General features: G+C 41.5%; 3 protein-coding genes and 1 long non-coding RNA gene across 5 annotated transcripts; 2 read left to right on the forward strand and 2 right to left on the reverse strand.

Moving 5' to 3' along the window:
• Positions 1–12103: 12103 nt before the first annotated feature.
• On the reverse strand, positions 12104–20208 carry LOC117521921 (cytochrome b-c1 complex subunit 6, mitochondrial). 2 transcript variants are annotated; one of them, XM_034183286.1, is made up of 4 exons: positions 20071–20208; positions 14946–14987; positions 12497–12658; positions 12104–12386 (listed from the first exon to the last, which is right to left on the reverse strand). In XM_034183286.1, the coding sequence occupies exons 1-4, from the start codon at positions 20116–20118 to the stop codon at positions 12354–12356; spliced, it is 285 nt and encodes a 94-aa protein (XP_034039177.1). In that variant the 5' UTR covers positions 20119–20208; the 3' UTR covers positions 12104–12353. The 2 variants fall into 2 exon arrangements, with proteins under 2 accessions (XP_034039177.1, XP_034039178.1); XM_034183287.1 differs by having other exon boundaries at positions 14946–14989; positions 20079–20201.
• A 125-nt stretch (positions 20209–20333) lies between these two features.
• Positions 20334–39791, forward strand: nsun4 (NOP2/Sun RNA methyltransferase 4). Its single transcript, XM_034183285.1, has 8 exons — positions 20334–20478; positions 25959–26178; positions 26919–27090; positions 30158–30312; positions 30430–30590; positions 30692–30816; positions 38634–38766; positions 39531–39791. The coding sequence occupies exons 1-8, from the start codon at positions 20386–20388 to the stop codon at positions 39672–39674; spliced, it is 1203 nt and encodes a 400-aa protein (XP_034039176.1). The 5' UTR covers positions 20334–20385; the 3' UTR covers positions 39675–39791.
• A 25003-nt stretch (positions 39792–64794) lies between these two features.
• LOC117521859 lies at positions 64795–66362 on the forward strand. The gene is made up of 2 exons (XR_004564083.1): positions 64795–65188; positions 65953–66362. It is a non-coding gene; the product is annotated as an uncharacterized LOC117521859 (long non-coding RNA).
• Positions 66363–93904: 27542 nt separating this feature from the next.
• dmbx1a (diencephalon/mesencephalon homeobox 1a) lies at positions 93905–112348 on the reverse strand. The gene is made up of 5 exons (XM_034183201.1): positions 112161–112348; positions 109215–109384; positions 108202–108380; positions 96288–96684; positions 93905–95208 (listed from the first exon to the last, which is right to left on the reverse strand). The coding sequence occupies exons 2-5, from the start codon at positions 109366–109368 to the stop codon at positions 94772–94774; spliced, it is 1167 nt and encodes a 388-aa protein (XP_034039092.1). The 5' UTR covers positions 109369–109384; positions 112161–112348; the 3' UTR covers positions 93905–94771.
• Positions 112349–144179: the final 31831 nt, after the last annotated feature.

Below are 144179 nucleotides of genomic sequence, written 5' to 3' on the forward strand. Positions count from 1 at the left end.
TTTTAACTCAAATTTTAACCAAACTAATTTTCTACAAGTTATTTAAAATTCCTGTCAAGTCTGAAGTTTTATAAAGTGAAAATATCAGATATATATTTTAGTTTTAAAGTAATGTGTTAATTTTTAAGGTTTTAGTGAGCACATGCTGTGCCCAGTGCACAATTTCACTGATACTTACTGGACTGGTAAGCATTGAAAGCCGAGATAGACATGTCCAAACTTGTCCTCTGGCACGCCGAAACGGAGGTATTCCTTTGTCTCGCTTCCAAAGCGAATCGGTCGTGACGCGCGAAGCCTCCGCGCGGCTTTCCATGACAAAATCTCTTGTTAAAAGTGAAATCTGCCGGAAAATGGCTGATGTCCAGCTCTTGTGATAACCAGAGAAAGAGCACACGACAGTCTTGTATCCACAGAGCCATCAGCTCAGAAATGGTCCGGTGGCTTGTGCCGTGTCGTCGCAGCTCGGAGCGCAGCGCACTCAGCGTCCTTAAAGGGGTCCTTAAAGCTGTACTACCAGACCTTATTCTCTGTGAAGCCCGTAAAATTTTCACAGAAAGCCAGATACATTTTTTGAATAGTTTCCAGGTGCCAGTCTCTAACAGCTTCTGAAAAAATTCTGATGGGGAAAAAAAACCCCAAATCATTCCGCCATTTCCAGACAATGAAAATCCTACGACGGGGCGGGATCACAGGCGAATGATGTCACCGACAGGCGTGAAAAAACTCATGCATGCGCACAAGGGTTCAAGCTTGTCTGACGTGAAAACATATGAATCAAATCCATATAGTTTAAAAAAAAATAAAAAGGTACGATACGTTATGGACAGACCTCGTGTATATATATATATGTGTGTGTGTGTTCAAGTTCAACACATTGCTTATTAAGTATGCAAATTGGTCTGAAAATTTGTTTGACATTTTCAACTCAGTATGTTACACTTAGGTTTTCACAGAAGTATATATTTAGATTCTAAACATGCAAAATGTGGTGAAAATAATTTAATTTCAGATCCTAATACCTTAAAGAATTAACATTCATGTACCTTCTATTTCAGATGATCTTCCAAGCTTGCGCCACACTGCAAATAAGTATGCAAAGAACACAAATGTATGTTTGCAGTCACCAAATCAGAAAAGGGTGAGAGTGAAAAACTCAAGGTTTGACTCGTCCTCAGAAGATGACCATCCACTATTGCAGGTACCGTTTTCTATATTTGCTTCTTGAATCATCAATGTGAAATGGTATAATAGTATATAGAGATAAAGTACATTTACTGCCGTGCTTTACATACACATCATATTAAACTGTTCTTTTTACCACACATGTACACACCCCAGCGGCTTCACAAGAAGAATGTATTTTGAGTCCTGAGGTAAGCTACATCTACAATTCTTATTGTTCTTTGCTTGCTTTATTTATCATTGCAACTCTTTTTAAAAAAAATATATTTCAGTAGGGTTAAATTAATCATTATTATTCTGTTAGAGTGAAGATGATGATGATGAAGTAATGGAAGAGCATGCATATTGCATTGGTGAGCACCCCATTGCCCTTTTTAACTCATAAAACACCCAGTGGCAATAGTGTCAATCATTTTGACTTTGTATAATTATTAAACAATCTGCATTTGTTTACAGCTGGACTTAACTCCCTTGTTGCATTTATGTGTGCCAATGATGTAAAAAAAGACAATAAATGTACATACATTGTGTCAAATTTAAAGTGGCACCTCCACATATATTGGAATTCTGTTTTTTCTTTAGCATAAGGATAAATGTGTGCACACATACAAGTATATTTGCTTTCTTATGGGGGGGGGGGGGGGGGTCAATTGTGAACAAAAATCATGTTATGTGCAAAAAGCCAAATTACACTCAACAAAAATATAAACAACACTTTTGGTTTTGCTCCCATTTTGTATGAGATGAACTCAAAGATCTAAAACTTTTTCCACATACACTATCACCATTTCCCTCAAATATTGTTCACAAACCAGTCTAAATCTGTGATAGTGAGCACTTTTCCTTTGCTGAGATAATCCATCCCACCTCACAGGTGTGCCATATCAAGATGCTGATTAGACACCATGATTAGTGCACAGGTGTGCCTTAGACTGTCCACAATAAAAGGCCACTCTGAAAGGTGCAGTTTTGTTTTATTGGGGGGATACCAGTCAGTATCTGGTGTGACCACCATTTGCCTCATGCGGTGCAACACATCTCCTTCGCATAGAGTTGATCAGGTTGTCAATTGTGGCCTGTGGAATGTTGGTCCACTCCTCTTCAATGGCTGTGCGAAGTTGCTGGATATTGGCAGGAACTGGTACACGCTGTCGTATACGCCGGTCCAGAGCATCCCAAACATGCTCAATGGGTGACATGTCCGGTGAGTATGCCGGCCATGCAAGAACTGGGACATTTCCAGCTTCCAAGAATTGTGTACAGATCCTTGCAACATGGGGCCGTGCATTATCCTGCTGCAACGTGAGGTGATCTTGGATGTATGGCACAACAATGGGCCTCAGGATCTCGTCACGGTATCTCTGTGCATTCAAAATCCCATCAATAAAATGCACCTGTGTTCTTCGTCCATAACAGACACCTGCCCATACCATAACACCACCGCCACCATGGGCCACTTGATCCATAACATTGACATCAGAAAACCGCTCACCAACACGACGCCACACACGCTGTCTGCCATCTGCCCTGGACAGTGTGAACAAGGATTCATCCGTGAAGAGAACACCTCTCCAACGTGCCAAACACCAGCGAATGTGAGCATTTGCCCACTCAAGTCGGTTATGACGACGAACTGGAGTCAGGTCGAGACCCCGATGAGGACGACGAGCATGCAGATGAGCTTCCCTGAGACGGTTTCTGACAGTTTGTGCAGAAATTCTTTGGTTATGAAAACCGATTGTTTCAGCAGCTGTCCGAGTGGCTGGTCTCAGATGATCTTGGAGGTGAACATGCTGGATGTGGAGGTCCTGGGCTGGTGTGGTTACACGTGGTCTGCGGTTGTGAGGCTGGTTGGATGTACTGCCAAATTCTCTGAAACGCCTTTGGAGACGGCTTATGGTAGAGAAATGAACATTCAATACACGAGCAACAGCTCTGGTTGACATTCCTGCTGTCAGCATGCCAATTGCACGCTCCCTGTGGCATTGTGCTGTGATAAAACTGCACCTTTCAGAGTGACCTTTTATTGTGGACAGTCTAAGGCACACCTGTGCACTAATCATGGTGTCTAATCAGCATCTTGATATGGCACCTGTGACGTGGGATGGATTATCTCAGCAAAGGAGAAGTGCTCACTATCACAGATTTAGACTGGTTTGTGAACAATATTTGAGGGAAATGGTGATATTGTGTATGTGGGAAAAGTTTTAGATCTTTGAGTTCATCTCATACAAAATGGGAGCAAAACCAAAAGTGTTGCATTTATATTTTTGTTGAGTATATTTACTTGGTGCAATTTACTGATAACACGTACCAGATTAAAAAAAAAAAAAGTCACTGCTATTGAGTTGTCTTTCATTTTGGTCAGTTAATAAGAGAGGAAAAAAAAGACAATAATAATGAAATATTCAAAATTAAACCAGGCAATAATATTTTTTCTTCCATTTGTGCACATCAAGCCTCCATGGTGAAAAAAGGATGTTTTTCTTATTCTGGACAATGCTTTGTATACTGTTTGTTGTAGGAAACTTTTTACTGTTATACGAGGTCTGTGATGAAAAAAGCTGTCCTTTTTATTTTTTTCAAAAAATAAATGGATTTGATTCATGTTTTTACGTCAGACAAGCATGAACCCTCGTGCGCATGCGTGAGTTTTTTCATGCGTGTCGGTGACGTCATTCGCCTGCGGGCAGGCCTTGAGTGAGGAGTGCTCCACCCCGCCCGTCGGAATCTTTGTCTGAATAGCCACTGCGGACGGCGTGCGTTGCTTTATCAAAATTTTTTCTGGACCTGTGAGGAATATCCGAGTGGACACTATTCGAGAAATTAAGCTGGTTTTCGGTGAAAAGTTTAACGGCTGATGAGAGATTATGGGGTGTTTCTGTCGGTGTAAGGACTTCCCACGGAGCGGGACGTCGCGCGTCGTCGGCGCTTGGAAGCGCCGTCGTCGGCCTGTTTCGACCTGAAAACATTCTAATTTAAGGCTTAATTCACCCAGGACGTCGTGAGAGAACAGAGAAGATTCAGAAGAGGCCGGCATGAGGACTTTATGCAGACATTCCACTGTTTAAGGACATTTTGTAATGAAAGACGTGCGCGCAAATTCGCCGAGTCGTTTCCGTGACGTCTCGGTGAATCGGTGTGCGCCGCGACAGGAAAAACACCTCCGTGTTGAAAACCATTTGTAAAATTCAGGCGGCTTTAGATGGCTTTCAACAAGTGAGTAACTGAGAAATTGTTTAACAGTTTGGGCATGTTCCAACTTGCCCGTTAAGGTTTCCAACGGAGGTGTTTTTCCTGTGGCGACCCCCCGCGGTCGGGTCCGGCCTGACATGCGACTCTGCCCGCACGTTCTTTCATTACAAAATGTCCGTTAACAATGGAATGTCCGAATAAACTCCTCATGCCGACTTCTTCTGAAAGTTCTGTTCTCTGACGACTTACTGGGTCAACAGAGCCTGAAATGTGGAAGTTTTCAACTTGAAATGGCGAGACGCTGCCGCCTCGAAGCGTAGATCGCCGTCAGGCACCGTGGGCCGTCCTTAAAGCGACACTACTAGACCAAAATCTCTCATCAGCCATTAAAATTTTTACCGAAAACCAGCTGAATTTATCGAATGGTGTCCACTCAGTTGTGCCTTACAGTTTTTGAAAAAAATTTTATCAAACAAAGCAGCAGTCTGAGCCATTCCTAAACAATGAAAAAACGACGAGAGGGGGGGCCACTCCTCACTCAAAGACTGCCCACAGGCGAATGACGTAACCGACAGGCGTGAAAAAACTCTCGCATGGCTACGAGAGTTCAAGCATGTCTGATGTAATCACACGTGATTCAAATCCATATGGTTTTTGAAAAAAATAATGTCTGTTACTGTTATCACAGACCTCGTACATCATCTCAAGCTTTATTTTGTGCCTAACCTAGTGTCTTTTAATTTCAGGTAAGTTTGTGGCCAGGGGTGGCCATAACAGTTTGGCAAAAGAGGTTACTAAATGCAAAAAAAAAAAAAAAGTTAAAGAATACACAAACACCCTGCTGTGGATGATTCTCACACCAGAAGTGCTACAATCATCTTCCCTCACTGGAAAGAAGAGCAACGCTTTTAAAGATGTGAGAGCCAAAAAGAAGCTGCCCGGTGTAGAGTTAATAATTGGTAAGTTAACTGGCATAACAATAACATTATTAATGCAATGCCTTACATATAATATATTTGCTCTATTAGAGGCGCACCTAGACCAAAAATTTAATTCTTCCGATACAGAAATATTAAAATATTACTAATTTTGACCATAAAACACCCGTTATTTACGTAAGCCCATGCGCTTCTAATAGAGGAAATATGGTAATGTTTTTCCCCAGCTTTGGGAACTGGTGGTATAATTTTTAACTAATATTTCTTGAAAAATTATTTTTGAATAACTGTTTTAATTGCTGTTAAACCCTATGCTGGTTAGTTTTGCTTTTATCTGTATGCTGCATCCACAAATTACAGATTTTATTTATTCATTTATTTTACATATGCAGATTATATCAAAGAACAGACCCGTTCTCCTGATGTTCAACCAGTCAAAACGGCCATTAAAGGCTTGCCCTAAAGTTAATGTTCAATATTTCATCCAAGAAAAAGTTACATTTTGTCACTTTTTGTGTATTTGTGAAATAAACTTTATATTTAAATGTTTAATTGTTCCCATTATCCTTTGTATATTTTATATGGCATTATGACTTGTAGGTTCCTATAGAGATCCTATAGGTTGGCCTATAGGTTCTGGTAGAAATGCTATAGACTGGCCTATAGATTGTTATAGAGATCCTATAGGTTGGCCTATAAGCTCCTACAAAGATCCTATAGGTTCTGATAGAAATTCTATAGGCCGGCCTATAGGTTCTTAGAGATCCTATGGGTTGGCCTGCGGGCCTTTATAGCTATCCTATAGGACTGCCTATAGAGGGCCTATAGGTGAAATGTCCCAATTGCCTATAGGCACTTATAGGTTTCTCTATGGCGGCCTATAGGTTTCTCTATAGGCTTGTCCACGGAAATTCTATAGCCTAGCCTATAGCAACCTATAGGTCATTCCTATAGAATTACATATAGATTTTTTCCATAAGGGGCAGTGCATTATGGGTAGGATACGGTAATCTCAATATGTTCACGACAGGACAAATGCTTTCAGACACTCTGTTCAGGCTCCACGGACAACAGCATTAAACTCTAGTGCCTAAAACTCTCGTGAATATATTCTCTGGGTTTATAGACGTTATTATATTTGCGTTTGTACGAGGTCTGTCAAAGTAACGGTCCTTTTTATTTTTTTCAAAAACTATATGGATTTGAATCACGTGCGATTACATCAGCCAGCCTTGAACCCTTGTGCGCATGCATGAGTTTTTCCACGCCTGTCGGTTGCGTCATTCGCCTGTGGGCAGGCTTTGAGTGAGGAGTGGTCCAGCCCTCTCGTCTTTTTTTTCATTGTTCAGGAATGGCTCAGAGACTGGCGCTTTGCTTTATCAAAATTTTTTCAGAAACTGTGAGGCACATCGAAGTGGACACCATTCGATAAATTCAGACGGTTTTCGGTGAAAATTTTAACGGCTGATGAGAGATTATGGAGTGTTACTGTCGCTTTAAGGACTCCCCCCGGAGCCGTAGGGCACGCCGCGCTCCGAGCCGCCGTCGTCAGCCTGTTTCCAACTGAAAACTTCGAAATTTAAGCATCTGTTGACCCAGGACGTCGTGAGAGAACAGAAGTTTCAGAAGAGCTCGGGATCAGCAGTTTTTCCGGACATTCCACTGTTAAAGGAGATTTTGTAATGAAAGACGTACGGACGGATTCGCGCGTCGGCACCCAGCCGCTCATGGCATGGCGCCACAGCAAAACACCTCTACTGCCATCTACTGGCCAGTAGTTCATGGCAGTTCATGGCAGTATTCGTCCTGAAGCTGAGCAGACACCGTATATTTTAATCACTGTACTCGGTTTCAGTTCAACCTGTACCACAGAGGAGCATGGTGTAAAAGTTCAGAGCGCCCGATTTATGTTCACACACATTGTACGTTCAAAAACCACACGTCAAACTCGTGTTTCCAGAAGCAAAATGTAAGCTTTTTTTTCAAACTTAATTTACAAAAACTCTCGATGGGAGACATCAAAGTTTAAAAACAAAACAACAAAAAACATTACAAGATAGCTCTGCGGTGTTTGCACATGAACAGTGCGAGCAGTTGGACGCTTGTAGCTCTTCAGCAGCAGGATACCCTCACGACGGCCGACCAGAATAATATCAAACAGGTTTGATTTTCATTCCACCATACGGCCGGCGATCAGTAGGTGGTCATGAAATGTTAAAAGTAGCTCATTACTCCATGTACACTACACGATGCAGGACGCGCGATTAACCTGAAACTCGGTCCAAAAATTCTCGCACAAATGAAAAATCATCTGAAAAAGGGCCAAAACTCGCACAGTGTAAAGCCAACATTTATGTGTCAAGACAATATTGAGTGCACGTTTTACAACATCATAAAACATGCGCACATTCTCTCCACATGCAAAAAATTTTGCGATGACACTCCCAGGGCTCTGTAAAAATGCCTGTTTTTACAAATAAAAATGGAATATTTTACAAAAGCACATTTATCTGTAAACACCAACACACAACACACGTCACATTAATGTGTTGGTTTAAATAATAGACTGAACCAATCAGTGTTTAGCAGAGGCACTTTTACCCAGAATCCTTTGCGATCTCTTGTTTGTTACAAAACCTCAGAATTAGTGCATTATTCAACATTAAAAGATATGTTATATTTTAACTTTGTACAAATGACAGAATTGACATTAATAGAGTTATTCTATCAGTATTCACACCAAACCCATAAGTCAGCATGACTTTATTTTCCAAGACCTCTGCCTGACTGGAGCATTGTTATTGGTAGAGAGCTGGCTTTGTGTCTGTTCTCAGGGTGCTTCTGTGCTGGAAGCTGTGTAGTAAATAAGAGTTGCCAGCAGGGGGCAGGATGTTCAAACATAGAAGTGTGGGTTCATTGTTTGGGTCTGTCACTTTTGATGCTTCCAAAAGCGATCGTGGTGTTGAAACTCAAATTCAGCTTTTTAGTAGTTGCAAATGTACCAGAGACGATACTGGAATTTATCGGTTATCTGTAACTTCTGATACATTTTTGAGTGGTTTATCTTTATCAAAGATAACTTTTCAGTTATCTGTTATCGAAGTTAATTTTTTGGCTATCTGTGCCCACCACTGTGATTAGAGAAATTGTGCACAATGCAAACTTAGCATCACCACCCTTATCTTCATAGTGGAGTAGAGCAGAGAAGGATTTTCTTTCACCAAAATAGATCAAATCCAGGCTTGCATCTCAGATGCTCCTTCTGGCATTTTGTCACTAAACTTTCAGGTCTTTTTAAGAAAATCCTCCTCTATACCACTTCATCATGAAGCTGTATAAGTGGTGATATAAAATGCAAAGCTAAAGGAGGAGACATAAATTCAGACTGGTATGAGGGGTGATTGAGAAGTTTTGAGCTTGATGTTCTCCATCTTTTGTGTTCTGAGATTCCAGCATATCTTAAGTGTGTATAATTCTGACGCACTGGGTGAAATGTTGGTTTCTCAGAATGCAAAAATTGTTGAACCATGCCCTGTTTTTCTGGGTCAGGCTCAAAACTTTCCAATTGCTCCTCATACAACTGGGAATCTAACCCAGGTCTACATATTGGTAGCCCAGCTCCAATCCCACCAATGATGCTGGTTTTACAGATCAGATTCTCCTGTAAAAAAAGAAAAAAAAAAAGAAAAACAAAACATACTTGGGGAAAGGTATGACAGCAGGATTTCCTTCTTGGTGTACAACAAACATATATAGTTGGTCATAGTGTGCAGCGCCCCCTAGTGTTTAGATATAAACATCCATCCATGACCCGAACTGACTTATTCCAGCTGATGGTCACGGGAGCCCATCTCAACTGTCACTGGGTGAGAGGAGATGTAAACCCTGGACACCCTGTCAGTCTGTCACAGGGCATAGGTATATGTACATAGGTATATATACAGAGTATAGGTATATGGAAATGTCAGAATCTTAATTTTCAACCATTTTAGACTTAAAACTGATCACAGCTTTACAGTCAGGTCAGTCCTGGGAACAAATGCTTGTGTTGAACGTTACTGCATCCACCGCTCTACGAACTGCCCTGTTTCCTGGTTTCCAACAACTCAGCCAATGAAGTGGTTCATCCTGCCTCTTGATAGGAGCTGGCTGTCTGCAGCAGCCAGGTGAGACATGGGTGCCGCGTGCGTTTGGCCTTTTCCAGTTGCTGGGTTCCTGCGGAGTGCCTCCATATTGAGTGACACCATTCATGTCCCAGGGGTTTGACTGACAGGTGCAGTGTTACCAACTCCAGAGAAATGTTGCATTGATCATTGTACATCATCTCAACGCAGATGGTTGTTAGATTCATGAGTTTACTCTCCTAAAAGTTTCAAAATGACAGGATATCGTGCTTATGGATGGAAAAAAGATCAATCTGATGTAAAACAGATGGATTTCCTGCAGATATAAAGAGAAAAACATGAAAGTAAGGGAACACCTGGGTCATGTCAGGCAAGTTAATGTTCAAGCTTGTGCATAGTGTGCAGGCTCCACCCTTTAGGCTTTTAGATTCTAATTACTGCTGTCAAAATAAGCTTAATTTAGATTAATTGACCGGCCTATAATGTAAATGGCAGAAAGGTGAGGAATAAAGAGCTATGTTTTTACCTGAGGCCATCAAAATATGGCCATTGGGTATTGCAAAGGCTTTGTGTCCATCCATCTGTTCGTCAGTCCATGCTCAGCATTAAGTCCAGTTGTATTACTGCCAGGGCCTTCAAAATCACAGGGAACATTCTTGGTACACAGATCTTGGACACGTTCAAAGATGGCTGACCTTGACCTATTTTAAGAGGTTAAAAAGTCACATAGTTTCCTATTTTTATCCTTGTAATCATGCAAATCCACTTTTTGGGGGGCTGGGGTGACAACCAATTAGAGTAGAGAGGCACCGTGACGTGACTGGTGGAATCCGCTCCGAAACCACTGCATTTTTTGTATAAATCTAACATGTTTCTCATGCATTATGTAATAGCTAGTGAGAGATAAACATTTCTAAAAGCAAAAACTTTGCTTTTGTAACCTGATGGCACATCTGGAGTGATTTGTAAGACATCTCGTGGAAGTCTGTGTGCATGCACATCAAACACAAAGGCAACTACTGGTCTTTTCAAAAGCTCATGTATGTGCACACGCGTTCCCTCCTGCAGACACCGTACATGCTCATATGGCTGAGGGTATTTTAGCATTGCCTTATATTTTTTTCTCTGTAGGTGCTGCAGGTGTCAGTCAAGCACTCTTCATTTATTCATTCAGTCATTCATTTTCAGCCACTGGTCCGGGTCCCAGTGGCAGCAGAGCCAGCAGCTCTTCCCTCACTTCCCTATCCCCAGCCAAGTCCTGTCTCTCATCCCCGGGGGATCCCAAGGCATTCCTAAGCCAGCTGGGAAATATTTCTCCAGCATGTCCTGGGTCTTCTCTACTGCCTCCTGCCGGTTGGATGTGCCTGGAAGGCCTCCCGAGGGAGACGACCAGGGGGCATCCTCATCCTCATGTAAAGAAGAAGCAGCGGCTCTACTCCAAGTCCATCCCAGATAGTGAAGCTAGAGAATGGACAGGGGTAGCCTTGAACCGGGGACCTTCCACACTGGAAATAAGCATAGTTAACTGCTTAACGTTTCATAGTATAACAGCATATTTGCAGACTGAGCCTGAATTCTAATCTAAATGGATAATTAAAGACATGTTTACTTTTTCAGACTGAATCTATCAGAATCTTTTTCAGAACATTCAACCCGCTATAAGTGAGGGACGTACTGGGATGACCTATTCCAAACACTCATCTTTCATTATCAATATTCAGAAGGAATACACAGTAAAACCGGTAATCACTCTACAATATCTCAAAAAATTTGAGACGCTTAAAGTACAGCTTTGAGCAAAGTTACAAACTGATAATCCACCCTGCTTTCCCACACTAGTCCCCTACATGTATTACACATCCATCTTTTGTGATGAAATATCGGAATTGACAAGTTAAAAAAATAAAAGCGCTTGATCATGTCACACCAACATTATCTTCCTCCATGCACATTTTCATATATGCTGCGGCTATGTGAGGTGGCAATGAAATCCATGAAACAGGTTACAAGTAGTTGTGCTTATTGACACAGTCAATACCCAATTCAATTTTTGTGGCTGATGCTATTTGTGCGCCCGCCTGCGCACACACACACTGCATCTAGAAACTATTCACAGCACTGCACTTTTTCCACATTTTTTTTAATGTTACAGCCTTATTCCAAAATGGATTAAATTCATTTTTTTCTTGAGGTGCTGCTAAGAGGAATGGCCAAAAACTGCCCAAAGATAGGTGCACCAAGCTTGTGGCATCATATTCAAGAAGAATTGAGGCTGTAATTGCTTCCACAGGTGCATCAACAAAGTACTGAGCAAAGGGTGTGAACACTTATGTACATGTGATTTTTAATGTTTATTTTTTAATAAATTAGCAATAAATAAATACTTTTCATGCTGTCAGTATGGGGTGTTGTGAGTAATGGGGGGGGGGGGGGGGGGGGTGTAATTTACTCCATTTTGGAATAAGGTAAAATGTGGAGAAAGTGAAGTGCTGTGAATACTTTCTGGATGCACTATTACATTACTCCCTGCAGCCACCTTGAACAACTTATCTGACTGCTATCATGGATTTGTACAGTAAATTAAGTTATAACAGTACTACAAAAAAGGTAACTATTGGTCCAATTTGCTTTACAGAATTCTTTTAATCAGAAACATCCCTTTAATACATTTTTATTTATTGTTCAGTGACCAAACTGTTGGCAAAAGTGCCATTTAAAACACCAAAATCACATGCGTTTATTAGGTCATTTCTGACAATGCATATACTATTGCTGTTTAATATCGTAAAGTGACACCTTTAGACCAGCTCCAACAAAGCTTGTTACATGAACACACAGGCCAGCAATAACTGACAGATTTGGACAGATTTAGCTGTTAAGTTGATTCCATAGCTCCCAGCGTTGGGCAGGCAGGTCATTTGAGTTTGGAGAACAGACTGTGTGCGACCTGTGAAAATAATGACATCAGTGGGACATGAATGAAGGCATGAAAATAAGCTTGTCCTGAAATTTCAAGAGCTGGTCTCCTGCTGGCAGTGCCCTAACCATCACACTTACACAATGGTCTCGTGCATGAAGGAAGTCAAAGAGTTCTTCTGAGCACTCTTCTCTTGTGTTGGACTTTGAGTTGACCCGAGCTTCACAGGTTTCAAAAAGCTCCTTGAGGTGGGTGCAGTGTTCTGATTGTTCACACTTTTCTCGTACAGTGTCCAGGGGGTCCTGAGACAGAAAAACAGTCATTCATTAAAAAAAAAAGTCGAACAATTTATTTACCCAATTAAAATCAGATCATCATCACACACCATCTTCAAGCTAAAGATGGATCCTAACTGGCTGAAGGAGGGGAAAGAATTGTGAAGGTGTATACATGTCTGACCATGTTACCAAATCTATCATTTTGTTCTAAAATCCTGGAACAAGTGGTTTGGCAACAGCTCGTGAACTACCTCACTGAGAATAATCTTTTTGAGCCACTGCAGTCTGCTTTTAGAAAATATCACTCCACAGAGACAGCACCTACTAAAGTAGTGAATGACCTTTTGCGAACAATTGACTCATACCACTACAGTCTTGGTGCTGCTGGATCTTAGTGCTGCGTTTGATACTGTGGATCATCATATTTTATTCAATAGGCTGGAGAATCACTTTGGGATTACTGGAACTGCTCTTGCATGGTTGTCATACCTGTCCAGTTGTTCTTGCTGTGTATTGTGTAATGGCGGCACCTCTGATCGTAGGGACATGAAGTTTGGGGTTCCGCAGGGATCCGTTTTAGGCCCCCTGCTTTTTTCCCCTTTATGTAGCACCCCTTGGGAATATACTGCGGCGCTTTGGGATTCCCTTTCATTGCTATGCTGATGACACTCAATTGTACATGCCAATAATTGCTGGTAATCTCATTCACATAAAATCTTTGGAAGATTGCCTTGCATCAGTAAGTTGGATGTCTAGTAACTTCCTACTTTTAAATTCTGATAAGACTGAAGTTATGGTTCTTGGTCCAGCGAGGTATCTGCATCAATTTGATCAGCTAGCACTTAGCTTAGGTTCGTGTGCTATACATCATACGGATAAAGTGAGGAACCATGGAGTAATTTTTGATCCTATGCTGTCCTTTGATCTCCACATTAGAGACATTACTAGGACTGCTTTCTTCCATTTGCGAAATATAGCGAAGATTTGTCCCATCCTGTCTATGGCTGATGCTGAGACTCTGATTCATGCATTTCTCTCTTCTAGATTGGACTATTGTAATGCTCTATTTTCTGGCTTACCGCAGTCCAGGATTAGGGGTCTTCAACTGGTTCAAAACGCTGCTGCCAGACTTTTGACACAAAGCAGAAAGTTTGACCACATTACGCCCATTTTGGCGTCCCTGAACTGGCTTCCAGTTGCTGCAAGATCAGATTGTAAAGTACTGTTATTAGTTTATAAAATTGTTCATGGACTTGCACCTCCTTATCTGGCTGACCTGGTAAGCCCCTATGTACCAGCTCGGGCCCTGCGTTCTCAGGGTGCAGGACTTCTGTGTGTTCCCAGGGTGAATGAAAAGTCTGCTGGGCACAGAGCTTTCTCCTACCGTGCCCCAGCTCTGTGGAACGATCTCCCGGCACACATTCGGCAGTCTGATACTGTGGAGACTTTTAAGTCACGTTTAAAGACTCATTTGTTTTCCCTGTTTTATCATTAGTGTTGTGTTTTTATTCTTGTATTCTTTTATGGTCGTCTTTTTATTGTGTTTTAAATTTTTAATTCAGGTTTTTTGTTGTTTTATGTTGTGTGACGCGCCTTGAGTTCACTGAATTGGCGCTATATAAATAATAAATTTGAATTTGTTGGATGAATGGCAATCTTTTTCTTAAGATAACTGTATTTGCATGTCTTTGTATCTCAATGTTAACTATGTCTTTACAAATGTACACTTTGTCTGTTAAAACCATGTAAGAGTAAGTACACCTCACCTTCAAACACAGCCCCATACCACCATCTCTCTCGATCTAGATCTCGATCTAGATCTCTCTCGATCTAGATCTCGATCTAGATCTCTCTCGATCTAGATCTCGATCTAGATCTCTATCTATCTAGATCTCGATCTAGATCTCTATCTATCTATATATCGATCTAGATCTCTATCTATCTATATATCTATCTATATATATCTAAATATCTATATATCTATATATCTATATGCGCATGCTCTCAATTTTCAGATGGAATACAAACTTCCTACGGGCACTGTACTAGTCATCCAAACACAGTGTACAGAACAAGTTAGAAACTTGTAGTCAGAAGCAGGGCCCTGCTCTTTATGTATTTAATATTTTGGTCATTTGTTCATTTCATCATGATTTTTGATTCATCTAGCTGTATTTGTTTTCGTGACTTACCATTTTTCTTTTCATGGTATTTTTGTTGTTGAAGTTTTTTGTTTGTATTTGGCTTTATTAAATTGTACTGGTTTGCACTGCAGTGCAGGAAAACACAACAACAACAAAAAAAAACTTACTACTAGATCTTCCTCCTCCTCTTCCTCAGGTGCATCCTCCTCCTGGACAATGACAGTTATTTTTAAATATGTTCTTTAACCACAGAGAAAAATCTCCACAACATAATCTGAATGAAAAAAGACAAAAATAAAGTTTTCAGTATTCACTTCCTCCAACTCAGCATTTTGCTTGTGTGTAGTCTGTTCTGCTTTGTGCATCTACAGTCAGCTCAGTAAGTAGTTGGCCAGTGACAATTTTTGTAGTTAAGCTTCTGTACACCATCACAACAGAGTAAAAAAGAAACAAGATGTGTTTGTAAACCTTTAGCTTTAATTCAAGGTGTTGTACAAAAATATCAGATTGGTCATTTGCTTTGTTGTGGTATATTTAAAAGGGGTTGTTTATTATAAGTATTATAAGCCATTGTTGTGTTTTACACTTTCTCTTCTAAACCAGATCATGTCAAGCTTTGTTGCCAATTTTTTGGGTGATCATGCAACAATTAATCAACTTCTCTTAACTGGATACTTAACTCTCACCTTGTTGCCCTGTATTAGGCACATGTGAGCTAAAAATAAGTTATATTTAAAAATACATTTACTGAAAGACAATCATCAGTGTCACACCCCACTGCCAGGACCCCATTATCTCAAAAACCAATGAAGACTGAATTATGTATGGTGTACGAATTATAATGGGGTGTGATGGCTCAGTGGGTAGAGTGTTGGTCTCCTGTGCACAAGGTCAACGGTTGCTGCCTACCAGCAGTAAATAGGTTACCTGAATTACAGTTGGGGAAGGTATAAGGTAGCGAGGAAAAGAACTGGCCAACCTACATCCTCATGCCACGGATTCACACGTGTACGGGGCTTCACCCTTTACCAGGAATGATCTAATTTTGTGAATGTATGAAGCAAATCAGAGATGATCCGTCAGTGATTTCACACGGGCTGACCAGGGTGAAAATGAGTGGTAACACGTAAAAACGGGAAGGTCGGATTCAACTTCACAATAAGACATCTTCAAAAAAAACAAAAAAACCCTGTCTACTTCTGGAAGAAGATTTTTTGAACCCAAGGTTAACTTGTGCCAGAACGATGGAAAGAGAAGACAACAGGGAAGGGAAAACATGGCTCATGATATGAAGTATACCACATCAAACATAATGGATACAATATTATGGCATAGAACTGGTTCACTGCTGTTTATCTATACCACATCTGATGGATGTAACATAATAAATTCTGATTTGCATAGAGCAATACCATCTGCCAAGATTCAGCAAAATGCTACCCAACTGATATAGTCCATGGGCCAAGCAGGTTTTTGGTACCACTGAAGGGGACTAAACAACATAGCCTCAGTTTACCATGGCCTACACAAAAATGTTTGCTGGTCCATCACAGGGTGGTCATTGTAGCCAGTTAGGGGTCAATGAAGTGTTACACAGGGGCCAAAATTGAAAAAACTCCAATCATATTGAAAAGTATACTACATTTGTCTGATCATAAAGATTAAAAAAGGTATAGTTTGGACAATCTACAACTGAATATAATAGATTTATGGGCTAAAAACAGCAAAAATGGCAAAAAATGTCACCTTAGGTTGTACAAGAGTCAATAGTATGGCCTCTGAGTTTTTACCCGAGGCCATCAAATATAGCCGTTGGGCATTGCAAAGGCTTTGTGTATGTCCATCAGTGCTCAGTAACAAGTCCAGTCTTATTACTGCCACAGTGTTGAAATTAACAGGGAATATTCTTGGGATCACAGACCTTGGACAAGTTCAAATATGGCTAACCTTGACCTATTTTAAGAGGTTAAAAAGTCACATTGTTTCAATCTGTTCGATTTTTCTTTTTGCTTTTTTTTGAGTGGCAGGGGTGACAGCCAATCAGAGTCAGGGGTCGAAATACATTTTTTAACCTACTTGCACTGGTGCTAGTAACAAAAAATTACTTGCACAAAAAAAAAAGAAAAAAAAAAGTTACCTGCACAACCAAAAGTCTGTCTTATATCAACCTTAAAACTCCTCCGATGTGTCAGACTCTTCCTCTCTGGAGGAATGAAGCGATTTTGAGCGATTGGCGTGCTTGTGGCGCGATATTGCGTCACGTCGCCCTCCTCCCCAAGTTGAAAAATATGAACTTTTTCGTCTTGTCGCGCCGCGATTACCAATCAGGGACTGAATATGTAGTGATGTGAAGATGTCTGGAGGTTATACTTGATGTGGACATGTCCTGTCTCTGGCAGCAAGCCTGTGAGCAGGACTTATGTCCATTTTGTCCTTTATTTCACAATTATGACACAGTTTGAGGGGAGAGCGAGCAGCAGCACCGCAGCAGCAGCCACTTTTTTTTTTCTTCACATGCGTGCGCGAACTAATCATCCATGAAGATAATTTTATTAACTACACAGTTGTATAATAAAACAAATGGTGACGGGTTTATAACACAATGATGACAGAGTTTGAGGGGAGAGAGCGCGAGGAACCGCAGTGGCAGCCAGTATTTTTTTTTCTTTTCTTTGTTTACATGTGTGCGTGCGAACGGGACAGGAGGTCCTCAAACTGGAGCTCCTCGAATTGGAAATGTCTCATGAGGGAGCTCAAACTTCCCTTTCCCGGTCCACATTAACCACCTCTGACTGGGGGATCCCGAGGTGTTCTGAGGCCAGTGTGGCCTCAGAACCTAGTCTCTCCACCTAGTCCTGGGTCTTCCCCAGGGTCTCCTCACAGATGAACTGTAGGTGTACGGGCAGGGTGTGAAGATGTTTGTCTTTATGTGACCCTGCGAGAGACTGGCGTCCTGTCCAGGATGTACCCTGCCTCACGCCTTATGACTGCTAGGATAGGCTCTAGTCCCCGTGACCCTTAGCTGGAGTAAGTGGTAGATGAGTGAGTGAGTGGTTACAGTAACTGCAGCCGTAATTCTAAATCTTGGGGCTAATTGCCCCAAGATTTAGAATTAGAACAACAATTACGGCAGTTGCTGTAATTGATGTTCTGTGACTCAGTGGGTGTTGCTAGCTCCTCCTTAGTACAGTTGTAAGTTTCCCTGCCTGTCATGCAGGAGGCGGGGGTTCAATTCTCTGACAAAACTCTGTTTTGTTTTTAACTCCCCTCATATCACCCAACATTTCTCGTTTAATTTATTCTTTGAGTTCATGTGTCTCTGTAAAATTGGTTTTTTTTGGGTTATTAAGGTTAAGATTAGGCTTAGGATGTCACATCAGCCCCAGTATAGCAACGTGCCAACACATAGTTACGGTGACCATAACGATATCCACAGCCAGTTTTTAAAGCAAGACATTTGGGTGAATTGGTGAAATAAAATAGGATGATGCTGTTTTCACTGTGCAGTCAGAAGAGTGTGGTGGCCTACTGTCATGGTACAGTTAAAACTACATTTTCTATTTTCACAGTAGATAATAAAAGCCTAACCCTAACTCCATGAACATTAGAAAGATCTGAAAATACAAATGATCACATGTCCTTTGACAAGCCTCGAGTCTCTCCTCAAATGTTGTGAAGCTGTCAAATTTGTTCTCTCCAATATATTGATTAAAACTGTCTGTAACATCCTTTTCCATGCTGCTGTTTCTAGATTGATTGCTGAAATTTCTGTTTACGCCCGCTCTCCATCAACTTACAGTGACAACAGAATAGTCTTTCAGGGTACCATCTTCCACTGCTCCCTTGGAGTGGTTCCATTTCAACTCACCATTTAACAATTAAAATAACATCACTGCTCATCACACACACAAGGAAAAGAAATGCAAACCAGCATGAAATGCTGTCACCAAACACATTCAAACATCAAGTATCAACTCCCAGTACGAATCACACCCATGTCATCCTGCCATATTTCCATTCTAGAAGATCCTTAATTTCTCAATATCTGTGAGGAAACAACAAATCTCCATGCCACGCCATGTTAGCGTGTGACCAGAATCACTCCACATGTGCAAAGGATCACGGGACCCTGAAATCAGGAATTCTCACTATACTGGACCGGAAATACATTACAGCCGGGCTGCTTGCATCTGATTGGCAGAATTCTCATCAAAATCCACTGCGAGAATAAAATAATAGAAGAAATTTTCGGTTACGGTGGAAAAATGTGATGTTGTGACATGTTAATATAACACTCTGCAGCTCTGAAATGTATGGCTACTTTGAAATAATCAACACATTACACTGAACAAAAATATAAATGCAAGACTTTTGTTTTTGCTCCCACTTTTCATGAGTTGAACTCAAAGATCTAAAACATTTTCCATATACACAAAACACCTATTTGTCTCAAATATTGTTCACAAATCTGTCTAAATCTGTGCGAGCACTTCAGCATAATTCCACAGATGTCTCAAGTTTCGAGGGCGCACACAATTGGCATATTGACTCCAGGAATGTCCACCAGAGTTGTTGCCCATGTTTATTTCTGTATCATAAGACATCTCCAAAGGCATTTTAGAGAATCTGGCAGTACATCCAACCGGCCTCACAACCACAAACCACATGTAACCACACCAGCCTTGGACCTCCACATGCAGCATGTTCACCTCCAACACCGTCTGGCACCAGCCACACGGACAGAGACTGTTTCAGGGAAGCTCAACTTCAGCTTGTCGTCGTAGCTGACTTTGAGTGGGTAAATGCTCACATTCAATGACGTCTGGCTGATGATCTACGAAGGAGATGTGTTGCACTGCATGAGACAAATGGTGGTCACACCAGATACTGACTGGTTTTCTGCCCTCCCCAATGTGGCAAGACTGCACATTTCAAAGTAGCCTGTTATTGTGGCCAGCCAAAGGCACACCTGTGCAATAATAATGCTGTCTAATCAGCATCTTTATATGCCACACCTGTGAGGTGGGATGGATTATCTTTCAAATAAATACTCACTAACAAAGATTTATGAACAATATTCGAGAGAAACAGGTCTTATGTGCCTACAGAAAATGTTTTAGATCTTTTCAGCTCATGAAAAATGCGTTTGCGTTTATATTTTTGTTCAGTGTATAACATAGTGTTTGAAAGAAACACCGGTGTTAGCAACGTTAGCAGCTCGGGTCAAACACTGACTAACTTTAGTTGCACACACAGATAATTACAAAGCCACGTGAGTCTGTTTGACATCACCTTGTCGTCTGGCTCCCCGAACACCAACATCTTGTTTTCTAAAACCATGACTTTATCCTTGAAAATAAAAAGTCCTGTCAGACGAAACAAAAACCGCAGCAGCGCTTTACCTGGAGGACGAGAGGTCACGCACAGACGGAAATCAGTAACGACTCATCGGATGAAGTTTACGATTGGTTAACGGCAGTTATCGATATGTCTCTGCTCCAATCACTGCATTAGATTGAACACCAGTCCCGCCCACCACCCAAGTGTGAGTCTCGGAACGGTTGTTTGGGTTCTGAGTAAAGTCGGACCTTTCTAAAGCGACGCGCCATGGCCGTGTTGATGCCGAGAGGCGTTTTGTTGAGAAAACTGAGAGATTTAGTGCGTGTGATGCCCAGAAGAACACGAGTGAAGAATAAATGGGTACGTTAGAAATGGTATTCTACTAGTTAAACATGGTCAGCAAAAAAAAAAATAAGACTCTCGAGTCTCTTGTTATCAGGAAACGTAGGTAGCACGTTACGTTTACCAACACCAACAAACTCATTTAACTCGGTAGCTCTGTTAAAAATAAATGCCGTCAGTGTCATGGAATTCTAGGCATGTGTACACACAGTTATATGGTTAACATTTCAATTTTAGGTTGTCATCAAATTTAGGAAAACCTTATGCTGCGTTTACTCATTGGCAGGACGCGTTACAAATGTCATTTGCGTCATTGTTGGCACATTCCTGACATTCTTAACGTGACTTAACGCATCTGAATATGTTTCTTAATAGTGCGTGTTGGTGCGTGATATTCGTGATTTTCGTGGAGCATGTTTTTGGCTGTGAAAACATCACCACACATCACACCACCCTCATTTCGCCTCATGTCGTGGAGGTCGCAACTGTGTTGATCCGTCTTGATTAGTGATGATTCTTAATAGAGTGTGACAGCATTCGTGTGCACAATTAAACCCTGCTTCACCGCATTCAGTTTTATTGCTGCAGTAAACTGAAAGAGTACAGTGATGCCAAGTCAGCTAAAAGTCTTGTTCCAGTGCTCCTCAGTGCACTCCTGCAGGTGTTTCACCTGCTGCATGTGCCCGATGCTTGGAAAAACGAGCGAGACGAGAGCCGCACGGAGCCACACATCTGGCTCTCTCCGTCTCCTTCTCCTCTCTGCGCCACTCCACAGAGCCCAACTAAGCATGCAGTCACAAAGTTCTTCTGCTGTGGAGCAAACTGGAGCGATCTGAATTGTTCAGCAGCTGATGGATGAATATGGGTTGTGTGTGGAGACAATTTGCCACATTCACAACGTGACAGAACTTAACAATGCACTGTTACGCACGATGGCGTGCAACAGCACGGAAACTTATTCTTGACTGCACGTAATGGGTCCTGGTAATTCTCCAGCAACACATGCGATTAATCATAATGCGTGGTAAAAAAAAACTCTTATCGATGTCAATGATGAGAACCTTTTTTTTGGTTTGGGGGTGGGGCTAATTATTCCTAAGGCTGCTTTGCAGTGAAACTACTGTCGCTTACTGTATGTGTGCAAGCTGTTTCTAACAAAATAATAACAATAAAATGCCTCCCTCATCACTTTTTTTCTAACGTCATGGATGGTAAACTATTTTGTTTTTATGGAGCCTAATTGTTCCTATGGCTGCTTTGCAGTGAAATGTTTTAAAATGTGCAGTGTGTGTATGTATCTACACATCTTTGTGTGTGTGTGTGTATGTATACACAATGCACATTTTAAAACGTTTCACTGCAAAGCAGCCTTAGAAACAATTAAGCCCCATTTAAAAAAAAAAAAAAAACAAACTTTATCATCCTTGACATCAGAAAAAATTGATGAGGGATTTTTTTTTTCTTAGATACAGAAGAAAATTGGGAAGTTGGGAAATTGGCCTTTATAATATGAATTAACATAAGTTCATGGCACTCACTTCATGTCATTTTCGAGGATTCACAGCTCTGGTTCTCTCGTTGAAGCTTGTGGCCATCAGCAAGACTCATTTGTTTCATTTGATTCATTTATTTATTTGTTTTTTAATTGAGCACAGTCCAACAGTATAGAAAACATACATCTTCTTGTAGGGACTATACATTTTCATACAATAAAAGTGTTGTCAAAATGCAGAGAATATAAAGTAAGAATTACAAAACAAAAAGAAGAAAGAAAATGCAAGGACTTGTTGGAGCAGCAAGACAAGCTGCACATTAATCGACTAGCGTCTGGACATCGTTCGTTTTCGGTCACAGCATACTCGCTACCGAGCGGACGCCCCATTTTCCAAATGGTTTGTGTCGACACTGCACACTCAACCACCCCCATTTTTTTGAATGGTTTGTGCTGACACTGCACACTCATTCAGTGCGTTAGTCTCACCCCTTCAGCATCTCACCATGTCATATCGGTCCTTCAGACTTTTTTGAGTAAATTGCTAAAACCTTTCAGACCCCCTGCCTTTTAAATATTTTTTGTTTTGCCTTTCAGCTTCTGGTTTGCTCTGCTCCCCCAGACCCCCACCTTTTTAAGCATTTTTATTATTTTGTTTTGCCTACAATATGGGCAAATCATCATATGGCAAATTGTCATATCAATATGATATACAATATGACTGTGATTTCACACAAAGGGCAGCAACAATGAAAATTAAACATTCTTAAAACAGTAATAATTCTCAAGGTTGGCTCCAGGCATTTAACCTCAAGGGGGCAGGTTTTCTCGGTGAAAACATCGCCGAACTCAATACAAATGCATGTAATCTGGTCACTTTTCAAAGGGGTCAGAATCATTCCAGGGAATGATAGATGTCAGCTGGCCGTTAGAGACAATAACTACAGACATTTGTCACAAAATGCCCCGCGTGCAGTACTATTTTCCATGTAAAGTGCAGTAATATGCACAGGTGTGGGGTAGGTATTTGATTGAACCCTTATATATTTGATGCAAACTGGGATACACAGTGGAAAAATTGGAGATTGACATATTTATTTAGAGGATGTGGCCAACAGTGACCATAAAAAGTCAGTAGCCTGCGAACAAATGCAACTGTTGGTAATTTTTTAAAAGTAGGTCAAGGTCACTGGACTTTGAACCCATGTGAAGTACTCCTCCAAGGCATGTACCCACCAAATATGAAGTTTCTCTGAGCAATAGGTGCCGAGGTACATTGCGGCAAACAAATTTCAGGTGAAGGATTTGACAGTTGTGACCACTGGTGACCTTGAAAAGTAGGTCAAGGTCACCGGCCTTCGAACCCATGCAAAGTACTCCTCCAAGGCATGTACCCACCAAATATGAAGTTTTGTGAGCAATAGGTGCCGAGGTACATTGCGGCAAACAAATTTCAGGTGAAGGATTTGACAGTTGTGACCACTGGTGACCTTGAAAAGTAGGTCAAGGTCACCGGCCTAAAAAACCCATGTGAAGTACTCCTCCAAGGCATGTACCCACCAAATATGACGTTTTTGTGAGCAATAGGTGCCAAGGTACATTGCGGCAAGCAAATTTCAGGTGAAGGATTTGACAGTTGTGACCACTGGTGACCTTGAAAAGTAGGTCAAGGTCATCGGCCTTTGAACCCATGCAAAGTAGTCCTCCAAGGCATGTACCCACCAAATATGAAGTTTCTGTGAACAATAGGTGCCGAGGTACATTGTGGCAAACAAATTTCAGGTGAAGGATTTGACAGTTGTGACCATTGGTGACCTTGAAAAGTAGGTCAAGGCCACCGACCTTTGAACCCATGCAAAGTACTCCTCCAAGGCATGTACCCATCAAATATGAAGTTTCTGTGAGCAATAGGTGCCAAGCTACGTTGCAGCGAAGGATTGGAAGGTGTGACCATTGGTGACTTTGAAAAGTAGGTCAAGGTCACCGGCCTTCGAACCCATCTGAAGTACTCCTCCAAGGCATGTACCCATCAAATATGAAGTTTTTGCAAGCAATAGGTGCCGAGCTATGTTGCGGCGAATGAATTGCGGCTGGACAGACGGACGGACAGACAGACGAACAGACAGAAGGGCAACCCGGATGCTATATGCCCCGCCTCGCGGTGCATAAAAAAACGGCTGATTTCAGTAGAACAACATACAGACCGAGCATGTTTTCACTGAGCGGCCACAAATTCTCCCCCTCGGATTGGCCACTTTTTGATGTGACGGAGCACTGACCTCGAGAATACCACACTCATTTTGCACTCATCATAAGCTTAGGATACAGTGCCTTCAAAAAGTATTGGAACATTTGGTATTTAAAACATATTATATTAGAAAGATTAAAAAAGAAAATAAGATTACAAAATCAAACCTTCACTGTGCCTTGTGATAGAATCACTACGATGACCAGTCCAAGATGGTGGCCGCATTTCCTGTGCCTCAGCAACCAATGCAGCGTCTGCTCTTCTTTGTAATGTCTATGTCTACCGTCGGCCATGTGATAGAATCACTATGATGACTGGCCCAAGATGGTGGCTGCATTTCTTGCACCTCAGCACTAATGCAGCGTCTACTCCTCTTTATAATGTCTATGTTCATCTACCATTGGTTTGTGGCTTTTTATGGCTTTTTACAACAATTTTGTCCAGTTTGTGGCTTTTTCTCCACTGGGGCTGAATTTTTGTGCCATTTCCAGTTGTGCTTTCGTCTACCATAGAGCGAGCTTCGCGCCACTGTGCTGCACTTCACTCGTATTAAACGTTTATGTTCCTAATTGTGGCTAAACAATCAAACTCACACAGATGTACAAGTCAAGTCTGGGAACATACGTGTGTTGGTGCTGTGCTTTGCTGCATCCATGGAATCGCCTTAGGACCTGGATGGCAACCACCCAGGCAGAGATCTGGTTTTTCCCTGCATCTTTAAAATAATCAGCTATTTGTCTGGTAAAACATGAGCGTCCTCATAGCCTTCTCCACTCACTGGGGTCCTCGGTGCTCCATAACCTATGTGTTGGATTATGCATAGAAGAAAGGCGCAACATGGCCAAAATGTTGAAGCTGACGCTCCCTCACGAAGCAAGTGATATTCCTCATCTCTTTCTCTCTAAGTAACCTCTGGTTTGAGACAATGTCATTTCAGTGGTGCTCAAGGATCATCCAGAGAGAGCTAGTACCACCTTAGGTTACTGGTTATGTCCAAGTCTCACAACCATACAGTAAGTATGACCAAAAGTTTGTCCATGTGGTACATTTCTCTGTGCATGGTCCAGCACATAGGTAGCTGAGTGTTGAGGCTGGAGAAGACCTTGATCAGGGGTCTTCAACTCCAGTCTTCGAGGGCTGGTGTCTTGCAACTTTTACATGTCACTGCTTCAACACGCCTGAGTCAATTAATGAGGTCATTAGCAGTACTATGGAGAACTTGACTGCATACCGAGGAGGTAATTCAGCCATTTGATTCAGGTGTGTTGGACCAGGGACAGATCTAAAAGGTGCAGGACACCAGCCTTCGAGGACTGGAGTTGAAGACCCCTGGGCCTAGGGTATGTCTATGTTTCACCTGGCTGCAGCAGATAGATGGTTAATTTAGAGATGTGGGTTAGGCTGTTGTCTGGCTTTTTGGTTGCCATCCAGGACCCAAAAAAGATGCATTGTGTTATGGAAGTGGCAGAGCACAGTACCAGTACATGGTCCCAGACTCGATTCTACTCTTTGCAACTGTACTATCCCACCATTATACAATACGATAGACTTTATTGTCCCCAAGCGGAAATTTGTCTTGGGCTTCAAGTGCTCTGCAGACATTTCTGTCTCAAATAAATCAATATGTACGCCATCCTGCTCCTGCTGTAGTGAATGAGGTCCAGTATTGGCTGTCATTTACATTAACAAACAGCTTTGTGTAATAAAGTGTTCACTGAGTATAAAACTGTGTTTTCTGAACTCATATCTTATTAATAGGCTGTCACACGTCCCAAGTTCCCTCCCACCCAACTGGCCCTTCAGCAGTTTGATGCCACCTACAGTGTACAGCTGGGGCCGCTGTGGCCATCGGTCCGTTCTGCTTTGCTCTCTGAGAAGAAGTATGGAGCGCTGCTGAACAACTTTTCTTATGAAGATGTTCTCTCACACCTTGAAGCTCAAGGATGCAGAGACTTTATCAGCGACACAGAGCCTGAGGGTAGGCGTGCAGTTCCTGTAGTAAGCCACTGAGAGTTCATGATGTAGGAAAACATTGTGTACATGTTAAAATTAAATGAGTATCCAATGAAACATGTGTTTTTAATCCCACAAATCCTGATTTATTTATTTTTTTGCCAGAATATATGTGGCGATGCCATTATCTTTGCAGGAGAATGAAAGCCCAAGTCTTTAGGGTCCTGGTGCTTTGTGTCTTCTTACTGTATGGTTGTAAGAGTTTAATGCTAACCAGTGACCGAAGGCGATGACTAGATGTCTTTGGTACCAGGTTTCTTGGAGGATCCTTGGACAGTGTGGAAAGGACTTTGTGTCAAATGAGCAGCTACTTAGGGAGACTCAGATGAAGTGCACTATTTGAATTGTGAGGTAACATCAGCTACAGTGGTCTGACCATGTGAGGCACTTTCCTGAGTATGATCCAGTGCATGGGTGCCTCATTGGGTACCCAAGCAACTATAGAAAGGGCCAAAAGAATGCCCATGTTTCACTAGGCTGCAGCAGACAGACTACTTTCCGGAGGTGGGAATGGTCCAACCTGAGTGGTTGCAGTGCAGGACCCAGGGTGGTTCTGCTGTGTGCGTGGTCCCAGACCTGACCTGACCTAACCTGATACAGGGTTTTCAGTGAAAATGTCTTTCGAAGGCACTAAAGTTGCATAACTTGTATGTTTGGAGGAAGAAGGTGGAGCCTCCTCTAAAAATGTCTTAATTGTACCTGCAGCTCAGCCATGTTTGGAAAGAGAGCCAGAAGGTGGTGAGGAAATGGAATCCACTGGTGCTTTGCTGAAGACCTCTGGCTTTGATGATTCCCAGCTGCCACCTCTTTGTCTTAGTCCTAACATCAGGTGCTGTGTGTTTCCCAGAGGAAACATCACAAGATTCAAAAGTGCAAGGTGAGGGACCTCTACCAAAGACTTATGATTTGTCTGTCTGTATTTGTTAGCAGGATTACTCAAAAATATGTGGATATATTTTTGTTCAGAATAGAGAATAATCCTTTAACCCTCTCTGGGGTCCGAGGGCATTTTTTGGACGGTTCACTCGCCTGGCATAAATGTTTTATTATTGCTGTTAACAGTTCTCCCTGCATCTCACAATCAAGTTTTATGTCTCTTTTTTTCAGGACAACCTGTGCTTTCAGAATATATATGTTTTTGTTGTGTTTTACGAGTGTAATAAAGGTTTACAATCGAAAATAGGCAAGGAAAAATTGCACACACATTTATTTAAAACACACAGCAAACTATAATAAACAATTGTTTTGACACTTTATAAAGGTAATTTGAAGTCTTGTATGAAAGGCTGTACAACAAAAAGGTTCAAACAATAAACACAAATACACATTTTGAACAATATATACAAAATGGTCTATGCGTTTTGTTGTCCATTGATATGGTAAACAGTAGTTTATGCAGAGAAAGAAACAGAGTTATCCAGTAACATTCACATGCAAACTAGTGGAGCAATCCTGATAGTTACACACTCTTTGTTTGAGCACGTGAGATTGTCATCAGAGGCTCTCCGTCTGCTCCTGCTTTCACTGATCGCTGTGCGTAATGGCGTAGGGCGCACTGAGTATGTAGTAATAGTATGTACTCATTGGAGCACCCAGGGGGCTATTCAAATGGGCCAACTAGTAACACATCACTCCTGAAAATGATCTTTGGCTTTTCACATTAGGTAAATCTGCCCTACGTTTGGATTTTGGAAAACCATGTGATGGTGAACCAATTCCGATTGGACACTCATATTGCGCACGTCATCGCACAGCTTCTATGAGGAGTACAAAGACGGCCGATGGCTGGCTAAAAAGTCTGCAGAGTTAACTTTTCAGCAAAAAAAAGGTTTCTATCTCATATCATTCAAAGGTTATTTATAATTTGGTAAAGCTTGGTCTTAGCCATCGTATACGACGGCATCAGCCCCAGAGGGTTAAATTTGTAATTTGGGGTCTGATTTGAATGGTCATTTTCGTGACTATTGTGAGATATGATGATGTTGTTAAAACTGGAAAAATAAGTCTTATCTTGATAAATGATCATGTGCAGTGAATCCAGATTTGGGGAATTATAATGTAGCTTTGGACAGATGTTGAGTATGTGGGATGACTGTATCCAAAAACAAACAACAAAGGTTGTAATAGAATTTAAATGGTTCATGGTCTGTTAGTCATAGCAGTTACACTGACTGTTGAGTTTTTGGATGAACATTTTCAGAAATGTTTTAAAATGTGACTTTCTGGGCCAGAGAGTTTACCCTTAGGCTGCCTAGAAAACACTCTCAGTAACAGTCACAGAACATAGGGCAGTGTTTCCAAACAAAGGATACATATAACCCTGGGAGTAAATTAGAATCATCATAAAAATATGAGCAGAAACTTTGTAGAATTCATATAAAATACAATTCTCTCAGCTGTGGTTAAATAGACACACAGAACTGAAATTGTATGCACTAGATTACACCACAGATGTGCTTGGGGGAATTACAGTATGACCCATTCATTTGAATGACTCAGAAAGCAACAGAGCCATAAAATTCACCTCCCTTCAAGGAGCTGTTTCTTCCGTCTTTAATTTTTGTACGACTCATCTGCTAGCATTAGCATTAGTTTTGCATAATCCCTATCCCTGTGGAAGGTTCCCGGGCCTCTCACGGGCAGAGTCTGTGAAGATAGAGTGCCTTAATTGAGAGAGTGGCGTCAACTCAGATCATGGCGCCATTTTGGTTCCAACTGCACTGAACTACTGAATGAACCTTTAATATTTTCAGCACTTTTCAAATCATTTAACCAACATCCAGCTATACGTACTATAAAAATAAATATAAAAATAGTTAAGATATCAAATTTTACAAAAATTCACAATTTCTGATGATTTATTTAATTAATTTGAAGCCTGACGTATGCTTCTGCTGCTGTTTAACTCCGTGTCATGTAAAAACGTGCGTGACAGCTTTAAAGATCTCTGTCTCTGGATTATGCTTTATTCTGGCCTAATTCGACCCTCAACAAGCTTTTCTTTCTACAATCATCACCTCCAAATCAAAGATAAGCTGAACATTTTCCTCTTTTTCCGACTTTGTGCTGTGAAGTTGCGGATGTTTCTGATCCATTTGTAATCGGCGTGCTCACTGCAGAAACTATTAAATATGATGGCAGATGATGTAGTGAAGGGAGAAAAGTGTCAAATCACAGCCTTTTGCTGTGTCTGATTTAACAGGTGCACGTCAGGCTGCGGCTCCAAGTCTGAGCACGTGTGAAAAAAATTAACGGTCAGGCTTTTAATCACAGAAATGACTCCAGTCCCACATGCTCGGGGTTTTAATGGAAATACCTTGTGATCGGATGGGACATTTTATCCAATGTGAGTGAAAATCCACTGTATAAAATCCATTATATATGGCGTTTATTACTGGACTTTTTTGTCCAGTGACTGCAAATATCTGGTTTATATGATGACGGTTTAGGTGCGTTTTGTTGTACATTACTGTACATGGGACAACAATAAATTTACCTCGCAAAGCTTGATGATGATGTCGGCTTCCATCCCACACAGCTGACTTTATTTTCCCACATTTTTCTTCTGTTTGGATCTGAAGGGAATCTGTACATCTTGAAGCCCTTGTTGTGTCTATTTGTGCATCCAAACGCACAACAACTCGTCATTTTCAGTGAATAAATAAATAAAAAATGGTAATACTGCATTCTATAAAAGAAGGATTGCCTGTAAAGCAAATGTCATTAAGTCGACCCCTAATGCTTTAAGTTTATCTACAGACATAAACTGAACCAAAAGTGTTCCTTGTAAGTGGTGCTAATCAAACCCATTTTGTGAGGTGACGAGTGTACTGGGAAACCAACATGCCAACAACATTTCAACTTTATTGTGTCTTTATTGCTGATATACTTTAATTTTGCAGTAAAACTCATCTGTTCCATGACTGTCTGCTCCCTGTCCTAAGACCAGATATGGGCGGGTTGTTGGGTTACTACCTAATGGATGCAGCCTCACTGTTACCTTGCCTTGCACTGGATGTTAAAGAGGATCACAGTGTGCTCGACCTCTGTGCTGCTCCTGGAGGCAAGAGCCTCGCTTTACTTCAGTCCCAGTCTCATGGTAAGAGAAATCATTTGTGTGACCACTTTCTCTCCTGTATTTGGTTTCCTCACAATGTGTTTGTGTTTATTATGTCTTGTTTCACTAACTAACCCTGTGTTTCTTTGTATGCCAAAGGGTTTCTGTGTATGAACGACTCTTCAGCTTCTCGGGTATCACGACTGAGGAATGTCCTCGAAAGCTACATCCCAAAGCACTTATTGACAGAAAACAGATTGAGCATCACCTGCTTTGATGGCATCACTTTGGGGGAAAATGAAAGGAACTCCTTTGATAGAGTTTGTGCACGTCATGAGTCTTCCATTTGAAGAAAAGTTAGTATTTTCCGTGTCTTGGTTACATTTCCAGATGGTGGGTCTTTTCTCTCTCTGGTTTTCAGGTCCTTGTCGATGTTCCCTGTACCACAGACAGACATTCACTGATGGAGGATGAAAACAACATATTCAGTAAGAGCAGAACCGGGGAGAGACGAACGCTGCCCCAGCTCCAGCTGGAGCTCCTGCTGTATGTATCAATGGGGTTATGGGCCCGATAATAAACCTGGCACAAAGCGAGGTGCATTGCAGAGCAAGTGTTACTGCTAGTTTCCACCCAGTGCAGTTGTTTATACATCCAGCAACCATGTCCTCTAAATTTCAGTTACCACTTGTGCTCATGTGGGGGCATTGGTCTAAAACTGATGTGTGATCAGACACAAAGCTGGCAGGTTCATAACATCAATGCTTGAACCTTTGACCACCAAAACCTGGTCTAAACTCCAGTGCAGTGTATTTCTTTATTTGAAGAGCACAGTACTCAGTCTCACATGGCAGGTCCACTGTGCCCGTGCGCTCTGTGGACTGAAATGCGCAGTAGTGCATAACAGGACTGAAATGGAATTAAGCCAAACCCCAACCTCTGGTGCTAAAACATGAGTCCAACATGGAAGCGCTTCATCTTGCAGTTGCTCAAATGACAGCTTGAGGCTGCTGCCAAAGTGAGTCACCTCCATAGAACAAAGTGTGTGAGTTCTTTTGGCTTCCTTTTCACTCTGTGCCACCACAGTGAGTCCAGTATGGATCTGCATGTTGATTTGGCAAAGGTTTTCAATGCCGTGAACTTTCTGTTTTAGAAACAAGTGATCACTTGGCCACCACACTGCTTACTCCACACCATTAAATTCCCCAACTTAGAATAAACCTATTTGCAGCCAACAGTTTTGGTCTGTATAGCTACTTTACTCATTCATGACAACTGTATCAAGCATTTATTTTTTTCATGACTCATCAATTTATGCTATTTTACGCCATTAATTTTGTTAGCAGTAGCTTATCTCTGCTGTGAACTTGACCGTGTTTGTTTTTTGTAAGAATTTTATTCAAAACGTCTGAGATAATGTGGCTTGTTATGAGGTCAGTTGTACTAACTGACCATCTAAGAAGCCTGCGCTCCAGTATTTCTGTTGAGTGAAATTTCAGTTATGTTAGCATTAATTATCATTTATTGAGAGCTTTGTGAGGTTATCTCTGCTGTTGTTCCACGGTTAAATGGCAGATGGACTGCATTTATATAGTACTTTTATTGTCCAATACCTTTACAGTGATGCCTCACATTCACTCACTCACTCACTCACTCACTCACTCACACACACACACCTCAATGTCAGGGTGCTGCCATGTAAGGAGCGTACTACAGATCGGGAGCAACTTGGGATTAAGGACCTTGCCCAAGGGCCCAGAGCCATTTTCCGGTCTGATGGGGATTTGATCATAGGCTGTTACCGAGGCGGTATGCCAGTCAAAAGCCACCCGTTATGAAAATCACTGCCCAAATGATAAAAAAAAAGTGTTAATAAAATAAGTGGCCTAAGGTTAGCCTGTTGGCTTTACCTTTGCTAACACTGAGATAGGGGGGCATGTTCAGGCTTTTTTTTTTGGTCTGGCATTTGTTTATTTGAATTTGTCCCTGCCCAAGTCACACCAGAATTGTCCATACTCCACCTCTTTACCCATTTGTGGGTTTGCTCAGAAATGCCAAGACGGTGGCATTTGAAAGCACCCCAGTTGAGCTTCAAACCATTTCTTCAGAAAACCTACTGGTGAAGTCACGGAGGATTTGTCCAATATATACAGCAGTGTTCAGAATAATAGTAGTGCTATGTGACTAAAAAGATTAATCCAGGTTTTGGGTATATTTCTTATTGTTACATGGGAAACAAGGTACCAGTAGATTCAGTAGATTCTCACAAATCCAACAAGACCAAGCATTCATGATATGCACACTCTTCAGGCTACGAAATTGGGCTATTAGTAAAAAAAAAAGAAGAAAAGGGGGTGTTCACAATAATAGTAGTGTGGCATTCAGTCAGTGAGTTCATCAATTTTGTGGAACAAACAGGTGTGAATCAGGTGTCCCCTATTTAAGGATGAAGCCAGCACCTGTTGAACATGCTTTTCTCTTTGAAAGCCTGAGGAAAATGGGACGTTCAAGACATTGTTCAGAAGAACAGCGTAGTTTTATTAAAAAGTTGATTGGAGGGGGGAAAACTTATACGCAGGTGCAAAAAATCATAGGCTATTCATCTACAGTGATCTCCAATGCTTTAAAATGGACAAAAAAAACCAGAGACGCGTGGAAGAAAACAGAAAACAACCATCAAAATGGATAGAAGAATAACCAGAATGGCAAAGGCTCACCCATTGATCAGCTCCAGGATGATCAAAGACACTCTGGAGTTACTTGTAAGTGCTGTGACAGAAGATGCCTGTGTGAAGCTAATTTATTTGCAAGAATCGCCCGCAAAGTCCCTCTGTTACATAAAAGACATGTGCAGAAGAGGTTACAATTTGCCAAAGAACACATCAACTGGCCTAAAGAGAAATGGAGGAATATTTTGTAGACTGATGAGAGTAAAATTGTTCTTTTTGGGTCCAAGGGCCGCAGACAGTTTGTGAGATGACCCCCAAACTCTGAATTCAAGCCACAGTTCACAGTGAAGACAGTGAATCATGGTGGTGCAAGCATCATGATATGGGCATGTTTCTCCTACTATGGTGTTGGGCCTATATATCGCATACCAGGTATCATGGATCAGTTTGAATATGTCAAAATACTTGAAGAGGTCATGTTGCCTTATGCTGAAGAGGACATGCCCTTGAAATGGGTGTTTCAACAAGACAATGACCCCAAGCACACTAGTAAACGAGCAAAATCTTGGTTCCAAACCAACAAAATTAATGCCTCGCAGATGTGAAGAAATCATGAAAAACTGTGGTTATACAACTAAATACTAGTTTAGTGATTCACAGGATTGCTAAAAAAGCAGTTTGAACATAATAGTTTTGAGTTTGTAGCGTTAACAGCAGATGCTACTATTATTGTGAACACCCCCTTTTCTACTTTTTTTTAACTAACAGCCCAATTTCATAGCCTTAAGAGTGTGCATATCATGAATGCTTGGTCTTGTTGGATTTGTGAGAATCTACTGAATCTACTGGTACCTTGTTTCCCATGTAACAATAAGAAATACGAGGTCTATTAGAAAAGAAACCGACAGTTTTATTTTTTTTAAAAACTATATGGATTTGAATCATGTGTGATTACATCAGCCAAGCTTGAACCCTCGTGCGCATGCGTGAGTTTTTTCACGCCTGTCGGTGACATCATTCTCCTGTGAGCACGCCTTGTGGAAGGAGTGGTCCAGCCCCCTCGTCGGATTTTCATTGTCTGAGAAGTTGCTGAGAGACTGGCGCTGTGCTTGATCAAAATTTTTTCAAGAACTGTGAGGCACATCCGAGTGGAGACCATTCGAGAAATTCAGCTGGTTTTCGGTGTAAATTTTAATGGCTGAGGAGAGATTTTGGATTGTTTCTATCGCTGTAAGGACTTCCCACGGAGCGGGACATCGCACAGCGCTCCGAGGCGACGTCGTCATCCTGTTTCAAGCTGAAAACCTCCAAATTTAAGCCTCTGTTGACCCAGGACATCGTGAGAGAACAGAGAACTTTCAGAAGAGGTCGGAATCAGCAGTTTTTCCGGACATTCCACTGTTAAAGGAGATTTTTTTTAATGAAAGACTTGCGGACGGATCGGCGCGCCCACCACAGGAAAAACACTTCCGTGTTGATAACCATTTGTAAAATCCAGGCGGCTTTTGGTGGCTTTCAGTTGAGTGAGTATCTGAGAAATTGTTTAACAGCAGGGCATGTTCCAACTTGTCCTTAAGGCTTCCAACGGAGGTGTTTTTCCTGTGGCGGGGGCGCCGCGCCGGCTGTGAGCCGACGCGCCAATCTGTCTGCACGTCTTTCATTAAAAAAAATCTCCTTTAACAGTAGAATGTCCAGATAAACTGCTGATTCCGACCTCTTCTGAAAGTTCTCTGTTCTCTCATGATGTCCTGGGTCAACAGAGGCTTAAATTTGGAGGTTTTCAGCTTGAAACAGGATGACGACATCGCCTCGGAGTGCTGCGCGACGTCCCGCTCCGTGGGAAGTCCTTACAGCGATAGAAACAATCCAAAATCTCTCATCAGCCGTTAAAATTTTCACCGAAAACCAGCTGAATTTCTCAAATGGTGTCCACTCGGATGTGCCTCACAGTTTTTGAAAAACGTTTGATCAAGCACAGCGCCAGTCTCTCAGCAACTTCTCAGACAAAGGAATTCCGACGAGGGGGCTGGACCACTCCTTCCACAAGGCGTGCTCACAGGCGAATGACGTCACCTCTCGCATGCCCAAGAGGGTTCAAGCTTGGCTGATGTAATCACACGTGATTCAAATCCATATGGTTTTTTAAAAAAATAATGACGGATACTTTTCTCACAGACCTCGTACAGTGGTCCCTCGTTTATTGTGGGAGTTATGCTCTAAAAATAACCCGCGATAAGTGAAATCCGTGAAGTAGTCAGTGTTATTTTTTGCAATTATTATAGACGTTTTAAGGCTGTAAAACCCCTCACTACACACTTTATACACTTTTCTCAAACAGGCATTAACATTTTCTCACTTTTCTCTCGTGTGTAAACACTCTCAAAGTTCAAACCTTAGTAGAAAAATACGACCAACCTGTTTTCAGGCCCAAACATTTGTTTGAGAAATAAAAATAGAACACTTTCCTACAAATAATTATGATGGCTTTTAGAACGAATGAATTTAATTTTAACGATCAACCTACGAGGTTGGACACATAAGAAATTATTAATAGTGACTGACCAGTATTTCACAGTTCCTCTGATCACGCCTCTTCGTCCTGGTGCCGCTCTACTGTCGCGTCTTTTTCCGCTGATTCACACCTTGGTGCAGGTGTCTTTTTCCAAGTGAAGAACACAGTTATGGGTAGTTGTTGGTGCTCTTTTTTCTTCTGGGCGAGAAGATTCTTATAAACAGACATGCAGAAAACAATGCGCGTGCTCTGCCTTCGCGGTGCCCGGCTTGCTTGATGAGAACGCAGAACACAATGCGCTGCACAAAGCATGCAAAATTGGACTAAAAAAATCCGCAAAACTGCGAGGCCGCGAAAGGTGAACCGCGTTATAGCGAGGGACCACTGTATACTCAAAACCTGGATTAATCTTTTTCATCACATAGCACTACTATTATTCTGAACACTACTGTATCATCTTCTTCACCGTACATCCGTCTCAATTTCACCCTGTTCGCTGTCACACTAGCCTCCCTCACCATACCTGTAAACCTCTTTGGCCACCCTTTTTTTTTTTCCCTGCCTGGTGACTCCATCCTCAATATCCTTCTCTCTATATAGCCTGGGTCTCTGCTCTGTATATGTCAAAATCTTCTCAGTCTCACCTCTATGACTATGTCTCCAAAATGTTTTACCTGCGCTGTCCCTGTGATATGTTCTTTTTTAATCCTGTTCCTCCTCATCACTCCCAAAGAAAATTACAGCTTCTTACATTCTGCCACCTCCAATTCTGCCTGCTGTCTTTTTGTTCGTGCCACCGGTTTTAAGCCATACAACACAGATGGCCTTATTACCGTCTTTCCCTTTTACGCTTCCTGATGTCCTTTCACAAATCACTCCTGCCAATTTTCTGTATCCACTCCACCCTGTCTGAACGATCTTCTTCACCTCTCCACTGCACTCTCCATTACTTTGCACAGTTCTTTGCAACCACATTATTGCATGGAGCTCCCCTCCCATTAACACTCTTTCTTGCTCCTGTCTTTATTTCCGCTTATCTCCAGATCATATCTCCACCTCTTCAGGCTCATCTCAACCTGTTCTGCACTCCCACTACAGATCACAATGTCATCTGCAAACATCATGTTCCTTGGAGACTCCTGTCTGATCTTGTCCGTAGTCTGTTCATCACCAAGAAAAGACTCGGAGCCGAGCCTTGATGTAATGCCACCTCCACCTTGAATGCATCTGTCATTCCTACAGTGCATCTCACCACTGCAACATTGAAGGGTGATGATGAATGTAAACACGTATTGCACCACACTCACATATTTCTCTGCCACTCCAGACTTTCTCTTACAATAAGGCAGTTCTCTTGGCACCATGTCATAAGCTTTCTCCAAATGCACAAACACCGAATCCAACTCCTTCTGGCCATCTCTATACTTCTCCATCAGCACTGCTGGAGCAAACGTATCTGCGGTACTATTTATTTTCTAAGCCTAGGTTCTACTACTTCATACTGTGGCTGAACAACTTTATGCCTCTGCAGTTATTGCAGCTCTGCACATACCCATGTTTGTAAAAACTGCAACCACCACACTTCTCCACTCCTCAGACATCCTGTCACTTTCTAAGATTTTAATAAGTAGTAAGACCCTTTGGCTGATACCTTGTTTTCACTTGGGGTCGCCACAGCAGATCCAAGGTGGATGTGCATGTTGATTTGGCACAAGTTTTACACTGGATGCCCCTTTTTCCACATCATCCAACCTTCTCTCAGTCACATTTACTTCACCTCCTCAAAATACGTCCTCCACTTTGTCAACACTCTCCTCGCTTGTCAGCTCATTTCCATCTGTATCCTTTGTCATCCTAACCTGCTGCACATCCCTTCCAGCTCTTTCCCTCAGTCTGGTCAATCGCTACTAGTCCTTTTCTCCATCTTTAGTGTTGATTTTCACGTACAGCTCTCGACATTCCTTTTTCTCTTACCTTAAGCCACATCTCCTTGTACTCCTATTTTTTTTTTATCTCTGACTGTGCCCATTCTTTTTTGACAACTTCTTTATCCTTGTACTTCCCTGAACATCTTCATTCCACCACCAAGTCTCTTTGTCTTCTTGCCTCCTGTCCAGATGTCACACCCTGTACCTTCCTCGTTGTGTCCCTCACCACATATGCAGTTACTGTTTAGTCGTCCATCATCATTTCTTCTCCATCCAGTGCCTGTGTCACATCCACTCTGAATTTCACACAGTAGTCTTCCTCCTTTATCTTCTACTGCCTGCCCTTTCACATTCCTCTACTTGGCACCATATCTACCCATCACCTCCTCATCATCTCTGTTCCCTTCACCAACATGCCCATTGAAGTCTCCTCCAGTCACCACTGTTTCCTCCTTGGGTACACTCTCTTCTCCCTCATCAGACTCACTCCATAAATCTTTTTTTTTTCTGCTCCATCTCACATCCTACTTGTGCAGCATATACTCTGTTGACGTTCATCATCATCCCTTCAATTTTCAACTTAATCCTTCTGAATTACTCCCACACTGCTTCTCCTCCCACTCACCCCGCTATAGAGCAGTTTGAATCCTCCTTTGATTCACCTCCTCTTACTTCTCTTCCACTTGGTCTCTTGTACACACAATATGTCTACCATTCTCCTCTCCATCATACCACCAACTCTCTTTTTTTTTTTACCACCCAAACTGCCAGTATTGAAAGTCCTGACTCTCTCTTCCACACCTCAAATTTTTCTCTTTTGTTGCTACCTCCAGACACGCTCTCCACCTTTTCTTCTTCACCCAACAGAAGCCTAATTTCCGCTGGCAGACTGCTGGACAACAGCACCATTGGTGGTCATTATTAAATTTTTCAATTTATTTTTTCTTTATTTTCTACTTGTCTGCTTAATACCACTGCACTTTGAGCCTGGCATACTCTGGTTTAGACATGATGATGATGATAGGTGACTCTTGATTGGTTGACATTATGTTTAGACTACAAAATGACCGTCACTATTGAACTGGATAAATCAACACATTTGTTTCCAGGTTTGCACATCTAAATAGCAAATAGAACTGGGACATGCCCCAAAAGCGTTTGTGCCTCTCGTGCAGCACTGCTTGTATGATTTAAAGCTACTACAGGGCATGCCTTTTTAACATGCTAAATAAAATGTAAACCCTGTTTGTACAGAGCAGGAATCAAAGCAGCATGTCCAGGGGGACAGATCCTTTACTCCACTTGCACGGTGTCCAAAATCCAGAACCAGACTGTGGTACAACGAGCTGTGCACTTGGCTCAAGAGCACGACAACATCCATGTTCAGGTCAGTGGGACAAACCTCTGTCAGGGTGCAGATTTAACAAAGTGATACAATCAGTGGATCATTCCTTTTTCAACATGAAACTAAAAATGGAAAAAAAATAAATAAATCAATATTCATTTCTTTAACAAAAATGAAAAAAACTGATAATGACTTGTTTTCCATTTTTTGATTTTATTTATTTATTGCTCAAATCAAAAATAATAATTAAAAAGGATAACAACTGCTCATATCCTGTTTTTTTGTTTGTTTGTTTTTTGACCCAACTGTGTGACCCGGAAATGGCAGTACCAGCAGGAGGCGCAATTTTTTTTTTCTCTCCAGGACTACCCATGTCAGTTAACATAAATGAGTGTGTCTGTGCACCTCCTGCTCCTCATTGACATCACAAATATTGACAAAAATGAGTGCGTGTTTTTTCTGGGTTTTCATTTTTGGTTTCATCTTGAAAAATGAATGGTACACAGATTTGATACATTTAAATGATTTATTTTTCTATTTTTTTTAATCTTGCTGCTGTTATTGACTTCTATTTATTTTTTAATTGTTGGTTTGCCTGATTTATGGATTACTGGACAGGGTAAACTGCAAAAGAATTGCCCTTTTTGGCATCAGTACAGTTGTCTGAATCTGAAACGTAGTTGTGTCCTTGGAAATAAGAAAAAGACTTTAAGTTCACATGAAATATTGGGAATCTGAGTTGAGCTTGACAAATAAGTAATTTGACCTTTCTGTTCTACATGTTTTCTAATTGAACTCACCTCCAGGTTGTGAGCCTGCGACGCCTCACGCACATGTTTAAGAAAACTTTTCACTTTGCTCCTGATGTCCACCTGGGTGAGCTGGTCTTCCCACACCTAGCTGCTAACTTTGGACCCATCTACATGTGCAAACTGCAGAGACTAACTTAGACTTTGGACCGTGAGTCAGTTCCAGCCCAAAGCTGTGGGAGATGTGTGAACACTTAATGTTGGTACTCTTCACTTTCTGTCTGCATGTCAGCAGATGTCATATTGGAACTGGTGAAGAACTTCATGATGCTCACTGGTGAAACATTGGACTGCAGTCTGAAGGGCCCGCACTGGTCATTTTGGCGTTAAATATATATGTACACGTTATATCGTGGAATAAGTTTTCAAAAAACAATAAATTGTAAATTTGTTACAAGCAAAGTGTCTTATATTTCCTGGGTGCATTTGGCTTCACTTCCATGTGCTCAACCATTAAAATCAAGTTTAAAATATTTTAAATATTTTGGGGAAAGGTATTATTATTGTCATATGATGCAGTAATGAGCATCCCTTTGTGTATAAAGTGTATGCACATTGTGAACCCGCCTATGTGAGGCGTATCTGAATACTGCACCATGTAAACAACAAATTACAGAACTTTGTGCTTAACTTTAGACCAGGTTGTTACTGAAAAATGGTCAAAGTACTTGTAATAATGTTTTTTGCTACAAAAGCGAAAAGGCGTAGGCAGCAGTGTCAACATGGTATATGCAACCATTAACATTTATTTATATTCTAGAGCTCTTGTTGAAACTCTGTTGTACCTGCATCAATGTAAACGTCCACCAGATGGAGATATTGCTCACTTTAAAGAACCTTGATTATAGGCTGCTGTGGGACACCCCCAACAATGACCAGCCTGTTGCTTATAGTAATAGAGCTATAGTAGGCTTGTTGTTTTGATGAACTTAGACATATTTATTTGCACTGCATGCGGCCTTTTGCGTTTTAGCTTTGGTGAAAACACGAGTTGGGTCTCAGGATTTTTAAAAATTATTAAACATATTGTGTGTATAATTTTTTAATGTTCTCTTTCAGTCTTCTCCGTCGGGAGTGCAGATAATGGACTTTTTCTGTAGCCTAGGATTGAATATTCATACCACGCAAAATTATTTTTGTCATGTCTACGTAAGTCCTATTTTGGTTTAGTCTAGATACTGTATATAATTTTTATGTTTGGCATTAGCCTTTTGGTTCTGCAATGCAATGGAAAATTGTGATCCATTTACAGTAAATATACAAAATAATGCCCTTCAGACTGATTTGAGTAGGAAAATATAAATAATCATGAATCTAGATTAAATATGACATAGGCCCTGCTTGGAGCCCCCCACAAAGGGGGGAAAAATTAATAATTACAGTCTCAGCCCTATTGGAAACAAAAGTCCTTAATCTGCATTTCCAAATCCAGAAGATTGAAAGAAAATACAAAAACTGATTAATGTTCTTTTTGGAGTATAAAGGGTAGAAAACATGAGTCCACACCTTTTTTACTGCATTACAGCTCTTTAACTTGATGTTTTTGTAATTGGCATTTCTTCTTATGTTATTGAGTTTATTTTGAGCTTTGATTCCTGGGAAAGCTCTATATAAATAGTCAGTCATCCTCAATACCCGTTATTCAATTAAGAGTCATGGGGGGAGTTGGAGCCTATATCCAGCCAGGCCACCAGTCTTTAGCAGGGTCACGTGGACGGAAAACTTATTCACTCACACCTACGGTCAACTTAAGATTTCATTTCACCTACCTGCAAGGCTTTGGAAGGTGGGAGGAAGTCAGAGCACCTGGAGAGAACCCACACAAACACAGGGAGAACATGCAAACGCCATGCAGAAAGGACCAGGCAGGACACAATCCCACCACCTGCTTCCTGTGAGGTAATAATGTTAACCTCTAACCCGCTGTGCCGTCCTATATACAGTAGTGTTCAGAATAATAGTAGTGCTATGTGACTAAAAAGATGAATCCAGGTTTTGAGTATATTTCATATTTTTACATGGAAAACAAGGTACCAGTAGATTCAGTAGATTCTCACAAATCCAACAAGACCAAGCATTCATGATATGCACACTCTTAAGGCTATGAAATTGGGCTGTTAGTAAAAAAAAGTAGAAAAGGGGGTGTTCACAATAATAGTAGCATCTGCTGTTGACGCTACAAACTCAAACTATTATGTTCAAACTGCTTTTTTAACAATCCTGTGAATCACTAAACTAGTATTTAGTTATATAACCACAGTTTTTCATGATTTCTTCACATCTGCGAGGCATTAATTTTGTTGGTTTGGAACCAAGATTTTGTTCGTTTACTAGTGTGCTTGGGGTCATTGTCTTGTTGAAACACCCATTTCAAGGGCATGTCCTCTTCAGCATAAGGCAACATGACCTCTTCAAGTATTTTGACATATCCAAACTGATCCATGATACCTGGTATGCGATATATAGGCCCAACACCATAGTAGGAGAAACATGCCCATATCATGATGCTTGCACCACCATGCTTCACTGTCTTCACTGTGAACTATGGCTTGAATTCAGAGTTCGGGGGTCGTCTCACAAACTGTCTGCTGCCCTTGGACCCAAAAAGAACAATTTTACTCTCATCAGTCCACAAAATATTCCTCCATTTCTCTTTAGGCCAGTTGATGTGTTCTTTGGCAAATTGTAACCTCTTCTGCACGTCTTTTATTTAACAGACGGACTTTGCGGGGGATTCTTGCAAATAAATTAACTTCACACAGGCATCTAACTGTCACAGCACTTACAGGTAACTCCAGACTGTCTTTGATCATCCTGGAGCTGATCAATGGGTGAGCCTTTGCCATTCTGGTTATTCTTCTATCCATTTTGATGGTTGTTTTCCGTTTACTTCCATGCGTCTCTGTTTTTTTTTTGTTTTTTTTTTGCCCATTTTAAAGCATTGGAGATCATTGCAGATGAACAGCCTAAAATGTTTTGCACCTGCGTATGTTTTCCCCTCTCCAATCAACTTTTTATTCAGACTACGCTGTTCTTCTAAACAATGTCTTGAACGTCCCATTTTCCTCAGGCTTTCAAAGAGAAAAGCATGTTCAACAGGTGCTGACTTCATCCTTAAATAGGGGACACCTGATTCACACCTGTTTGTTCCACAAAATTGACAAACTCACTGACTGAAGGCCACACTACTATTATTGTGAACACCCCTTTTCTACTTTTTTACTAATAGCCCAATTTCATAGCCTTAAGAGTGTGCATATCATGAATGCTTGGTCTTGTTGGATTTGTGAGAATCTACTGAATCTGCTGGTACCTTGTTTCCCATGTAACAATAAGAAATATACTCAAAACCTGGATTAATCATTTTAGTCACATAGCACTATTATTCTGAACACTACTGTAAGTAGCTATTATAATTATTATGAGTAATACTAAAAGTGTGATTTTCCAAGACAATCAGCACTGAGCTGTCAGTTCAGTTGCAGCCTGCGCCTGTGTTGATATGAAGGCCTCATTCTAAGTTAAGGAAAACATGTAGATTTGTGGTTGCAGGTGATTACACACTAATGAACAGGAGGTTATTTCTGCACATAAATCCTAAATCCTACACAGTGTAGCTATAATGTAGTTTTATTGTGCCTTGTAGTATGTAGCAATAAAGATTGGAGACCTCCAAGGCTGTCTCTGCCCACCAGAGGGCGCTACAGATGTGTGTAAAAGTATGAATTGAATCAGATCTCATCTGGTTGATCTTTTAGATACCTACCTATAAAAACCTGTGTGTAGAAAGCGCCACAAGCACAAGTTTTTATAGGTAGGTATCAACGGTCGCATAATTAGCTGCTGCTGTGAAAATAGCTTCTGCGGTTCTTCATTGGGTTTGATGGCTTTGCCTGGTAATGTGATATAAGGCAAGTGAGAGCAGCCAATAGGTCTGTAATGACTTATTTGACCGCTTGGCTTCTCGCATCCGAATCTCTCCAACTTTCATTAGAGCACGCGGATTGTCTCGGTTTTGCATTGACATCGCTCTAAGGTGAAGTGTTTCCTCACAGCCTAATGTGTAGCGTCACACCGCCCGTGACCCCCTCTGTTGCACTGGCCAGGCAATGTAGCGTGAAAAAAGGTGCGTGTGTGTCTAACGAGCGGAGCGTGCGACGGTGTCATCCACATCTCTCGCTGTCATTAAGCTGCTCCGGGAGCAGCGCTGACTCCCGTCCCCGTGCAGGGAGGGACGGCAGCCATGCGGCTCCCACATGAACATTAAAGCGGCAGCACACAACTACAGCAGGACGTCTGCTTTTCTGCCCGTCGCTTTGTTGTTCCACAGATGAGTGCAGATAATTTTCTGTGCGATTGTGAGTGATTACTGTATTACTGCTGTAAAAGGGGGATGTACCAGGGAATGCAGAGGGAATTAATGACACATAAAAAGTATTTTTGTTTTGACTGCTTTCATCTCCGGGGGCCTTGAATGCCTCTTCGCTTATCTTGTGATTACCTAAACGTATTGTAAATATGTGTTTGCTGTGGGTTCTTACATAAATTTGCATGTTTTAACACTCAGGAGACGGCAGACCGTTAGTGATGACTTACTCTTTATTCTTTCAGTCTGCAGATTCGATTTGCTGGTTGCTTTATTACTGAGTCAGCCAGTGAAGTGCTGTGCGATTGTGTGTCTGTCTGGAAGCCTGTGTCGCACAGAGGCGATGAATATTACAAACAAGTATTTGGAGGGATTGCAGGAATGTCACTGTCCGTCTGTCCGTGGGGGTTCCAGGGAAATGCCCTCCTCAAGTGTTAGTGGATTTCAGTAAAACGTCACACAGTGGTAGCACACCATGTGAAGGTATGCATGTGAGGTCAGACATCTTCAAGGGAAGATAATTCATGAGGCATTTGTGGTTAAGTGGTGAATCATACTGTATGATATTAAGTACAACTCCTCCTAAGCTGCTTTGTAGATTTCAGTGAACCGTCACACGGTGCCGCGAAAGATGTGGGGAAATGTACATGAAGGAAAGGAAGGATCCAATGAGCCTGATCAATTGAATCAACCCTGACGTGGAGACCATAAATTGTGCTCTGAAAGCCTTTGCTTAATATTTTATTTTTCTGTCCCATACTCTTAAAACCATGCAGAGCAGGTAGCTCAGAGGGCTTGGGTCACACCACCTGCCTGTATTCTCAGATCGGACACTTCTCCACTGTTTTAGTTCGCCCAGCTGTCAATGGGCACCAGCCTTGGCTGAGAAAGTAACCTGGTTTGGACTGGAGTCTCCATCCAGTGGAAGTCGTAGACTCATTTAATTCATGCTGTGGTATCCGGGGTTGCGCACTAACCAACCCAGTCTGACAGCAGTTCATGGGATGGGGTTACAAAACGTACATTAATCTATGGGTTCGTGACGGGAGTATGAAGGGGTTGTTCATACCGTTGTTCATACCATTGTTTAAAAAAGGTGACCCAGCATCTTTTTCAAATTATCGGCCTATTTCAGTTTTGCCATGTTTTTCAAAGATTCTGGAGAAACTTGTTTATAACAGATTAAATGATCATTTGCTTAAGAATTCAATTTTATATAACTATCAATATGGATTTCGGAAAAAATCATTCAATATATATGGCCCTGATTGAACTGATGGATAGAATTCATGCAGTTTTAGACAACAGTGAATTTGGAATTGGTGTGTTTTTAGACCTTTCGAAAGCGTTTGATACAGTAAATCATGAAATTTTGCTTTCTAAGTTACATAAATATGGATTTAAAGCAACTGTCCATAAATGGCTTAGTAATTATTTATTAGAGAGAAAACAGTATGTTCTTCTGAATTTGGAATCTGAAATTAATTCTATAGACTGTGGAGTTCCTCAAGGTTTGATTTTGGGACCACTTTTATGTCAACAGTTTTGCATCTGTTTCTACTGCAACATTTCCATTGCTGTTTGCTGATGATACTAACCTTTTTATTTCCAGCAAAGATATAGATGGTTTGGTTAAAAGTTTAAATAATGATCTCTTGAATTATTCAATGTGGTTCAAAGTTAATAAATTATCATTAAATATAAAAAAGTCTAATTTTATGATATTTGCTTGCAATAAATAAATCATGATCAAATTAAAATTTACATAGACAACAAAGAAATATCAAGGGTCTCCTCTACATGTTTTTTGGGTGTATGGATGGATGACGAATTGTGTTGGAAAGAACATATTGAACATGTTTGTAGAAAAATAACTAAGTCAATAGGAATCATAAGCAAAATAAGATATTTTGTACATCACAAATGTCTTATTTGTGATGTACAAATACATCACAAATAAGTGTGTGTGTGTGTATATATATTATGTATGTATGTATGTGCATTTTTTATTTCTATTGTGATTCTCATTTGTAATAAATAAATGAAATGAAAAGTGAAAACGAGAAATGAAAATGGGGTGTTTTTTATAACGGGGACATGAATTCATTTCATGATGGGGCACAAAATGTGTGGTGAAGAGGGGGGCTAGAGGAGTCAAGGTTAACGTTTTGGCAGGGCACACACTTATGCTATGTTTATGGTTGAGTTAGGAGAAGGGGAAGATTATAAATAGCAAAATAAAAAACTCCCGAAAAGCGAGCTGATGGGGGCACGGGGAAAAAAAAACCTGTGAGACCGGGCTGCACTAACATCGGTGGGCCTCAGGTCCGATATGTGGCTTCTGTCCTTAAAAGCAAGAAGGTACTGGTTCACAGTTAGGTCCTTAAATATAGCCAAAGGTTCCCTAATTTACCCTGAATTATGCCACTTAGTAATTCCATCAATTTCTGGAATTGTCTGGAATCTTCTTTGCTATTTAAAGAGGGATTCAATTTAGTCAACTTTTGATCGACAAAAAAATAACAGTCAGACAGTGAAATAAAACTGGAATAACTCTTTTAAACTAATCGTATATGGAACTAAAACAGACATTCTAACTGACTTAGTACACACATTGTTTGATCAAATGGAAAAGGTGTAGTTGGATGAAATTGAGTTTGATAGTAAAATGGTAAAGACTGCATTTATATAGCACTTTTCCATCTGCATCAGACGCTCAAAGTGCTTTACAACAATACTGCCTCACATTCACCTCGATGTGAGCTGCTGCCATGCAAGGGGCCCACTACACACCAGGAGCAACTAGGGGATTAAGGCCCTTGCCCAAGGGCACTACTGATTTTCCGGTCAGGCTGGGATTTGAACCGAGGATCCTCTGGTCTCAAGCCCAACACTTAATCACTAGACTATCACCTCCTCTAGTGTAGTTTTTAGCCAAAGTGTAGGTAAATTTATGTCAACACCTGTATGTACACAGTGATTTTGTTTAAAATGTATGACTTGGTTGCCTTCAGAATGAAATTGGGCTGGGTGTGTTTTGGCTGTGTTCTTGCAGTATTCGCTGACACTGCACGGCGTATCAGACTCCACAGATGGGATAGGAACACTCCCGTTTTGTTTAGTGAGGCCCACGTTGGAAATGCAACCACAGGTTTAGGCTGCAGCCAGATTAAGAAGCGGGAGAATGGGGGTTTTCTTCTCACTAAGAAGATTATCCAGGGAGGGGTGAGATAGCACTCAGTGTGTTTAAGAAGAAAAGGGACACAAAGAAAATGCAAGATGAAGTGGAACTAAAGGAGGGTGGCCCAGGATACACAGTTTAGCCACCTGTTGTTCGCCTTTTGATTTCACACTTTTCTTTTCTTTGCACAAACCTCCATCTCTGTTCTGCATCTTTATTAATAAAAACAAATTCAATGTAAAGAATGACAAAGGTAGTTAAGATGTTTGTTGGACACTTTGTGTTTTTTTTTAGCTTTACATACTTTCAACAAATGTATTAATTTCTTTATTTTGTTTCTTGTATCTATTGTGGATTGTACTTGTGGATCTCTTTATTTGTGGCGTATCGTTGGGTTTTCCTCCCCATTAGATTGCTTGCAGTGGTTTCCAGGAGGGCTTTGATGTGTATCTGGGCAATGCACTATTAGAGGGATTTTCCTGGGCTTGACAGCTCAGAGGATATGCAGTGGAATGGCGATGCCAGTGGGCTAAAAGAATGCTGGAAACAGGATTAGGATCATATTCTGGCAGACCCTGTCACCTCTTGAATAGGCTGAGGTTTCTAACGCTGGCACTTTTCATTCTTGCCATGGTTAAAACCTTTAAAAGAACCATGGAGAGGAGGGAGGAAAAAGCCACTGATTGAATGGTACACTGTGATTTTTGTATGGGAGTTTGCTCCAAGGGAGATGTAGCGTCAAAGCTGCAGATACTGCAAAGACCAAGGCTGTAAATTCCTTCACACTTTTCCCATCAAATTCATGGTATAACATTTACATTTGTAACACACTCTGGGAAAAGCAGAAATCTGAATAGCCTGACTTGAATTATAAAGGATAAACTACATTGTTTCATTGGTGATAGAAGGCTTTGTCCACCTGATTGTCTTTATTTTAGCATATTTACTATACTTTCCCAAATAGTCATGATAATTGAACTAAAGTAATAGAATTTTGAGGATTTGATCTCTGTACCATACTATGCTTGAGCTTCAGATCTTTGAGTGACAACGTTCTCCTATAGAATTTTCACATAGAGAGCAGAGTTTGTGGTTCTGTTAGTTATGGAGAGTCACAGTGTCACATCATCACACTATTACATGACTCATGTCTGTCTAAATGCTCTACAATCCCAATTCCAGTGAAGTTGGGACGTTGTGTGAAATGTAAATAAAAACAGAATACAATGATTTGCAAATCCTCTTCAAACTATATTCAATTGAATACACCACAAAGACAAGATATTTAATGTTTAAACTGATAAACTTTATTGTTTTTGTGCAAATATTTGCTCATTTTGAAATAGATGCTTGCAACATGTTTCAAAAAAGCTGGGACATTGGTATGTTTACCACTGTGTTACATCACCTTTCCTTCTAACAGCACTCAATAAGCATTTGGGAACATTACACTAGGAACATTAACGTTTGGTAACATTAACGCTAGTTAGACTAGGGTCACCACAGCCGATCCGAGGTGAATCTGCATGTTGATTTTGGCACAGGTTTTACACAACTTTACATTCTGTGAAAAATGGGCACGGATGGCCTTGAACCAGGAATTTTCTGCACTAAGGCTGCAGTAGTATCTCACTGGGCTGCGACATCGTGTGACCGCCATACCAGAGGAAATCTTTTTTTTTTGTTGGAGTGCTTCCAGAGAATCATGGTCACTCGCGGGAGGAGAAGACAGTCAGGTGCAGATATCCTCCAGATATATAGTAAATCTAAATTATTTTTGCTCAGATACATGGTAAATAGGAATCAGGTTTCCTTGTGAAATTGACGAGGTTTTACTAAATATTTTTTGGCAATATAACTCATCATTTAGCGAGCTATTACAAAATTTCACATATTTCAACTGTTACTTTTATTAACATGTACTTAATTTGTTGTTTAGGTTTAGTTAATATATTCAGTATTTTTTAATCAAAATTGTAGAATTTGAAATCTTCAATTATATTATGTGTCACTTTGTTGCCACAATTTTTAAGTAAACTCTCTCCTGCCACCACCTTACACTCTCTGATTTCTTTTAGCTTGCATCTCCTATAAAGAATGTAGTCCACCTGTGTGCACCTTCCTCCACTCTTATGTTACCCTCTGCTCCTCCCTTTTCTTAAAGTAGGTATTCACCACAGCCATTTCCATCCTTTTTGCAAAATCAACTACCATCTGTCCTTCCCCATTCCTATCCTTGATACCATATCTACCCATTACTTCCTCATCACCTCTGTTCCCTTCACCAACATGCCCATTGAAGTCTGCTCCTATCACCACTCTTTCATGCTTGGGAACACTCTCCACCACCTCATCTAACACACTCCATAAATCTTGTTCCTCCTTCATCTCACACATACCTGTGGGGCATATGCACTGATGATATTCATCATCACCCCTTCAATTTCCAACTTCACACTCATCACCCTGTCAGACACTTGCTTGACCTCCAACACACTTTTAACATACTCTTCCTTTAAAATGACCCAACACCATTTCTCTTCCTGTCCTCACCATGGTACAACAACTTGTACCCACCACCGATGCTCCTGCTCTTACTTCCCTTCCACTTGGTCTCTTGCACACACAATATGTCGACCTTTCTCCTCTCCATCATATCAGCCAGCTCTCTCTCTTTACCAGTCATACTACCAACATTCAAAGTCCCTACTCTCATTTCCACCCTTCTAGTTTCTTCTTCTCCCGCTGTTTGTGGAAATGTTCTCCTCCTCTTCTTCATCGTCTTCACCCAACAGTAGCCCAATTTCCACCGGCACCCTGTTGGGCAACAGCACTGGTGGCGGACGTTGTTAACCCGGGCCTCGACCGATCCGGTATGGAAATTCGATTCTTAGTCTGCATAGTTGGGTTGGCTTGGTTTACGCCAGATGCCCTTCCTGACGCAACCTTCCTCATTTATCTGGGCTTGGGACCAGCACTCAGAATGTATTGGCTGCACACCCCATGTGGCTGAGTTCCCTTCACTCTTGCTGTTATTCTTCACAATCACTCCTGCCACCTTTCTCCCTCTGCCTGACTCTCTTCTTCATCTCTCCACCACACACTCCATTACTTTGGATGGTTAACCCCAAGTATTTAAACTCATCTACTTTCACCACCTCTACTCCTTGTAACTACACTTTTCCACTGGGCTCCTTCTTATTCACACACATGTACTCAGTCCTTGCCTCCTACTGACTTCATTCTACGTTCTCCAGAGCATATCTCCACATTCCAGGCTAGACTCAACCCTGCTCTCTACTCTCACTACAGATCATAATGTCATCTGCAAACATCATAGTCCATGGAGACTCCTGTCTGATGTCAACCTGTCCATCTGTCATTGCAAACAAGCAAGGACTAAGAGCTGATGCTTGGTGTAAACCCACCTCCACCCTGAATGAATCTGTCACACTATCCTTGTACATTGTCCTGCAGTACCCTCACATACTTCTCTGCTACTCTAGACTTCCTCATACAGTACCACAACTCTTCTCTTGGTACCCTGTCATAAGCTTTCTCTAAATCCACAACACACAATATAACGCTTTCTGGCCATCTCTCTACTTCTCCATCAGTACTTGCAGAGCAAACATTACATCTTTGGTGCTGGTTTCTTGGTACAAAACCATATTGCTGCTCACAGATCTTCACCTGGACCCATATTCACAAAGCAGCCTAAGGCTAGAAATAGCTCCAAGTGACGTTATTCTAAGAAAAATCTTTGAATTCTTCGAATTCTTAGACATTCTTAGAATTTTCCCTTGGTAAGATGAAAGTTGTCCGCAAAGTCCCTTAGGCCTTAAGAGAGCTCCTAAGGTGCACAAACTGGTAAGAGTAAGGAGGAGGACCTTGAACAAGCCGAAGAGTATCTTAAGCAGAGGAGATGGAGGAAAAGACAAAGAGGAAGCAGAGATATTCTCTGTATGTAGGATGACAGTGAGTCAGTAATACGCTACCGGGCTTGATCTATGTATTATTTTATGTTAATTTACTGTGTTAATGTATCTATAAATTGTTTAGGTTTTTGTTATCATATATACACTGTTAATATTATCATTATTTTATTATTATCATCATCGGTATTATTAATATTGTTAATATTTTTTATTATTACTTCTATTTTGTCATTTGATTTTAAATGCCCACAATTGAAATAAGTGTTTTCACTTTCTTGTGTCATGCATGTATTTTTAATGTAGTTACAATTATATTATGTACTCACAATGAAATGTACTAAAACTCACGCATGCATGCTTTTAATATATAGATATTCGGCATGTAAATGAGGTACGTTACAACATTTTCCAAGTTGTGTAACAATTCTTTTAATTTTGCTGAGTTTCATCATCATAACAAGTTATCCTCACAATTACCATCTTAGGGAATGGACGGGGCGTGGCTAGCTGCCAACAGCAGGCAGCTGTTGACATCTCTGGTCCTGGACATCACAGCCTGCAGAACACACCGTGTTTTGATGGACACACGTAGTGTGTGCTGCTGTCCTTGTGGAAATACATTAAAACATTTGTCGCTTTTGCGACGGGCTAGAGAGCCCGACACAACGTGTACATTGACAGGCTGTCCCAGCTGACCGTCAGTTCATCTGGACACGCAGCAGATGATCTGAAGGTCACGTCGGTCTGACAGGACACACGTGTCGGGCCGGACACTTGTGTAGGCCTGGCCCAACACGTGTCCTGTGAGCGGCGCACCGCAGGACTATATGACAAGCCAACAGTGTGACAAATACGGCACTTTCAGTCACGTATCGGAAGAAATACGCCGTAACAAAGCCATTTGGTCAGTTATCACTGCGCTTTTTTCTTAAAAAACAAAACGTTTATGTCATTGTTGATTTTAGTCATTTCACGCTCCTGTTATAAGACAGTGATTGTAGCGCAGTGGCAAAGTTTCCATCTGGTAATCAGAGCTTTTGTAAATTGCAGGTTTGAATCCAGTGAGTGGCATTTATTTTTTAATTAACCGCGGGGTTCTGTATGCGTCCCCTTTTATTTATTATTTATATCAACCCAATACGTTCCAGCTGCTCACACTGTTCAGGCACATGCACAATGGTTTGTGGTTCGCCATTTCATGTTTGGTTTTGCAGATTTTCTTCCAGGTTCTACGTCTTTTGTGTGTTATTTATAATGGGGCCCTTAATGCAATTCAGCTTATAGATTGGTGATTTTACTGTCCATTCACGACTAGGAGGATGGAGCACGTTTGTTTTTTATTTCTCCTCCAATTCCGTGACAACCAATCACAGATCTTAGAGGACTATGTCATACCTAGCAACGGGGTTAATCCCGCCTCCTTACTAAGACAGGAGTTTCTGTTCCCTTCCTTGCTCAGAGTTGCTCTCAGACAGATGCCGGCTCACTCTTAGGCTAAGATTTTTTGCCAGGAAATTTTAGGCTAAGTTAGGGGCTCTTTGAGAGAGCTTTGAGTTGCTGGAATACGGCACGTTTCTAAGCCAACTTCTACCACTCTTTCCCATAACATCATGTTGGTGGCTGATCAGCTTAATGCCTCTGTAGGTTACTGCAGCTCTTGGTCTTCAAAATAGGAACCAGCCCACTTTGTCTCCACTCCTCAGGCATGCTCTTCTTTCCAAGATTTTATAACCCTCTGGGGTCTGAGGGCATTTTTTGGACAGTTCACTTGCCTGGCATAAATGTTTTATTATTACTGTTAACAGCTCTCCCTGCTGTCTCTTTTTCAGGACAACCTGTGCTTCAGAATATATATGTTTTGTTGTGTTTTATAAGTGTAAGAAAGATTTACAATCAGTATTAAGAAAGGAAAAACTAAAGCAAAAAATAATTTCACACACATTTATTCAAAACACACAGCAACTATATAAACACCTGTTTTGACACTTTATAAGGCAATTTGAGGTCTTGTGTGAAAGACTGTACAACAAAAAGGTTCAAACAATAAACACAAATGCACATTTTGAACAATATATACAAAATGGTCTATGCATTTTGTTATTTTGATATGGTAAACAGTGCTTTATGCCGAGGAAAGCAACAGAGTTATCCAGTAACATTCACATGCAAACTAGTGGAGCAATCCTGATAGTTACACACTCTTGTTTGAGCATGTGAGATTGTCATCAGAGGCTCTCCGTCTGCTCCATCTGCTTTCACTTTTGCTGTGCGTAATGGCGCAGGGCGCATTGGAATAGTATGTACTCATTGGAGCACCCAGGGGGCTATTCAACTAGTAACATATCACTGCTGAAAACGATCTCTGAGGTAAATAAATGGAAATGGTAAATGGACTGCATTTATATAATGCTTTTCCATCTGCAGCAGATGCTCAAAGCACTTTACAATTATGCCTCACATTCACCCCGATGTCAGGGTGCTGCCATACAAGGCACTCACTACACACCGGGAGCAATAGGGGGACTAAAGGCTTTGCCCCAAGTGCCCTTAGTGATTTCCAGTCAGGCGAGGATTGAACCATGATCTTCTGGACTCAAGCCCAACACCTTAACCACTAGACCATCACCTCCCATGCCTGATTCTGTTTTGTCTCTGTTTAAGGTGCAGCTCCATCCAGAGATGGGTGTGGTAAACTCTGCCCTACGATTGGATTTTGGAAAACCATGTGACGGTGAACCAATTCCAATTGGACACTCACATTGCGCATCATCACACAGCTTCTATGAGGAGTACAAAGATGTCCGATGGCTGGCTTGAAAGTCCGTGGAGTTAACTTTTCAGCAAAAAAAAAAAGAGTAAGTTTCTATCTCATATCATTAAAAAGTTATTTATAATTTAGTAAAGCTTGGTCTTAGCCGTCGTATACGGCGGCGGCGGCGGCCCCAGAGGGTTAAACAATCTGTTTAGAAACTCCACTGCCATCTCTCCTAAACGTTTCCATGCCTCCAATTGAATGTCATCTGGACCAACCACCTTTCCACTCTTCATCCTCTTCATAGCTGCCCTCACTTCATCCTTACTAATCTCTGGCACTTCCTGATTCACTCTCTCTACATTTCTGTCTCTCATTTTCTTCATTCATCAGCTCCTCAAAACATTCCCTCCACCTTCTCAACACACTCTCCTCAGTTGTCAGTACTTTACCATCTGTATCCTTTATTGCTCTAACTTGCTGCACATCCTTTCCAGCTCGGCCCCTTTGCTGGCCAAATGGTGCAAGTCTTTTTCTCCGTCCTCACTGTTCAACTTCTTGTACATCTCACTATATACCTTTTTCTTGGCTTTTGCCACTTCTCCTTTTGCCTTACACCACACATCCCTGTCCCACTGTCTACTTTCTTCATCTCTCCAAATATCCCAATTCTTTTTTTGCCAACCTCTTTCTCCTCATACTTTCCTGAACATCATTCCACCACCAAGTCTCCTTGTCTTCCTTCCATTGTCCAGATGTCACACCTAGGACCCTCCTAGCTGTCTCCCTCACTACATCTGCAGTACATTTCCAGTTGTCCAAAAGTTCTTTCCCTTCATCCGCTGCCTGTCTCACCTGCTCACTGAATTTCACACATCAGTTTTCCTACTTCAGCTTCCACCATCTGATCCTTTGTTGAGCTCTGACTCTCTTCCTCTTCTTCACCCCAAAAATCATTCTACAAACCACCATCCTATGCTGTCTAGTTCGACTCTCCCCTGCCACCACCTTACAGTGTCCAATTTCTTTTAGCTTGCATCTCCTACAAAGAATGTAGTCCACCTATGTGCACCTTCCTCTTATGTGTCACCCTGTGCTCCTACCTTTTCATAAAATAGGTATTCACCACAGCCATTTTCATCCTTTTTACAAAATCAATTATCATCTGCCCATCTACATTCCTGTCCTTGATACCATATATTACTTCCTCGTCACCTCTCTCCCTTCACCAACATGCCCATTGAAGTCTGCTCCAGTCACCACTCTTTCAAACTTGGGCACACTCTTCCTCATCTAACTCACTCCAAAAAATAATCTTTCTCCTTCATCTCACTATCTACCTGTGGGGCATATGCACTGATGATATTCATCATTACCCCTTCAATTTCCAACTTCACACTCATCACCCTATGAAACACTCGCTTAACCTCCAACATACTCTTAACATACTCTTCCTTTAAAATGACCGCAACACCATTTCTCTTCCTATCCATACCATGATAAAACAACCTGAACCCACCGCCTGTGCTCCTGGCCTTACTTCCCTTCCACTTGATCTCTTGCACACAAATATGTCTACCATTATCCTTGGGTTTTGTTGAATTATATCAAATCAACATGTTCCACAAGAATTTTTTCAAAAGCTTATTTAACCTCAATAAAATCAATTGTGTAGTTTATGGGGAACTGAGTAGATATAGTCTTGATGATCTTGTGGAGAGGAGAATGATATTTTTTAGAAAGAAAATAAACTATCTAGTATTATATTCCGTCTACTCAAAGAAATGTATGATCAGGGTGTGTTCATGTCCAAAGGGATGATTAAAATTAAAAGAGTGACTGATGAGTGTTAATACTCAAATTTATGGTTTGACTTAAAAATATTAATTTTAACTGGTTTAAAGAGTATTGAACTAAGGATAAATGGCATGTATATTCAGAACTGGAATGATAGTGCTTAGAATAATGTCTTGTGTTTAACTTACTGTTTATTTAAAACATCATGTTATTGAAAATTAGTTGTTATCAGAGCTGAATGATGTAGATAAATTTACCCTTGCTAAATTCAGAAGCGGTAACCATAATCTACCAATTAATGCAAATCGGTGTTCTAGTGTTTGGAAAAAAATGTCATTGTGAGGTCTGTAATCTTCATGAAATTGGTGATGAATTCCATTACTTAACTCAGAATGTGAAAAATACTTAAATTATACAGACATAAATTACAGACAATTCACAAAACAAATATACAGGAAATGCTGTTGGTGCACAAGACAGAAGGGTTTCCAACATAAATAATGATTTTCCAGTCAGGCGGGGATTTGAACCCATGATCTTTTGGACTCAAGCCCAACACCTTAACCACTAGACCATCACCTCCCATGCCTAATTCTGTTTTGTCTCTATTTAAGGTGCAGCTCCATCCAGAGATGGGTGTGGTCAGGAAGTGCCAGAGATAATGGGATATAGGGATACAAAGTAGTCCTGCACCCTGAGAATGCAAAGCCTGGGCCGGTACGTAAGGTTTAATTAGGTCAGCTAGGTAGGGAGGTGCCAGTCTGTGAAGGGATGCCAAAATGGGTGTAATGTGGTCGAACTTTCTGCTTTGTGTCAAAAGTCTGGCTGCAGCATTTTGAACCAGTTGGAGAGCCCTAATGCTGGACTGCGGTAAACCAGAAAATAGAACATTGCAGTCGTCCAATCTAGAAGACCTAAACAAATGGATCAGGGTCTCAGCATCAGCCATAGACAGGATGGGATGAATCTTCGCTATATTTCGCTGATGGAAGAAAGCAGTCCTTGTAATATTTCTAATGTGGAGGACAAAGGACATTGTAGTGTTGTGTGGGTCGCTGAAGAGGAGGTACTGCTCTGGTGGTACACCACCAGAGGGTGTCCTGCCTGAATGGCGGGCTTCAGGCACGAGAGGGCACAGCCACCTCACGGGAGCAGCCGGGAGTGACAGCTGTCACTCATCAACGTCTCATCACCACCTTCCATAAAAGCCAGGCAGCAACTCCACCTCCCTGCTGAGATATCAGTCTACTCATCAGGTAAACTGCTCAGCCGTTTTGTGCCATACGTACGTAGTTTTGCTTCTGAACCTTTTGCAGTCGTTACCTTTGTATACTTGCAGCTGGTAGCTGAGTTTGTGGTTAGTGGAGGAGTTGACATACTTCACTCCTCACTCCAGACTTTGATAAGTATTACATAAGGCACTGCACGAACTGTGTTCCTATGTTGGAGGTGGAGGTTTTCCCTCAGGAAGGAACTGAACTGTTTGCTGAACTGTTTGCTGGGTGTGCACACACCCACCGTAACCTGTTTGTGCTTCCTGCCAGCAGTACCAGATTAGACAGCCGGAGACGGATGCCATCTGGGGCTCGGGACTTGGCGGCTCCGGTGTGCTCCGGATTCATTGGTAGTGGAAATCGTGTGGGACCCGGCTCTTCTCTGGACAGACGTCTTCTATCCTCGAGCCTGCCCACACGTCACCTTCGTATTATTGACTTTGTTCTAAATCTGCATTTGTCTGTTTTCCGTTGTGCACATTCCACAACATTAAATTGTTATATTTTTGGCTTATCCATTGTCCGTTCATTTACGCCCCCTGTTGTGGGTCCGTGTCACAACACTTTCCCAACAATGTAGGATCAAAAATTACCCCAAGGCTCCTCACTTTGTCAGTGTGATGTATGACACATGAACCTTTGGCTAAGCGTTAACTGGTCAAATTGATGTCTTACTGGACCAAGAACCATCATTTCAGTCTTATCAGAGTTTAAAAGTAGGACGTTTCTAGACATCCAACTTCTCACTGATGCTACGCAATCTAAGGATTTTATGTGGATGAGATTACCAGCAGTTATCAGCATGTATAACTGCATATCATCAGCATAGCAGTGAAAGGTAATCCCAAAACGCCATGATATGTGCCCAAGGGGTGCTATATAAAGGGAGGAAAAACAGGGGGCCTAAGATGGACCCCTGTGGAACCCCAAATTTCATGTCACTAAGGTTAGAGGTAGTGTTACTGTACAAAACACAGTGAGAATGACTGGTAAAGTATGACGTCAACCATGCAAGAGCACTCCCAGTAATCCCAAAATGATTTTGATCCACTGTATCAAATGCAACACTGAGATCCAACAGCACAAGAACCGTAGTGGTGTCCAAATCCATTGCAAGCAAAGGATCATTCATCACTTTAGTGAGAGCTGTCTCTGTGGAATGATATTTTCTAAAAGCAGACTGCAGTGGCTCAAAGAGATTATTCTCAGTAAGATAGTCCACGAGCTGCTGTGACACCACTTTTTCCAGAATTTTAGAGCAAAATGACAGATTTGATATTGGTCGATAGATTTTCAATACACTAGGGTCAAGATTAGGTTTCTTAAGTAATGGTTTAATCATTGCAGATTTGAAACATTTAGGAACAGATCCAGAAGTTAAAGAAAGATTCAAAATTTCCAGCACAGTCGGCCCAAGGGTGGAACACAGGTCCTTAAACAGTTTTGTTGGTATAAGATCAAATAAACAGGTTGTACTTTTGTTGATGTTACAAGTTTCATCAGCATGCCTAGAGAGATACTCTCTAATTCTGTAAATCTAGGTAATACCTCAGTAATGGCGCCCACCTCAATAGTAGGGTGTAGTGGCTGGGTTAAGGCATGCTGGGATATGTATAATCTAACAATTATTACAATACTGGACAAAACTGCATGGGAAATGTAATTGATGCTGTAATAATTGGTAACTTATTGGGCAAAACTGTACCAGAAATGTAGGGACTCTTACAATATGGGGCAAAATTGCATTGGAATTTTGTCCCATATTGTAATAATTTTTTGATAATTATTGTAATAATTATCACCAGTATTGTGATGATTATTACAATAGAGGCAAAATTTCATGAAAAAATCACTATTGCAATAATTGTTTCAAGATCAGGTAAAATTGCATGGGAAACTGAAGCACTACTGAAAAATGATTACAACTAGGTAATTGCGCCAGTGGACGGAAACACAGTAATAGGTACAGCAATCTGACATTGGCCCCAGTGAGTTTGACCTTTACCAAAATGACCTTTGCCTGACTTTGCCAGGACATTTTTGGAATCCACCTAAGTGTGTGCCACCTTTGGTCCAAATCAAGTTGAAAATCAAATTCTTTGACCTTTTCCAAAACAAAACAGTTCTGGGGCCAACCTTCATTGACCTATCAAGTTTGGTACAAATAGGCAAAAGGACCAGGGAGGAGGAGGCAGACAGGACCTTGACCCCAAGGATTGAGCTTTGGTTAAAATTGACCTGTCCGGGCAATTCTGGAACCCACCCTCATATATGTGCCAAGTTGAATGCAATTCAGAGTGAAAAACTTAAACTTTACCCCAATGACTTCGACCTTAATGATTGACCTTTAGTAAATTTGATCTCCCATGGGCCATTCCACAACCCACTTACAGAATGTGTGGCAAGTTTGGTGAACATCTGAGTGATTTTTTATTATTAGTATTATTTTGTCTTTGGACCCCAATGACCTTGACCTTTGACAAAACAAACCCCTTAAGGGCAATTCTGAAGCCAAACAACATACCCACAGCAAGTTTGTTGAAAACTGGCCCAAGCACCTCGGGGCAATAGTGGAACAAACAAACACTTTTCATATTTTACTATGATTTCATAGTTGGGGTTTTACATAATTATTGTATGGCCTTGCCTTACAATATAAAGCGCCTTGGGGCAACTGTTTGTTGTGATTTGGCGCTATATAAAAAAATTGATTGATTGATTGATTGATTGATTTCACTGTAGTAGGTTATCAGGTGAAATTGTATGAGAAACGGGTGGCCAGCGTCAATGCCGACCTGTCAGGAGATTTCACACCAGCTGAGCTCAGGGACGCTATGACCAAACTCAAACAAGGCAAGGCACCAGGCCCCAACAACATACATCCAGAGTTTGTGACCCACCAGAGCGAAATAACATCTGCCTGGCTGTGCTCATTCTTCTCTACATGCCTCCAGAGGTCCAAGCTCCCAAGGACGTGGCGACAGGCTGCTGTCATAGCCCTCCTGAAACCCAACAAACCTGTGTATGACCCCAAGGCCTATAGAACCATCTCCCTGCTGTGTGTCCCTTTTAAGATCCTGGAGAGAATGATACACAGCCAAATTGAACCAGCAGCTGACTCACAGCTACCAAGGAAACGACATCCAGAAGGTATGGGTACGCAGATGATCTAGCCATCATGCTACACCAACTATTGTGGAAGGCGGTCGAAGAGGGCTTCAACCAGGATATGGATGTCCTGACTGCCTACCTTCGTAGGTGGCGCCTGCAGCTCAGTGCTGGGAAGACTGTGTCGGCAGCATTCCACCTCTGCAACAGAGAAGCAACAAGGAAACTGGAGATCTCCATGGACAACAAACCCCTGGAGTTCCAGCAGGCCCCAAAGTACCTGGGTGTATGCTTGGAGAGGACACTGTCCTACAAGCAACATCTGGAGGAAGTGAGTGCCAAAGTAACAGCAAGGGTCTCACTCATCTGTCACCTTGCTGGCACAACCTGGGGGGCCTCTGCCAAGGTACTACGTATCTCCCACAAGTTCTTGTATTCTCTGTAGCTGAGTACTGTGCTCCATCCTGGAACAGAAGCCCACATGTTAAGAAGGTCAATACGGCCATTAACAATGCCCTCCGGATCATAACTGGCTGCTTGAAACCACCCCCATGTTCTACCTGCCAGTCCTAGCAGGAATAGTGCCAGCCGGCCTATGGCGAGAGGCTGCTACCCTCACCAGCAATGGACCCTCCTGAACCGCCTACGCACAGGGGTCGGCTGCTTCAAAGAGTCCATGAAAAAGTGGGGACTAACAGACAGCGCAGCGTGTGAGTGCAGGGAGGCTGAGCAGACTGCCAACCACATTATCACCGCCTGTCTCCTGCACAGACCACCTTCAGAGGGAGGCCTTTTCCGAGTGGGACCTGAGAAGAGGGCGTGGCTACACGACAATGCTGGACATATGATGACGATACACGAAAGAAGAAGTATGAGAAACTGAACCACTAGTGTAATAAATATTAGTAATGTAATTAATGCCTCGTTCCATGAACACAAGAGTTTGTCTACAGGTTCTTTGTCAGATAATCACCTTCCTAACAATCATTATCTTTAATTCGGGTTTTGCTGTCCCGTTCTGTTATATATTAAATCTTATATTTCCCCCTAGTGGCCATCATGTTTCTCTTGTGGATGGTGTCATAACCCAAGTCATCAACTGACACTCATGTAAGGGGCTGTCGGCTGTGCCCCCCCCCCCCCCCCCCCCGCCCCTTCCACGTCATGACGTGCGGAATATTGCATACGAAAAAGAAAGTTGCTTTTGGGTTTGAAATGGTGTGTGAATGCTCATAACAAAGTAATCAGTTCATCCTCATTATGTTTCTTTTTTTAATTTGGTTAATTCAAAGATTATAGCCTTTATTGTTTTAAAAAATTTTCTCTGCACAAACTGGCTGAAAAGGACTAATTCACTCACTGAACTACATTTTTTGCTGTTCGATCCCTACACTGTTTCAAAGACAAGGAAAAAAAAAAATCTTCTGAGACAATTCATATACAATATGGACATGCAAAAACATCAGAAGTGCAGAAGACTCTTTCTTGGCACATATTTATTAATGTAAAAAAAAGATCTTTAAAACAAATAAACAAAAACCTAGCTCAGTCTGTCTCACATGCACAGGCCATCACGTGCTTAAATAGAGGATGGGATCCCTGTGAGCCTGTAAATATGTGCTTATGGTGTTACTGGTCAATCATTTGCCCTGAGTGTTGAAGATGCGAACATCTGACATCAAGACCTCAACACACTTGACCCTGCAGCAGTACATTCTACCAATCTCCATTCAACCCTGAGGCGTGGATGCGCACCGTGTGCATGTGTTTGGGGGATGGTTGTTAAGAAACCGGAGACTATTTGGAACAAGATGACTGTGTTATGTTCTCTGGTCCAAAGCCTCATGGGAGGAAATCCTGCCGTGTACCTGTACAGATGCCTCGGCTGGATAACAAGGACATTTGTGTGCTGCATATCCACACCTCCATCCTATCAGTCCAATCAGCGCGCCCTTGGCTGAGGACATGCGTATTGTGGTGTAATAAAACACATCAAGGTTAGGGTGAAGTGTTACACTCACATAAACTCTGCTAATCTGGTCAAATCATTATCCCCTACTATCCGATTTTTGGAGAGCGCTCATCAATACCTGCAGAAATTGCTCAGTGCGGCTCCTTAGGCACATTTTATTTACACGCTGTATGAGGGAAATATATTTTCACAGCCAATTCAGTTAACAGCGGAGCAATGTCACATCACCACGTAGGCCGAGTGTGGGAAGAGCAAGGGCACGTGTCGGAGGAGGCAGCGTGTGTGCATGTGTGCGTGTAGGAGGTGGGCTGGGAGAGGTCTGTGCGGTTTGACAAACCATGCTGTTAAAGATATAATAGCAGCATAATCACAGCCCCAGGCCGTCATTCTTTAGGATAATGGCCTTCTTATTCATTGGGGATAGCTTATGTCTCCTTGCAGCTCTTTAGTTTGCGGAGCTGCTTGTTCTCATTCTTTTTTCTGCTTGCTGTCTTCTATGTTTTTGTCATCATCTTAATTGGAATTCTTTCCCAACTGTATGTTGCCTTCATATTGACTATCGTTTTCTGCAAAGCACGTCTGATGTCATTACTGCTGATAGTGATGGTGATTTTAAGCTCTACGGTGTATCTGGAAAGTATTTACAGAGCTTCACTTTTTCCACATTTTGTTATGTTACAGTCTTATTCCAAAATGGAGTACACTCATTTTTTCACCTCAAAATTGTACTCACAACACCCCATAATGACAACATGAAAAAGTTTTTTTTAAATTTTGAAATCTATTTTGGAATAAGACTGTAAGATAACAAAATGTGGAAAACGTGAATACTTTCTGGATGCACTGTATCTTACATAATGTAACACTGGTTGAGAAATGTGATTTTAAACTGCCATGTTCCTAAATGAAAAGCAAAATGGAACAAGCATGTAACTTTAAAACCAAACATGAGATAAAAGCAGCACCTGCTCCAAATTTCCATCATGCATGGGATGATAAGATCATTCCCAGCAGCATCCTCAGAAATGCCAGCAGGTGGTTGGCGGATACATAATATTGAATAAACAAAATAAATCCTTTTGATTGGTGGATCAATGTTATTCTACGTTTAACCATTTTGTCCTCATTGTATGTATTTAGTTAGATGAGTTTCAAGGTGATAGCATTTATTGTTTTTGGTTGTCAGTTGGAAGGTAGGCTCATTCTTTTATTTTAAGAAGTCTACCTTACATCTCTCTCCTCTCTTCTTCTCTCTCTCTTCTCTCTCTCTCTCTCTCTCTCTCTCCTCTCTCTCTCTTCTCCTCTCTCTGTCTCTCTCTCTATCCCTCTCTCTCTATATATATATATATAACCGAATCCAACTCCTTCTGGCCATCTCTATACTTCTCCATCAGCACTGCTGGAGCAAACGTATCTGCGGTACTATTATTTTCTAAGCCTAGGTTCTACTACTTCATACTGTGGCTGAACAACTTTATGCCTCTGCAGTTATTGCAGCTCTGCACATACCCATGTTTGTAAAAACTGCAACCACCACACTTCTCCACTCCTCAGACATCCTGTCACTTTCTAAGATTTTAATAAGTAGTAAGACCCTTTGGCTGATACCTTGTTTTCACTTGGGGTCGCCACAGCAGATCCAAGGTGGATGTGCATGTTGATTTGGCACAAGTTTTACACTGGATGCCCCTTTTTCCACATCATCCAACCTTCTCTCAGTCACATTTACTTCACCTCCTCAAAATACGTCCTCCACTTTGTCAACACTCTCCTCGCTTGTCAGCTCATTTCCATCTGTATCCTTTGTCATCCTAACCTGCTGCACATCCCTTCCAGCTCTTTCCCTCAGTCTGGTCAATCGCTACTAGTCCTTTTCTCCATCTTTAGTGTTGATTTTCACGTACAGCTCTCGACATTCCTTTTTCTCTTACCTTAAGCCACATCTCCTTGTACTCCTATTTTTTTTTTATCTCTGACTGTGCCCATTCTTTTTTGACAACTTCTTTATCCTTGTACTTCCCTGAACATCTTCATTCCACCACCAAGTCTCTTTGTCTTCTTGCCTCCTGTCCAGATGTCACACCCTGTACCTTCCTCGTTGTGTCCCTCACCACATATGCAGTTACTGTTTAGTCGTCCATCATCATTTCTTCTCCATCCAGTGCCTGTGTCACATCCACTCTGAATTTCACACAGTAGTCTTCCTCCTTTATCTTCTACTGCCTGCCCTTTCACATTCCTCTACTTGGCACCATATCTACCCATCACCTCCTCATCATCTCTGTTCCCTTCACCAACATGCCCATTGAAGTCTCCTCCAGTCACCACTGTTTCCTCCTTGGGTACACTCTCTTCTCCCTCATCAGACTCACTCCATAAATCTTTTTTTTTCTGCTCCATCTCACATCCTACTTGTGCAGCATATACTCTGTTGACGTTCATCATCATCCCTTCAATTTTCAACTTAATCCTTCTGAATTACTCCCACACTGCTTCTCCTCCCACTCACCCCGCTATAGAGCAGTTTGAATCCTCCTTTGATTCACCTCCTCTTATCTCTTCCACTTGGTCTCTTGTACACACAATATGTCTACCATTCTCCTCTCCATCATACCACCAACTCTCTTTTTTTTTTACCACCCAAACTGCCAGTATTGAAAGTCCTGACTCTCTCTTCCACACCTCAAATTTTTCTCTTTTGTTGCTACCTCCAGACACGCTCTCCACCTTTTCTTCTTCACCCAACAGAAGCCTAATTTCCGCTGGCAGACTGCTGGACAACAGCACCATTGGTGGTCATTATTAAATTTTTCAATTTATTTTTCTTTATTTTCTACTTGTCTGCTTAATACCACTGCACTTTGAGCCTGGCATACTCTGGTTTAGACATGATGATGATGATAGGTGACTCTTGATTGGTTGACATTATGTTTAGACTACAAAATGACCGTCACTATTGAACTGGATAAATCAACACATTTGTTTCCAGGTTTGCACATCTAAATAGCAAATAGAACTGGGACATGCCCCAAAAGCGTTTGTGCCTCTCGTGCAGCACTGCTTGTATGATTTAAAGCTACTACAGGGCATGCCTTTTTAACATGCTAAATAAAATGTAAACCCTGTTTGTACAGAGCAGGAATCAAAGCAGCATGTCCAGGGGGACAGATCCTTTACTGCACTTGCACGGTGTCCAAAATCCAGAACCAGACTGTGGTACAACGAGCTGTGCACTTGGCTCAAGAGCACGACAACATCCATGTTCAGGTCAGTGGGACAAACCTCTGTCAGGGTGCAGATTTAACAAAGTGATACAATCAGTGGATCATTCCTTTTTCAACATGAAACTAAAAATGGAAAAAAAAATAAATAAATCAATATTCATTTCTTTAACAAAAATGAAAAAAACTGATAATGACTTGTTTTCCATTTTTTGATTTTATTTATTTATTGCTCAAATCAAAAATAATAATTAAAAAGGATAACAACTGCTCATATCCTGTTTTTTTGTTTGTTTGTTTTTTGACCCAACTGTGTGACCCGGAAATGGCAGTACCAGCAGGAGGCGCAATTTTTTTTTCTCTCCAGGACTACCCATGTCAGTTAACATAAATGAGTGTGTCTGTGCACCTCCTGCTCCTCATTGACATCACAAATATTGACAAAATGAGTGCGTGTTTTTTCTGGGTTTTCATTTTTGGTTTCATCTTGAAAAATGAATGGTACACAGATTTGATACATTTAAAATGATTTATTTTTCTATTTTTTTAATCTTGCTGCTGTTATTGACTTCTATTTATTTTTTTAATTGTTGGTTTGCCTGATTTATGGATTACTGGACAGGGTAAACTGCAAAAGAATTGCCCTTTTTGGCATCAGTACAGTTGTCTGAATCTGAAACGTAGTTGTGTCCTTGGAAATAAGAAAAAGACTTTAAGTTCACATGAAATATTGGGAATCTGAGTTGAGCTTGACAAATAAGTAATTTGACCTTTCTGTTCTACATGTTTTCTAATTGAACTCACCTCCAGGTTGTGAGCCTGCGACGCCTCACGCACATGTTTAAGAAAACTTTTCACTTTGCTCCTGATGTCCACCTGGGTGAGCTGGTCTTCCCACACCTAGCTGCTAACTTTGGACCCATCTACATGTGCAAACTGCAGAGACTAACTTAGACTTTGGACCGTGAGTCAGTTCCAGCCCAAAGCTGTGGGAGATGTGTGAACACTTAATGTTGGTACTCTTCACTTTCTGTCTGCATGTCAGCAGATGTCATATTGGAACTGGTGAAGAACTTCATTGATGCTCACTGGTGAAACATTGGACTGCAGTCTGAAGGGCCGCACTGGTCATTTTGGCGTTAAATATATATGTACACGTTATATCGTGGAATAAGTTTTCAAAAAACAATAAATTGTAAATTTGTTACAAGCAAAGTGTCTTATATTTCCTGGGTGCATTTGGCTTCACTTCCATGTGCTCAACCATTAAAATCAAGTTTAAAATATTTTAAATATTTTGGGGAAAGGTATTATTATTGTCATATGATGCAGTAATGAGCATCCCTTTGTGTATAAAGTGTATGCACATTGTGAACCCGCCTATGTGAGGCGTATCTGAATACTGCACCATGTAAACAACAAATTACAGAACTTTGTGCTTAACTTTAGACCAGGTTGTTACTGAAAAATGGTCAAAGTACTTGTAATAATGTTTTTTGCTACAAAAGCGAAAAGGCGTAGGCAGCAGTGTCAACATGGTATATGCAACCATTAACATTTATTTATATTCTAGAGCTCTTGTTGAAACTCTGTTGTACCTGCATCAATGTAAACGTCCACCAGATGGAGATATTGCTCACTTTAAAGAACCTTGATTATAGGCTGCTGTGGGACACCCCCAACAATGACCAGCCTGTTGCTTATAGTAATAGAGCTATAGTAGGCTTGTTGTTTTGATGAACTTAGACATATTTATTTGCACTGCATGCGGCCTTTTGCGTTTTAGCTTTGGTGAAAACACGAGTTGGGTCTCAGGATTTTTAAAAATTATTAAACATATTGTGTGTATAATTTTTTAATGTTCTCTTTCAGTCTTCTCCGTTCGGGAGTGCAGATAATGGACTTTTTCTGTAGGCCTAGGATTGAATATTCATCACCACGCAAAATTATTTTTGTCATGTCTACGTAAGTCCTATTTTGGTTTAGTCTAGATACTGTATATAATTTTTATGTTTGGCATTAGCCTTTTGGTTCTGCAATGCAATGGAAAATTGTGATCCATTTACAGTAAATATACAAAATAATGCCCTTCAGACTGATTTGAGTAGGAAAATATAAATAATCATGAATCTAGATTAAATATGACATAGGCCCTGCTTGGAGCCCCCCACAAAGGGGGGAAAAATTAATAATTACAGTCTCAGCCCTATTGGAAACAAAAGTCCTTAATCTGCATTTCCAAATCCAGAAGATTGAAAGAAAAATACAAAAACTGATTAATGTTCTTTTTGGAGTATAAAGGGTAAAACATGAGTCACACCTTTTTTACTGCATTATCAGCTCTTTAACTTGATGTTTTTGTAATTGGCATTTCTTCTTATGTTATTGGAGTTTATTTTGAGCTTTGATTCCTGGGAAAGCTCTATATAAATAGTCAGTCATCCTCAATACCCGTTTATTCCAATTAAGAGTCATGGGGGGAGTTGGAGCCTATATCCAGCCAGGCCACCAGTCTTTAGCAGGGTCACGTGGACGGAAAAACTTATTCACTCACACCTACGGTCAACTTAAAGATTTCATTTCACCTAACCTGCAAGGCTTTGGAAGTGGGAGGAAGTCAGAGCACCTGGAGAGAACCCACACAAACACAGGGAGAACATGCAAACGCCATGCAGAAAGGACCAGGCAGGACACAATCCCACCACCTGCTTCCTGTGAGGTAATAATGTTAACCTCTAACCCGCTGTGCCGTCCTATATACAGTAGTGTTCAGAATAATAGTAGTGCTATGTGACTAAAAAGATGAATCCAGGTTTTGAGTATATTTCTTATTTTTACATGGAAAACAAGGTACCAGTAGATTCAGTAGATTCTCACAAATCCAACAAGACCAAGCATTCATGATATGCACACTCTTAAGGCTATGAAATTGGGCTGTTAGTAAAAAAAAGTAGAAAAGGGGGTGTTCACAATAATAGTAGCATCTGCTGTTGACGCTACAAACTCAAAACTATTATGTTCAAACTGCTTTTTTAACAATCCTGTGAATCACTAAACTAGTATTTAGTTATATAACCACAGTTTTTCATGATTTCTTCACATCTGCGAGGCATTAATTTTGTTGGTTTGGAACCAAGATTTTGTTCGTTTACTAGTGTGCTTGGGGTCATTGTCTTGTTGAAACACCCATTTCAAGGGCATGTCCTCTTCAGCATAAGGCAACATGACCTCTTCAAGTATTTTGACATATCCAAACTGATCCATGATACCTGGTATGCGATATATAGGCCCAACACCATAGTAGGAGAAACATGCCCATATCATGATGCTTGCACCACCATGCTTCACTGTCTTCACTGTGAACTATGGCTTGAATTCAGAGTTCGGGGGTCGTCTCACAAACTGTCTGCTGCCCTTGGACCCAAAAAGAACAATTTTACTCTCATCAGTCCACAAAATATTCCTCCATTTCTCTTTAGGCCAGTTGATGTGTTCTTTGGCAAATTGTAACCTCTTCTGCACGTCTTTTATTTAACAGACGGACTTTGCGGGGGATTCTTGCAAATAAATTAACTTCACACAGGCATCTAACTGTCACAGCACTTACAGGTAACTCCAGACTGTCTTTGATCATCCTGGAGCTGATCAATGGGTGAGCCTTTGCCATTCTGGTTATTCTTCTATCCATTTTGATGGTTGTTTTCCGTTTACTTCCATGCGTCTCTGTTTTTTTTTTTTTTTTTTTTTGCCCATTTTAAAGCATTGGAGATCATTGCAGATGAACAGCCTAAAATGTTTTGCACCTGCGTATGTTTTCCCCTCTCCAATCAACTTTTTATTCAGACTACGCTGTTCTTCTAAACAATGTCTTGAACGTCCCATTTTCCTCAGGCTTTCAAAGAGAAAAGCATGTTCAACAGGTGCTGACTTCATCCTTAAATAGGGGACACCTGATTCACACCTGTTTGTTCCACAAAATTGACAAACTCACTGACTGAAGGCCACACTACTATTATTGTGAACACCCCCTTTTCTACTTTTTTACTAATAGCCCAATTTCATAGCCTTAAGAGTGTGCATATCATGAATGCTTGGTCTTGTTGGATTTGTGAGAATCTACTGAATCTGCTGGTACCTTGTTTCCCATGTAACAATAAGAAATATACTCAAAACCTGGATTAATCATTTTAGTCACATAGCACTATTATTCTGAACACTACTGTAAGTAGCTATTATAATTATTATGAGTAATACTAAAAGTGTGATTTTCCAAGACAATCAGCACTGAGCTGTCAGTTCAGTTGCAGCCTGCGCCTGTGTTGATATGAAGGCCTCATTCTAAGTTAAGGAAAACATGTAGATTTGTGGTTGCAGGTGATTACACACTAATGAACAGGAGGTTATTTCTGCACATAAATCCTAAATCCTACACAGTGTAGCTATAATGTAGTTTTATTGTGCCTGTGTAGTATGTAGCAATAAAGATTGGAGACCTCCAAGGCTGTCTCTGCCCACCAGAGGGCGCTACAGATGTGTGTAAAAGTATGAATTGAATCAGATCTCATCTGGTTGATCTTTTAGATACCTACCTAAAAACCTGTGTGTAGAAAGCGCCACAAGCACAAGTTTTTATAGGTAGGTATCAACGGTCGCATAATTAGCTGCTGCTGTGAAAATAGCTTCTGCGGTTCTTCATTGGGTTTGATGGCTTTGCCTGGTAATGTGATATAAGGCAAGTGAGAGCAGCCAATAGGTCTGTAATGACTTATTTGACCGCTTGGCTTCTCGCATCCGAATCTCTCCAACTTTCATTAGAGCACGCGGATTGTCTCGGTTTTGCATTGACATCGCTCTAAGGTGAAGTGTTTCCTCACAGCCTAATGTGTAGCGTCACACCGCCCGTGACCCCCTCTGTTGCACTGGCCAGGCAATGTAGCGTGAAAAAAGGTGCGTGTGTGTCTAACGAGCGGAGCGTGCGACGGTGTCATCCACATCTCTCGCTGTCATTAAGCTGCTCCGGGAGCAGCGCTGACTCCCGTCCCCGTGCAGGGAGGGACGGCAGCCATGCGGCTCCCACATGAACATTAAAGCGCGGCACACAACTACAGCAGGACGTCTGCTTTTCTGCCCGTCGCTTTGTTGTTCCACAGATGAGTGCAGATAATTTTCTGTGCGATTGTGAGTGATTACTGTATTACTGCTGTAAAAGGGGGATGTACCAGGGAATGCAGAGGGAATTAATGACACACAAAAGTATTTTTGTTTTGACTGCTTTCATCTCCGGGGGCCTTGAATGCCTCTTCGCTTATCTTGTGATTACTAAACGTATTGTAAATATGTGTTTGCTGTGGGTTTCTACATAAATTTGCATGTTTTAACACTCAGGAGACGGCAGACCGTTAGTGATGACTTACTCTTTATTCTTTCAGTCTGCAGATTCGATTTGCTGGTTGCTTTATTACTGAGTCAGCCAGTGAAGTGCTGTGCGATTGTGTGTCTGTCTGGAAGCCTGTGTCGCACAGAGGCGATGAATATTACAAACAAGTATTTGGAGGGATTGCAGGAATGTCACTGTCCGTCTGTCCGTGGGGGTTCCAGGGAAATGCCCTCCTCAAGTGTTTAGTGGATTTCAGGTAAAACGTCACACAGTGGTAGCACACCATGTGAAGGTATGCATGTGAGGTCAGACATCTTCAAGGGAAGATAATTCATGAGGCATTTGTGGTTAAGTGGTGATCATACTGTATGATATTAAGTACAACTCCTCCTAAGCTGCTTTGTAGATTTCAGTGAACCGTCACAACGGTGCCGCGAAAGATGTGGGGAAATGTACATGAAGGAAAGGAAGGATCCAATGAGCCTGATCAATTGAATCAACCCTGACGTGGAGACCATAAATTGTGCTCTGAAAGCCTTTGCTTAATATTTTATTTTTCTGTCCCATACTCTTAAAACCATGCAGAGCAGGTAGCTCAGAGGGCTTGGGTCACACCACCTGCCTGTATTCTCAGATCGGACACTTCTCCACTGTTTTAGTTCGCCCAGCTGTCAATGGGCACCAGCCTTGGCTGAGAAAGTAACCTGGTTTGGACTGGAGTCTCCATCCAGTGGAAGTCGTAGACTCATTTAATTCATGCTGTGGTATCCGGGGTTGCGCACTAACCAACCCAGTCTGACAGCAGTTCATGGGATGGGGTTACAAAACGTACATTAATCTATGGGTTCGTGACGGGAGTATGAAGGGGTTGTTCATACCGTTGTTCATACCATTGTTTAAAAAAGGTGACCCAGCATCTTTTTCAAATTATCGGCCTATTTCAGTTTTGCCATGTTTTTCAAAGATTCTGGAGAAACTTGTTTATAACAGATTAAATGATCATTGCTTAAGAATTCAATTTTATATAACTATCAATATGGATTTCGGAAAAAATCATTCAATATATATGGCCCTGATTGAACTGATGGATAGAATTCATGCAGTTTTAGACAACAGTGAATTGGAATTGGTGTGTTTTTAGACCTTTCGAAAGCGTTTGATACAGTAATCATGAAATTTTGCTTTCTAAGTTACATAAATATGGATTTAAAGCAACTGTCCATAAATGGCTTAGTAATTATTTATTAGAGAGAAAACAGTATGTTCTTCTGAATTTGGAATCTGAAATTAATTCTATAGACTGTGGAGTTCCTCAAGGTTTGATTTTGGGACCACTTTTATGTCAACAGTTTTGCATCTGTTTCTACTGCAACATTTCCATTGCTGTTTGCTGATGATACTAACCTTTTTATTTCCAGCAAAGATATAGATGGTTTGGTTAAAAGTTTAAATAATGATCTCTTGAATTATTCAATGTGGTTCAAAGTTAATAAATTATCATTAATATAAAAAGTCTAATTTATGATATTTGCTTGCAATAACTAAATCATGATCAAATTAAAAATTTACATAGACAACAAAGAAATATCAAGGGTCTCCTCTACATGTTTTTGGGTGTATGGATGGATGACGAATTGTGTTGGAAAGAACATATTGAACATGTTTGTAGAAAAATAACTAAGTCAATAGGAATCATAAGCAAAATAAGATATTTTGTACATCACAAATGTCTTATTTGTGATGTACAAATACATCACAATAAGTGTGTGTGTGTGTATATATATTATGTATGTATGTATGTGCATTTTTATTTCTATTGTGATTCTCATTTGTAATAAATAAATGAAATGAAAAAGTGAAAACGAGAAATGAAAATGGGGTGTTTTTTTATAACGGGGACATGAATTCATTTCATGATGGGGCACAAAATGTGTGGTGAAGAGGGGGGCTAGAGGAGTCAAGGTTAACGTTTTGGCAGGGCACACACTTATGCTATGTTTATGGTTGAGTTAGGAGAAGGGGAAGATTATAAATAGCAAAATAAAAAACTCCCGAAAAGCGAGCTGATGGGGGCACGGGGAAAAAAAAAACCTGTGAGACCGGCTGCACTAACATCGGTGGGCCTCAGGTCCGATATGTGGCTTCTGTCCTTAAAAGCAAGAAGGTACTGGTTCACAGTTAGGTCCTTAAATATAGCCAAAGGTTCCCTAATTTACCCTGAAATTATGCCACTTAGTAATTCCATCAATTTCTGGAATTGTCTGGAATCTTCTTTGCTATTTAAAGAGGGATTCAATTTAGTCAACTTTTGATCGACAAAAAAATAACAGTCAGACAGTGAAATAAAACTGGAATAACTCTTTTAAACTAATCGTATATGGAACTAAAACAGACATTCTAACTGACTTAGTACACACATTGTTTGATCAAATGGAAAAGGTGTAGTTGGATGAAATTGAGTTTGATAGTAAAATGGTAAAGACTGCATTTATATAGCACTTTTCCATCTGCATCAGACGCTCAAAGTGCTTTACAACAATACTGCCTCACATTCACCTCGATGTGAGCTGCTGCCATGCAAGGGGCCCACTACACACCAGGAGCAACTAGGGGATTAAGGCCCTTGCCCAAGGGCACTTACTGATTTTCCGGTCAGGCTGGGATTTGAACCGAGGATCCTCTGGTCTCAAGCCCAACACTTAATCACTAGACTATCACCTCCTCTAGTGTAGTTTTTAGCCAAAGTGTAGGTAAATTTATGTCAACACCTGTATGTACACAGTGATTTTGTTTAAAATGTATGACTTGGTTGCCTTCAGAATGAAATTGGGCTGGGTGTGTTTTGGCTGTGTTCTTGCAGTATTCGCTGACACTGCACGGCGTATCAGACTCCACAGATGGGATAGGAACACTCCCGTTTTGTTTAGTGAGGCCCACGTTGGAAATGCAACCACAGGTTTAGGCTGCAGCCAGATTAAGAAGCGGGAGAATGGGGGTTTTCTTCTCACTAAGAAGATTATCCAGGGAGGGGTGAGATAGCACTCAGTGTGTTTAAGAAGAAAAGGGACACAAAGAAAATGCAAGATGAAGTGGAACTAAAGGAGGGTGGCCCGGATACACAGTTTAGCCACCTGTTGTTCGCCTTTTGATTTCACACTTTTCTTTTCTTTGCACAAACCTCCATCTCTGTTCTGCATCTTTATTAATAAAAACAAATTCAATGTAAAGAATGACAAAGGTAGTTAAGATGTTTGTTGGACACTTTGTGTTTTTTTTTAGCTTTACATACTTTCAACAAATGTATTAATTTCTTTATTTTGTTTCTTGTATCTATTGTGGATTGTACTTGTGGATCTCTTTATTTGTGGCGTATCGTTGGGTTTTCCTCCCCATTAGATTGCTTGCAGTGGTTTCCAGGAGGGCTTTGATGTGTATCTGGGCAATGCACTATTAGAGGGATTTTCCTGGGCTTGACAGCTCAGAGGATATGCAGTGGAATGGCGATGCCAGTGGGCTAAAAGAATGCTGGAAACAGGATTAGGATCATATTCTGGCAGACCCTGTCACCTCTTGAATAGGCTGAGGTTTCTAACGCTGGCACTTTTCATTCTTGCCATGGTTAAAACCTTTAAAAGAACCATGGAGAGGAGGGAGGAAAAAGCCACTGATTGAATGGTACACTGTGATTTTGTATGGGAGTTTGCTCCAAGGGAGATGTAGCGTCAAAGCTGCAGATACTGCAAAGACCAAGGCTGTAAATTCCTTCACACTTTCCCATCAAATTCATGGTATAACATTTACATTTGTAACACACTCTGGGAAAAGCAGAAATCTGAATAGCCTGACTTGAATTATAAAGGATAAACTACATTGTTTCATTGGTGATAGAAGGCTTTGTCCACCTGATTGTCTTTATTTTAGCATATTTACTATACTTTCCCAAATAGTCATGATAATTGAACTAAAGTAATAGAATTTGAGGATTTGATCTCTGTACCATACTATGCTTGAGCTTCAGATCTTGAGTGACAACGTTCTCCTATAGAATTTTCACATAGAGAGCAGAGTTTGTGGTTCTGTTAGTTATGGAGAGTCACAGTGTCACATCATCACACTATTACATGACTCATGTCTGTCTAATGCTCTACAATCCCAATTCCAGTGAAGTTGGGACGTTGTGTGAAATGTAAATAAAACAGAATACAATGATTTGCAAATCCTCTTCAAACTATATTCAATTGAATACACCACAAAGACAAGATATTTAATGTTTAAACTGATAAACTTTATTGTTTTGTGCAAATATTTGCTCATTTTGAAATAGATGCTTGCAACATGTTTCAAAAAAAGCTGGGACATTGGTATGTTTACCACTGTGTTACATCACCTTTCCTTCTAACAGCACTCAATAAGCATTTGGGAACATTACACTAGGAACATTAACGTTTGGTAACATTAACGCTAGTTAGACTAGGGGTCACCACAGCCGATCCGAGGTGAATCTGCATGTTGATTTTGGCACAGGTTTTACACAACTTTACATTCTGTGAAAAATGGGCACGGATGGCCTTGAACCAGGAATTTTCTGCACTAAGGCTGCAGTAGTATCTCACTGGGCTGCGACATCGTGTGACCGCCATACCAGAGGAAATCTTTTTTTTTGTTGGAGTGCTTCCAGAGAATCATGGTCACTCGCGGGAGGAGAAGACAGTCAGGTGCAGATATCCTCCAGATATATAGTAAATCTAAATTATTTTTGCTCAGATACATGGTAAATAGGAATCAGGTTTCCTTGTGAAATTGACGAGGTTTTACTAAATATTTTTTGGCAATATAACTCATCATTTAGCGAGCTATTACAAAATTTCACATATTTCAACTGTTACTTTTATTAACATGTACTTAATTTGTTGTTTAGGTTTAGTTAATATATTCAGTATTTTTTAATCAAAATTGTAGAATTTGAAATCTTCAATTATATTATGTGTCACTTTGTTGCCACAATTTTTAAGTAAACTCTCTCCTGCCACCACCTTACACTCTCTGATTTCTTTTAGCTTGCATCTCCTATAAAGAATGTAGTCCACCTGTGTGCACCTTCCTCCACTCTTATGTTACCCTCTGCTCCTCCCTTTTCTTAAAGTAGGTATTCACCACAGCCATTTCCATCCTTTTTGCAAAATCAACTACCATCTGTCCTTCCCCATTCCTATCCTTGATACCATATCTACCCATTACTTCCTCATCACCTCTGTTCCCTTCACCAACATGCCCATTGAAGTCTGCTCCTATCACCACTCTTTCATGCTTGGGAACACTCTCCACCACCTCATCTAACACACTCCATAAATCTTGTTCCTCCTTCATCTCACAACATACCTGTGGGGCATATGCACTGATGATATTCATCATCACCCCTTCAATTTCCAACTTCACACTCATCACCCTGTCAGACACTTGCTTGACCTCCAACACACTTTTAACATACTCTTCCTTTAAAATGACCCAACACCATTTCTCTTCCTGTCCTCACCATGGTACAACAACTTGTACCCACCACCGATGCTCCTGCTCTTACTTCCCTTCCACTTGGTCTCTTGCACACACAATATGTCGACCTTTCTCCTCTCCATCATATCAGCCAGCTCTCTCTCTTTACCAGTCATACTACCAACATTCAAAGTCCCTACTCTCATTTCCACCCTTCTAGTTTTCTTCTTCTCCCGCTGTTTGTGGAAATGTTCTCCTCCTCTTCTTTGTCGTCTTCGCCCAGCAGTAGCCCAATTTCCACCGGCACCCTGTTGGGCAACAGCACCGGTGGCGGACGTTGTTAACCCGGGCCGCGACCGATCCGGTATGGAAATTAGATTCTTAGTCTGCATAGTTGGGTTGGCTTGGTTTACGCCAGATGCCCTTCCTGACGCAACCCTCCTCATTTATCCGGGCTTGGGACCAGCACTCAGAATGTACTGACTGCACACCCCATGTGGCTGAGTTCCCTTCACTCTTGCTGTTATTCTTCACAAATCACTCCTGCCACCTTTCTCCCTCTGCCTGGACTCTCTTCTTCATCTCTCCACCACACACTCCATTACTTTGGATGGTTAACCCCAAGTATTTAAACTCATCTACTTTCACCACCTCTACTCCTTGTAACTACACTTTTCCACTGGGCTCCTTCTTATTCACACACATGTACTCAGTCTTGCTCCTACTGACTTTCATTCTACTGTTCTCCAGAGCATATCTCCACATTTCCAGGCTAGACTCAACCTGCTCTCTACTCTCACTACAGATCATAATGTCATCTGCAAACATCATAGTCCATGGAGACTCCTGTCTGATGTCAACCTGTCCATCTTCATTGCAAACAAGCAAGGACTAAGAGCTGATGCTTGGTGTAAACCCACCTCCACCCTGAATGAATCTGTCACACTATCCTTGTACATTGTCCTGCAGTACCCTCACATACTTCTCTGCTACTCTAGACTTCCTCATACAGTACCACAACTCTTCTCTTGGTACCCTGTCATAAGCTTTCTCTAAATCCACAAACACACAATATAACGCTTTCTGGCCATCTCTATACTTCTCCATCAGTACTTGCAGAGCAAACATTACATCTTTGGTGCTGTTTCTTGGTACAAAACCATATTGCTGCTCACAGATCTTCACCTGGACCCATATTCACAAAGCAGCCTAAGGCTAGAAATAGCTCCAAGTGACGTTATTCTAAGAAAAATCTTTGAATTCTTCGAATTCTTAGACATTTCTTAGAATTTTCCCTTGGTAAGATGAAAGTTGTCCGCAAAGTCCCTTAGGCCTTAAGAGAGCTCCTAAGGTGCCAAACTGGTAAGAGTAAGGAGGAGGACCTTGAACAAGCCGAAGAGTATCTTAAGCAGAGGAGATGGAGGAAAAGACAAAGAGGAAGCAGAGATATTCTCTGTATGTAGGATGACAGTGAGTCAGTAATACGCTACCGGCTTGATCTATGTAATTATTTTATGTTAATTTACTGTGTTAATGTATCTATAAATTGTTTAGGTTTTTGTTATCATATATACACTGTTAATATTATCATTATTTTTATTATTATCATCATCGGTATTATTAATATTGTTAATATTTTTTATTATTACTTCTATTTTGTCATTTGATTTTAAATGGCCCACAATTGAAATAAGTGTTTTCACTTTCTTGTGTCATGCATGTATTTTTAATGTAGTTACAATTATATTATGTACTCACAATGAATGTACTAAAACTCACGCATGCATGCTTTTAATATATAGATATTCGGCATGTAAATGAGGTACGTTAAAACATTTTCAAGTTGTGTAACAATTCTTTTAATTTTGCTGAGTTTCATCATCATAACAAAGTTATCCTCACAATTACACATCTTAGGGAATGGACGGGGGCGTGGCTAGCTGCCAACAGCAGCAGCTGTTGACATCTCTGGTCCTGGACATCACAGCTGCAGAACACACCGTGTTTTGATGGACACACGTGTGTGTGCTTGCTGTCCTTGTGGAAATACATTAAAACATTTGTCGCTTTTGCGACGGGCTAGAGAGCCCGCACAACGTGTACATTGACAGGCTGTCCCAGCTGACCGTCAGTTCATCTGGACACGCAGCAGATGATCTGAATGTCACGTCTGTCTGACAGGACACACGTGTCGGGCCGGACACTTGTGTAGGCCTGGCCCAACACGTGTCCTGTGAGCGGCGCACCGCAGGACTATATGACAAGCCAACAGTGTGACAAATACGGCACTTTCAGTCACGTATCGGAAGAAATACGCCGTAACAAAGCCATTTGGTCAGTTATCACTGCGCTTTTTTCTTAAAAAACAAAACGTTTATGTCATTGTTGATTTTAGTCATTTCACGCTCCTGTTATAAGACAGTGATTGTAGCGCAGTGGCAAAGTTTCCATCTGGTAATCAGAGCTTTTGTAAATTGCAGGTTTGAATCCAGTGAGTGGCATTTATTTTTTAATTAACCGCGGGGTTCTGTATTGCGTCCCCTTTTATTTATTATTTATATCAACCCAATACGTTCCAGCTGCTCACACTGTTCATGCACATGCACAATGGTTTGTGGTTCGCCATTTCATGTTTGGTTTGCAGATTTTCTTCCAGGTTCTACGTCTTTTGTGTTATTTATAATGGGGCCCTTAATGCAATTCAGCTTATATGATTGGTTGATTTTACTGTCCATTCACGACTAGGAGGATGGAGCACGTTTGTTTTTTATTTCTCCTCCAATTTCCGTGACAACCAATCACAGATCTTAGAGGACTATGTCATACCTAGCAACGGGGTTAATCCCGCCTCCTTACTAAGACAGGAGTTTCTGTTCCCTCCTTGCTCAGAGTTGCTCTCAGACAGATGCCGGCTCACTCTTAGGCTAAGATTTTTTGCCAGGAAATTTTAGGCTAAGTTAGGGGCTCTTTGAGAGAGCTTTGAGTTGCTGGAATACGGCACTTTTCTAAGCCAACTTCTACCACTCTTTCCCATAACATCATGTTGTGGCTGATCAGCTTAATGCCTCTGTAGTTACTGCAGCTCTTGGTCTTCAAAATAGGAACCAGCCCACTTTGTCTCCACTCCTCAGGCATGCTCTTACTTTCCAAGATTTTATTAACCCTCTGGGGTCTGAGGGCATTTTTTGGACAGTTCACTTGCCTGGCATAAATGTTTTATTATTACTGTTAACAGCTCTCCCTGCATGTCTCTTTTTTCAGGACAACCTGTGCTTTCAGAATATATATGTTTTTGTTGTGTTTTATAAGTGTAAGAAAGATTTACAATCAGTATTAAGAAAGGAAAAACTAAAGCAAAAAATAATTTTCCACACACATTTATTCAAAACACACAGCAACTATAATAAACAACTGTTTTGACACTTTATAAAGGCAATTTGAGGTCTTGTGTGAAAGACTGTACAACAAAAAGGTTCAAACAATAAACACAAATGCACATTTTGAACAATATATACAAAATGGTCTATGCATTTTGTTATTTTGATATGGTAAACAGTGCTTTATGCCGAGAAAGCAACAGAGTTATCCAGTAACATTCACATGCAAACTAGTGGAGCAATCCTGATAGTTACACACTCTTTGTTTGAGCATGTGAGATTGTCATCAGAGGCTCTCCGTCTGCTCCATCTGCTTTCACTTTTGCTGTGCGTAATGGCGCAGGGCGCATTGGAATAGTATGTACTCATTGGAGCACCCAGGGGGCTATTCAAACTAGTAACATATCACTGCTGAAAACGATCTCTGAGGTAAATAAATGGAAATGGTAAATGGACTGCATTTATATAATGCTTTTCCATCTGCAGCAGATGCTCAAAGCACTTTACAATTATGCCTCACATTCACCCCGATGTCAGGGTGCTGCCATACAAGGCACTCACTACACACCGGGAGCAATAGGGGACTAAAGGCTTTGCCCAAGTGCCCTTAGTGATTTTCCAGTCAGGCGAGGATTTGAACCCATGATCTTCTGGACTCAAGCCCAACACCTTAACCACTAGACCATCACCTCCCATGCCTGATTCTGTTTTGTCTCTGTTTAAGGTGCAGCTCCATCCAGAGATGGGTGTGGTAAATCTGCCCTACGATTGGATTTTGGAAAACCATGTGACGGTGAACCAATTCCAATTGGACACTCACATTGCGCACATCATCACACAGCTTCTATGAGGAGTACAAAGATGTCCGATGGCTGGCTTGAAAGTCCGTGGAGTTAACTTTTCAGCAAAAAAAAAAAGAGTAAGTTTCTATCTCATATCATTAAAAAGTTATTTATAATTTAGTAAAGCTTGGTCTTAGCCGTCGTATACGGCGGCGGCGGCGGCCCCAGAGGGTTAAACAATCTGTTTAGAAACTCCACTGCCATCTCTCCTAAACGTTTCCATGCCTCCAATTGAATGTCATCTGGACCAACCACCTTTCCACTCTTCATCCTCTTCATAGCTGCCCTCACTTCATCCTTACTAATCTCTGGCACTTCCTGATTCACTCTCTCTACATTTCTGTCTCTCATTTTCTTCATTCATCAGCTCCTCAAAACATTCCCTCCACCTTCTCAACACACTCTCCTCAGTTGTCAGTACTTTACCATCTGTATCCTTTATTGCTCTAACTTGCTGCACATCCTTTCCAGCTCGGCCCCTTTGCTGGCCAAATGGTGCAAGTCTTTTTCTCCGTCCTCACTGTTCAACTTCTTGTACATCTCACTATATACCTTTTTCTTGGCTTTTGCCACTTCTCCTTTTGCCTTACACCACACATCCCTGTCCCACTGTCTACTTTCTTCATCTCTCCAAATATCCCAATTCTTTTTTTGCCAACCTCTTTCTCCTCATACTTTCCTGAACATCATTCCACCACCAAGTCTCCTTGTCTTCCTTCCATTGTCCAGATGTCACACCTAGGACCCTCCTAGCTGTCTCCCTCACTACATCTGCAGTACATTTCCAGTTGTCCAAAAGTTCTTTCCCTTCATCCGCTGCCTGTCTCACCTGCTCACTGAATTTCACACATCAGTTTTCCTACTTCAGCTTCCACCATCTGATCCTTTGTTGAGCTCTGACTCTCTTCCTCTTCTTCACCCCAAAAATCATTCTACAAACCACCATCCTATGCTGTCTAGTTCGACTCTCCCCTGCCACCACCTTACAGTGTCCAATTTCTTTTAGCTTGCATCTCCTACAAAGAATGTAGTCCACCTATGTGCACCTTCCTCTTATGTGTCACCCTGTGCTCCTACCTTTTCATAAAATAGGTATTCACCACAGCCATTTTCATCCTTTTTACAAAATCAATTATCATCTGCCCATCTACATTCCTGTCCTTGATACCATATATTACTTCCTCGTCACCTCTCTTCCCTTCACCAACATGCCCATTGAAGTCTGCTCCAGTCACCACTCTTTCAAACTTGGGCACACTCTCCTCCTCATCTAACTCACTCCAAAAAATAATCTTTCTCCTTCATCTCACTATCTACCTGTGGGGCATATGCACTGATGATATTCATCATTACCCCTTCAATTTCCAACTTCACACTCATCACCCTATGAAACACTCGCTTAACCTCCAACATACTCTTAACATACTCTTCCTTTAAAATGACCGCAACACCATTTCTCTTCCTATCCATACCATGATAAAACAACCTGAACCCACCGCCTGTGCTCCTGGCCTTACTTCCCTTCCACTTGATCTCTTGCACACAAAATATGTCTACCATTATCCTTGGGTTTTGTTGAATTATATCAAATCAACATGTTCCACAAGAATTTTTTCAAAAGCTTATTTAACCTCAATAAAATCAATTGTGTAGTTTATGGGGAACTGAGTAGATATAGTCTTGATGATCTTGTGGAGAGGAGAATGATATTTTTTAGAAAGAAAATAAACTATCTAGTATTATATTCCGTCTACTCAAAGAAATGTATGATCAGGGTGTGTTCATGTCCAAAGGGATGATTAAAATTAAAAGAGTGACTGATGAGTGTTAATACTCAAATTTATGGTTTGACTTAAAAATATTAATTTTAACTGGTTTAAAGAGTATTGAACTAAGGATAAATGGCATGTATATTCAGAACTGGAATGATAGTGCTTAGAATAATGTCTTGTGTTTAACTTACTGTTTATTTAAAACACATCATGTTATTGAAAATTAGTTGTTATCAGAGCTGAATGATGTAGATAAATTTACCCTTGCTAAATTCAGAAGCGGTAACCATAATCTACCAATTAATGCAAATCGGTGTTCTAGTGTTTGGAAAAAAATGTCAGTTGTGAGGTCTGTAATCTTCATGAAATTGGTGATGAATTCCATTACTTAACTCAGAATGTGAAAAATACTTAAATTATACAGACATAAATTACAGGACAATTCACAAAACAAATATACAGGAAATGCTGTTGGTGCACAAGACAGAAGGGTTTCCAACATAAATAATGATTTTCCAGTCAGGCGGGGATTTGAACCCATGATCTTTTGGACTCAAGCCCAACACCTTAACCACTAGACCATCACCTCCCATGCCTAATTCTGTTTTGTCTCTATTTAAGGTGCAGCTCCATCCAGAGATGGGTGTGGTCAGGAAGTGCCAGAGATAATGGGATATAGGGATACAAAGTAGTCCTGCACCCTGAGAATGCAAAGCCTGGGCCGGTACGTAAGGTTTAATTAGGTCAGCTAGGTAGGGAGGTGCCAGTCTGTGAAGGGATGCCAAAATGGGTGTAATGTGGTCGAACTTTCTGCTTTGTGTCAAAAGTCTGGCTGCAGCATTTTGAACCAGTTGGAGAGCCCTAATGCTGGACTGCGGTAAACCAGAAAATAGAACATTGCAGTCGTCCAATCTAGAAGACCTAAACAAATGGATCAGGGTCTCAGCATCAGCCATAGACAGGATGGGATGAATCTTCGCTATATTTCGCTGATGGAAGAAAGCAGTCCTTGTAATATTTCTAATGTGGAGGACAAAGGACATTGTAGTGTTGTGTGGGTCGCTGAAGAGGAGGTACTGCTCTGGTGGTACACCACCAGAGGGTGTCCTGCCTGAATGGCGGGCTTCAGGCACGAGAGGGCACAGCCACCTCACGGGAGCAGCCGGGAGTGACAGCTGTCACTCATCAACGTCTCATCACCACCTTCCATAAAAGCCAGGCAGCAACTCCACCTCCCTGCTGAGATATCAGTCTACTCATCAGGTAAACTGCTCAGCCGTTTTGTGCCATACGTACGTAGTTTTGCTTCTGAACCTTTTGCAGTCGTTACCTTTGTATACTTGCAGCTGGTAGCTGAGTTTGTGGTTAGTGGAGGAGTTGACATACTTCACTCCTCACTCCAGACTTTGATAAGTATTACATAAGGCACTGCACGAACTGTGTTCCTATGTTGGAGGTGGAGGTTTTCCCTCAGGAAGGAACTGAACTGTTTGCTGAACTGTTTGCTGGGTGTGCACACACCCACCGTAACCTGTTTGTGCTTCCTGCCAGCAGTACCAGATTAGACAGCCGGAGACGGATGCCATCTGGGGCTCGGGACTTGGCGGCTCCGGTGTGCTCCGGATTCATTGGTAGTGGAAATCGTGTGGGACCCGGCTCTTCTCTGGACAGACGTCTTCTATCCTCGAGCCTGCCCACACGTCACCTTCGTATTATTGACTTTGTTCTAAATCTGCATTTGTCTGTTTTCCGTTGTGCACATTCCACAACATTAAATTGTTATATTTTTGGCTTATCCATTGTCCGTTCATTTACGCCCCCTGTTGTGGGTCCGTGTCACAACACTTTCCCAACAATGTAGGATCAAAAATTACCCCAAGGCTCCTCACTTTGTCAGTGTGATGTATGACACATGAACCTTTGGCTAAGCGTTAACTGGTCAAATTGATGTCTTACTGGACCAAGAACCATCATTTCAGTCTTATCAGAGTTTAAAAGTAGGACGTTTCTAGACATCCAACTTCTCACTGATGCTACGCAATCTAAGGATTTTATGTGGATGAGATTACCAGCAGTTATCAGCATGTATAACTGCATATCATCAGCATAGCAGTGAAAGGTAATCCCAAAACGCCATGATATGTGCCCAAGGGGTGCTATATAAAGGGAGGAAAAACAGGGGGCCTAAGATGGACCCCTGTGGAACCCCAAATTTCATGTCACTAAGGTTAGAGGTAGTGTTACTGTACAAAACACAGTGAGAATGACTGGTAAAGTATGACGTCAACCATGCAAGAGCACTCCCAGTAATCCCAAAATGATTTTGATCCACTGTATCAAATGCAACACTGAGATCCAACAGCACAAGAACCGTAGTGGTGTCCAAATCCATTGCAAGCAAAGGATCATTCATCACTTTAGTGAGAGCTGTCTCTGTGGAATGATATTTTCTAAAAGCAGACTGCAGTGGCTCAAAGAGATTATTCTCAGTAAGATAGTCCACGAGCTGCTGTGACACCACTTTTTCCAGAATTTTAGAGCAAAATGACAGATTTGATATTGGTCGATAGATTTTCAATACACTAGGGTCAAGATTAGGTTTCTTAAGTAATGGTTTAATCATTGCAGATTTGAAACATTTAGGAACAGATCCAGAAGTTAAAGAAAGATTCAAAATTTCCAGCACAGTCGGCCCAAGGGTGGAACACAGGTCCTTAAACAGTTTTGTTGGTATAAGATCAAATAAACAGGTTGTACTTTTTGTTGATGTTACAAGTTTCATCAGCATGCCTAGAGAGATACTCTCTAATTCTGTAAATCTAGGTAATACCTCAGTAATGGCGCCCACCTCAATAGTAGGGTGTAGTGGCTGGGTTAAGGCATGCTGGGATATGTATAATCTAACAATTATTACAATACTGGACAAAACTGCATGGGAAATGTAATTGATGCTGTAATAATTGGTAACTTATTGGGCAAAACTGTACCAGAAATGTAGGGACTCTTACAATATGGGGCAAAATTGCATTGGAATTTTGTCCCATATTGTAATAATTTTTTGATAATTATTGTAATAATTATCACCAGTATTGTGATGATTATTACAATAGAGGCAAAATTTCATGAAAAAATCACTATTGCAATAATTGTTTCAAGATCAGGTAAAATTGCATGGGAAACTGAAGCACTACTGAAAAATGATTACAACTAGGTAATTGCGCCAGTGGACGGAAACACAGTAATAGGTACAGCAATCTGACATTGGCCCCAGTGAGTTTGACCTTTACCAAAATGACCTTTGCCTGACTTTGCCAGGACATTTTTGGAATCCACCTAAGTGTGTGCCACCTTTGGTCCAAATCAAGTTGAAAATCAAATTCTTTGACCTTTTCCAAAACAAAACAGTTCTGGGGCCAACCTTCATTGACCTATCAAGTTTGGTACAAATAGGCAAAAGGACCAGGGAGGAGGAGGCAGACAGGACCTTGACCCCAAGGATTGAGCTTTGGTTAAAATTGACCTGTCCGGGCAATTCTGGAACCCACCCTCATATATGTGCCAAGTTGAATGCAATTCAGAGTGAAAAACTTAAACTTTACCCCAATGACTTCGACCTTAATGATTGACCTTTAGTAAATTTGATCTCCCATGGGCCATTCCACAACCCACTTACAGAATGTGTGGCAAGTTTGGTGAACATCTGAGTGATTTTTTATTATTATTAGTATTATTTTGTCTTTGGACCCCAATGACCTTGACCTTTGACAAAACAAACCCCTTAAGGGCAATTCTGAAGCCAAACAACATACCCACAGCAAGTTTGTTGAAAACTGGCCCAAGCACCTCGGGGCAATAGTGGAACAAACAAACACTTTTCATATTTTACTATGATTTCATAGTTGGGGTTTTACATAATTATTGTATGGCCTTGCCTTACAATATAAAGCGCCTTGGGGCAACTGTTTGTTGTGATTTGGCGCTATATAAAAAAATTGATTGATTGATTGATTGATTGATTTCACTGTAGTAGGTTATCAGGTGAAATTGTATGAGAAACGGGTGGCCAGCGTCAATGCCGACCTGTCAGGAGATTTCACACCAGCTGAGCTCAGGGACGCTATGACCAAACTCAAACAAGGCAAGGCACCAGGCCCCAACAACATACATCCAGAGTTTGTGACCCACCAGAGCGAAATAACATCTGCCTGGCTGTGCTCATTCTTCTCTACATGCCTCCAGAGGTCCAAGCTCCCAAGGACGTGGCGACAGGCTGCTGTCATAGCCCTCCTGAAACCCAACAAACCTGTGTATGACCCCAAGGCCTATAGAACCATCTCCCTGCTGTGTGTCCCTTTTAAGATCCTGGAGAGAATGATACACAGCCAAATTGAACCAGCAGCTGACTCACAGCTACCAAGGAAACGACATCCAGAAGGTATGGGTACGCAGATGATCTAGCCATCATGCTACACCAACTATTGTGGAAGGCGGTCGAAGAGGGCTTCAACCAGGATATGGATGTCCTGACTGCCTACCTTCGTAGGTGGCGCCTGCAGCTCAGTGCTGGGAAGACTGTGTCGGCAGCATTCCACCTCTGCAACAGAGAAGCAACAAGGAAACTGGAGATCTCCATGGACAACAAACCCCTGGAGTTCCAGCAGGCCCCAAAGTACCTGGGTGTATGCTTGGAGAGGACACTGTCCTACAAGCAACATCTGGAGGAAGTGAGTGCCAAAGTAACAGCAAGGGTCTCACTCATCTGTCACCTTGCTGGCACAACCTGGGGGGCCTCTGCCAAGGTACTACGTATCTCCACACAAGTTCTTGTATTCTCTGTAGCTGAGTACTGTGCTCCATCCTGGAACAGAAGCCCACATGTTAAGAAGGTCAATACGGCCATTAACAATGCCCTCCGGATCATAACTGGCTGCTTGAAACCCACCCCCATGTTCTACCTGCCAGTCCTAGCAGGAATAGTGCCAGCCGGCCTATGGCGAGAGGCTGCTACCCTCACCAGCAATGGACCCTCCTGAACCGCCTACGCACAGGGGTCGGCTGCTTCAAAGAGTCCATGAAAAAGTGGGGACTAACAGACAGCGCAGCGTGTGAGTGCAGGGAGGCTGAGCAGACTGCCAACCACATTATCACCGCCTGTCTCCTGCACAGACCACCTTCAGAGGGAGGCCTTTTCCGAGTGGGACCTGAGAAGAGGGCGTGGCTACACGACAATGCTGGACATATGATGACGATACACGAAAGAAGAAGTATGAGAAACTGAACCACTAGTGTAATAAATATTAGTAATGTAATTAATGCCTCGTTCCATGAACACAAGAGTTTGTCTACAGGTTCTTTGTCAGATAATCACCTTCCTAACAATCATTATTCTTTAATTCGGGTTTTGCTGTCCCGTTCTGTTATATATTAAATCTTATATTTCCCCCTAGTGGCCATCATGTTTCTCTTGTGGATGGTGTCATAACCCAAGTCATCAACTGACACTCATGTAAGGGGCTGTCGGCTGTGCCCCCCCCCCCCCCCCCCCCCCCCGCCCCTTCCACGTCATGACGTGCGGAATATTGCATACGAAAAAGAAAGTTGCTTTTGGGTTTGAAATGGTGTGTGAATGCTCATAACAAAGTAATCAGTTCATCCTCATTATGTTTCTTTTTTTAATTTGGTTAATTCAAAGATTATAGCCTTTATTGTTTTAAAAAATTTTCTCTGCACAAACTGGCTGAAAAGGACTAATTCACTCACTGAACTACATTTTTGCTGTTCGATCCCTACACTGTTTCAAAGACAAGGAAAAAAAAAAAATCTTCTGAGACAATTCATATACAATATGGACATGCAAAAACATCAGAAGTGCAGAAGACTCTTTCTTGGCACATATTTATTAATGTAAAAAAAAGATCTTTAAAAACAAATAAACAAAAACCTAGCTCAGTCTGTCTCACATGCACAGGCCATCACGTGCTTAAATAGAGGATGGGATCCCTGTGAGCCTGTAAATATGTGCTTATGGTGTTACTGGTCAATCATTTGCCCTGAGTGTTGAAGATGCGAACATCTGACATCAAGACCTCAACACACTTGACCCTGCAGCAGTACATTCTACCAATCTCCATTCAACCCTGAGGCGTGGATGCGCACCGTGTGCATGTGTTTGGGGGATGGTTGTTAAGAAACCGGAGACTATTTGGAACAAGATGACTGTGTTATGTTCTCTGGTCCAAAGCCTCATGGGAGGAAATCCTGCCGTGTACCTGTACAGATGCCTCGGCTGGATAACAAGGACATTTGTGTGCTGCATATCCACACCTCCATCCTATCAGTCATCCAATCAGCGCGCCCTTGGCTGAGGACATGCGTATTGTGGTGTAATAAAACACATCAAGGTTAGGGTGAAGTGTTACACTCACATAAACTCTGCTAATCTGGTCAAATCATTATCCCCTACTATCCGATTTTTGGAGAGCGCTCATCTATAATACCTGCAGAAATTGCTCAGTGCGGCTCCTTAGGCACATTTCTTATTTACACGCTGTATGAGGGAAATATATTTTCACAGCCAATTCAGTTAACAGCGGAGCAATGTCACATCACCACGTAGGCCGAGTGTGGGAAGAGCAAGGGCACGTGTCGGAGGAGGCAGCGTGTGTGCATGTGTGCGTGTAGGAGGTGGGCTGGGAGGAGGTCTGTGCGGTTTGACAAACCATGCTGTTAAAGATATAATAGCAGCATAATCACAGCCCCAGGCCGTCATTCTTTAGGATAATGGCCTTCTTATTCATTGGGGATAGCTTATGTCTCCTTGCAGCTCTTTAGTTTGCGGAGCTGCTTGTTCTCATTCTTTTTTCTGCTTGCTGTCTTCTATGTTTTTGTCATCATCTTAATTGGAATTCTTTCCCAACTGTATGTTGCCTTCATATTGACTATCGTTTTCTGCAAAGCACGTCTGATGTCATTACTGCTGATAGTGATGGTGATTTTAAGCTCTACGGTGTATCTGGAAAGTATTTACAGAGCTTCACTTTTTCCACATTTTGTTATGTTACAGTCTTATTCCAAAATGGAGTACACTCATTTTTTCACCTCAAAATTGTACTCACAACACCCCATAATGACAACATGAAAAAAGTTTTTTTTAAATTTTGAAATCTATTTTGGAATAAGACTGTAAGATAACAAAATGTGGAAAACGTGAATACTTTCTGGATGCACTGTATCTTACATAATGTAACACTGGTTGAGAAATGTGATTTTAAACTGCCATGTTCCTAAATGAAAAGCAAAATGGAACAAGCATGTAACTTTAAAACCAAACATGAGATAAAAGCAGCACCTGCTCCAAATTTCCATCATGCATGGGATGATAAGATCATTCCCAGCAGCATCCTCAGAAATGCCCAGCAGGTGGTTGGCGGATACATATTATATTGAATAAACAAAATAAATCCTTTTGATCTGGTGGATCAATGTTATTCTACGTTTAACCATTTTGTCCTCATTGTATGTATTTAGTTAGATGAGTTTCAAGGTGATAGCATTTATTGTTTTTGAGTTGTCAGTTGGAAGGTAGGCTCATTCTTTTATTTTAAGGAAGTCTACCTTACTATCTCTCTCTCTCTCTCTCTCTCTCTCTCTCTCTCTCTCTCTCTCTCTCTCTCTCTCTCTCTCTCTCTCTCTCTCTCTCTCTCTCTCTATATATATATATATATACACACACACACACTTGTATGCAAAAGTTTGGGCACCCCTCATAATTTTCATGATTTTCCTTTATAAATCATTGGTTGTCTGGATCAGAAATTTCAGTTAAATACAGCAGACAAACACACTGATATTTGAGAAGTGAAAAGAAGTTTCTAGTATTTACAGAACGTGTGCAATAATTATTTAAACAAAATTAGGCAGGTGCATAAATTTGGGCACCCTTGTCATTTTATTAATTTGAATACATTTAGCACTAATTAATGGAACACAAATTTGGTTTGGTAAGCTCACTGACCCTTGACGTCCTTACACAGGTGAATCCAATCATGAGAAAGGGTATTTAAGGTGGCCATTTGCAAATGTTTCCCCTCTTTGCATCTGTTCTAATGAGTGGCAACATGGGAGTCTCTAAACAACTCTCAAATGACCTGAAAACAAAGATTGTTCAACATCATGGTTTAGGGGAAGGATACAAAAAGCTATCTCAGAGATTCAGAGAGTCAGTTTCCACTGTGAAGAACATAATGAGGAAATGGAAGACGACAGGCACAGTACTAGTTAAGGCCCGAAGTGGCAGGCCAAGAAATATCTCAGATAAACTGAAGTGAAGGATGGTGAGAACAGTCATAGTCAACCCAAGACCTGTTCCAAAGACCTACAACATATCTTGCTGCAGATAGTGTTTCTGTGCATCGTTCAACTATACAGCACACTTTGCACAAAGAGATGCTGTATGATGCTGTAATGCAGAGGAAGCCTTTTCTGCGTACATACCACAAACAGAGTTGCTTGAGGTATGCTAAAGCACATTTGGATAAGCCATCTTTATTTTGGAATAAGGTGCTATGGACTGATGAAACTAAAATTGAGTTATTTGGACATAACAAGGGGTAGTATGTATGACTGAAAAAGAACACGGCATTCCAAGAAAAACACTTGCTACCTACAGTAAAATTTGGAGGTGGTTCCATCATGCTGTGTGGCTGCGTGGCCAGTGCAGGTACTGGGAATCTTGTTAAAGTTGAGGATCACATGGATTCCAGTCAATATCAGCAGATTCTTGAGAACAATGTTCATAAATCAGTGACAAAGTTGAAGTTGCGCCAAGGCTGGATCTTCCAACAAGACAACAACCCTAAACACTGCTCAAAATCTAAGACATTCATGCAGAGGAACAAGTACAACATTCTGGAATGGCCATCTCAGTCCCCAGACCTGAATATTATTGAAAATCTGTGGTTTGATTTTAAGCGGGCTGTCCATGCTCGGAAACCAACAAACCTGAGATGTTTTTTCGGTTGGGGTGCCCAAATTGTTTAAAGAATCATTGCACATTTTCTGTGAATCCTATAAACTTAATTTCACTTCTCAAATATCACTGTGTTTGTCTGCTATATATTTAACTGAAATTGCTGATCCAAACAACCAATGATTTATAAAGGAAAATCATGGAAATTATCAGGGGTGCCCAAACGTTTACATACAACTGTATAGTCATTGCATTTGTTCTGGAGGTTAGTCTCTGTACTTTGTTGATACACTGTAAAAAAAAATCTTGTCAAATTTACGATGAAAAACTGGCAGCTGTGGTTGCCATTTTTTCACCGTAAAAAATACAGTGATATTGTATATGGCTTCACGGTAAGGTATATTAACACTTGTAAAAACAACAGTTTGAAAATGTTCCAATAAAGATGAGTTACTGTTAAAATAACTGTGAAATTGTATATAGGCTCATGGTATAGCTGTACAATTCACAATGTAACCCTGTTGCTTTTTAAATGAAATACTATCCATTCCACAGCATTTATTGTCCTATTTTATGGTCAATTTCTGTCAAAACAACAGCACAATTATTTATGCCTTGACGGTATGACTGTTCAGTTCACAGTATAAACTCTTTGCTTTTAAGGTGAATTTCTATCCATTCCACATAATTTATTACCCTATTTTATGGTTTATTCCTGCTAAAAACAACTGCACAAAAATGTATCGGAAGTTACAGATAATCGATAAATTCCAGTGTTTTTTCTGGTACATTTACAATTACTAAGAAGCTGAAATTGACTTTTAACACGATCGCTTTTGAAAGCATCAAAAGCAACAAAAGACCCAAAGAATGAGCCAGTATTTCCATGTTTGACCATACTGCCCCCTGCACAGACAAATCCTGAGAGCACCCACAAAATCAGCTCTCTACCAATCATAATCATAATCAAACTTATGGTTTTGTGAAAATACTTATAGAATAACTCCATTAATGTCAATTCTGTCATTTGTACAAAGTTAAAATATTACATATATCTTTTAATGTTGAATAATGCACTAATTCTGAGGTTTTGTAACAAACACAGACCGCAAAGCATTCTGGGTAAAAGTGCCTCTGCTAAACACTGATTGGTTCTTAAAAATTACTTTAAAACGAAAACATATATCTGATATTTTCACTTTATAAAACTTCAGACATGACAGTAATTTTAAATAACTTGTCCAAAATGAGTAGGTTAAAATTTGAACCATAAGTTAAAAATGTATGCCTCTGGATGACTTGGGTGATATTCCATGAATAATACAGTAATGTGCTATTTTTAATACGACTGTCCAATGCTGTCACCATTTCATTTCACCATATATTTCACATGTTAAAACAATTAAAAATAACATTTTTGACAGTTTTTAAATTTATGGTAATTAAATGTTTATTCTACAACAATAAGCTTCTTCTTGCTTTACGGCTTATTTCTGTTGCCATTTCACAGTTTTTCACTGTAATTTTCACGGACATTTTTTACAGTGTATAAGTATGCATATGTTTGTCACAGACAGCCAAGTCTTCTTCTAGAAATCTTCAAGCAGTATTTTTATTTGTGCATATTTTACAACAATACAAGTATACAGTGTTGGTGAGGAGTAAAGTCAACCACACAGGTGGTGGTGTGTGCACGCTCCTCCACCAGTATAAATCTATCTACCACTGGACAGAGACAGCACTGCAAACACAGCAAGAGCAGAAGAACACAACTCAAGTAGTCCAGACAGCAGCGTGCACAAGACCGCCAACAAAATCTTCTTGCTGACTTCACATTTTTCTTCCTCGATTACAAACACAGGCCGCTGTGGCAGAGTCACAGCAACTAGGTTTTGTCCAACTGCTTCTTTTTAGTCATTATCACTAAATTCCAGTGAAGCAACCAAAGACATTTAAAGCAGTAAGTCAAACCCGGATCAATAGACCCGGGCTGGACCAGCTTCAGGTCAAGACGAAAAGAGCTGCAAATGAAAACATTTTTACAATCTGACAGCTAAAGCGGTTTTATCTGAAACACAGTCCATTACTATACAACATAATAAGAACGTTACAGTTACAGTAAACATTGATAGACTTCTGATGTGTTTTATAATATTAAAATAATGTGCATGTTTCCATACGGAGACGTTCAATTCAAAAATACACAAAACTTCAGAGATGTGTGTGATTCCCCTCATCAAGTGCTACCTGTAAGTCTTATTTTTAAATGTAAAACTGCATGTTTCCTCAAGACAGACTACAATAACCACTGACAAATGATCAGTCAAGACACTTTAAAATTTGTATACAATGTCATTTTTTTTAAACTCATCTCCATAAAGAAAAAGATGTTAGTCATGGCTATGTTAAAGGTGTATTCCCTTTTAATTTATTTGTTTAACTACTGAAGTCATAGAAAGGATTTTCTTCGGCGCTGCTATCATTTTGATTGAGTACTTAAATAACGGATCTGCAATCTGATATCGCCAGTATAAACATAACTTGCCTTGTCTGGAAGCAGTGTAGGATGTTGACCCATGTGGGTCAAAATACAGCTACAGGACATGGTGGGAAACACTATAATACACATGCTAGCATCAGAATCATTGTGGTAAAGTCACAAACCTTCAATTGGACTGGAAGCACCAAATAAAGAAAAAAAAAAATGAAAAAAAGCAACAACAACAAAAAAGCTGATGATGGACAGAGCTAATAAAATACAGACCATCAGAGTTCATATTAGGATGAACTTCAAACCAAAATGTGGACATATTCCACACAAAGGTTTTGCTGGATATCTGCTGGACAGCTAAGACATGTCTGGTGTGTCAATCATCAATACTTGCATTAGCTACAGTTACAATGTTTTTACGTTGTTTACCAAAATGATTCACTGAGGAGAGGAATGTTTTATCATCAGCTCATTAGATGTATTTTTTGTAATTGCATAGTAAGCAAAATCACTACATTAGCCAACAAATCCCCCCTTCATCAGCAATAAAATTAGCTGTAATTTTGCAATACACCATAAAGGTACTTTGTAATAACTAGATTTCAACATGACCTAAATGATCAATATTGTGAAAAATTGAAAGAGACTACACCTTTAATTGGCTTTAATGTTCTTTTTGTATTGAAAAAGCATGTCTTAAATGGTATGCATGTTCGCAATTGCATGTACCCCAGCTCCCTCTGCCCGGGGCAAAATGTAATTAAAACCTTTTCAAATTTAGTCACTGAAATCATTTTCTCATTATCAAGCCAGCCTCTGTATAAAGTGGTGTATTACTGGCCATTAAACTGGTAAATTAGTTACTTTTAATTATGCTGCTGAGGAGAACACAGCTTCACTTTATTTATGCGCGGTTATGCGGTACATGATATGTACATATGCTTTACTGAAATAGAAATGGTCTCTTTAATTCATCTGAAAGTGCCTAGTTAATTCACATTATTCTTGTAAACATTGTTTGCATTGTTTTGTACAGTGAGTGCTTCCATCTTCAGCTACATATAACATTTTTAGTGATGCTTTGTTCTTAATTTTTCAGAGATTTAAGAGTTGTGTTGGAAATGTCGAGAATGTTCTCAGGGTCTGTTGAACTGGAGTCTTGCTCGCCATCCCGCGGAGGTTATTTCGGCTGCAGCAGAGGCGAAGGGGAGATGAAGAAGGGGACGAGCTGGTCTGTCTCACAAAGCTGTTTTATGGGGTGTTCAAGGTCCAATGTGTGTGTGGGACCCATGATGCCGATTGGAGGAAGAGCTCAGTTAGACATTGTGTCCAGTCCCAGCGAGGCGGCGTGCTGTTTGGCCCTCAGACGCAGGTTCTCGATGCTGGTGGTCTTGCTGTTGTGAGTGGTGAGACCTCCTGCGGTGGACGCCTGGAGCAGCGGGCTGTTCCACACCTGCTGGGCGTGATGAGACAGGGATTGGTAGTAAGACTGACAGGGCAGAGAGCCCAGCGGCGCCGGAGGCATGTTAACGTTCATTCCCAGGTAGGGGAGTGAAGACGGGGCGGTGAGGTCAAAGGCGGGGTAGTGCACCAGGTTGTTGGTGGCGGCCATATGCTGCCGGAACTGTTCCTGCAGACGAAACAGGCTAAGAGGAGATGAGGAGTACGAGTGGGTCTGAGAGAGGGGGCCGGCCTGCAGACCGCTGCTGGAAGAGGAGGGCGTGACTGAGGGAGAGACCAGAGGGGAGTCTGGGTAGAGAGGAAACAGGACGGGATAAGAACATTTTGGTATGGAGGAGATCCTGAATGTGAAGGCTTAAAAACAAAGTATCAGAGAGCTGAAGCATACTCAGCATGTTCTACACAACTACAATATAAATATACATCTGTCTGTCAGGGTGTTTTTGACTACGTATCACTTCTGTATGCACTCAAAAAACTGACATACTGGATTTCCATTTAATAAATACGTATATGTAGTCCCAACTAAATTAAATTATCTTACATGGATGTGCTTTATTTGAGATGGAGCTTTATATATTTATTAGATGGAAATCCTGCTCATAATTCAAATGGGTTCATCTAATGAGTCAGCCATTCATACCAATCAATCACAAATATTTTACTGATCAATACCCAACCTGGGGTCAGAGCTTCCCCCTTCCCCCCCTTACAGTGCCCCCAAACATCACAGGCCCAAGGTTTCGTCTACTCTGAGGTTATCAAAAAATAAAAGTTCACCTGTGAAATAAAGTTGTAGTGACACACTGACTTAACAAACTATTTAAAAAGCTAATTTTACAGAACCAAAGAGAACGCTGTACATTGATAATACCAATAAAGTTTATTTTAATTGGAAAAAAAAAGCAGAGAAAACCTATCATGGCAATTAAAAAAAATAATAAATTAATTAGTGCATTCTTTTCTATATATATTAGTGTATTCTTTTCTCTCTCTCTCTCTCTCTCTCTCTCTCTCTCTCTCTCTCTCTCTCTCTCTCTCTATCTATATATATATATATATAAAACCTTGACCTTTGACCAAACAACTCATAATCTAATCACCTCTAGATACCTATACAAGTAATATTGCCCCATGTGTGAAGGAAATCCATCCAGCTGATTTTGAGTTGTGTTGCGCACTCACGCACACACACACACACACACACACACACCCCAGTGAAAATAACAGCCTGCTTCATCACTTCGCCTGTGCAGAAGGTAAAAATTTATTCACTTTGTTTGAGCTGACGTTTACTTTGCAAAACATCACAGATAGAATTTCATGTATCAAATGTAGACATGGACCTGAGAAGATCATCTTCTTACCAGGCTTGGGGCTGAGTCTTTTACAAACTGGGGAGGCATCCCCTGGTGTCATTGGCCTCTCACACTTTGTCTCTTCCCTCTGAGGTTTCTCCTCCTCCTTATCAGTGGCGTTGTCCTCTGTTGCAGATTCACTGCCAGAATGTTCTGCTGACGTTACGTTCAGCTCCATGTCCAGTGGGACAGCACGGACCACAGGACCTTCTGTCTCCACAGAAGAAGAGGAGGAGGAGGAAGAGCAAGGAGGCACTTGGGTGTCAAGAAGGACAGTGGTGGAGGGAGGTCCGTCCTCTTTCTCACCTCCTGCTTCCCCTGACACCTCCTTCTGCTTCTGCAGCTGCTCCTTTTGGAGGCTGCGCTGCTTCTTACGGAACTTTGCCCTGCGGTTCTTGAACCAAACCTGTGGGTGGACCGAAAAATAACTTAATGCTTGGCAGAAAGCTCTGCACAGAACTTAGGAGGAACTGAACCACCAACTTCTCGGTTAACAGGAACTCCGGATGTTTTCAATCTGGACTTAATTTTATATGTTATGTTTTTTATTTTTTTGGTTCAACTTTGCAATCTGGACACCAGGCTTGTCTGCCATTGAGTTAGCATGCAAACAGTCACGAGCTAAACAGCAATACAAAGTTAACCTATTGAGGCTTTTCAGGTTTCAAATCCCGCAAAATCTCGGACAGGTCGCCGCGCTGCGAGATCTCAGTAACATTGAGAACTGCATTGATATGCTCTGATCACGCTTCACTTTAACCGCTGCACACGGACAACACAATTAACATTGCAACATAAAACTATTTTTATATTGTGCCTAAAACTCTCATGAATATATTCTCTGGGTTTATAGACATTGTTATTGCGTTTATTTTATGTAAACATGTGAGAATCACAGGCTGTCTCTCCGTTATTTTCAATGGGAGCTGCTGTGAGCTACGCTCGCTTCCTGATCATGTCGTTCTGGGGGAAAGTGAAGTTTGCGCTTTAACGTCTTGATTATTGTTCTTTACAATACTGTTTGTCCTCTTTGTTCCAGACTAATATATATAATATGTCTGAAATTCGGTTTGCGCTTATTAAATTCCACGCAGATTAAACGTAGCAGACACGGATTTTTTGTTATCAAATCAAATCAAATCAATTTTATTTATATAGCGCCAAATCACAACAAACAGCTGCCCCAAGGCGCTTTATATTGTAAGGCAAGGCCATACAATAATTACGGAAAAACCCCAACGGTCAAAACGACCCCCTGTGAGCAAGCACTTGGCGACAGTGGGAAGGAAAAACTCCCTTTTAACAGGAAGAAACCTCCAGCAGAACCAGGCTCAGGGAGGGGCAGTCTTCTGCTGGGACTGGTTGGGGCTGAGGGAGAGAACCAGGAAAAAGACATGCTGTGGAGGGGAGCAGAGATCGATCACTAATGATTAAATGCAGAGTGGTGCATACAGAGCAAAAAGAGAAAGAAACACTCAGTGCATCATGGGAACCCCCCAGCAGTCTAAGTCTATAGCAGCATAACTAAGGGATGGTTCAGGGTCACCTGATCCAGCCCTAACTATAAGCTTTAGCAAAAAGGAAAGTTTTAAGCCTAATCTTAAAAGTAGAGAGGGTGTCTGTCTCCCTGATCTGAATTGGGAGCTGGTTCCACAGGAGAGGAGCCTGAAAGCTGAAGGCTCTGCCTCCCATTCTACTCTTACAAACCCTAGAAACTACAAGTAAGCCTGCAGTCTGAGAGCAAAGCGCTCTATTGGGGTGATATGGTACTATGAGGTCCCTAAGATAAGATGGGACCTGATTATTCAAAACCTTATAAGTAAGAAGAAGAATTTTAAATTCTATTCTAGAATTAACAGGAAGCCAATGAAGAGAGGCCAATATGGGTGAGATATGCTCTCTCCTTTTAGTCCCTGTCAGTATTCTAGCTGCAGCATTTTGAATTAACTGAAGGCTTTTCAGGGAACTTTTAGGACAACCTGATAATAATGAATTACAATAGTCCAGCCTAGAGGAAATAAATGCATGAATTAGTTTTTCAGCATCACTCTGAGACAAGACCTTTCTAATTTTAGAGATATTGCGCAAATGCAAAAAAAACAGTCCTACATATTTGTTTAATATGCGCATTGAATGACATATCCTGATCAAAAATGACTCCAAGATTTCTCACAGTATTACTAGAGGTCAGGGTAATGCCATCCAGAGTAAGGATCTGGTTAGACACCATGTTTCTAAGATTTGTGGGGCCAAGTACAATAACTTCAGTTTTATCTGAGTTTAAAAGCAGGAAATTAGAGGTCATCCATGTCTTTATGTCTGTAAGACAATCCTGCAGTTTAGCTAATTGGTGTGTGTCCTCTGGCTTCATGGATAGATAAAGCTGGGTATCATCTGCGTAACAATGAAAATTTAAGCAATGCTGTCTAATAATACTGCCTAAGGGAAACATGTATAAAATGAATAAAATTGGTCCTAGCACAGAACCTTGTGGAACTCCATAATTAACCTTAGTCTGTGAAGAAGATTCCCCATTTACATGAACAAATTGTAATCTATTAGATAAATATGATTCAAACCACCGCAGCGCAGTGCCTTTAATACCTATGGCATTCTCTAATCTCTGTAATAAAATTTTATGGTCAACAGTATCAAAAGCAGCACTGAGGTCTAACAGAACAAGCACAGAGATGAGTCCACTGTCTGAGGCCATAAGAAGATCATTTGTAACCGTCACTAATGCTGTTTCTGTACTATGATGGATTCTAAAACCTGACTGAAACTCTTCAAATAGACCATTCCTCTGCAGATGATCAGTTAGCTGTTTTACAACTACCCTTTCAAGAATTTCTGAGAGAAAAGGAAGGTTGGAGATTGGCCTATAATTAGCTAAGATTGCTGGGTCAAGTGATGGCTTTTTAAGTAATGGTTTAATTACTGCCACCTTAAAAGCCTGTGGTACATAGCCAACTAATAAAGATAGATTGATCATATTTAAGATCGAAGCATTAATTAATGGTAGGGCTTCCTTGAGCAGCCTGGTAGGAATGGGGTCTAATAGACATGTTGATGGTTTGGAGGAAGTAACTAATGAAAATAACTCAGACAGAACAATCGGAGAGAAAGAGTCTAACCAAATACCGGCATCACTGAAAGCAGCCAAAGATAATGATATGTCTTTGGGATGGTTATGAGTAATTTTTTCTCTAATAGTTAGAATTTTATTAGCAAAGAAAGTCATGAAGTCATTACTAGTTAAAGTTAAAGGAATACTCGGCTCAATAGAGCTCTGACTCTTTGTCAGCCTGGCTACAGTGCTGAAAAGAAACCTGGGGTTGTTCTTATTTTCTTCAATTAGTGATGAGTAGTAAGATGTCCTAGCTTTACGGAGGGCTTTTTTATAGAGCCACAGACTCTTTATCCAGGCTAAGTGAAGATCTTCTAAATTAGAGAGACGCCATTTCCTCTCCAACTTACGGGTTATTTGCTTTAAGCTTGTGAGTTATACCATGGAGTCAGGCACTTCTGATTTAAGGCTCTCTTTTTCAGAGAAGCTACAGCATCCAAAGTTGTCTTCAATGAGGATGTAAAACTATTGACGAGATACTCTATCTCACTCACAGAGTTTAGGTAGCTACTCTGCACTGTGTTGGTATATGGCATTAGAGAACATAAAGAAGGAATCATATCCTTAAACCTAGTTACAGCGCTTTCTGAAAGACTTCCAGTGTAATGAAACTTATTCCCCACTGCTGGGTAGTACATCAGAGTAAATGTAAATGTTATTAAGAAATGATCAGACAGATCAGTTCAGTTATAATTGTTTTAGCAAGTTTTCAGGGTATCATGCAGCAGTCTCTTATTAACGTGATGAAAAGCATAAAAAAATGACATTTTTGTAGTATAATATTCATTTACAATTGTCATCGTGTGGATTCTCTATGTTGTTTTGACTGCAGTGACTCTCTGGCACGCAAGGGATTATGGGATACGTGAAAACCCCGAATGGGTCCAGAGTAAAACAGAGCTGCCAACATCCCGCCCCATGTCCCGTGTCCTGCATGAGTGTGTGTGGGTCTGGGCATGCCCCTGGACCCTCCTAGTTACTATGACCACTACCTTTGCACCCCCAGGACTAAGCCAAACCAACTTTTTTACCTTCCTTTGATGACCCCAAAACACAATCAGGATGTTCCCCCCCCAAAAAACTGACCTCAAGCCAGTTATCCAAGATGGCCACCAAAATAGGGTTTTTATCACTAAAACACCTTTAAACAACTTATAAACAACTTCCTACTATGTATTTTAATGATAAGGGTCTATTGGTGGCCATTTTGGATCTTAAACCCATGAATGAATTTAGTTTAAGCACAAATGAGTTTGCTGTGACCTGCAATGGTCTTCCCATTGAATCTCTGTGATATTTAATATGTTTATATGTTGTTTAAAGGTGTTTTAGTGGGAAGAAAAAAAAACATTTTGGTGGCCATCTTGGCTAACTGAATTGAGGCCAGTTTTTATTTTTGGGAACATCCTGATTGTATTTTGGGGTCATCTAAGGAACCTAAAAAAGTTGGTTTGGTTTAGTCCTGGGTGTGTGTGTGTGTGTGTGTGTGTGTGTGTGTGTGTGTGTGTGTGTGTGTGTGTGTGTGTGTGTGTGTGTGTGTGTGTGTGTGTGTGTGTGTGTGTGTGTGTGTGTGTGTGTGTGTGTGTGTGTGCAAAGGTAGTGGTCGTAGCTCCCCTAGTATATGCTTTGCACTGTAAGTGCTCTTGCCCATGGTTGGGTTGCCCTGCATTTGTAACATCAAAATGTTGGCAGGTATGAATTAAAGTCACCACAGTAAACCATTGACTGTCACTGACGGGCTTGTTCTTCTGCTTACAACAAACATGAGCCCCTCATCAACAATCAACTTGTATGGGCTTAATGAAGAATGGCGCCACCCAGTGAGCAGGAGGCTAAAATAATTTGCTACCTGTACAATCAGATTTTTTAAAAAAATTTATATATATATTCTGAGGTAAACACGTGCATGTTTACCTCCGTAGGGATCCTCTCTATGCTACTAGACACTTCTGATGACATTTTCACCTGTCGAGTGTGGACAAAAAGTGGTTTCCTGTTGATATGATTCGCCTGCTCCACAGGGTTACACTGTATAGCTGTTTAGCCTGTGGCAGTGGTAGCATTCGAACTCAATACTGGACCGATTGTCATCACTTTTCTCCGAAACAAACAATGAAGCCAGGTTGAAAAATCTCAGAGTGCCCCTTTAAAGGTCAACTGGCTCGTCCATCTGAGTCACTGCACTTTTTGGAGTAACTGCATGGTGCGACTGCAGCACAGAGGGCAGATCCAGCTCACCACTAACTGGTTGGTGGTTTGATTACTGGAAACTGCTGTCAATGTGTCCAAACCATCGATTTCTATGTAATCCACGAGATGACGGATGCAGCCTGTGAGCTGTTGCCATCAGCTGCCTTCTTGCTTAGCATTATTCCACGTCGTCAGGCATTAGAGTAAATTGAAATCTATGATTCGCTGACTTAAACTTGGGGTAAAGTGATCTGAAAATGCTGTTTTGTGCAGCGACAAGCTGACAAAGGATTGTCAGCTGGTTAAATAAAGGTTGAATAAATAAAAAATAATTCAATTGTGGAGTGAGCTTTCATAAGTGCATATTATATGTAATATTAATGATGTGGGGGAAATAACTAGAATTGCTGAATAAAGGTTAGAAAATGATTTATTTTGTTGTGTCTATCTGTATTCTGTAAAGTAGTGACTTCAGTTGTACTGCCTGAATGCTTTGTCGTGATAAATACTGTATCTTACCATAGTGATTCAATTAGAAGTCTCGCTTTCATAAGTCTCAATTTATCCATTTTTAATTAGCCTCAGGTTTTTTCTTCACATCAGGTTTTCTATCTTGCGATATTCTGTAAGAGCAAAATTCATAGAATGGAAAAACTTTTTCTCTCAATTTAGTAGATCACATGACGGTCGCTTTTACATTGTATATTCTACTAATATAAGAATATACACGAATGACATTAATTTCTCTATGTTATACTCCATATTCCAGTGAAGTGTTTTCAGATTTCTTTCAACTTGATCCAGAAATGATTGAATAATCTTACTTTCACCTTGGCTGGCATGGCTGTTTCATTTTATTGATTGGATATTTTCACGGAGAAGCGTTCCATAAAAGCAGTGCTGGAGGTGAGTTAAGAGCAGACTTTAATATTAATGCGAGCGAAGCGACATGAAGCTCTTACTTTCACCCCTGATTATTTCCCATCTTTAACTTAACTTCATAATGAAATTAATTAAGGATCAGACTAGTATCTCGTGTTGTGGCAGACATAGTGTGTTTGACAAACTGATGGTATTATTTTCTATCTGGATTGGGATTAACAAATTTATTCAAGTCTATTATACGAGCAAAGAGACGCGCAGTGGCGTGAAGCTTGCTCATGGTGCCGGGAGTCCCAAACACGAAATGTCAAGTTTTGAGTCCACAGTGAAACAGGAAATGTCGACACTTCCTGGATTGACAGACAAGATCTCATGGAATCGTGTGGGAACTCAGTGGCAAGTTCACACTGAAACAGGAAGTGCCAAATTTTGAGTCCACAGTGAAACAGGAATTGTCAAATGTTGAACACTTCCTGTCATGGGTGGAGCTATAGCGGAGGCCAGGGTTGCAGTGGACTCCCCTGAAATCTGTTTGGACACAGATGATGACATGTCACGGCACTGCACGTCTGGTTGTAAAGAGCTGCATTTTGAAATCAGTGACATATTAACTGCTAGGCTTCTCCTGTACAGTAGTGAGTGCTGTGTACTACAAAAAGAAGAAAAATATTTGACTTAGATTTGAACTGAACACGTCATTTGAACTACAATAACACCAAAGTTATACTGTTGAGTAAACAACCGTATTTTATGCCAGAAATGTGGTCCAGGTTGTTAAAAGTGGCATTTCTCCTATAATTCGAGTTGTCTTATATATGCATGTGTCTCCAGTGATTTTAAACAAGCAGGCAGCTGTTGCTTCATGAAATATAATGTGAAGATGCTCACGCTGAAAGAAATATAGGTAATTTACCCCTCCTCTGTTCTGTATAAAACATGTGTAACCTCTTAATTTTGCTCTCTGAAGGACTTATTTTTAAATAACCTCTTAATTTTGCTGTCTGAGTGACACACCAGTGACACAACTTTAGATAAATAAATCTAAAGTTATCTTCCTTAAACTCAAACTGAAAGCAAATCTCTACAGCTTGATATAAATTCATTAAAAATATAAAATACAATTTCCTGATGAAGTGGTGTAGAGGAGGATTTTCTTAAAAAGAAGTCCTATATAGATAGTTCAGCTACAATTTGACAGAAAGTACATCTGAGATGAAAGCCTACATTTGATGTTTTGGTGAAAGAAACTTTTGTATTTTTTCATAATTGATGTAAAAAAAAATTTTTTATTAATTAATTAATTTAATTAGCTTATAATGTGCCAAATCACAGCAAAAGCTGTCTCAAGGCACCTTACAAGAAACAATACAACATAAAATTTAAATAAATAATTTAAAATGAATAAAAAATTTCTAATACATAATTAAAAGCAGAAGTAAAAGTATAAAGCAAATAAAAATAAGTATTCATAAGAAAGAGAATAAAAATGGGTTTTCAGTCTTGACTTAAAAATGTCCACGGACTCTGACTGCCTCACAGTCGCAGGAAGACTGTTCCACAGGGTGGGTGCACGATGAGAAAAGGCTCTTTGACCTGCTGATTTCTTCTTCACCCTGGGAACACAGTCCAGCATCCTGCAACCAATCCTGCTACGTTTAATCTGCGTGGAATTTAATAAACGCAAACCGAATTTCAGACATATTATATATATTAATCTGGAACAAAGAGGACAAACAGTGTTGTAAAGAACAATAATCAAGACGTTAAAGAGCAAACTTCACTTTCCCCCAGAACGACATGATCAGGCAGCGATTGTAGCTCACAGCAGCTCCCATTGAAAATAAAATAGAGACAGCATGTGATTCTCACATGTTTACATAAAACAAACGCAATAACAATGTCTATAAACCCAGAGAATATATTCACGAGAGTTTTAGGCACAATATAAAAATAGTTTCATATTGTGATGTTAATGGTGTTGTCTGTGTGCAGCGGTTAAAGTGCAGCCCGATCAGAGCATCTCAATGCAGTTCTCAATGTTACTGAGATCTCGCAGCGCTGCAACCTCTTTGAAGTTTTGCAGGATTTGAAATGTCAATAGGGTGAATAGAATCAAACAAACAGGTTGTGTTTTTGTAGATGCCATGAGTTTCGTCACCACACCTAATGAAATACTATATTTAAAATTCTGTAAATCTAGGTAACACCTCAGTGGCAGCACCCACCTCCATAGCAGGGCTTAATGGTTGAGCCAAGGCGTGTTGAGATATGCTCAGCCTAATATCTTCTATTTTCTTCTCAAAATAATCCAAGAAATCCTGCGCTGAAAAGGGAGAATGACTAACAGGTGGCTGCCCGTGAATAAGAAATGCTACCATGTCAAAAAAAACTTTGAGTTATGTTTGTTTTTACTGATCAAATCAGAGTAATAGGCCTGCTTTGTGGCCAGTAGTGCATGCTTATAATCTAAATTGCTTTTGCATTTGTCTTGTGTGACAAATAAAGTCCAAGACATACTCAGTGACTTGGAAATGTTCATGTTTCCATCGCCTGACTTGTCTGAAGAAAACTGGCAATAAAACTGATTATTATTACAAATATTATCAAGTATTAGAGATTTGCTTTCAGTTTGAGGAAGATAATTTTAGGAATTTTTATTCTTTATATTTTTTGTATTTCCTGAATTTGAAATGGTAGAAACAAATTAAAATGTGTGAAATACCAAGTGTTCCAGTACTTTTGGAGGGCACAGTATCCTAACCTTATGATGAGTGCAAAATGAGTGTGGTATTATTACTGTTTTGTTTAAGAATGTTTCATTTTCACTGTTGCTGCACTTTGTGTGAAATCATAGTCATATCGTATATCATATTGATATGAAAATATAGAGATACAATAATTTGGCCACATCGTACAGCCCTACTGTCAACTACTTGAAAAGTTTGAATATTAATTTACATCTACATAAAAAAAAAAATGCTTAACGTGGCAGGGGGTTAATAGGGCTGTAATTAGGGGGGTCTGAGGGGTGGAGCCCCCCAGGAGTTGAAAGGCAAAAAAGAAAAATGATTAAAAGGTGGTGGGGGGGGGGGGGGGGGGGGTAGGCAGGTATAGAAGCTGAAAGGTTTTAGCCATGCTAATGCTCCCCTGAAGCATTTGCTAGGTCTGAAGGACCTAAATGACATGGTGAGATGCTGAAGAGCTTTGCTCATTCATGTATGCGACATTTACATATTATAAATCGTCTGATCCTCTTCTGTATTTGTTTTGACAAATAGTGGCTGTAAAAAATGTGGGACTGAGTTTGAATCAATGTAACAGCGCAGTAATAGCACAGAAAATGCAGATTTATGGTGAAGCTCTCTTAAAAACATTGACAAGCAGACATAAATAGAAATCAACGCTAACAAAAAGGCTTAAAACTTTCCTTTTTGCTAAAGCTTATAGTTAGGGCTGGATCAGGTGACCCTGAACCATCCCTTAGTTATGCTGCTATAGACTTAGACTGCTGGGGGGTTCCCATAATGCACTGAGTGTTTCTTTCTCTTTTTGCTCTGTATGCACCACTCTGCATTTAATCATTAGTGATTGATCTCTGCTCCCCTCCACAGCATGTCTTTTTCCTGGTTCTCTCCCTCAGCCCCAACCAGTCCCAGCAGAAGACTGCCCCTCCCTGAGCCTGGTTCTGCTGGAGGTTTCTTCCTGTTAAAAGGGAGTTTTTCCTTCCCTCTGTTGCCAAGTGCTTGCTCACAGGGGGTCGTTTTGACCGTTGGGGTTTTTACGTAATTATTGTATGGCCTTGCCTTACAATATAAATCGCCTTGGGGCAACTGTTTGCTGTGATTTGGCGCTATATAAATAAAATTGATTGATTGATTGACCAAAATGGCAGGCTCTGGCAACTGCCAGCGAATGAGCGGATCGCCCCGGTCCTCTGTCTATTGAGTAAATAGAAATCGATGGTCCAAACGTGCTAGAGGAGAACCTTAGAAGTAGTGAATGTGAGCTGTCACTGTACTGTGGTGACCTCTGTATCCATTGGAGTTATATACTCTTAAATTTAATGACAAAAAACAAACAAACCAAAAAAACAAACAAACAAATAAACAAACATATTAAAAGGTAAAGTCCAGAATTTTTATTCTGGATTCTATTTTTTAGATGTTTTGGGGTTCATCTTTTCACTTCAGGCAAAAGCAATTTTAAATGGTCTGATATTGATTTAGAACACAAACACCGTCATGTTTACCAGCTATTACTTGTAACTGTACGGGGCAAGCTAAGAGTACTCACGTTTCTTGTTGACTCTGAACAGGCTAAAATGTCATTAAAAGTATTTTCTAGCATGAAGAGGCTCTCTATAAAAATAAAAGTGCACTTTACCTCACTAAATCTAAAGGCCACTTGCCACTAAGTACTTACAAGTCAGCACTCAGCAGGAGGCTAAAGTAAGCACCTAACTGCACAGTGTGATAATTTAAAAATATTTACTTGCATGTAGTGAGGTATATATGCTGACCTTTGCCACCACCAGACATTTCTAATGGCATTTTTGCCTGTTCAGTGGTGATAAGAAGAGTGTTTTTAGCTAATCCTGTGCCATTGCATTATGTGCTAAGTTAGCCTGCAATGTTTGTGTTCTTAATCATTTCTATACCCTGATTAAAATAGTTTTTGTCCTGAGAGAAAACCTACCCAAAACATATAAAAAACAAACAACAACAACAACAACAACAAAAAAACAGAGCCCAAGTTGAGTTTCTCTTTAAATTGACTTTGAATTTAAGCTTCTTCGTGTATTTTTTTTTTTTTGTCACAAAATGTAAGAGCATTTAAAGTTGAAAATAAATAATAAAAACAATCGTGACAAATTCATTTAACAAAGTTGACATTACTGTCACAGATGTTTTATAATCACAAATGACGTACGTATATTCTCCGGCTTCCTCCCACATCCAAACAGATGCAGGTTATAGGCAGACTGGAAACTTTAAATTGACTGTGGGTGTGAATTTGTTTCAGTCACAGTTTTGTGATTTTTTTTTTTAATTATTATTATTATTTTAGTATTTCCAACCTTACCCCTTCCCCTTACCCCACAGAGCAAAGCAGACCACCCCATCCCCCCAAACATTACCCAACATTTTGTGATACCAACTCGAAATGAATTTGTGCTCCCATCACAAAAAGTGCCAAGTTTTCGTGAGGGGACCACGAGCCAATAGGTTAATTTAATATTTGTGATGCCATCACGAAATGCTGTGAGCTTGGTTTGACCCTGCCTCACACCCCAGACTGCTGAGATAGGCTCCAGCCCCCCAGTATAGAAAATGGATGGAAATCACATGTAGCTCATTAACCATGTTCATTTTGTGCAAACATAAAATTTGAGAGCAATGCATTCATTTGTCCGAGTAAAGGAAGATGTCTACATGATTATATTATTTATTTAAAAGTGCATAACAATGACTAACGTTTTGATGCAAGATCACATCTTCAGGGTGGTGAAGCGCATAATAAAAATCATCAACAGGTGTGATTATACGTAAGGGGGGGCGTTGCCTACCTGAAGATCCACCCATATCTATCAAGGTGCTACACTCATTACATCCATCATTAAAGGCAAATCACACACAAACAGGATTCATTTGTCAGATTGATCAAAATCTTGATTTATGACACACTGATCACTCACAGCTGACTCTGAGTGCTGGGTGGGTTTACCTGCACACGGGCCTCAGGCAGGTTGGTGCACATGGCCAGCCGTTCCCTCATCACCACATCTGGATAGTGGGTCTTTTGGAAAGTCTTCTCCAGAGCCTCTAGCTGCTGGGCGGTGAAGGCCGTGCGGCTGCGGCGCTGTTTGCGGTGCTGAGAGCCGTAGCGAGCCTCCAGAATGATGTCTTGAAATGTGCAGCCGTTGGAAAGGAAAAGACATGGTGTGTTTACTTTACTGGATTTACTTCAGTTACATGAACATCCAATATTTTCATTAAGATAAGATGCCTTAACTGTACTCAAGATGCAGGCGTGGTGACCAAGTGGTTAGTGCGCTTGGTTTCGGCGCAGAATCCACACCTGCCACATTTCTCCATGTACTGTGGAGTTGTGTCAAGAAGGGCGTAAAATTTGTGCCAATTAATCATGCAGATCCACCTCGGATTCACTGTGGCGACCCCGAATGCAAAACCAGGGAGCAGCCAAAGGGACTTACTTTACTGTACTCAAGATTCAGTGAGACTGTCTGTTCAACACGAAAGTCCTAAGGCATGCACACATAAAAACAGTCTCATATACATGGAAAAAAAAAAAAAAAAAAAAATATATATATATATATATATATATATATATATATATATATATATATATATATATATATATATATATATATATATATATAAAAGTGGCATGACAGACAGTTAGCTGAGGTTTTTGTTCAGAGTTTGGCCTGGGGGTAAAAGCTATTTAAGAGTCTGTTAGTTAAAGATGTAAACAAATAATATTTGGACATCTAAAAGATGATGACTGTGTTGATGTAGTTGGCTGAGTGCTGGTTTGAAAATAGAACACTTAAATATTTTTCTCTTACAAAATTAGTTTTTTTCTTTAAAAAAAATGAAGAATCTTTAATCACAAATTGTAAAGTACACAACTGCAGTTTTGGAGATAAAACCCAAAATGATCCAGCAGTGCAAATTGGAGTTTGTGCGCGTGCGTGAGGTGTGTGTGTCAATTACCAGCTAATCTCTCTGCTAGTGTGAGCGCGTGCACGGAGGGCCGGTAGTCCGGTGCGTGTTGCGCCTGCTGCGCAGCCTGCTGGTGCAGGTTGTACATGGCGCTCAGGGAGTTCATGGCGTGCAGCGAGTAGCCGTTCACCCCGTAGTGCTGCATGTCTTGAGCTCGATACCTGCGGAGAGAGAAGGCAGCGTGCACGCGTCAGCGGTAGGCGGGGCTCCAACCCGTGATCTGCAAACGTTTTTCACGAGGAGCGCGCGCGCGCTCCGTCCAAAGTGTTATCCATTAACATCCAATTAGCGCCCTGTTCGTCCCATTAATTATACAAAAGGCTTTTAATTGGGGTAATTATCAGCCGTTCGCTTAATGAAGCGTGACGCCTGGGCGGTGTGATCCAAAAAGACAAATCCCCCCAGAAAACGTTTGTGTGAAGAGATCAAAAGATGAAATGTGTTGGGAAAATGATAGGTTTGTTCCGGGGCTCGGTATCATGTTTGAAACAGTACAGCAGGTTTTTTATTTTTATTTTTTTTAATAAATCTGTGATTACACACATTTTGTTTTAAATGCGGTGAGAATTTTTTGACTTTCTATTTAAAAATAAATAAAAACGCACTATATTTTGTGCAATTAAATGCGACGAATAATTCTCGATACGTGAAGATTATTTTAATTATTGGAAGAAAACAAGCTTTTTTTTTTTTTTTTTCCTCTTGTCATGTTCATTTCTTTCCCGCTGGAGGACACGATTAGAAATGTATGACTGTGGAGACATGAGGGGACATCTGCAATCCCCAAACACTTATTACAACCACACACACACACACACACACACACACACACACACACACACACACACACACACACACACACACACACACACACACACACACACACACACACACACACACACACACACACACACACACACACACACACACACACACACACACACACACACACACACCGCGGGGACAAAAAGTGCAACACAGCTTGACTGTGATTTTATTTGGTTTGACGATTGAAACGATTCCTTTAAATTAGACACAACAGTGCCCAGTTAAAAATCAAGGCTTTAGTTGGTGTAAATATTTTTTTCAAGGTCAGTCTAATAGTGATATTAATATTATGACAGAATAGTCTTAATTGATGTTTATATCAAACCACTGGCGAAAACATTCAGGGCTTTCAGGATTTCTAAAATATAAAACGGATATAATTATGCACGAATTCTACATATATATTTTCCTCACAGTTGTGTTAATAAGCAGATTGTGTGTATTATATTAGCTGTCTGTGCCGCGCGTGCGTGCGTGCGGTGCCGGTGCGCGCTAAGTGGCCGCGGAGGCTGATAAATGTAACCGCAGCTCTTCGGGGAGTTCTTTAATTCGTTGGGACAGAAGGTGCTTCGCTAAACATTTACTTTAGTCCCCTAAGTATTTGAGCTGAATGGGGGCCCCGCGGGCCCCCGCGGCGGCCTCTTAGCCCCTCGCCCCGGGCCAACGTTTGCCTCAGATGGATGACTTCTCTGCGGCTAAAAATATGCACGTTGATCCCCATTTGGCTCCTCGTCTAATGGAAGTGCAAATAGGTTTCGACTACGAGGCCCTCCATTCATCATCACCGCTGACACGCACGGACCTCCAGTTAAGGCCCGTGACATGCGCGCGCCAACGTGTCCTCGGAATAGATCAGGATTTTTTTTTGTTTGTTTTTTTTTGTTTTTGCCTCCACTGTGCAGAGGGTTTGTAAAAAAAAAAAAAAAAAAAAAAAAAAAAAAAATCTCATCTAAACAAACCGCGTGAAGTTTATCTTCAGATAACAGAGTTTTTCTTCTTTTTTTTATTATCTGTGCTTCTATCCTGTTGTCAGTCTGTCCGTGTCCAAAAACACTCATATGTTAAACGATCACGTACAGTGTCACGCATGTTATTGGCTAACTATGATGAGGTCAGAGGTTACTGATGTCATCTCTCACAGGGCGCCAATTAGACCGTTTACTCAATTTTAGATTGATTTTTTTAACAGCTGACATTAAATAATAATAATAATAATAATAATAATAATAATAATAATAATAATAATTAATAAAAAAATCAGGCCTGTAATTTTTGTAACATTTTTATTTTTTGTATGACGATCAATTCTGACTACAGATTCTGACAAAAGGATCGTGGTTTAAAACAAGTTCTCCAGTTACAAAAATAAAATAAAAATATTAACTTCCCCAATATAATATCGGCACCCCTGGTAAAATTAATACTTATTTTTTATTTTTCATATTATTAAAAAGAAATCATTATAAAAAATAGGGTGATTTAAATGTAACATTTTAAAACTACACTGTCAGCTTAAACTCAAAACAAAACCATACTACATGATGATCAGAGATACCTAATATTTTTTTTTTTTAAAGTACAGCACTATTTTCAAATTTTTGATTTATTTGAATTAAGTGGAATACTGAGTGAGTTGAAAAGTTTCAGATATTTATTTAGTGTACTAGAATTTTCTGTGACTCTAAAATCTTCTTATGTCCCCTGATTTATCTAAAAAGGAGCTGCATGTAAAACTGATGATAAATTATTATGTTGAATAATTTTATTGTAGCATAAGAATCCTATTATACTGCATTTTATGTATTTATTTAGGTTATACATTTTTATTCAATTTAATCCATGCTATAGAAATACATTTTAACTCTGAGATTACAAAGCACGATTGACAAATGTTTTGTAAAGATCGAAACATTTATTTTTCAATTTTGATTTGATGTCATAAAAATAAGACATAGAATTTTTCTATGGTATCCAAATGTTTGTTTTCCACAGAAAATGCCAATTTGCTTTAACTACTTCAAACTGAAATCCTGCAGTTTTCCTTCTTGTACTCCGTGAGTACTTCACAAAAAGCGAAGGTTTCTTTTTTTTTTCTTTTTTCTTTTTTACCTCGTGCTGACTTTGTTCCGCTCTTCGGCTGAACTTCTTCACGCTGAAGTTATGGCGACACTTTTGTCCTGATTTTGTCCTTTGATTTTAAATTAAAAGTGGAAACCATCCGTCCCCTCAGGTGCGCTCGCGCGCCTTCCTCGTGCGCTCAACTGTCCGCTCGCGGGCGATTCTCTCCGTCTCGCGCACAAGCGTCGCCGCCATCTGCGGACGGTGCAGAGCGCGCGGAGGGATTTTAAAGAGCGCTCCGCGGAGCTCACCGCGGCTTCCTATTGGCTGACCGTGCTGTCAATCAGGGCAACGAGACAGCTGATGAGACTTCTGGAGTCGTTTAAATATCGATTTAAGTATATTATCTCGCAAAATCCCACCCGGATTGTTCACATAATTATTGATTTTTTTAATCCCTCGAATTCGCTAAGTGTGAGGAGTGAAGGTTTTTAATCTCCTTGTTTTAATTAACGTCTGTTAATTGGCATAAAAGGCGGAATATGTATTTATTTATTGTATCGTTTTGCAAATTTAAATTTGACTTTATTACATAGAGAATATTACAAACCATGAAGCAATATGTTTTAAGCGGAAAACAAAATGTGTAGGCATTTGTCTATGAATTAAAGTTTGATCATATTTAATACACTAATGAATGTAATAAATTACACATTATTTATGTGAAATATGTTTGTTGTCTTCCTTTATCTTCGCCTTTGATTTATTTTATTGTGAACAGTTTTTTTTTCGTCCTGTCACTGAAGACAGACTTCGCAGAGATGGTTCACAGATGTCAGAGTCTCCTGGAAGGATTTGGGATGGGATCGGGAAGACAAGACGCCATCTCAGCCTCCAAAAACCCCTGTCTGAAAATGACTGTGCGTAAGAGGATTAGGGCAATAATGCCCTTCTCTTCTTGAAAGGTTTTTAGAGAAGATTTCTTCTCCCGGAGCAAAACCGTTTAGGTGGAGAATTAAGGGCAGCGCAAAGTAGCCCTTTAACGTATAAGGCTTGAATATTTTGTTGAGAGATTCTTTGGGAAGGAGCTTGGCCCAAACCACTTTTATATCTGCGCGCTTCTCTGTCACACATTCGACATAACTCAAGGAGGAAAAATACATACGAACATATATATATATATATATATATATATATATATATATATATATATATATATATATATATATATATATATATATATATATATATATATATATATATATATATATATATATATATATATATATATATATATATATATATGCGTTTGAAAACTTATTTAAATTATTTAAGTACAAATGATTTATTGTACTTTGAAAATTTGTACGCTGAAACGATCAGTTATGTATATTATGCCTCGTATCTTAATTATTTAAGTACAACCATTTCTATCTATCTATCTATCTATCTATCTATCTATCTATCTATCTATCTATCTATCTATCTATCTATCTATCTATCTATCTATCTATCTATCTATCTATCTATCTATCTATCTATCTATCTATCTATCTATCTATCTATCTATCTATCTATCTATCTATCTATCTATCTATCGATTAAATAGTGGATATAACATTAACATGTATAACAAACAGATTATTATTACTACTACTGCTACTTCGACTAAAGGATTTTTAATGGTTATTAAAGGTAAAATAAATGTAATTTAATGTTTGGTTTTGTCATCAGCATTATTCAAAAAATAAAAACAATGAACAAGTTTCTTTTAATCTGGTGGAGGGGTGGTGCATGGCCTTATGACTGGACATGATTTGTAAAGCAGATCCTGATCTGGGGTCAGAGCCCAAAACATTTTCTTCACTTTCAGTAACATTCCAAGATTGAGCATTTAGAAAATAAATAAATAAATAAAATATTTTTTTCTCAAGAAATAATCAAGTTACCGCAAAAAAAATAAAAATAATAATAATAATAATAATAATAATAATTTGGATTTGAAGGGTTTGGATTAAATATGTTTGAGGCCATGTTTGCCCTCCACAGGGCGTCACTCACGTTTTTACTCATATTAATACTATTTTATTGTTGTTTTATTACCGACATGATTGATGTAGTTAAGTATTCCACTTGTGAGCGTCTTTTTGTTATTTGCCACCTAAAAGTTTGTCCGATCCAAACTGTTTTGTTTTGGTTTTGGTTTTTCTTTCAGAAAAACCCCGTGCGTCTCCCTGGGTCTGTCTTACTGGGTTTTCTCTGAGGTCTGAGAAAGAAAGAGGATTAACTTGTGAACCAATGGAAATAAGAACTTAAACGGGGGGTAAATCTGGCCACTGTCTCTTTGTGAGGAGCGTCTCTAAAGCAATTAAAGCGAGAAAGACTTTCTTGTGTGCGTCTCTCCACCTAAAGCTCCTTAGAGAGAGTCGAGCTGTCTGGAGCTTAAACACACCACACACACACACACACACACACACACATTTCTTTAATGTATCTTTTTTTTTTTTACAATATTAAAATTATTTTTTACATTTCAGAATTCCTTTGCATCATTTGAGACTTTTAAGTGGAAATGAGAGGCCACTTTTATCCAGCAGAGGGCGCAATGTATTACCATTGTGAGAAAAATAACAGCAGTGACTGCATCGATACAACCTGTAGCTTCAGTTTTAAAATCTAAAGTATAGAAACACTTTAGCATTTACATATTACCAGGAAATACGGTGTTAAGGAATGACAGAATAAAAATGCATTCACTTGTCACTGTGCGTGCCCAAAGAGTTAAACATGGAGTTAGCTAATTAGCTGACCAACATGTAGCATCAGCAAACTGAGTCTGGAGGGGACAAGGAATAAACCACCTGCTGGTTCAGAGGAAGCAAAATCAATTAATCAGTTTTATTTGTAAAGTCAATTTATCATGTTATATGCAAAGACCTTTGTCTATATAATGCGGTTGAAAATAGGCCCTTATGTTACGTTTTCAGGGCATTTTAGTCTAAAAGATTCTTATTTTCTTATGGCACAAAGGGCAATGCGGCGATCAAGTGATTCGTGGATTTCCTTCCACAGCAGAAGGTTCTCTGTTCAAGACCACCCTTGCCCATTTTCTATGTAATGTGGAGTTGCATCAGGGAGGACATCCAGCATAAAAAAGTACCAAAAAAAATCATGCTGATTCATACTGGGTTTATGCTGTAGTGACCCCAAAAAGGACAAGTGGAAAGAAATGGCTATTTTTTTGGTGGCACAACCTGTGTCAAGTGACAACGGAAGATAGCAAGGGTGTTTGGGGAAAAATTTTATATATATATATATATATATATATATAAAGCAACCAAAAATTGAAGTAATCAATATAGGATGACACTACTTAAGAAACACAATATGTATCAAATCAACATCCATATAGAGTTACACACAATACCCCATAATGACAATGTGTAAAAAGGTTTTTTTTTTTTGGAGATTTTTTTGCATATATATATATATATATATATATATATATATATATATATATATATATATACGAGGTCTATTAGAAAAGTATCCAACCTTATTATTTTTTTCAAAAACCATATGGATTTGAATCACGTGTGATTACATCAGACATGCTTGAACCCTCGTGGGCATGTGAGAGTTTTTTTCACGCCTGTTGGTTACATCATTCCCCTGTGGGCAGTCTTTGAGTGAGGAGTGGCCCACCCTCTCGTCGATTTTTTCATTGTTTAGGAATAGCTCAGAGACTGCTGCTTTGTTTGATCAAAATTTTTTCAAAACTGTAAGGCACAACTGAGTGGACACGATTTGATGAATTTTGCTGGTTTTCGGTCAAAATTTTAACAGCTGATGAGAGATTTTGGTCTGGTAGTGTCGCCGTAAGGACGGCCCACTGCGATCTGCGCTTCGAGGCGGCAGCGTCTCGCCGTTTCAAGTTGAAAACTTTCACATTTCAGGCTCTGTTGACCCAGGAAATCATCAGAGAACAGAGAACTTTCAGAAGAAGTCGCCGTCTCAAGCATCGTGTGAAACAAAGGAATTCAGCCGAGAGGGCGGGACCACATCTCACTCAAGGCCTGCCCATAGGGAAATGACGTCACCGATACGTGTGAAAAAACTCACGCATGTGCACGAGGGTTCAAGCATGATTGGTGTAATCGCACGTCATTCAAATCCATATAGTTTTTTTTTTAAAAAAAGGTAGGATACTTTTCTGATAGACCTCGTATATAAAGCAACCAAAAATTGCAGTAACTCAATATAGGATGACACTACTTAAGAAACACAATATGTATCAACATCCATATAGCGTTACACACAATACCCCATAATGACAATGTGTAAAAAGGTTTTTTTTTTGGAGATTTTGTTTGCATATATATATATATATATATATATATATATATATATATATATATATGGAAACAAAATCTCCAAAAAAAAAACCTTTTTACACATTGTCATTATGGGGTATTGTGTGTAACGCTATATGGATATACATATAGGTGGTCGCAGCATCATGCTGTGGGGATATTTTTCAGCAACAGGAACTGGGAGACTAGTCAGGATTGAGGGAAAGATGAATGCAATGTACAAAGACATTAAAAACCTGCTCCAGAGTGCTCTTGACCTCAAACTGGGGTGGCGGTTCATCTTTCAGCAGGACAATGACCCTAAGCACACAGCCAAGATACGAAAAGGAGTGGCTTCAGGACAACTCTGTGAATGTCCTCCAGTGTTCCAGCCAGAGCCCAGACCTGAATCCGATTGAACATCTCTGGAGAGATCTGAAAATGGCTGTGCACCTATGCTCCCCATCCAACCTGATGGATCTTGAGAGGTGCTGTGAAGAGGAATGGGTAAAACTGCCCAAAGATACGCGTGATAAGCTTGTGGCATTGTATTCAGGAAGACTTGATGCTGTAATTGCTGCCAAAGGTGCATCAACAAAGTACTGAGCAAAGGATGTGAATACTTATGTACATGTGATTTCTTCGGTTTATATTTTTAATAAATTTGTAAAAATAAAAAAAAATGTTTTTCATGTTGTCATTATGGGGTTCTGTGAGTCTAAATGGAGGTTATATTTTATATTTTCAAATCTGTAACCCACAGTTTTTCAAATACTGTTATGAAATTTTTACAGAGGATTAATATCCTGATAAGCAAGAACTGATTCAATTTTCAAGGTCATAGGTCAAAGTCAGGAAGAATCTTGGAAAACTGTCCTGTAACACTGAACAACTTTTAAAATATTTATAACTCTGTCAACAAAGATCACATTTTTTTAACTTTTAGAGTGTTATGTAGGATTGTATCCTTTATCAACTGACAAAGTTGCCAGAGGATTGGTCCGGAACTGATCTGGATTACAGATTTTGTGGCCATTTAAATTTAACATTGAGAATCCCGTTTAACGTATATTTTACATTATTGCTCAATCAAAAGTGCCTCATTCACTCTCATTTGTGACAATGAGGTGCAAACTGGCGCTTTCAATGAATAGACTAAGTTTGATACGCATCTGATCCGTATTGTGGATTTCCCAGATATTTGATTTTAACACTGAAAAGCCCTTTTGATCTATATTTTGTATTATATTTTAGTGTATGAAAAGCAATTTCTAACAGGACTTTGACCTTGAAAATTTTTTTTCCACGGTAAAAATTTGAGGAAATGAAAACTCATGTTGGCGGAGGGTGGCGCTGTAGAAGCGTGGCCCTCTACTTAAATCATGGATTCCCATGGAATGTGCATGATGCCTCTGCATGTTTGCAGTAAAGAACAAAACAATATTTAATTCCACTCTGGAATAGCTAATTAATACTCTTAATGATGTTTCTGCAACTTCATGAATACATTAAGCGTGCACTCCGGCGGGCCTTGGCCTCCCCGGCACCATTCAAGGGTGTTTCAGCATCTGTTCATCCCACAGCAATTAATCATTTTGATGTGTAGTTTAAAATCGACTTCTTGCGGGAGACCTTTTTTGACAAGAATAACAAAGCAATTTGCCAGGAGCCACCTCTTAGACACGTTATTAGCACTACTTCCACCATAAGTCCCGCTTTCCTTTGCCCGCTTTTATTTATGTTTAAAAATACATTAGATAGACAAATTTAAGTGCACAACATCAATTTTTGGGTTATTGTCAGCGTCACACCTCTGAATCCTCCTCAAATCCTTACTGGTGACAAGATCTCAGATCCTTTCCTCAAATCCCTGTCTCAAAGTTTTCAACCTGTCAGTTCCCTCTAAAAGATCTCCCCTTCTTTCCCCCTTCGTCTCTTTCTCTCTCTCTCACTTTGCCCTCTTTTCTCCTTCGTCTCAATCCCTCTGTGTCGTTTTTTTTTCTCGCCTTCCTTTACTCTCTCTGGCCCGGATCCCTCTGCACAAGGGGCCCCATTGTATATTCCTAATCCAGAGGCAACACAGCTTTAGGGACACGCCGGGATAAAAGGCCCATCAAACCCACAACTTTATGGGGGCAAATCTCTCCCTAATCCTTCGCTTTATCTAAACAAAAGCCCCTCTGCCTTAATCCACCTATGTGCTGAGGAAAAAAAAAAGAGAGAGTGAGAGGGAAAGAAAAGGAGAGAGAGAGAGAGAGATAAAACAAGAGGATGGTGGAAAGCAGATCTCACACTTTGGGCACGACACAGGGAAGGTCCACGTTTCAGAGTGACAGACTCCCACCTTCATGCCACCTCTTATTTAAACGCACAACTGACAGTCTGTGTTCACTGTGTGAGTTCATGTGATCATCTGTTAAAATATCAGCTTCCTTACTTTAACTTTTAGAAAACAAGCTGCGTATTCTAAAGTTTCGGTTGAGTAAATGTTGGGTTAAAGTCTGTCTGAAAATGCAGCTTTTTTTGTTAGTTTGTTCGGAAGTACTTTCTGTGAATAAATGTGTCTTTTCATTGTAATTAAAAGTACATTTCAGTTGGGACTCAGTGAAAATGCTCACTCCACACTCACATACATTTATTTATCTATGGAATCATTCTATCGCTCCCCCCCCCCCCCCCCCAAATAAAAAATTCCCATGTTTTCGAACCATATTGTCCGCACTGTAGTGGGGTGGCACAGCAAAATGACTGTGCATTTTGCAATAAAAACATGAAATTTGCAACCTGGTCTCACGGCAAGTCATGATTCAGCAGCACAAAATATACACTAATCTATTGGTTTGTGATATTGCGACGAAAAGCGCCTCACTTTCATCACGGCAGCACAAATTCATTCTAATTCATTCCGTGATGGCTGCACGAAATTAAAAGTGAAGCGGGGGGGGGGGGGGGGGGGGGCTTGGGGGTGGTTATGGTTAGGGTGGGGGGAAGGAGTAGGATTAGTAATAGTGAGTTTAAAAAAAAACCTGTCACGAAAAATTGACTCATTTCATGACGGGAGCACGGAAAACAAACAAACAAACACACAAACAAGAAAAAAAAATGTGAGACTAGGCTGGAAATTTGGCACACATATTCTAAATTAACAATTATTTTCAGATGTTGAGGCATCCTGGAGCTGACCTCTACTGACCTACAGGGGTCAATGAAGAATTACACAGGGGTCAAATAAAAAAAGTTCCAATCATATTGAAATGTATACACAGTATTTTGCTGAGTGAAATTTACTCTGCTGTGATAACATTTGATCCCAGTCTAAATAGAGTAAAAAACACTCTTGTAGAGTGAAATCAGCTCTACCGATGTTGCCGACTGTACAACCCCCTCGGAGCTCAGCCGCTCTGTGCTCGGACGTTCCTCACACAAAGCGATCAAATGGATTAATGTAATTATTAACCATCAGATGACAAAGTAAAACCTCTTAAACCATTCTAAAGTCAGTTTTAAGCAGAAACGAGGCCGTTTTAAGCAGGAACCAGGCGTTAATCCGCGATGCTTTGAAATGAAATTCCTCTGCCTTTTCTGATGAAATAATGCTGAATTTATGTGGAAATGATTGTTGTACAAATGCTTCAGATATCTGTCGCTGACATAGATGATGACTGGAGTGGAGTTTGAAGCAGAAACGAGGTGTTAATCAGTAAACCGTGGCTGACAAATGCACAGTGAAGACAGGGCGGACTGTTCAGTCGGCGACACCGTCTCATCAATGCAAGTGGATTTACACTATGTTGAGTTGATTTAGCCCTGTGGTACAGTATTTTTAACTCTATTTAGACTGGAATCAAATGTTATCCCAGCAAAGTAAATTTTACTCAGCAAAATTTCCTGTGTACCACATTATGTGTCTGATCATAAAGATTCCAAAACGTTTGGACTATCTATGTCTGAATTTTATGGAGTTATGGGGTAAAAATAAGCGGCAACACTCAAGCCTGTATTTTGACCCTAACAAGGAAGTGCAGTTCCTTGATTGGCCACTTGAGGCTGGCTCCAAAACAGTGCACATACACATAGAAACCCATTTTAAAATGTACAACTTTAGAACAGAAATAAACATGTTTACAGCATGGTACCAGAATGGTTTTGGTCTCTATACATAGTTTCCTCCGCTGTGACAACTGTACGGGTGGGGTGGACAAGTGAGCCAAAGGGACTTACTTTTACTTGTGTATACACATATGCAAAAACAATATGATGCCAATGCACAGGGTAATTAAAACTGTGAGGAATTTTGAGCAGATGAGCCCAAAATGCTGGCATTAACCACACAGATTTAATGTAACAAATGACTTATTGTTACCATGCACTGAAAAAAAATGCTACTTTGGATCAACTTAAAAAAATTGATGCAATTTGTTACAGCTAATTTTTTTAGTTTCTCACAATGTATATTTATGATTTTGTAAAGTGATTCCAGCAGATTTAAACTGGAAACCACAATTTTCCATTAGACCAATGTAAATAAGTACTTTGAATGAAGTGCACTGTGTTTCAGTTTTTTTCAGTGTGGTAAAAGATGAGTCCAAAACTGAAGAACAGTCTGAACGGTCCGGAACACAGGAGGAGAGTCGACAGCAGCACAGAGAGATGGGGAGATGATTAATCACAGAATAAGGAACAAAGACAAACACAGCGAACAGGACATAGCAGACCAGAATAATCCACCAACTGAAGGCAAAACTGTGACAAACTCAAACAGTGAGAGAGAGGACAACCTTCAGCTGAGGTGACTGTGACATGAAACAGCTTTCAGGAACAGAGAGCAAGAGGAAAACACTTACAAACACACAGGGACAGATCATTAGACAGAGAGAAACATCAAATCTCAAAGAGCCTGGGGTGAGCAGAACCTAAAACAAACCACAACAAAAGACTGGTGCAGAGAAACTAAAGCAGAAATCACAAAAGGCAAAAGTATACAACTATGGAGCAGACACCACAAGACAGCCCAGAACCTACACCAATTAACAGACAGAACATAAGACAAGGACAGGGGATGCACTGTAACAAAAGCTTCTGCTCTGTTCTACCTGCTGGTAAAAGTAACTAGATGTGACACGTGGACATGCCATTGTACACTGTTGGGAAAGTGTCAGTACACGGACCCACAACAGGGGGCGCAAATGAACGGACAATGAAGAAAGTCAAATAACAAAGCTTTACTGTTGTGAACACGCACAACAAACACAACAAATTACAATTTTGGTCACAAATCGAATTCCAACGGTGTCGCGTGGGCAGGCTCGACGATAGGAGACGTCTGTCCAAGTCGAACCGGAACCACCCGATTTCCTCTGCCACCGAACCCCGGGAATACTGGAGCCGCCAAGTCCCGAACTCCTGCACAGGACGATACGTGGGAGCCGGGGTCCGCCGCCGGTCTGCATGGGTCTTCGCCCTCGTCCGGGCCTTCAACAAAGCAGAACGGGCGGCACGCCACACCCGACGGCACTTCCGTAGGTGGGCCTGGACCGAGGGCACATCGACCTCTCCCTCAACCACCAGAAACAACGGGGGCTGATACCCCAAACACACCTCAAAAGGGGAGAGGCCGGTGGCTGATGATACTTGACTGTTGTGGGCGTACTCGATCCAGGCCAGGTGGGTACTCCAGGCCGTCGGGTGCGCGGCTGTCACACAACGTAGGGTCTGCTCCATCTCTTGGTTGGCCCGTTCTGCTTGCCCGTTGGTCTGGAGGTGATACCCGGACGAGAGACTGACCGTGGCCCCCAGTTCCCGGCAGAAGCTCCTCCAGACGTGCGAGGAGAACTGGGGACCGCGATCGGAGACGATGTCTGATGGTATCCCATGCAGACGGATGACGTGGTGGACCAGGAGGTCCGCTGTCTCCTGGGTCATAGGTAGCTTCTGGAGGGCCACGAAGTGGGCCGCCTTGGAGAATCGGTCCACTATCGTGAGGATGACGGTGTTTCCCTGGGACGGCAGAAGGCCCGTGACAAAATCCAGGCCGATGTGAGACCAGGGGCGATGAGGCACGGGCAGTGGCTGTAGCAATCCCGATGTCTTGCGGTGGTCGGCCTTGCCCCTGGCGCAGGTGGTACAGGCCTGGATGTAACCCCGGACGTCGGCCTCCAGGGACGCCCACCAGAAGCGCTGCCGGACAACTGCCACGGTTCTTCGCACCCCAGGATGACAGGAGAGCTTAGAACCGTGACAGAAGTCCAGAACCGCAGCCCTAGCTTCTGGTGGGACGTAGAGTCTATTCTTCGGCCCGGTTCCGGGGTCCGGGTTTCGTGCCAGGGCCTCCCGGACGGTCTTCTCCACGTCCCAGGTGAGGGTGGCCACGATAGTGGACTCCGGGATGATGGGATCCGGGGGATCCGACGACTCCGTTCTGACTTCGTCTTCATGTACCCGGGACAAAGCGTCTGATTTTTGGTTTTTGGTCCCGGGACGGTAGGTGATCCGGAAGTCAAAACGGCCGAAGAACAGTGACCAGCGGGCTTGCCTGGGATTCAGCCGCATGGCAGTCCTGATATACTCCAGGTTCCGGTGGTCAGTGAAAACCGTGAATGGCACGGACGTTCCCTCCAACAGATGTCTCCACTCCTCAAGAGCCTCTTTCACCGCAAGGAGTTCTCGATTGCCGACGTCATAGTTCCGTTCGGCCGGGGTCAACCTGCGGGAAAAATAGGCACACGGGTGAAGGACCTTATCGGTCTTCCCGCTCTGGGACAGCACGGCTCCTATCCCTGAGTCCGAGGCGTCCACTTCAACCACTAACTGGCAGCTAGGATCGGGCTGCACCAGAACGGGTGCAGACGGGAAACGCCGTTTCAACTCCTTGAACGCGGCATCGCAACGATCCGACCAGGTGAAGGGAACTTTTGGCGAGGTCAGGGCTGTCAGGGGGCTAACTACCTGACTGTAGCCCTTAATGAACCTCCTGTAGAAATTTGCAAAGCCGAGGAACTGTTGCAGCTTCCTACGGCTTGTGGGTTGGGGCCAGTCTCTCACCGCCGCAACCTTGGCCGGATCAGGAGCGACGGAGTTGGAGGAGATGATGAACCCCAGGAAGGACAAAGACATGCGGTGGAACTCACACTTCTCGCCCTTCACAAACAGCCGGTTCTCCAACAACCGCTGCAGGACCTGACGTACATGCTTAACATGGGTCTCAGGGTCCGGAGAAAAGATGAGTATATCGTCCAGATATACGAAGACGAACCAGTGCAGGAAATCCCGCAAGACATCATTAACCAATGCTTGGAAAGTCGCGGGAGCGTTTGTGAGACCGAACGGCATGACCAGGTACTCAAAGTGACCTAAGGGGGTGTTAAATGCCGTCTTCCACTCGTCTCCCTTCCGGATCCGAACCAGGTGATATGCATTTCTAAGATCGAGCTTGGTGAAGATTTGGGCTCCATGCAGGGGTGTGAACACCGAATCCAACAGGGGCAACGGGTATCAGTTGCGAACCGTGATCTCGTTCAGTCCCCTATAATCAATGCATGGACAAAGACCGCCGTGTTTTTTACCCACAAAAAAGAAACCTGCACCCATCGGGGAGGTGGAATTCTGGATCAACCCGGCGGCTAACGAGTCCCGGATGTAGGTCTCCATTGATTCGCGCTCAGGCCGTGAGAGGTTGTACAGCCTGCTGGATGGGAACTCACTGCCCGGAACCAAATCAATGGCACAATCATAAGGACGGTGGGGGGGAAGGGTGAGCGCCAGATCCTTGCTGAACACGTCGACAAGGTCGTGGTACTCCACCGGCACCATCCCCAGATTGGGCGGGACTCTGACCTCCTCCTTAGCCTGGGAGCAGGGAGGAACCGAGGAACCTAAACATACCCGATGGCAGGTCTAGCTCCACTGAACCACTACCCCGGACGGCCAATCGATCCGGGGATTGTGTTTCAACATCCAGGGAAACCCCAAAATCACTCGGGAGGTAGCAGGAGTCACAAAAAACTCGATCTCCTCCCGGTGATTTCCGGACACCACCAGGGTTACAGGTGGTGTCTTATGCGTGATTGGAGGGAGGAGGGAGCCATCTAGTGCTCGCACCTGCACAGGCGAGGTAAGCGCCACCAGAGGGAGCCCTATCTCCCTGGCCCATCTGCTGTCTAACAGGTTCCCTTCAGAGCCCGTGTCCACCAGTGCTGGGGCTTTCAGGGTTGATTCCTCATAAAGGATCGTAACTGGGAGTCGTGTGGCAATGTGGGTGTGTCCCACGTGAATGTCTCGGCCCACCCTTAGCCCAGTCTCTAGGGGCGGGCGTTGGTGTTTAACCGCTCGGGGCAGTCTCTCACTTGGTGCTCTGTCGAGCCACAATTAAAACACACTCCGTGGGCCTGCCTCCTCTGTGCAGCTGGTGCCGTAAATGTTGCCCTGCTCGTGTCCATAGCTTCGTCAGCAGGGGGAGCTGTAGCCACACGGAGCGCCGGAGCCGTGGAGCGTGGGGAAGGCGGGACGCGGTCGGAACCGGAAGGGAGAGGGACGGCGCGTGCCCGGCCATGCCCTTCGTCTCGTTCCCGACGACGTTCTTCTAACCGATTGTCTAATCGTATGACCAGATCGATAAGCCCATCTAAATCCCGCGGTTCGTCCTTAGCCACCAGGTGCTCCTTAAGAACCAATGACAGTCCGTTTACAAAGGCGGCGCGGAGGGCAGTGCTATTCCAGCCGGACCTCGCAGCCGCGATGCGGAAGTCGACTGCATAGGCAGCTGCGCTCCGACGTCCCTGTCTCATTGACAGTAGCACTGTTGAAGCGTTTTCTCCTCTATTGGGGTGATCGAACACGGTTCTGAACTCCCTCACAAACCCATCATATGTCTGAAGGAGCCGTGAGTCCTGCTCCCAGAGCGCTGTAGCCCAAGCGCGTGCCTCACCGCGAAGCAGGTTTATTACATAACCTACCTTGCTAGCATCGGTCGCGTACATAAGACGAGCGAACACTGCATAAGAAAATCCGCGCACGTCTCCACACAGCCTCCGTACGGCTCTGGGGGGCTTATGTATGCTTCCGGGGAAGGTGGGAGGGGTCGTTGAACAACCAGTGGAACGTCTATGTTACGTACAGGGTCTACGGGAGGGAGAGCCACAGCGGCGCCCGCGCTTCCACCTGCGCGGCGAGAGCCTCCACCCTGCGGTTCAGGAGGACGTTCTGCTTGGTCATCAAATCTAACCGAGTCGTGAAAGCGGTGAGGATCCACTGCAACTCACCGATTACCCCTCCTGCGGACGCCTGCGCGTCCTGTTCTTCCATTGGCCGTTCAACAGCCCGTTGACGCCCCTCGGGATCCATGACGATGGCCGAGATATCCTGTTGGGAAAGTGTCAGTACACGGACCCACAACAGGGGGCGCAAATGAACGGACAATGAAGAAAGTCAAATAACAAAGCTTTACTGTTGTGAACACGCACAACAAACACAACAAATTACAATTTTGGTCACAAATCGAATTCCAACGGTGTCGTGTGGGCAGGCTCGACGATAGGAGACGTCTGTCCAAGTCGAACTGGAACCACCCGATTTCCTCTGCCACCGAACCCCGGGAATACTGGAGCCGCCAAGTCCCGAACTCCCAGGTGATCACTGCCTCCGCTCGTCGGATCCGGTACTGCTGGCGAGGAACAGAAACAGTCAGATTTGGGTGCGGCAGCACCCAACAACACGTGGGGGTGGAAAACACCACCTCCACCTCTACTCAGAAACAACGCTGTAATGTGGGAATAAGAGTACTTATCCAAATACGTCCTTTTCAGTCTTCAGTCGTTTTACACACAAGCAACAATGGATTAATCCATATGGCTGGCTGAGTTCGTTACCTCCTTGGTAGAGCGATATCTCGGCAATGAGGTGGAGATGCCGTCCTGCTGATATACCTCCCTGTTGATTGATATCAGCTGTCTCAGGTGATGGGTGACAGCTGTCACCCTGGCTGCTCCTGTGAGGCGGCAGCGCCCTCCGGTGCCTGGAGCCCGCACTCCAGGCAGGGCGCCCTCTGGTGGTGGTGGGCCAGCAGTACCTCCTCTTCAGCGGCCCACACAACAGTACACTAAGACTTGAAAACTCTTGGAATTGTTCTAATTAGAGCACGACCAATATGGGTTTTTGGGGGGTTGAGTAAAAAAATGACGATACTGATATATCTGCCAATGATTCCTAACATATTGTTATCAAACCCTTATGACAAAGAAATGTAACTGAGGCTTGATGTTTCACAGTTTAAACATGAACTTTAGTACAAATAACTATAAATAAAATAATCAATGTATGTCATGCTACCTTCACTCAGTTTGCCAGTTACCATTTCGCATCGTTCATCATTTGTGTAAAATAGACTTCTTGTCTATTTTGGTCCCACTTAATTGGTGGCATAGCAAACACTTGTCTATTATCACTGTAAAATGCTCACTCTGATTGAAAACGCATGGTCATTTTGCCTCGGTCTCTTGTTGCTAATGTTTACAAAGGGTAATAGGAGTCCCAGCCATACTTACCACAGTACCATCAGCTGGACAAACTATGTAATTGTTGTGTGTTGGGGGGGGGGGTGGCTGGACGTTTTGGTGTTCTTTTCTTTTCTTTGCTCTCCAGGTGGTATGCAAGGGCGCTGGAGAGAGTGCCGTCCTTCACTCCGCCAGACCGACGCAGTTTTTGTTTGTACACTTTGTTATGCACCAAAGGGGGAAAATAAATTGTTTTGCTATTGGAACCGCTTTCTGGTTGTTTTAGCGCTGGGTTCCGTCAGACGCAGGTCCGCTCCTCAACCCGCGTCGACACATAACAGTAGTTCCCGGCCATTCCATAATGGACCCAGCGGCAGAGGCGGTTCCATTCGCCGAAAGAGTTCAAGAACACTTGGAGGAAATATGGGAGCAATTACAGCATCTCACAAACCAAATTAAACAAACAGATGTCCGCGTTACGGAGCTTGCAGCGCAAGCCATTCCGCTTCCTGCTGCTCCAGCTGCGGCACCATCGATACCGGTGCAGATAACTCCGTCACCCAGAGATTCGGCTTCCGAATTGATTATTTGTCGTCCGGAGCCTTATGCGGGAAACGTTGAAGCTTGTGCTCCGTTTTTGATGCAATGTTCTCTCGTTTTTGCTCATATCGTTGCCCAGCGGTTGCTGAATCACAGGCAGGGGAGGCGGAGTGCGGCGGATTATTCTGTGGATTTCTGAATTTTTCCTGCTCAGTCCGGTTGGAATGCCGCAGCATTAAGTGGAGTGTTTGTGGTTGGTTTAAATGATCCATTAAGGGACGAGCTAGTAGTCCGTGACGAGCCAAATGATTTAGATGAGCTAATATCGTTGGTGATTCGTCTAGATGATCGGATGAAGGAGCGTGGACGCGAGAGAGGGCGGCCATCAGAACGGGTTTTTTTGTCTCGGGGCTTTCCCCGACACAGATCTGGGCTGCCTCTTCTTCGCCCCACTGAGACTCCTCCGACGGGACCTCTGGCTCCTCTTGCAGATGAGCCCATGCAGCTCGGACGAGCTGAAGCTGCTATATTGCTCCGTTATAGAAGCGTCAAGAACAATAGTGGTGACGTCTCTCCAGGTGTTCTGGGACAGGCGAAATAATACACACACACAAAAAAAAAAAAAAATTGTTTGGGCTAATGTTTTTGTTTTTTCTGAAAGGGGTTATAACTTGTTTGGGGAGTCAGAGGCGTGTCTGGTGGAGTGAACGACAGGCGGTTCGAAGCCCGTCTGGACTCACTTGATCGTTGGTTTTTTATGTGTCTTTAGGTATTTTTTGTTTGGGTCTGGGGTCGTTTTGTTTTGTTGTGTCAGATCCCGTTATTATTTTTTAGATACACGCGGCACACGCTCACCCTCCGGTGAGTGCGTTTGTGTACTAAAAACCAGCTCTCCGTCTCTGGGGACCGACCTTCGTGTCTCCACGGGTATTACCCGGCAGGGCTGCACAAAGGCTGTTCAAGCTGGTGGCGAGGAGATTCGTCTAGCCGCTCACTGCCTCCATCCGGACGTCCACCCCACTGACGCTGATCTCGCACCCTGGTCGAATAGCCTCCTCTGGAACCAGGATACGAGCCGGCCACGCCCGTTAACGGCAGCTCTCCTCTTATGGATCAGGGCTCTTGGAATGTTGCTAGATTTTGAATTTAGTGACTCGTACAGCGAGTCCCCAGGATGCGTTAATTTAGTTAAAAACCAGACTAACCTTTTAGAGCACTTTTTGATGTTATACACCCAAAAAACTTTAACTTTTACACCTTAAGAAAAATCAATAAATCCAATGTCCGAGCCTTAACACTTAACAACATAATCAAAATAGGTTATATGATGATAATTTCACAACAGAAATTCAAATATAATCAGAATAATGATTGGCAGAGATTTTTGTTTTTGATTCAATAATGCTGTCTGATCTCACTCTGACTGGACTGGATTAACTTCTTAACAATTTTTCTAGGAGTGAGGGAAGGAGGTTTTTGATGTTAAAATCCCCAGTTCGATGAACTTGATTTCCTCTTCATCAGCTATTAGTTGTTAGCTGACCGCGATCCTTGTGTGATGTTGTAATCCTTCAGGAAATTAATCCACATAAGAGTTTATTCCTTCTTCGATCAACTAAAAGTTGATCTAATCCATTCCGGTATGCTGTGATGTTCCTTGAGAGAGAAAACGTTGAAACTTCCCCACTCAGACTTAAGGCCAGTGATTATTCTCCAATGCTCTGCTACTCCGTGACTGGACGGCCTGAGTGGGAGTTGAAAACTCTCTCAAATGATCTCTTATGGCTCCAATCCTCTCACTCCACGATTCCAATTGCTGCTCACAAGATGGTCAAGTCTTGTGATCTCCTCGTAGCAGGGGAGAAGTGACAACAGCACCTCTCTCTGGAAGAATAACCCCGTTTCCTGTTGTTTTGCAGCTTATATATGCTTGACTCTTGTTGTTCTTCAGATGATCTTGGTTACCATGGGGATGATGGTGACTCAAAACCTCCTCCCTACTCCTTCCCTTACTGGAAGCCATCTGCAGAACTTATTTCTCGGCTGCCAGTAACTTATTTCTCAAGTTCCTCTTTTCTGTTAACACATCAGCTTTTCTGAGAATTCATTCTTTTTAAATCACGTCTTTAGAATCACATCAATCATATTCAATATTTCATTACAACTCTCTTTCACATAAAAACAATTCATATGATCATATACAAACATTTACATTCCTTATTATTCATTTCATATTTTATCACATCTTAATTATTTTCAGTGGTTTATCATCAGCTCTTCTGGCCTTGCTTGCGACATCACTAACTTCCTCTTTTTCTCTGCATTCTTTATGAAAAACAACTCCTTCCTCTTTCTTCGGACTGCAGTGAAAAACAACTTCTTCAATCATTTATTTCACTTATTTGTAACATACTTTTTCTAATCAATTCTTACTTTTATTACATTAATAGTTCATTTAATCATACTTGTTATGTTAGGATCATTCTTAGACATATTCTATCGTCTTCACCACTGAGTTCATTCCATGGGCCTCCCCATCTGCAATGGAAAAGTCCGGTATGACCTCACTTACTCCGGAAAAGTACCAAACACTGTCCAGTTTAATCCAACAACATGTGTATTAATCCCATGGCACGTATTATATTCCAAGATGAAAACAAGCTGAAAGCAAGCTTAAAGTCATCTTTCTTGACAGTTGTTTTTATTATTTCCCTACTTCCCTAACCCCAACCTCACTCGCCCCAAGACCATTCGTCTTGTGGGTTGTGGGGTGGTGCAGGTTGGTCACGCTGAGCATTCTCAGAAGACCTCTGCACCTGGGGGGGGGGGGGGGGGGGGGGGTTGTTAGGGGCGTTTTTTCTGGTTTAGTTAGGGCCCGGTTTCACTCCAGCCTCGGTGGGCCTTTGTACCATTCGTCATTGGTGTTGCCGGGGTGTGGTGCAGCGGGAACATACCTCAGTCGGAGGGGTGGGCCGATCTGTTGCCGTTCGCCATTTCGGTAGTTCCACCCCTCCCGATAGGCTGGGGTATGGTCGGGTTGAGACACCGGACGTATTTCCAGTTTTCCGCTGCGCCTTGGGGTTGGGGCCGGGTTAGTTTTTCCTGTTCCCTTCCCCGGCTTGATGTTTTGTGCCGTTCGCCAAAATTGAGCCGCCGAGGGGCTCTGGGAGGGACCTGGGGTCTTTCGGGGTGCCGGGGAGGGTAACAGGGTTTATCGGTTGTTTTATTTGCCCCCGGGGTTGTTTAAGGTAGTCCTCCGGGGGTTGGACTTTGATTTTTTTTTGTTTCCTTCCAGGTTCCACCTCCAGGGTTGATGGGACAGTCCTCTGGGGGGGAATTGGCTTGTGGGGCCGACTAGCCAAGTGTGGCCGGGTCTGGGGTTCCTGGGTTTGATGGTACGGTCCTCTGGCGGGCGCCGTTGCTCCATGTGTACCTGGGGACCTCTGTGGGATTCCGGCTTTGGCTATTCCTCCTGGAACCGGTGGTAAAGGCCTTCTGGGGGGGGTGTTGGGCTCTGCAAGTCGTTCTGGGGGGGTTGTTTGTTATTTTTCTTTGTGCATTTATGTTTGTATTGTGTTTGTGGGGCTGTGTTGGGTTTTTGCATTTGGGAGTTTTTCTTTTCTTCCCGGGGTTGGATGGGACGGTCCCCTGGGGAGGTTTTGGGTGGGTTTTATGTTTTTTTCTTTCTGGATTGTACTAGGGACTGTTTTGGGGTTTTTGTTGATGCCAGCCGGCCTTCCAGCTGCGGTGCCCTGTCCTGTTGTCTGTGGTGAACCTTGGGAGCGTTACGCTGTCTGCTTTCTGACGAGGACCCCGGAGGGAGGTGCTGTTCTCGGACCTGGTCTGTTCGGTCGCCGGGAGGCTTCCCGTTAAAGGGGGGGTACTGTTGTGTGTTGGGGGTGTGTGGCTGGACATTTTGGTGTTCTTTTCTTTTCTTTGCTCTCCAGGTGGTATGCAAACTGATTTATTGTCTGTGGAGAAGGTGCTGGCAGAAGAGTCCTTCACCCTCATCAACATGATGTGCAGCACCTGTGGATGGTGCTCACGTGCAACCTTAAAGACTTTCAGCTGAAGCAGATAATGAGATGGCGTTCTGCATTTAAGTCATGTGTGATTCAAGCAGAATTGCCTGGAACTCGACCTTGTGATGTTCGTTTGTGAGACGCTGAGGACCGCACCTGGGTTTGACACATCGTGCCTGTGAAGGAGGAAGGGTGAGGGACACATGCTGTCAGCACACATCAGAGATGATTGATTATCTGAATAATAATTGTTAACAGTAACTTGGTATTTTGTTACGCAGTATATTTGAACTTTGATGAGAGTTGTGCAGCTCGCTTCTCACTGCCGTGGCATGCGGACTGATGATCCTCCACCTGTTGTGAGAAGCTGCTCATTTACATAAAGCTTGAATTCAGACCTGAATGTGTTGCTGATAGTGTGTGCCTTTTGAAGGATATTAGTTGTAGCTGCTGACTTACCTCACCTTTTCTATCCTTCGCAGAGTCGGTTTGTTGTGTCCACCTGGGGGGTGTTTGGCGGTGAACGTGGGTCCAGAAGCGCCGGGCTTCGATCCTTTTGGGCGCTGGAGAGCGTGCCGTCCTTCACTCCGCCAGACCGACGCAGTTTTTGTTTGTACACTTTGTTATGCACCAAAGGGGGAAAATAAATTGTTTTGTTATTGGAACCGCTTTCTGGTTGTTTTAGCGCTGGGTTCCGTCAGACGCAGGTCCGCTCCTCAACCCGCGTGGACACGTAACAGTAATGACACAATTTCCAATAGAGAAAGTGTTTTCTGCATTGTAAATTTGGTAAAATAAAAGTTTTCATATCTGCAAAAATAACAGATACTGATATATTCGTAAAAGGTTGATATCAGCTGATAATATCAGCAAACTGATATATCGGTCAGACTGTAGTTTTAGTGCTATCTCATTAAATATTTCCTACATATTCTGTTTTCTTCATCTGTACACAAGGTTCTAAATTCTCAAAACTGTAAATTAAGAATTCTTCAAAATACCTTGTCTCACAATGTTGAACAATTTAAAAAAAAAGAAAAAAAGAGGCAGAACCAGCATCAGATTCACACTGAATGAATTCTTCCTGGTCCCTTGTTCCACAACATTTGGTTGAAACCTGTCCAACTCTTTTTCCAAAAACAAACAAATGTGTGTGTGTGTCTCTGCGCGCGCACACACACACACACACACACACACACACACACACACACACACACACACACACACACACACACACACACACACACACACTTGTGTGTGCCCGTGCACATACACACGTGCGCACATATACACCTGCGGGCACATACACACGCGTGCGCACACACACACACACACACACCCCTGTGTGTGCCCATGCACATACACACATGCGCGCATATACACATGTGGGCACATACATACATGCACACACATACACACACACACACACACACACACACACACACACACACACACACACACACACACACACACACACACACACACAACTCGAGCGCACGCACGCACACACACATGGCTGTTTGGAGACTGTTAGCAGGAAGTTAGAATGAAAAGCTGGACTAATTTCTCTGATTTTTTTTCACTGCACTGAGGAAATACACGGTCCTTTTTTGGTAGTACACGTGTGCACAAACGCGTCCCTTTCACGCAGGCAGGACAACAACACGAGCGGCAATGATTTGATTGAGCTAACTGACGGTGCTAGTTCTTCCAATACACACACACACACACCTGCGTGTGCCCGTGCACATACACACGTGCACGCATATATACATGCGGGCACATACACACACGCACATACATACACACACACACAACACGAGCGCACGCACGCACACACACACATGGCCGTCTGGAGGCTGTTAGCAGGAAGTTAGAATGAAAAGCTGGACTAATTTCTCTGATTTTTTTTCGCTGCACTGAGGAAATACACAGTCCTTTTTTTGGTAGTACACGTGCGCACACGCGCGTCCCTTTCACGCATGCAGGACAACAACACAAGCGGCAATGATTTGATTGAGCTAACTGAAGGTGCTAGTTCTTCCAACACACACACACACACACACACACACACACACACACAAATCCACTCCGCTGTAAGCCATCTGGATGCAATGAAGAGCTGTTCAGATGAAAAGCTGAAGTGATTTTTCGCTGGACTGAGGAACTACATTGGAGTCTTTTTTTTTTTGGAAGTACGAAGTCAGTGCACAGCAGGCCCGGCGCCAGAAAAAAAATATTAAGGGGGCGATGAGTTTATCACAGGGGCGGGGTCACCCCCCCCCCCCCCCCAACAAAAAAGCGCGCACCGGAGGGTTCCTGCCTCTGAGTGTGCGTAATGAATTGGGTGCGCTCCTAGAAAGCTCATGTATTTAGGCTACACCGTTGTAAGAGACTGACTGAGTAAGAGTAAAGAGTGATGACAGTATTTTTTTTAATTATTATTTGAACGTATAGACCCTTGGTCAAGTGATCTCCTGCATACCACAAAACCAAACCAACAACTGATCTGAGAAACGACACGAGACAGTAGATTAACCCCACATAAACCTTTCATGTAGATATACGTATCTACATATATCTATATATATCTATATCTATATATATCTATATCTATATATATACTTATCTCGTACAGTGGTCCCTCGTTTATCGCGGGAGTTACGTTCTAAAAATAGCCCACAATAGGCAAAATCCGCGAAGTAGTCAGCGTTATTTTTTACAAATATTCCAGACGTTTTAAGGCTGTAAACCCCCTCACTACACACTATACACTTTTCTCAAACAGGCATTAACATTTTCTCACTTTTCTCTCGTGTGTAAACACTCTCAAAGTTTAAACCTTAGTAGAAAAATAAGACCAACCTGTTTTCAGGCCCAAACATTTGTTTGAGAAATAAAAATAGAACGTTTTCCTATAAATAATTATGATGGCTTTTAGAACTAATGAATTTAATTTTAATGATGAACCTACGAGGTTGGACACATAAGAAATTATTAATAGTGACTGACTAGTATTTCACAGTTCCTCTGATCGCGCCTCTTTGTCCTGGCGCCGCGCCACTGTCGCGCCTTTTTCCACTCACACCTCGCTGCAGGTGTCTTTTTCCGAGTGAAGAACACAGTTATGGGTAGTTGTTGGCGCTCTTTTTTCTTCTGGGCGAGAAGATTCTTATAAACAGTCACGCAGAACACAGTGCACGTGCTCTCCCTTCGCGGTGCCGCAACAGGTGTCCCGTCATCTCGACAGAACACCGGCCTGCTTGATGAGGACACAGAGCACAATGCGCTGTTAAAAAAAAAAAAAAAAGCATGCAAAATTGGACTAAAAAAATTTGCGAAACTGCGAGGCGCTATATTTTCCAGTATTTCTTTTTCTTTCTTTTTAATTTTTATTTTTGATAACTCTCATATCCGAGGGGGTGAGGTTGATGACGTGAGGGGGCGTCACCCCCAAACGCCCCCTCGTGGCACCGGGTCCGGTGCACAGCATCACCAAAGTTATTTGGCAACAAGAACAAAACAAAATGCTTTCATAAAGTGAAGTAAAAAAAATACTAACTTCAAATGTATGCTGGACACAGTTGTTGGTACCTTTTGAAGAATTTACAACAAAGTGCCACTTTTACAGCCAGTTCTTTTTAGATAAATCAGGGGGTGGATACATGAACATTCCAAGTTATTGAATATGTCTTGGACTTCATTTCCAGAAATCTTTAAGAAATACAAACAGTCTGGCACGGTATGGTAAATCTGTCTGGAGGAGGCAGTTATCAAAAACAAGAAGACTAGTGAGGGAAGCCACCAAGACAGCAGTGAAGAAGTGATAGGCTTCTGCGGCTGTGATTGGAGAAACTGTGCATTGTGCAACTTGTGTCTGTTGCACCACCACTCACAGTGTCATAGTGAAGTGGAGCAGAGAAGGATTTTCATACAACAAAACAGATCAAATCTAGGCTTGCATCTCTCATGTACCCTCTGGCAAACTGTAGCTGAAATTTCACATGTTTTTAAGAAAATCCTTCTCCATGCCACTCCACAATGAAGCTGTATAAATGGTGATGCAAAACTTAAAACTTACACTATGCACAATTTCTCCAATTACAACTACAGAAGTCTATAACTTCTTCAGAGTCTTCTGGGTCTTTTGGTGGCTTTTCTCACTTGTCTCCTTCTTGCACAGCCGCTTAGTTTTTTCAGAACTGTCTTCTCCACAGAGATTTACCATAGAGGGTCATACTGTTTGTATTTCTTCATAACTGATGTAAATAAAGTCCAAAACATAATCAGTGACTTGGTAATGTTCATGTATTCATCCCCTGACTTGTCTAAAGAAAACTGGCTGTAAAAGTGCTGATTTACTGTAAATTCATCAAAGAGTGTTAATAACTGTCCAGAATACATGCCAGGATTTTTTGTTTCACTTTATTTTACGAAAGCATTTATTTTTGACCATGTACTAAAATGTGTACATAAAATATAGGGGTATCAACAATTTTGTCCATGTGTGCATATGAACCATTTTGCAGTATGTGTAAAGACGCTAACTTAATGAATACCATAACGACAGCAGTTGAGAAGCTGAGTGAGGAATTATATTGTCTGGATGTGTGATTGTCCTGGTACAAGATGAAGATCCAGGCTTTCAGTGACAACCTCAACTTTGTCAAAACGTATCTGTATGTGGTGAAAATATTGAAAATGTAGAAACACTCACCCATTTCAATTGTGACATTTATGTTTCTGGGTCCTAGTCCTTTAAGATCAAGAGAAGCTTCTGAACAGCAGATGGAATCATGGGGTCGCTAGATGGAGGTGTTTGACAATGCCGATACCTCTGCAGGAGAATGAAGGTTCGTTCAAGTCCTTAGGGTCCTCGTGCTTCCTGTCTTACTGTATGATAGTGACACTTGGAAGCAAACCAGTGACCTAAGGTGATGAACACATCTTTGGTATTGTCTCCTTGGATTATCTTTGGGTACTGCTGTCAAATGAACAGTTATTTAGGGAGACAAGAATGAAGGAACATCGCTTGCATTATGAAGGAACATCAGCTTCGTCAATTTAGCCATGTGGTCCAGCATACACACAGGTGCCTCAGTGTTGAGGACCCCAGTGGCTGCAGAAGGCCAAGGGGATGCCCACATTTCATCTGGCTGTGGCAGATACAGTGCATCCAGAAAGTATTAACAGCACTTCACTTTTTCCACATCACGACAGGACTGTCTCGAGGCACAAATCTGGAGAAGGGTACAGAAACATTTCTGCTGCTTTGAAGGGCCCAATGAGCACAGTGGTCTCCATCATCTGTAAATGGAAGAAGTTCAGATCCACCAGGACTCTTTCTCGCGCTGGCCACCTGTCTAAACTGAGCGACTGGGGGAGAAGGGCCTTAGTCAGGGAGGTGACAAAGAACCCCATGGTCATTCTGTCAGAGCTCCAGCATTCGTCAGTGGAGAGAGGAGATCGTTCCAGAAGGACAACCATCTCTGCAGATATCCACCAATCAGGCCTGCATGGTAGAGTGGCCAGATGGAAGCTGCTCTTTTGTGAAAGGCTCATGGCAGCCTGCCAGGAGTTTGCCAAAAAGCACCTGAAGAACTCTCAGAATATGAGAAACAAAATTCTCTGGACTGATGAGACAAAGATTGAACTCTTTGGCATGAATGCCAGGTGTCACGCTTGGAGGAAACCAAGCACCATCCCTACAGTGAAGCATAGTGGTGGCAGCATCATGCTGTGGGGATGTGTTTCAGTGGCAGGATCTGGGAGACTAGTCAGGATTGAGGGAAAGATGAATGCAGCAATGTGCAGAGACAACCTGGATGAAAACCTGCTCCAGAGCTCTTCACCTCAGACTGGGGTGACGGTTCATCTTTCAGCAGGAGAATGACCCTAAGCCCACAGGCAAGAGATCAAAGGAGTGGCTTCAGGACAACTCTGTGAATGTCCATGAGTGGCCCAGCCAGAGCCCAGACCTGAATCCGATTGAACATCTCTGGAGAGTTCTGAAAATGGGTGACCACTGATGTTGCCCATCCAACCTGATGGAGCGTGAGAGGTGCTGCAAAGAGGAATGGGCAAAACTGCCCAAAGATAGTTGGACCAAGCTTGTGGCATCATATTCAAGAAGACTTGAGGCTGTAATTGCTGCCAAAGATGCATCAACAAACTATTGAGCAAAGGGTGTGAATACTTATATACACATGATTTCTTAGTTTATTTATTTTTTTATTAATTTGCAAAAAAAAAAAAAAAAAAAATTGTCATTATGGGGTGTTGTGAGCAGAATTTTGAGGGAAAATTAGTTCATTCTATTTTGAAATAAGGCTATAACATAACACAATGTAGAAAAAGTGAAGTGCTGTGAATAGTTTCTTGATGCACTGTAGATGGTTACTTTCAAGAGGTGGGACTGGACTAGTTTCCTACCTTGGTGGCACCCACGCTTGCTCCCACACCTGACGTACTGTATGTGGAACCCATGAAACATCATGTTCCAGCTTTATAACAGTTTAAGAAATGTTTCTAAATGTTTTTTTTTATGAATTTTGTCTTTCTTCAAGGCTCCTGGTTTTACCTATTCCAATGACTGTTTTACAGTATACAGCTGTAGGATTTATCTTTGATAGCCTCCACAGTGTCCACAATGACTTGGCTCTTCATTTGTGTTTTCTGCTCAAACTGACAGCATGTCTATTAGTCTCCATATTCCTCTCAATCAAAGAAATGGGCTCATGCACCCAAATCTTACCTGCGATAACAGTGCTATTCCTCTGTAAAGCTCTTCACTTCCTTTAAAACATCTGTCTTTAATACAAAAAATCCTGTTGTATCTCCATGATGGACAATCAGTCCTTAATCTGGAGCTGGGTTTATCAGGCTGAGAGCTCAGAGGGTTTTAGAGCTCTGACGGATATTGTGAGATGAACTGGACACCTGCTGCATTAACGAAATGACACTGAAATCAGTGTCCTCATCACATTGTGGTAAATACCATATTTTTTCAGAGTATAAATCACAGTTATTTTTTTACTCGTATGCGATTTATAATCTGGTGCAATTATACACCTCCCCAAAAATCATGCATTTGTAAATAATAATAATAATAATAATAATAATAATAATAATAATAACATATATTTCCTAAGAATCAATGCACTAAACAAAATAAACTAATAATAAAATAATAAACACCAATAATAAAAGTATACTACAAAAATGCAGAAAAATTCCAAATTAAAGAGTTGATCAATTGTACTCATGTTTTTAATTATAGTGTTTCCAATGCAATCCATGTTTTTTGTCTATTGTGCTACTTTTTGGAATATAAAAGTTCTTTTGGTACACCTTGACACTTGCAAAAAGTGTCAAAGTGACACTTCCTGCAAAAAGTCACTTTTGGTGTCTCTTCTGTGTATATCTGATGATTACGTTTGTCCAAACCGCATCAAATAACATCCAATGTTTTGTCCATTGCATGTTTATTTGTCCATCTTGCTTATTTTTGGAACTTGCCATGGTGTGTACCAAACGGACTTTTAAATTCCAAAAATTAGCACAATGGACAAATGAACATGGATTGTCCATTGCACATTTATTTGTCCATCTTGCTTATTTTTGGAACTTGCCATGGTGTGCACATGTGCTACTGAATTCCTGTCCACTGTTAAACTTGCTCCCATCGAAACACTGTTAAAAGTGAGTTCCACATACAGAAAAAGTGTGACTTATTCTCTGGTGCGACTTAAATGTTTCCTGTTTGAAAGGCATTTTTGTCCGATGCAGCTGAGACTCTGGTGTGACTTATACTCCTGAAAATACATAATTGCATTAGTAGGTTTTGTCAACTCACCTTTTTTACTTGATGAGACATGAAATCATTCCAAGTGCTGCACCAGCCCCAGAGAGAAACCATCTCAGCTCTGTTTGCCTTTCAACATGGCATCATGTTTCCTTCATTAACGCTCTCAATTACCACCACCTCCTCGCTTCTGTTCCTCCCTAATAGAGCTAACAGGGAGCTAATGAAGCAAATAGTTGGGACAATTTAGTCATTAGAGACAATTAAGACAATCCAATTCAATCCATTTCAGACTCAAAGATGAGGAGAATAGTCAGCGAGAAATCCAAGAAGCAGCCACCCAAGCAAACGCGGTGGAGTCACTCAGCATGAAGAAAGCTTTAGTCTGGATTCCAAGACTTTTCCCTCTGGTGGTATCACTCGTTATACTTAAAGCGTTATAAGACTGATCAGCAGCTGGCTGAAGGCATGCCTGTTTCCTCCGTGCAGGGATTATACCTGGCCTCAGGAGGAACATGTTTCCCAAGGAAGCAGGCAGCTTTGATGCACCAACACAATAAAGTATAAATCTTCTTCTTCACAGCGTATTACAGGAATGAACATAAGGGATTGTGTCATTGTTGCCCTGTAATCTGGCTTTAAATTCCTTGTTTGACAAATCATCCTTTGAAAAAAAAAAAGCTCTTTTTTTGTGGGGATCTTTTTTTTTTTTTTTATTATTATTATCCTGCATTAACCTGCTGTTTTTTTCCCCATCAGGAATGTTTTTATAGATTAGTCCCACTTCATTTTCATTTCATTTTATTCCTCTTTCCCTTTGATATTCAGGTCACATTTTCAAGTCCACTATTCTGCTAATTGTAATCTGTATTCGTTGGATGTCTATGGGCTCCATCTTCTATTTGGTACAAAGCAGCACACACCTCAACACAAGTGTTATTGATAATTTCTAGCCGATCCAGCCGTGGTTATGCGCAGCAATCACGTTGTCTAAATACCAAGTACAGTGGCACTCATCTGTGTGCCCGTGGGTTGGATGGTCAAAAGACAAAAAAAAAAAGAAGAAGAAAAAAAGAGGTGTGGTGTGGCCCCCACAGTCCTCCCAGTCTAAACTAGAGCTGGCTCCCTGTCAACTTCAATGTTTTCCTCCTTCATTCAATCCACCCTCACTAGCTGTTCAGGGTCCATGCTTCTCTCCTTCTCCGGTAGGGACACCACTGATTCTCCCTCCAGCTCAGGTCAAGAGGGAGTTGGACTGACTGAAGCTGGGGAAAGCAGTGGAATTGAACAAAATCATGTACAAACCAATGAATGTACAACCCCAATTCCAATGAAGTTGGGACATTGTGTAAAATGTAAATAAAAACAGAATACAATGATTTGCAAATCCTCTTCAACCTATGTTCAATTGAATACACCACAAAGACAAGATATTTAATGTTCAAACTGCTAAACTTTATTGCTCATTTTGAAACAGATGCCTGCAACACATTTCAAAAAAGTTGGGACAGGGAAACAAAAGACTGGGAAAGTTGATGAATGTTCAAAGAACACCTAACTGGAAACAAGTGAGTGTCATGATTGGGTATAAAAGGAGCATCCCCAAAAGGCTCACAAGCAAAACGTTCACAAGCAAAGATGAGGATCACCACTTTGTGAACAACTACATGAAAAAATAGTCCAACAGTTTAAGAACAATGTTTCTCAATGTTCAATTGGAAGGAATTTAGGGAATCCATCATCTACAGTCCATAATATAATCAGAAGATCCAGAGAATCTGGAGAACTTTCTACACGTAAGCGGCAAAGCCAAAAACCAACATTGAATGCCCGTGACCGTCGATCCCTCAGGTGGCACTGCATTAAAAACTGACATCATTGTGTAAAGGATCTTACCGCGTGGGCTCAGGAACGCTTCAGAAAACCATTGTCAGTTAACACAGTTTGTCGCTACATCTACAAGTGCAAGTTAAAACTCTACCATGCAAAGCAAAAGCCATACATCAACAACATCCAGAAACGCCGCCACCTTCTCTGGGCCCGAGCTCATTTGAAATGCTGTGGTCTGATGAGTTCACATTTCAAATTGTTTTTGGAAATCATGGACATCGTGTCCTCCGGACAAAAGAGGAAAAAGTCCATCCACATTGTTGCCAGCGCAAAGTTCAAAAGCCAGCATCTGTGATGGTATGGGGGGTGTGTTAGTGCCAGTGGCATGGGCAACTTACACATCTGTGATGGCATCATCAATGCTGAAAGGTACATCCAGGTTTTGGAGCAACACATGCTGCCATCCAAGCAACGTCTTTTTCAGGGACGTCCCTGCATATTTCAACAAGACAATTCCAAGCCACATTCTGCACGTGTCACAACAGCGTGGCTTCGTAGTAAAAGCATGTGGGTACTAGACTGGCCTGCCTGCAGTCCAGACCTGTCACCCATTGAAAATGTGTGGTGCATTATGAAGCGCAAAATATGATAACAGACTGTTGAACAACTGAAGTCGTACATCAAGCAAGAATGGGAAAGAATTCCACCTACAAAGCTTCAACAATTAGTGTCCTCAGTTCCCAAATGCTTATTGAGTGTTGTTAGTAGGAAAGGTGATGTAACACAGTGGTAAACATACCACTGTCCCAACTTTTTTGAAATGTGTTGCAGGCATCCATTTCAAAATGAGCAAATATTTGCACAAAAACAATAAAGTTTATCAGTTTGAACATTAAATATCTTGTCTTTGTGGTGTATTCAATTGAATATAGGTTAAAGAGGATTTGCAAATCATTGTATTCTGTTTTATTTACATTTTACACACCGTCCCAACTTCATTGGAATTGTGGCTGTAATAGATATCAGTAATGTAAGTAGATACTAAAGGGTGAAATTTAAGAAGATAATGAAAGGTATAGAGACAACAGAAGTGCATGGTAAGTGCACGTTTGTCCTGTCCTGGGTTGTTAGAGATACTTGGGAGAGGAAGTACTATCAGAAGAGCTGGGTTTTCAAGAGCTTTGAAAGTAGAGAGGGATGCCCCTGATCTGATAGCATTTGGTAGCTTGTTCCACCAACGGGGGACCAAAAACAAGAATGATCTATATTGCCATGTGTGTTGGGAGACTAGTGCCAGATGGCACTAATGGAGAAGTGGAGCAGTGATGGGGTAGCATAAGACTTTATGTGAGTATTTAAGTAGGTGGCAGACCAAGTTGATACTTTGTAGGCAAGTATTAGTGACTTGAATTTTATGTGGGTGGTAACTGATAGCCAGTGGAGTTAAATAAGGAGTGGGGTAACTTTCCCTGGTGGGTTAATTGAAAACCAGATGCACTGTCAAGGTCTGGATCATCTGCAATGACTTCACCAGGCAAGCTGGGAGATACATTAAAAGGGCATTACAGTAGTCAGTTTGAAAAATATCCATGGCTTGTACCAGGAGTTGTGTGGCATATTGGGTTAGTATGGTCTGCTTTTTCTTCAGTTATATAGTTGGCCATCAATTATGACAGCCAGGGTTCTTGCCACCCTTGCAGGAGTGAGAGATAGTGAGGCAGTTTTTATGTTGATATGGTCATGTACAGATTGTTTGGCTGGGAAAACCAAAAGTTTAGTCTTGGAGAGATATAATTGATGGTGGTGTTAATAAATTACTTAGAAATACATATACATCTCACGGTAGTTTGTGGGACTGGGTTACAGTACGAACGTGCATTAATTTATGGGGTTACTGACAAGTGTACAAAAATGGGGCATTTTTCGTAACGGGAGCATGAATGCATTTCGTGACTGGGGTACAAAATGTGGTGTACAAGTTAGGAGAGGGTGAAGATTATAAAGAGCAAAATAAAAAAAAACTGTCACGAAAAGCGGGCACTTTTTGTGACGGGGTCACGAAAAAACAAAGTGAGACTCGGCTGAGTACAGTCTATGAAAATTATACACAGGAGAGAGGTCTTGTTTTTGACAGGAATTGTTTATGTGAGTGGCACAAAATGTCAATCATTGGGTAGTAGTCTGTCCGCGGAGGATTGGCACTTTTAGCAGCAGCAGCAGCAGCAACAGAATAACAAACAAGTGATATAAAGTCTCGTATGAATTCCAACGAGAAGGAGGACTGTGAGTGTGCGCGACCACAGGCCGAGCGTCGCGCCGCAGGAGGAGCCAGCAGCACAGCAGCAGCACAGCAGCATGCGCGGAGTTAAAAGGCTAACGCTAGCTCCTTCACTGACGAGTATCAAACCACAACTCTGCGTGCCAAAGACACCGCTAGCCTTTACCGCTCCACATACCTACTGTACGGGATGGCGGACACAGCAGGTAAAGGTGCCGCCCTGAGTAAAGGTGCCCTGAGTAAAGCATGACTTAAACCAGAGATTTATACTACAGCAAACGGTAAGACTCTGGTGGAAGAAGAACTATTGAACTTTCTTGTTGTGAAAATGAAGACACTCACTCAGGATGATATTATATTATTGACTGGGAACCATTTTGGGTCCGAGTGGATTGAGAACTCGAAGAAGATACTGTTTGATCTCTGCCCTAGTACAACTCAGCGTTTTGTTACACACAAAGGGCCACAAAAAGATATAAACAATGTCAAAAGCTGTCTAAAGGTGCTTAACGAGGCCGGGGAAAACATCCCTCGCTTTGTGTCTCATCACTTAGATGAACTTCCCCCTGTAACCTTCAACAGCATTGACGTTTCATGTATGCTGCGGACACTGGAACGTGTGAGTGCGGACATATCATCCCTGAAGCAAGCGGTGTCTGTGCAAGCAGGCCACTGTGATGATCTCCGCTCGACAGCAACCGGACTAAATCAACGGCTGTGTGCTGTTGAGAAATGTGAAGCCCCCGTGAAAAGTGCG

The sequence above is a fragment of the Thalassophryne amazonica genome, chromosome 12, assembly GCF_902500255.1.
Source record: "Thalassophryne amazonica chromosome 12, fThaAma1.1, whole genome shotgun sequence".
Classification (NCBI taxonomy): Eukaryota; Metazoa; Chordata; class Actinopteri; order Batrachoidiformes; family Batrachoididae; genus Thalassophryne; species Thalassophryne amazonica.

Coding starts and splice junctions, on each gene's coding strand:
- nsun4 (XM_034183285.1), top strand. CDS start 20,386: ATGGCCGTGTTGATGCCGAGAGGCGTTTTGTTGAGAAAACTGAGAGAT. Junction 30,817..38,633: donor CTCCAGCTGGAGCTCCTGCT/GTATGTATCAAT, acceptor CTGTTTGTACAG/AGCAGGAATCAAAGCAGCAT. Junction 38,767..39,530: donor ACGACAACATCCATGTTCAG/GTCAGTGGGACA, acceptor ACTCACCTCCAG/GTTGTGAGCCTGCGACGCCT.
- dmbx1a (XM_034183201.1), bottom strand. CDS start 109,368: ATGCAGCACTACGGGGTGAACGGCTACTCGCTGCACGCCATGAACTCC. Junction 96,685..108,201: donor TGCCTGAGGCCCGTGTGCAG/GTAAACCCACCC, acceptor GTCCACCCACAG/GTTTGGTTCAAGAACCGCAG. Junction 95,209..96,287: donor AAGACTCAGCCCCAAGCCTG/GTAAGAAGATGA, acceptor CTCTCTACCCAG/ACTCCCCTCTGGTCTCTCCC.
- LOC117521921 (XM_034183286.1), bottom strand. CDS start 20,118: ATGGTTTTAGAAAACAAGATGTTGGTGTTCGGGGAGCCAGACGACAAG. Junction 14,988..20,070: donor TCGGGGAGCCAGACGACAAG/GTGATGTCAAAC, acceptor GTCATTGTCCAG/GAGGAGGATGCACCTGAGGA. Junction 12,659..14,945: donor AGGAGGAGGAAGATCTAGTA/GTAAGTTTTTTT, acceptor TTTCTGTCTCAG/GACCCCCTGGACACTGTACG.